General features: G+C 36.5%; 1 protein-coding gene across 1 annotated transcript; it reads left to right on the forward strand.

Annotated features, from left to right (window-relative positions):
- Positions 1 to 2,417: 2,417 nt before the first annotated feature.
- Positions 2,418 to 103,701, forward strand: LOC142350476 (uncharacterized). The gene is made up of 20 exons (XM_075402327.1): positions 2,418 to 2,544; positions 2,631 to 2,819; positions 25,586 to 25,760; positions 53,570 to 53,777; positions 54,227 to 54,407; positions 55,254 to 55,414; positions 57,166 to 57,289; positions 63,474 to 63,669; positions 64,855 to 64,958; positions 65,292 to 65,478; positions 66,109 to 66,258; positions 70,299 to 70,381; positions 73,029 to 73,179; positions 76,498 to 76,726; positions 79,620 to 80,036; positions 80,670 to 80,815; positions 96,652 to 96,857; positions 98,502 to 98,725; positions 102,827 to 102,948; positions 103,344 to 103,701. The coding sequence occupies exons 1-20, from the start codon at positions 2,418 to 2,420 to the stop codon at positions 103,633 to 103,635; spliced, it is 3,672 nt and encodes a 1,223-aa protein (XP_075258442.1). The 3' UTR covers positions 103,636 to 103,701.
- The last annotated feature ends 31,250 nt before the right edge of the window (positions 103,702 to 134,951 follow it).

The following is a 134,951-nucleotide window of genomic DNA, read 5'->3' on the forward strand; positions in this document are numbered from 1 at the left end:
ATTAGGGGCAGCATTAGAACAACGTTCGCCTACGGGCTGGCATACAGTTGCATTCGCGTCTCGTTTCCTCAACTCTAATGAGGAACGCTATAGCATTAATGAACTAGAATTGTTAGGCGTAGTGTGGTCTGTAGAATATTTTAAATATTATTTATTTGGCAAATCATTCACAATTATCACTGATCATCGAGCATTACTTTCAATTATGAAAGAACATAGGTCTAAAAAATCTTATAATAGTAGATTAACACGCTGGATCGACCGTCTTTTACCTTTTGATTTTAATATCGAACATATAACTGGTGCAAAAATGGGGCTGGTAGATTATATTTCTCGCCAACCAAATCAAGAAGCAAAAGTTACAAACAAATATGACGAGGAATTTGCGGTAGCAACAATTATCCGCATTCACGACGCTATTGCTGCAATTTATGTAAATATCACACCACAAACCTGTCAATCACAGCACTTTAACAGCGTCACTCACACACATTCCACACGTGCCTTGCATCCTCGCACAACAAACTATTCCAAATTGCTTTCTGCAATTAATCGTAATACCACTCAGTTGCTTCTTGAAAACTTGGCAAACGCAGCACAAATCCAATCTAATTCTACTATTAGTACAACGCCAATTCAAATCCAAACACATCTCAATTTTATTTCAAATACATCTCATATCCATTCAATCCACAATCACACGATGAGCAGCTCAGCATCTAACCCGCAAACTCCCCCTACACACAGTCGGGTCACATTTCAGTCTACCCCTAATTCCGCAGTGAATACTACCAGATCGTCCAATGAAGGCCCAACTTCCCCAAACTTGGACCTGTCAAAAGAAGAGGTCTTCGAGAACAACCTCACGCAACTCTTCACGAAGGGCTTCTTGGAGGTTCTCACCAGTAAGGTTGCAGCCCTGAAGGAAGTACGTGGCCGCATTCTTCAAAACGATCCTCAAAGGTGTAAGGAAGTGAATCCTTACATGTTCTCCTACTGGAGAGACCTACATGTCCGCTCGGGCTGTGTTTGCGTGGACGAACGAGTAGCAATTTTGCACTCCATTCAGGACTCTGTCTTGGAAAGCCTCCACTTAACATATCTGGGAAGTTGGGGCGCGATAACGCTCGGGCAATACGCGTTCTGACCGTATATGCACCGAGAAATATTGAACAAAGCGGCTCAGTGCAAGCCTTGTACTGATATTGGTAAGAATCTTAAGCCCGTTGTTCCGGCGTCTAAATGCAAACCTTTACTACAATGTACAGAGCCTAATGAAGAAATATAAATTGATTTTGGAGGACCTATCACAAATGAAAAAGATCAAGATATTTATTTCCTTGCATGTTTCGATCGTTTTTCTAAATATCCCACTGTAGAAGTATTTGACAAAGCTAATGGACCAAATGTTCTCAAATTTTTAGACGACTACATTCAAATCCACGGTGTTCCCCGAAATATTAGATTAGATCAAGCACAATGTCTAATAGGTTATAAAGTTAAAAATTTTGTAAACAACATAATATTAACATACTCACTGCCCCTGCAAACGATCATAGAGCTATAGGATTAGTGGAGCGTTTGATACAAACTATTAAAAGACGCTTAAGCTGCATGAAATTAGACAATAGAAATAAAACATTCACAATTAAAGAAGCAATAAAGTCAATAATATATCAATTACGTATATTTAAACAAAAGACAACAAACGTAACACCATTCCAAGCACATTTTGGAAGAAAGCCAAACGCACCACTAACTAATATAAGTACAATACCCAAATCATCTAATCTATCATATGAAAACAATTTCTTCACCACTATTTAGATGCCGATACCGTCCCTGTGTAAGATTACTTGGACGAAAATGGATGGGTGACGGGGGATCGGAGCGATATATTGATCGAAGAGGCGATGCAGGAAGCACAGGTAGACGCGGGAAGCCGCTATAATGGGGATCACAATAAATCTGTCTCCCGTTTCATCATGCATCCCAAACAGAACAATCCTATTCCACGGACAGAGCAGTCACTGGATCTTAAACTGGCTCGAAAAGTCACAATGCGCTCCAAACGGGACCTTCGCGGATTATCGGAAACCCTGGCCCCGGGTAGTACAGTTGTCCGCACATCTGATACCACTACGGTTAATAAGGAACCAGGAGTACCCGAAGTCTGTGTCAGAAACAGTGATATTGCCGAATTCGGCACCCGCGCCGAACGAAATACAGATCTTTGGGAATACGCCAAACGGCGACCCCTTCCATATTCCATATGAGAAAAACACGGAGGAGAAGATTTCTCAACATACAAAAGAATTAAGAAGAAATTTCGCGGAGAGATTAAAATCCGCCATCGACCAACCCAATCCGATGAAGCATCGGGAGTCTCCTCAGCAAATAGCAACATCTCCAAGGCAATGGCGTCTCGAAAACCTAGAAAGCCCCAAGCTGGAGGAAAGCGTTCTCGAAATACGTCCGCAACTTTGAACACATCCAATGCCTCGTCTTTTGCTGCCTCTTCAGTGACATCATCTGTTGCTTCCCGTTCAACCTCTCGAATAAACCTACTCGCCGCGCTCCAGATTACTTCGGATTTGAGAGTTCGGTGTGCTCAATAAGTGACGATTCAGCCGCTCCTGTTTCTAAGAAACAAAAACCAACGAATCCAGTTATAGAGACCATCATTCAGGAAGAAGCAGCACAGCCCCCTGTTCCTGATACATATTACGAGCTGCGAGTAGTGAGCCCTCCTGCACCTCCTCCAGTGGGAACATGGTCTCCTGAGAGCTACGAATATGAGGACTATGCAAGAGAAATCAGTATGAGCGTCTTTGACGCAGAAAACCAAATTTGAGTTAAAACTTTTAGACTAAATTTGTTAAATTGTTCAAATTTCAATTCTGTAATTGTTCATTTAAATATGGATTCGTATAACTTTTCCATTCATTTCGTGCTTATGTTCGCTAACTAACCGTGTTCGTGTTAAATATACTTTAGTTAAAATTGATGTTGCTCATGTAACCATATCCTCTACGTTATTAATTTTGCGGGATTTGCATCGCGATTGTGTCTTAATTTATATTGCATGCATATATTTTACCGTAAATGTTGAAAGTTTGCATTGATTTAGTTTTCTCCTGCATTTGAACCTCCTTTCCACTGTTCCTTCGTCACTTATCTGTTGTTGCTCACATTTCTTATTATTTATAATAACCAGTACATATGTTAATATTATCATAAATTTTACACTGTTACAGTTTAAAATTTTGCTCGAGCCAAGGATATGTGGTACGGTTGTACCATAATAAGTCCATGTTTATTAATTTTTACTAAATTATTTTATATTCGCCCTTGTCAGGCTATAAGTCTTAGTTCACCTACAAGTAATTTACCGCCGACTAAAAAGTCAATATTTCAGATTGTTCACATCCCCCACTTTTGACTATTTATTCATTCTCTTGAATCTTATTATCGAATTCAGTTGTTCTCAATCTTTTCTGTTTTCCTACCATAAAACAACCTGAGTGGATTCGACAAGGAATTCCGTACTCAAAAATTTCATGTGCAATCGCGCCACGATTGCTAAGTAAATCTAAAAGAGGTAATCACACGAATTAACCAAAGCTTGGATTCACACCTCGAATCCAGTATACAAACTTGAGGTGGAATTGCGGCGCGAGAGAGTGTCTCTACAGTTGGGGATATCACACCCCTAATAAAAAATGCAGAATTCCTAAAAAATGCACCCCTAATAAAAAAGCAAAGACCTAGTAAAGTACCTTTCCATTTAAGGGATAAACTCGAATTACTGATGGACGAGTTAATACAAGCAGGCATCATAAGAGAGCTAGATGAACATGACGATATGAATAGCTGGTTCGTTAACCCAATCATAATCCTCCCCAAGAAGGATTACGTCAAACTAGTAATAGATGCTCGCTATCTAAATTCTATTACTGACACTAGCAATTCAAGTTGGCCGTTAGAACCACTACAAGTTCTAATAACACGAGTAAATGATTCATATTTTACAAGCAGCGATCTTTCTTGTGCTTATCATCAAGTGCCGCTAACGCCCGAAACACAAAAATTAACAGGATTTATAATAGGAGGAAGACAGTATACTTATCAAGTCGGCTTCTACGGATTAAAGCCACTACCCAACTTCTTTAGTAAATTAATGCGCTATGCATTCGGACCTCTTATAAAAGAAAAGAAAGCTATCAAATATATTGACGATACACTACTACAATCTAATACTAAAGAGGAAATGTTCAATATAATAAAAGAATATCATACTCTATTAAGAAAGACTAACTTTAAAGCCGCACCGGATAAAACAATGTTCTTTTTACGAAAAGTAAAATTTCTCGGACACGTTATATCAGAGAATACACTTTCTCCAGTAATATCGCGTATTGACGACATTAGAAATTTAAAGACCCCAGAATCAAAAACTGACGTTCTTAGCGTATTAGGAGCAATGGGATTCTACTCAAATTATGTGACAAATTTTCATATACATGCTGAGCCTTTGTACGATTTAACAAGAGGCGATGTAAATTTTAAATGAGAAGAACACGAGAAAGCATTCAATATACTAAAAAAAAGTTCGCACATGATATATCCCTAGCCATTCCAAATGCGAACTACCTCTTTCATATACATGCTGACTCGTCTAACTTAGGCACTTGTTGTATACTTATACAACAATTCCCTGAAAGAGAATTGTATCAGCGAACTCTAAAGTATTCAACAAAGCTGAACAGAAAATGTCCCCACAGCATAGAGAACTATGCGGAATAATATCCGCACTACAAACGTACGAACTCTATTTAATAGGATCCCCATTTCCTATATATTTCTTTTGCGATCACAGGCCAATACTGTTTTTATGGTCTAGGCGCAGACAACTTTCGCATAGCTTTTTCAAATATCAAGTCGTCCCAACTAAATTTCAGAACTTAAAAATTATATACACCGAAGACAAGAATTTAGCCTTTCCTGATTTACTGAGTAGACAAGTCCCCATAGAGGAAGCAAAGAAATTTCAGATTGAACATAAAACATTACCTAAAAATATAAATTTCTACACTTCGGATTTAAAGCCAGTCTCTACTCTGTGTTACACAAAGAGGATAAAACAAACTCGTCTAACGATTCTTATCCTATACTAGCACTAGCACAAGGTGGAACAAGAAAAGTAATGAATATATCAGATAATGATCTTAGTATTTCTGATGCACCCGAAGGATTTACAGACTCTTGTAATGCTATACATAATGTAGCCGACTATTTTAAATTTGGCAAAAATATAAATCAAATAGTTAAGCTCACAGATAGTAAACAATTGGATAATACATATAGTGAAATACTAGAAGAAGTAAAATATGTAGAATTGGACGACTCAAGATATAATGACGCCGATTTTAGTGACGTCATAGATAATCTAGTTGATTCAACATTAATACATGCATTAGAGAAGGCAAAAGAAATCTACAAAGAGCGTACAAAGATTTATAATATCATAGAATCAACAGCAGTACATAATGAGAATGTCAAATCAGATTGCTCTGATTTGCTAACGAAGTTAACTGAGTTTGCTAAAAAGGCACAACTAGATATTGACACTATACTACAAGAACAAAATAAAGACCCTGTATTACACATAGTACGGAAATGGATAGAATCAGGCAACGAACCTGAACACTATTATATGACTCGACAATGTAAAGCATTAAAAGCTTACAAGAGTATATATAAGTTACTACTACTAGATGAGAGTTTTAAACTACTATGTTACAATAAACCTAATGAGAATGGTTCGTTCGAACTAAAGATATGTATTCCTATCTCACTTTTTCTAAAGTGCTTCGAGCTAGCACATAGTAACCCTATGAGTAGCCACCGTGGCGATGCTAGTACACTAAACAATATATCCAGATTGTTTTACTGGCCTGAAATGTATAAATGGGTTACGATGTTAATCCACGATTGTTCAGATTGTCAAAAACACAAAAGTAAAAGACACGATTTAAACGAAGCACCCTTACAGCAATGGGGCAAATTGGAGACAACTCCCTTCCATACTATACATATCGGCCATAAAGGACCTTTTCGGCCTTCTAGTAATGGCAAGCACTACTGCCTTGTAGTTGTAGATTCATTCTCTAGATATGCACAAGTATATGCTGTTAATTTCGCTAATTCTGACGAGACTATAAAACAAATGGAGAAATTTATAACTAGCTTCGGAATACCTCAGCACATGGTACATGATAACGGTACTGCTTTTCTGAGTAGTGATTATGTAAACTGGACCTTTGAGCTTGGAATTTCACTGAGGCCACGAACGGCATATTCCCCTTGGACTAATGGGAAAATTGGAATCCAAAATAAGCACCTTATAAACTACCTTAGGCGCTTTCTAAATACTACTGGAAATAATTGGGCAAAACTCGTTGACAAATTTGCATTTGCGCATAATACAGCAGTGAATTATAGTACTGGCTACACGCCGTACGAGATTATATTCGGAATAAAGCCACAAATACCTATTTCACTTAAACTAGGATTGCTGCGGGATAATAAGAAGAATTGTATATCTCAATATTGTCAGGACTTAGCGTCACATACACATTGTAAAAATTCGTGTAAAAACGAAAAGGTAGATAATCTACTACAAAATAGATTATCCAATACTGTTCTACAACGTGAAACAGACTTTAAGAACATATATTGTAATACTTATACTCGTTGTCGTCAAGTTACAAATAAAGCCCATGAATATAGGAATAGATTTAAGCTCGGACGACCAATCAGCATTGGAAGCAAAGTCCTACTAGAGAATCATTCTAAAAGCTTATTTATATCTAAGAAGCTACAATCACTTCGGTGCGGTCCATATACTGTTACAAAACATATAACTAATACAACATATGAAATACAAGGAGACGAGACACAACAAAAAAAGAGTAGTGCATAGAAATCACATAGTAGAATATTTTCCGAAGGAAAGAGAAATACAACCCTTCTTTGCCGATTATACTACTGTATATGCTGAACCCGAACAATTTTATGATAACTATAACAGGCATTACATAGACAAATTTAACACTACTCAACCTGGTAATAATATGCACTATATGCCATGGCCAGTATTCAACAATGTTGAAACGCGGCCGCAACCCCCAAATAGTAGACCCACTACTACTACTACTTCTACTAGTACTACTACTGGATGTAGTAGCAATAACCCTCCGATTGATTCCGGCATTGACACATTAGGACTCCGAACATTATTTAATACACAACAGCAATTTACTTCGCGTAGTAAGTCATTTAGGCCACAGCATATATCTACCCCATATCCAAGAGGACCTCTTAGCTATCCACAAACACCTCATTCTCCCCAACCATTAGCACATGATATAAGTCCTTTTAACTTTCAGAGTAGTTCACAAATCATTACTACACAGCCTACAACCCCACTTGCTAATAAATCAGTAAATGAAAAATTATATCCTACTGAACCCAGAAGGTCAGGCAGACAAGCAGTTGCTACAAAGTTAATTAATGATCCTATTCCATGGGACGCTTTAAAGGATAAAAAGAAATAAAAATTTTGGTACACGCAAAAAACACTACCGAACAAAATGATTTTATTATTAGCCAATCAAATTCTAGCATTTATAAATAAAAGGAGAATAAAAATTCCAATTCTAAAAACCAATAAAAAAGAAAACTTGAATAGAAAAATGGGATAAATATTCCCAAACTATGAAAACCAATGAAATTGCACAAACTGGTTTAAAAAATGGGAATATCTTCCCAGCCAATAAAAAAAGAAACCGTCACTAAAAATGGGAATATTCGAGACATATTTCTAAAATTGAGATGAAACAGCCCGTTTTCTACACTATAAATAGGGAAGTAAAAACACCAAAAATCATTCTTCTTTCTTCATTTCTCTATCAACGACTAAATGCTTATTGGAATCAACGGCAAACTAGCCAAATTGAAATGCACTTTCTTTCCTGCTACCGATTTAAGCGTTATTCACGCTACTTTCCTCTTTTCCGATTTAACCACAGAAACTTTTCTAGTGAAAGACACATCAAGTCTATTCGCTGTTTTAAAATTCAACTTTGAATATAAAATCCCTTCAAGCATTCATACCTTCACTAACATAATTGAATATTAGGATGAATTCAGAGCAAGAAACAGTTGAGCTAACCAGCTTTCAGTTCCCCGAGCCCGATCCAGAAGTGTTGGACGAAATAATTGAAGTAAGTAAATTTATAATTCTTCTCTGTTCACTGTTAGCAAATTTCTATCCTTTCAATATGAGAGTACTTGTAATTGTACCTCTAATAATTTCCGCACTACTCTCAATTAATGGAGCGAACGCAGACTCCGAATTTAAAAACACTCTAATGAAAGTAAAAGTAGGACACTTCGATTGCTCTAAGATGGATTCTAATAAAATGTATTCGTTAAACAAAATAGCTCCGTGTGATATCGAGACCGAGAAAATTGAAGTAAGTGAGGCAACCGCTACTATTATGCAGCGCAATTATAAGACTAAATTAGAAGCCACTATGTGTAAAGCTACGTATCAACGCCTAAAGTGGTATTGTGATACTTTTGACGATAATGGATTATCCGCTACACAAGCAACTATTAGCTCCGATATTAAATTAACTGCCGAGCAATGTCTCGAAGCTAAGAAAACAGGCTCTGCAACTATTAACACTCACAAAGTTCTATTTACTAAAAATGTAAGGAAACAAACAGTAATAAATAAAGGCGACATTAGTGATAAATACAGTAATGAATGCACAGAAACAGGATGGATCTATCACGATACTTACGAGTCATATATGCAAGATATTAAATTACTAGTAAATTTAGAAGATGGAACGGTGAAGAATCACTATAATATTCCCCTGCCTTGTAGCCTAAACAAAAATCGCTGTGATAGTGGATCAATTGATCCATATGCATATACATGGGAAAATAGAGAAAATTGTATAATAGAAGAATTACACACAGCTCCAGTAAAAATGATAAACATGGACAGAAAATATTATATAGTAAGAGAATATGAAACTGAGCCTGAAACAACAGAAGCTGTTTTTAGACGTGCGCAACAATTTAAAGGGCCACGAAATACTTTCATTTTTCAGATTTATAATAATCCACAGTCAATTTGTGACTCAAACAAAATAGTCTATCCTACTCCTTATAGCTCTTTATACTTATATTACGAAGGAGGATTCGATATGGATACAGGAAAAGCAAAGAAAACAATTTCAAATGTTGTAAAAAATACTATTATAAATGGCACAAAACGCAATTTTCTCTTAAAACGGACTTCATACAGAGATGGAGAACCAAGTGTTGATTTGGAATCAGGAATAATTTATGAAGCCCATATGGGAACGAAATTTGATTATTATGAATACACTAATATAAGAAGACTACAACTTTTAGATTTACAAATAATAAAAACTGATTGTGAATTAGAACGTGCTATCAAAAGAACAAATCTAGTCTATTCACATAGTAATCCACGAACGGCTGGATTCTTACTAACAAATAATCGCTCAATGTTCTTAGAGACAAACGATAATGTTGCATGGCTATATCATTGCCCACAATATTTTTCACCATTACAAATAATGGACAAATGTTATAATAGAATTCCAATAATGTATCTAAATAAAATACATTTCTTTGATCCTATTACTAGGAAGACATACACTAGCGCTGAAGAACGATCGTGTGTAGATAAACACGATAATTTATTTCAATTAGATATTGAAGATGATAACTCCTGGGTTGAATTAACACCAGGTATAACTAGAGTCAAAGGACCCTCTTTTTTTGAGCCTAATACTGCTCCACAAAGATTAACCAAATACAAATTCCAGGACAGCGATGAAATATATTTATTTACTGATGAAGAATTAAAGAAATTTTGGCGCGGAATTAAATTCATCAACGAAATGAAAAATGCTACACAAACTTTCTCTAAAGAACTTGTTGTTTCACAAGATAATTTTAAAAGTGAGGATAGACCTTATCTTAACTATTCTTTGAGAACAGTCTACTTAGACTCTTTTATTTCTCCTAACTTCTTTGATAACCGCTATATAGAAAAGTTCGGTTATACACAGTTTATATTGGAGCAATGCGGAATTTATTTTGCCGCTTTTCTTTTCTTGAAGTTTATTATCCAAATTGTTGTAACAATTATAAAAGCCCTACAGATACATAAAATAACTGGAGCTTCTGTTAATTTTGGCAAAATCATCTTATTTGCCACTTACAATATTCTGTTCACTTCTGTTATGACTTCTATCATTAAAAAGGAGACAACCAATGAGAAACAGCCAGATGATGCTGAGCATTTAGTAACTGAAATGAAAGAAACTCACTTTAATCTATATCCACATTTTCCGCACCCATTATATAGTGCAATTAGAAATGAGAGAAATGAAAATAATAGTGCAATAGAAGAAAATGGAGATTCTCCCAGATACCTTCGAGGAACTAATGGGCCAGCAACAAGAACCACCAGAGCAACAACCAGTACAAAATACACCAGGAAAAAGTATGCAAAACATCAATACCGGGAGAGGAGGAAAAAAATCGATATGACAGAAGTAACGATTGCTCCGATGGCTACACATTTGAAGCCCACAGCTACAATTTGCCTTATCCAACCACGAATCCTCAGCATGAGTCAAAGACTAGAGGGGCAGAAATTCAATGAAGAAAGAACAAGAAATAGGCAATTCAGAGGACACCCAAACTTCAACTGGGGCCTACAATACAGAGCATTACCTGAGGGAAACATTTATAAGATTCAGTCTTATAACTCGAAATTAAAGACATATCGCCTAAAGAATATAGCACTCGACAGACAGAATTTAACAGTCCCTTACCAGTTTATAACAGCGGACCTCAACAATGAAAGAAATACATACACACTGGGAACTCGAGCAAATTTTTTTGCGAGAGAAGAAGAAGAACGCAAACCTGATGAATCGAATTAAGTTTCTGCAAAACAAAATAAATGAACTCGAAGGAAACCAAAACTAATAACTCTTACTCTTTATTTTATTTATAAACACGGTTGTAAATTTTTATATATAAATTTCTATCTAACCTTGTATATCCGTCGCCGGTTGGATGTACTGAAAATGGGAACTTTTGTCCCAAAACGAAAAAGGGATGTTTTATCCCACTTTTTAAATGGGAAATTAATTCCCACATTACTGACTATATATAGGAAGCACATTTTTATATCAATCAGTTCAGTTAGTAGTTGATATTCCGTTCTTCAATCGCTCAGTTTTATAGTTGTCACCAAGCAGTTGCTAAACAGTTGTTAACCAGTTGTTCTCGTTGAAGTTACCAACAGTTGTTGTTGGTTGTTAAATAGTTCTAACATACGATATCAATTTTGCCTAAATCCTTATTTATATTGTACCACCCCAACTGTTTTTATAATAAAATTTTAAATTCCTTTCCTCTTATCTTTAGAACATCAAAGCTAAACTCTCTTTGTATACTCCCCTTTAAGCGGCGAGTATACAGCTAATCATGATCTCAAGATTTATTATGATTTCTCTAGAACATTAAATTTTGTCAGACAGAGCGTACTGTAGACAATGTTGCTTCTTTTTTCTGTACCAATTTATGTGGTCCATGCTTACTGATGCCCCCCCCCCGTTAACAACCTTTTAGTTCTCATTGTTGAAGTGCGGGTTTTCTTAATCTGATTACCGATTACCAATTTTTGTTTGTATAATCTACTGAGAGATTGGACTGGCGAGTACAGTACAGTTTTTCTGTACAATATGTACAATATAAAGTCGGATAGATGAAGTTACAGATGTAAAAACCTTTTTTCACTTTTTTAGGAAATATTTCTTTCAGAACTCTCCAAATTACTGGCAATAGATTTTTCTAAAGTTTACAATTTTTGCTGTTTTAATCTTGTTCCGTTTACCTTGGCGTTTTTTTGTTGTAACTACATAATGATCATACTAGAGCAATACAATTTATTATACAATAAAAATTATCATAATACAATTTTACTATTAAAGTTATATACATTCATACTATATTTATTATACTGCAATTTAGTATTCATCAGTACAATTTATTATAATTTTTTCCAAATATACCGACAGACAAATTGCGAGCCGAACACTGATTCTTTAAATTTAAATGTATTTTCCCCTTTTTTTCTAAATTAACCAAAGTCGAATTGAACAAAAGTTTCAAAGTCTACTGCATTGCATGCTTATCATAGGCACTAAAGTCTTGCTTTTATATCGTTCCACCCATGGTAACAGTATTTACGACTGTACAAAATTTGATTTGCGCACACATTTTTTCTTTTTGCAGCTGATCAAATTGAAAACTATAAAAAATAGGATAAACAAAGTTAGCCCATGGGGAGTAATTTTAAGTCACGCCCAATTAGATTAGTGGATTCGAGTTTACGGAGGTCATTTATTAATGTATTATTTCACTGCAAAATTTTTATTGCTTTTTCTGCAAAATTCAATCAGTAACTTCACGATCAATAACTTTACGAGGTTTATTGCAATTTTTGAACAAAACATAAACGTGAGTGAAACCTTTGTAATGCCTACTATCACGCACGAACTGCGAAAAATTATTGAAAAAATATTGTCCAAATCGAGAGGTCCTCTCACTAATTTTCAGATTAAAGTTTTTTATGCAGTTGTAATGAAAAGGGTCTACCCCATCTTTACTTGTTTTCGTTCCTATGTTTTGGTTCATCGGAATAATTGCGGAAAACTTTTGTTACAGAGTTTATTTAAAATCTCATGAAAATTCTCAGATCCGAATTCGTAGAAGAATTCGGCGAATGAAATAAATTCGTAGAAAAAAAATTCAGCATGCTAAAAATTATGGAATGAGCTTAACAAGTTGAACGCTAAGAAAATCAAATGAACAAAATTACTGTTCAGAACAAACCTGAGTTCTTTACCGAGTTATTTTAGGCTCAGGTGAACTTCAGTTCTGGATACTTGAAATGAATCTGAAATTAACTTAAACTCAAATTTTTTTTACCTAATTTGCTACAAGTGAAGTCACTTGAAAAAGTAGCCCTCACCAATTTGAGCATCCCGCAAGTCTATTCTGATTCTGATTTCTAGGCTGCCAGTCTATTCTGCGGGTCTATTCTTATTTTTCAGGCTGGGCAAGTCTAAATGCAAATTTTATAAGTTTTGGCCAAGAGTTGGATAACACTTGCAAGTTGATTCCCAGGTCGAAACCAGAAATTTTAAGTACAACTGAGAGAAATAGCGGAAAATTCTAGAGGCAGAAGGAACTCCGCTCATGTAACTTTACGGGTTAAGATCAGAACAACAATGCTAATTGGGTGGATCATTATCGTTTTCAAACGCGTTTTCAAATCGTACTATATCGAGGTAAGTCATATGTGGCTAAGTTATTTCCACAAAACGGAAATGTTTGGGGAAAGAATGCTTACAAACCACTCTGATTTTTTATCAGGGTTTTTCTAAATAAATAGCTCGTTGAACTCAAACAGTAGAATTGCATCTATTCGTTTTTTTTAAACAAAGTGTTCAGTAGCAAGCCTGGAGTCAAATACGTTCAAACTTCGCCGGAGATTTTTAAAAATTAAACGAGCTGTTAAAACTTCAAAATATTTTGCTGTCCGAGAGGTCGGCGAGAACTTATGCTTCCCATAAATTTTGGTGAAACCTACGAAGCAGACGTCTTGTTTCACTTGAGAACCCTACTCTTACTGGGGTTTGAATGGAAACTTAGTTTCACCTCAGACTCATCCGTGAAATTCAGGATCTCATCCTAACACAATCATATCTTGAATACAGGGGGGGGGGGGTTCCTGGTATATTTTTCAAGTCTTTGAGGTACATTTTCAGTATCTTACCATGGAAAAATAGGAATATTTGGTAAATTTTCCCAGAATCAAAGCCAAGTCCTAATGGAGTTGACAAAACTTAAAATGAATTCGAGCTGCAACATTCCTAACTTTTGCGGATAATTTTCTGCTTTTTTATCAATGCCGAATTGAAGTCTCATTATTAAAAAGCTTAATAATAGCCTGACAAATTGATTGCCTTTTCCCCATGAATATTTTTGCACCATTTTGTCTGTTTTATTTCCTTTATTAAAATCTTGCTTTGCAATGATTTTAACCCAGGTTGAGCATCCGGAAGTGACCTCATATCAGACCATGCTAGACAAAAGTAACCTCTGATCAGACCATCCCAGACCAAAGTATGATCAGACTAAAGTACGCTCGAAACACCGTGTGCGTTCGAAGTGCGCTCGAAACTGTCTCTGATCAGACCTTTCCAGGCGGAAAAAACCTCTGATCAGATGAAAATCAGACCATTGTCCAGACGATTGTGCGACCATGGCACAGACCAAACCCAGACCATCGTCCATACGATTGTGCGCTCAAAATCACTCCTGATTAGACTATTGTGGGCTCGAAATCACCTCTGATCAGACTCAATTTTGCTCGAAATAGTCTGATCAGTGAATGGATTTCACTATTAACGAATTCTGTTATAATATATTCATTTCATAAAAATTGATTTTTGCATATTAAATTCATCTAAAGAAAAGACCATTCTAAAAGTATTAATGCTAAAGAAAAAACCCAACTGCTGAAAAAAAATTTATTTAGTTTAACATTATTAAGGCATATTTCAAACTATGGATGAATTTAGACAGCTTTCCATATAAATCGTCGTGTTCTACAGTTTATCATTTTTTTCCTTTAAGAGGACTGGCAATTTCTATCAGCTGGAAACCTTTGGTTCTGATTGAAGCCATCAGACTCTAGATGTGTCTGTGATAAGAATGCTGCTTTTTTGGCCCCTTGGCAGAGACAACATCTCCCGGTAAAAAAAATAAAAAAAAACCAAAAATGAAAAAAGTTGCGCTCGCAATGGTCTCTGATCATACCATCCCCAGACCAAAGGGACCTCTGATCATACCATCCCCAGGCCGAAGCGACCTCTGATCATGCCATCCCCAGACCAAAGTAACCTCTGATCATACCATTCCCAGACCGAAGTGACCTCTGATCATACCATCCCCACACCGAAGTGACCTCTGATCATACCATCCCCAGGCCAAAGTGACCTCTGATCAAACCATCCCCAGACCGAAGTGACCTCTGATCATACCATCCCCAGACCGAAGTGACCTCTGATCATACTGTACGCTCGAACCAAATCCCAGACCCTGTAATTTTGGTCTGCGAACACACCGTGTGCCTTGGACTTGGTCTGATCAGAGGTCACTTCCGGATGCCACCTCAACCTGGGAATATATCTATTTAGTTTTCATTTGCACGTTTTGTATATTTTTCACAAAAAGTTGTTTTTCTTAATGCAAACATGTTACTATTTTTTCAGCAAACCATTACGTGTCAGAATGTCAAGATCAAATCAAAAACAATATTCGTTGAAATTCTGCTGTCACTAATGTCTTCAGTTTCTTTTCCTCCGAAATTTGTACCACCTGTTGATAATGAAACAAAAATATTTGCTCAATTCAGTCGTTTTCAAAAATGTCAGCAGACGTCATTGATGAATGGAATTTGTTTTTGTTTCGAGAAGATTCCTAAATTAAAAGTGCAGCGACTAAAATGCTGACGCTTAAGAAAGACAAATTGTAGTTTGAGTGCATTTCAACGAACGTTAGCAAAAGTTGTTGACAAAACAAAACCAAAAAGCTGTGGGTCATTATTAGACTTAAAAACAAAGGTACGCATTGGTTTGCAAATTAATTGTTGAAAAGTTACAGTGTTCGCGCTGCTGCTGTACGCTTTAAATGCAGCAAGAGAAATGGTGTTTCAAAGAAAAATGCACCTAATAAATTTGAAAAGGCATTTTTTTCAGATGATATAATCAGAGAATGTTCACGGATGGGAGTTGAACTGAAATTTTTGACTGAAATTTTTCGAGAGTTGGGCTGAAAACTGCAAAAAGTTTTACAATGACCTGTATCTTGTGCGAAATTGATTAGTGAGTGTCAGACATTGATGAAGATTCAACATTGTCGTTACTAGTTAATAAGGATCCGACTAAAATGAAAATATCTTGAAAGAGAGACAAAATAACTAACTAAGCAAATTGTTGTTTGATATACAAATCAACGGATCTTTTCCAACCCAAAACCTGCAACAATAAACTTTAATCAAACTTCAAAATGTGCGGGTTAAAAAAAAATTCTCCGGCTGCGAAAACAGGTGCGGTTACTTCCTAGCCGTGTAGTTTCGAAAACTAATGAGAAAGTAATACCTAAAAATACTAGAGGAAAAAAAACTTGTTTGAAAGAATTGAACTAATTTGTTGTGATTGGAACAAAAATTTTGAGGCTTCGCTGAAAGTATGTGCAGTTAATAATAGGTGTCCGCAGTTGACAAAAGTAATTCCAAAATAAAGGTGGAAATCATTTCGAGATTTTCAACATCACGTATGAAAAAAAGTTTTTTTGGCGCAAAAAAGAACTCCAGAAAACGAAATGGCAGTTACGGTTACAACTTTGGCGGAAACAAGTTGAAGTCAATTAGAAAAAAATGATGACTAATGCTTAAGCAAGTTTTGTTAATCACGATTTACTTTCATAAATTGTAGAATTAGGTTACGAAGCTAGTTCTTTTACACTGATCTCGATTTAGTAATTCTGATCTTGACTCTATTGACTAAACTGGTTAATTTTTTGGACCCTATTCGGTAAAAATACTCAGTGAATCTATGTTAACTAATAAAAGAGCATAGCAGAGCAGCTCGTAAAATTGAATCGATTCAATTTGAAAGGTTGCCAACGGAAAAAATTTTTTCGAAGCGGACGCGAATACACAAGATTGAAATTCAGAATGTGAATACCCAAATTCTTGAACAAGTAAATTTCACGATAAAGCTAATATCTCCTCTACTTGTATTAATAAAGAGTGGCACCAAAATTGAGAATATTGAAAACATCAATCCAACCTTTTTAGTTTTAAGATCAATGACTTTAAAATCAAAGTTTTTAAATCGAGTAAAAAACTCGTATTCAGGAAGGTACCGGAATTTTGAAGGAAAACAAGAAACCGAGATAACTAATGATTTTTAACTGCTTGTTAAATTGCCAAAAAATTTTAACAAGACTGATCTACGGAGAAAAATGTCTTGTGAGGAAACTAATTTTGCTTTTGTTAAAAATTTTTGTTCTTAATTCAATAGGAGCAACAATCTGAAACCAAAAATAGCAAACGGATCGAATAATAAGCTAATAAAAGCATATTTTACTGACTTTTCGCGACTAAACGAAAAAATTTGGCATCATAGTCCTTGGAAATTGCTGAATATGTTACTGTTTTGTTTAGTTTAAGTGTTATTGCTTTTAAAATTTAAAATATAAGGCTAAACAGGGAAACTAAATGCCTATTAAATTACTTTTAGAACCCCTTGCAATAGGTGCGGTTACTTCCTAGCCGTGTAGTTTCGAAAACTAATGAGAAAGTAATACCTAAAAATACTAGAGGAAAAAAAACTTGTTTGAAAGAATTGAACTAATTTGTTGTGATTGGAACAAAAATTTTGAGGCTTCGCTGAAAGTATGTGCAGTTAATAATAGGTGTCCGCAGTTGACAAAAGTAATTCCAAAATAAAGGTGGAAATCATTTCGAGATTTTCAACATCACGTATGAAAAAAAGTTTTTTTGGCGCAAAAAAGAACTCCAGAAAACGAAATGGCAGTTACGTCGGTGTGTTCATCGTTCGTTTTTCACTGTTTATTGACAAAATTCGAAAGAAATTGTTACCATATCATTAAAAATGAGCACATCGAAATTTCAAATTCTTTGAATTGTTGGAAACCAAGCGAAGTCTAATTACTGATGCAGTGAATATAGTCCTTTTAGTGAATTTAACTAATTTCCGCAATTTTGTTTATGAGATCATATCTCTCTGTCGTTCTGATAGCAACGCACAAAGGCAAGCTGACGCTAAAACGCAAACACGCACATGTACATACACATACACTAATGGGCGAATGAAAAGGGAGCCAAAGTAAACGTAAGCCGACAGAAAAGCAAGCCGAAAGTTATGTAATAGTTTTGTAATCTATCAGAAATAATACATGGTGAGCCCTTATAGACAATTCTGGGCATAGTATTATAGTGCATAATGTATTCCAATGCACCAAAGAAACAAAAATACGTCAATTTTTAGAAATTTAGTGGTTACGGGCCTCAGCGGACCGCTGTCCATGGACATGCCTCTCATCCGCTGTGGGATGTAATCCAGAAATCGCGGGCCGTTTATAGCGGCTAACCGGCCCGCCAGGGACAACTTAAAATACGGATATCCCAAAAATTTTCGGCCTACTTGACCTCATTTTCAAAATTCTGCTTGCTTGCATATCGGCTTGCTTGACCGCAACTAATGAAATCTTGTGAAATGAGTTTTAATCTGAATGAAAGTTTAAAAAATATTTAAAAGATCAAACATTTTTTTGTTAAAAAGTAAGAAAAATTTTATACCTGTATTTTAACAGATCGATTCAGTTTTGAGCGACACCATTTTAATTTCCTTGCACAAAAAAGTCGGCCAAAGGCGTCTTATCAAGTTCCCAAAATTGGAATTGAAACAATAAAGGGTAGCATTTTAAGTCTAAACTCGCGAAAACTGAAAAATAATAAAGTAGCATCTAGTTTTTGAAAAATATGCTTGCCAATAGCTTTTACAATTACTTTGGTTTGAAATCCCGCAATTTACCAAAAAACGCTTATTTGTAATTCCAAGCTACCAGAAATCACAAAAAAATTGGGCCAAAGTTTTGCAAAAAAGGTGAACCACGATAAATCTGTAGTTCAGCTAAAAGTCGGAAAACTTAAAAAAAACAAAGCATTATGAGCTTTCTAATGATACGATTCTTATCTTTCGTCGCGAAAAATATTGATCGGTCAGAATTATGTCATCAAGAAATATATCAGTTGGGCAAATCAAATCCCTCCACCCCCCCCCCCCCCCCCAAAAAAAACAAAAACAAAATCGAGTTCATCGTTAAGAAGTTGGTGACATAAAAATTTCACAATGCGGTGCGGCGACGATAACCCTGATAGCTAAAATTAAAGTTCTCTTTTAGGATTCTAAATCATTTTTTTAAAAAAAAATAATAAATCTTTTCCAAAAGTCCGTTTTAAAATGAGTGATCTTAGATAATCGTAACTATAATTGCTCCCACTAGTTCCTCTAGTGGAAAGGGGGGTGGAGTTGTTAAATTTTAATATGTACAAGAAATGATGGTTATTCTTTGTCTGTCGGTATAGAGCGACTATTTGCAATTCGTTCATGTAATTGTTGAACGACTGCGTAAATGTTTCAAGCCTTAAATTATGGATGCTCATATAACATGGACAATGTAAAACAGCTCCTAATAAGCCTCCATTAGCTGCAGATTAAATTGCATTGTGACTATCCATGGAAAAGTAGGAATGATTGATGAACTTAAAATCCTTTTCAATTCTTTTAACGGGATAGACAAATCCTTGTTTAATGAAAACATGAACTCTTAAAATCATTGCAGTGCAAATACGATATTCCATACAGCACTTTAGCGATTTGGAAGAAACATGACAATATTGATATAAGAACATATTTCAAACTCTTGTAAATTAATGAGTTGCCAAAAACAGCACAAAATAATGGGAAATTTGCAAAGTTTATAAAGTTTTGAAGATATTTTGCACAATTTTCCACAATAAGTTGCCAAAAACAACAACTGTGAAATATAAAATTTTTGAGAACTTTGCAAAAATTTATAAACTGATGCATTATTTACCGCAAATTTGCAAACAGGTTTGTAATTCTACCTTAATTTTGGACATGGTCGCAGTACTTAATTATAGGGCAATATTTTTCAAGCAGCAAAAAGTAAACGCTTTCTCTGAAATCGAATTTCGATGCTTTTTTGTCATAGAGTATTTAATTTTACTTCGCACATGTTTGTAGCTACTTTAAATTTACTTTTAATTAAAATCACTAATGTTTTGTTTTTCGTTTCGTTTGAATGCTGTCTTTCATTTTTATTATGTTCTGCCTCTTTGTTATTTGCAGTCAAATTGTTTTTCCATAAATTCCAGTCTGACCGTTTTTATTTATTAAACCAGACATGCTTCTTGTGAACTGTTGTAAAATATTTATTATCTTTCATTTCTTTTCCTTTCCAACTTATTATGGTTGAGCGACCTCAGTACTGTTTTTGAAACATTTCTGAGTGAAAATATTTCACCCTAAAGTTTGTTAAAATTTCCACTTTGGGGCAAGATTTGCCCAATATTGGTGAGAAGGGTGCCTTATTTTAAACCACACCCTTCCTAAGGGGGTTAATTTTATTAGCACTAATGAGATATTGTGCCGGCTACCGCTGGAAATTTCAAAAAGGGGGCTTTCATTCAAATTGAAATTAGATTCAGTGGAGGCTTGGTAAACTCAGGTGTGAACAAAAATTACTGCTTATCATTAACTGCTGCCAATAAACCGACTCCAAATTAGCCTCAAAAGTTTATCCCACAGTTTCATTTCACCAGATCATGGGTTAATTCTGAAGTGGATGCAACTTTACTGCTAACGAGCTGGGGTGATTTGGAGTGAAAATCAGAAATATCTACTTAATACTATTATTCGGATAATTATTCGGATAGTTTTGGTTTCGATTTAATGAACCTTTCACTTATGATTAGCATCACTTTCAGCACTCTGTTTGGTTCTCTCTCACCGCCCGCAGTTAAATTTGCTCAATTATACGAATTTTTGGTGATTCTTAACTTAGCCGAAAATATGGCAACGTTTATTCGATGCTTAACTCAATTTAATTGTCAGCTTTTATTTAGGTTCAGCTCAACTCACAGTATAAATAAAACAGAAGATTTGGGGTGAGTTGTGTGGTCGTGGGCAATTCCGCTACAATGCAAAACCAAGTTATCATAATATGGAGTTAGGTTTAGTGAGCAATGATTTATTTTCGGTTATCTTTACTGTTTGGTTCACTTGTGCGTCATGGCTGGAGGCGTTTCGAAGATTAAACAAAATTCTTAGATTTTCCTTCGATCGAATCCCCACTTTAATCTAAAATTTCGAATACTTATTCGACCTTTTTTGTCTGGAAAACCCAAAAATTAAAAAAAACCCAAAAATTATTTTAACATTTGAACAATATTATGGTACATCGCAAACGAAAAAAATTGAGCCGATTAACTGAAGATGTTATGGTGTCCTGTTATATCGCGATGTTGTTTAACCTATTATAACCAAAAGTTATAACTTATTCTAACTCATTATTACCACACGTTATGGACTATTGTTTCGGAACCAGCTTGCTATTTTTTCCGCTCAATAACTATTCAGTAATTGTACGTATGTTACTTTTGTCTTCATAAAGAATTGATAGAAATATAGATATTATTTCTAGCTTTTGTGTAATTATATTTCCTGCACTATCTTTGAGATGATGAATATTGTCTCTTGTTTCTTTAGATAGAAACAAAAATCAACCTTATAATCATTTTTAATTAAAGGGGTAGAAACCCGTAACTTATCGATGATCTAATTTGGTTGACATTTCTCACTTATCTAATTCATGAGAAAAAAATTGAGAAAAAAAACCTGTTCATTTACAGCCAGCTTGGCTTAAAAATAATCCCTTTTTATTTTTCCCATTTTCTCCTTTATTATTCATTACTAATTAGTTTCACATTGAAAGAAATTGAATAGTAAACAGATTTGTTTAACAAGAAATTTGATTTCTGAAAAATTTCGACTTTACCTTTTCGGTCAAAAATTTTATTATCCCACCGCTAACAGAAAAAAAAAATCAGTAACGCGTTTTGAATTGATTTATTGTTGCAGAATAAAATCAATCGTCACAATTATAAATGAGATTATCGACCTTTACTTACCTGTGTCAATATTCAGTTTTCACCCCCCTAGTTATTACTGTTTTTGTCTTATCTGTTGATTATTGCAAGTGTCAGGATTATTATCAAGATTATGAACATTTTCTGCCCAGAAATGGCTCAAATGAAACGCTTCATATATTGGGGAAGTGTTCCGATAAAAGATGTTTGCTACAACCTTGCGATTTTTTTCATGGTCAGATTTTATTTTGAATTGCTTGATTGATCATAAAAACAATCTAAGGTGCTCTAAAATCTTACTAGTAAAGTTTTTCCAGCAAAGCCAAAGAACCTACTGAATGTACCAATTTCTAACGTACCAATCAAACGTAAAGATCGCCTAAGCACTTTTCCAGAAAATTTTTTTGGGTAAATTGGAGGTGAGCTTTAATAACTTGCTGATGTAAAATTTAAAAGTATAAAATTGCCAATAAAACATGCAAATATTCGTTAGTACGTTTCGCAATTTTCGATTTCGAAGATGATCGCGGAAAAACTTGCAATTATCCGCACTAAACTCTTGCTTACTATTTGACAGAGTTTTTAAAATAAATTTGCTGGGTTAAAGTTTGTTGCTCATTGAAAACTTGTCAAAACACTTTCTAAACGTAAAAACGCTTTTTCCTCCTGCTTGGGATCTTTAAGGCCGTTTTCGACTGTTATATAATGACAAATTACCCAAAAGCATAGGTGAGTTGTTCGTAGAGCAACGTCGGGTAGACAAACGGAAGAGAAACCAAAAAGTTTTAAAAGTTTTTTCAAAGTTTTTTTGTTCTTTTGTATTGTTTGGGTTAAATGGCGAAACGTGTTAGAAACCATATAAAACTTATATTTTGCGTTTTGCCTGCTGTTTTGCAAAACGGGAACAGTCAGAGGTACCCATAAACATAAAGCACAAAACAAGAAGGCTCGGTAATATGCGTTCGCACATAATGTTCTGACCCCGCTCAACCAAGTTTTTGACTTATTGTCCACAAAATGAGGAAGGGATAAAAACTCAAAAAAAATATATTGCTCAAAAGTAATTGGTGTATCCATTTAAAAATTCGCTTTAAGATCTAACCACTATACAGATGAAACAATAACTCTTTTGATGGCCAATGATACCTGCCAATAGGGAGAGTAAGAGACAAGAAAAACAATAAAATCAAATAAAACAACGAGCATTACTTACGACCAAAAGTCAATGTCTATCTATTTTGTCTTAACAAAAACATAATGAAAAGGTCAAAATAGCATCAGATAAAATTGCAACGAAATGATATGGGACCTTTCTTTATTCGTAATAATTAACGAGTAGACAGAAAACAAAACGGGCAAAATAAGAAAATATCTTTAAACTTTTTGAAAGCACTTAAATTCAAAGTCATGAAAGCAAAAGTTGTCAACTGAAATCTTTCATTGGCTTCGATTATACCTTCGAACAAAACATTTTAGAGCTGTCAATATTCTGAATATCATAATGCTACAAAAGAAGAAAATATGGCCAAATTCAATTTTACGAGGAAACGGTGTCGAAGCATTTAACATCACAATGCTTTGTGCTGAATATTGCATTTAATCAATCAATTGCGCTTTTTGTCTTTTCCCTTGACGTGGTATTTTTCATTAATGTGCCATTAAGCTGATGATCTATCAAGACAGCAGAATTGAACCTCAAAAACCGGAAAATGTTTTGAAAATTATGAAAACTCGTATCAGCGATAATACACCATTATTTAAATAAAAAAACAGCACTGAAGACTACATTATGGTTCACTTGAAAAGAATGCAATTTCTCTTGTTGATGAGACTACGCTGAAAAGTCAAATATATAAAATTGAAATTCGGAAATCTCAATTTACCGTTATTTTCGTTTAAAAGAAATTTTATTAAAACCATAAGGCATAACAGCCTAAAATGGCATGCTTTCAACTTAAAAATGGTAAATAATTTAAATTGCTACTGCTCAGTTATTTTTACACAAACAATTGTGCACTTCATACTGAAACTCAATTAAACGACTGCACATTATCACTGAATACAAGCAGAACTCAAAATTTTACGATCAAATTTTTTAAATAGTGTTGAAGCCAAAAAATAATATGATGTGCGCTGAAAATTTTATTTATGTTCTTTGGCCTCCTTTGGCTAGTAAATTTGAATTTTCTATAATTGAGATTTGACGAAATCATTCAGGTCAGTAACTAACATTAAAAAAGGCAAAAATAATTCAAAAATTTTGTACAGGTCCCCATTACTATTCGATTAATTTCTGAACTATAAAGTTCCCCAACTAGACCAAAACTGTTCCTGCTCTTGCTGCTTCTCCATAACAAGGATGTCAAAAATTTTACTGATATAGCTTATTTGACCAAAAAGTCATTATATCAAAAACAAAAAATGAATTTTGGATACTTATTGAGTTATATTAGCAAAAAACCATGTGTCAGCTAAAATTATTAGATAGTTTTTTAAATAGCTGCTTCGATTTTTACTGAGTCAATTAATTAATTAGACTCTGTCATAAGAAAACAAAAAGAGCATAAAGTGCTCGCTAAACTCAAGAATTAAGTAAAAGTTTATGAAAACAATTCGTCGGAGCCATAAAACATTGAACTTTACTCATGAGACACGATATTGTTTCACTGAGCCTTATTGAAACATAAAGGGACCTTTTATTAATTGAACTTTTGAATGGAAAAGACTTATTTTTAACTGGTATGAAAAAAATGCAAAGAATATTTCAATACCGACAGACTCAAAATACAATCAGAATCTTTTTTTATTTCAAAAATCAATGATGAGACCAAAACTGGACTTGCTATCGCTGCGCAGCTGCGTAAAACCTCAATTAATCTAAAAATTGCTTGAAAGCTGTTTTGGCAAACGAAAATATTATACCAGAAATAAACTACATAATGTTAATAAATATCGGTTTGACTTAGCGAAAGATTGCAAAAATTTTGTTTCCGGGGAACTTTCTTCGGCACCGGAGTTAGAAGCAGCCCATTTCTGAATTAAGGAAAATTGTGTGAGCAGTTTTGAGTTCTGTAACTACTGCTACAAAGTGGAACAAATTGGCCTCTTTGATGCCATTTTTTAATTAAAAAATAGAAAAAATGCTGAGTTTAATTGAAAATTTTGCCAAAACATTTGATTCAATCTATTCATCCAAAAATGATCAAAATTTAAGCAAAAATTCAGAAAAGTGTGAACAGAACAACGGAAGTTTGTATCACGTTCACATTACTTTAAACCTCAGTAACTCCTAGGAAAAAGTGAAGATCAAAAAAATCTTTTTAATTTGAAAATCTACGCTTCTAATTCGATTTTATTTTTTTGTTGCCCAGTCATAGATTCAGTTTTTGCTAACACTTAGAGAATGCAAGGAAAGCAACCGTAGTAGAAAATCGCGAATTTGTAAATCGGCATTCGTTTTATAAGTTAATTTTTTTTGTTCTACAACATTGGCTGTTTTATAATATTTTCTGATCAAACAATTTTTTTGGGAAAAAATGATTTTATTCTAGAGGATCTTATTTGGGAAAAAATGATTTTATTCATCCCTAAAATTGAATTCGAAACACTTCCCCCTTTCGCTAGTTGTTCATGACTGGGTTGATGACGTATCACTTCGAACTCTGATTCGAGTCCTCGAAGAGAAGTTGAACGCGATGCCAAGTGATGACCCTAGCAGTTTGACTAGATCTGGAAAACGGAGATGTCAGTTGTCATTCAGAAACGGAAATGGCTACTGTTACGAGGAACTAATGCCCAGGTATGCTACAAAGATCTTCTGTTTGCTGATCCAGGGAATTCAATATTGTAAGCTAGTCGGTGAAAAAATGATTATTTTTTATTAAAAACCTGTCACCTGAAGTTTTTATTAGGACCGTTCTGATGAAAATATTGTCACCTGTAACCATTGAATACATCTTCTTCTGATTAACTATACACTTAAAAAAGGTTCTGCTGGATTTTAAGAAAACTACACTGGAGCATAACATGCAAATATTTGTTTAATAGATTGTTTGGAATATTTTCTTTCTTTTTTTACAAAATGCAGTTCTATTGCTGTTGATGAGAGCATCAACTGCAATGGAATTGCATTTTGTAAAAAAGAGAGGTTACGTAGGAGGTTACATGACTACTGAAAGTATTGTGTATATGGCAATAATGGCACACAAGAGGAGAGAATTTTAAAAATGTGTATTGTTATTGCAGATTTTGGAATTTCAAAAATTTCAATTTATTTTTTATTAGTTCTCTCGTTTTGTGTGCCTGTAGTTCCATACACAACTGCAGAATAACGTAACCGTGCTTGAAACTAGAACTTGCGGGTTTCAAAAGCTAGTGTTGTATATACGAAAAAAAAAGAATTTATTTCTTGGACATGACGAAAATGTGACACTGCAGTAATCTGGCACTTTTAAACTTGTACGTGAGTGTTTTACAGTAAATCAAGTGTTTATCCATTTAGAGAAACAAAGGCTAAAATGCCAACAAGAAGAAAACGAAAAGGCAAAGATTGTTGCTCACTCGAATACATTGTAAATAGATTTTTGTTTTTTACTTTCATGTGTGTAAAGGTTAGCAAAGTATCATCTCCTAGCGACTACGTTCTTTGGGCAGCTTGTTGTTACGATTATAACTAAAGGTTAAACGCTTACATTCATTCGTGTAAAAACCGTATCATTCAAATCTATATCAATCAAATCACTCATTTAAAAAATATAAGGAAAATTCATGATGGTTTTAATTTAAGTGATTTGTTGCCATGTTATGTTTGTTTTGTTTCTGCTGATTAAGGACTTTTGTTCTTCTGTTTCACTCAATGTACCACTTTATGTGAAGGATACTAACGTTCCCCAGTGCATCGAGTCTGTATACAGACTTCGTTTTTTGTCTGAATTATCATAGACTTTTCATAGTAAAAAGTGACATGATCATAATATGTTCATAGTAAAAATACAGACTGAGAAATACTATGATTCAGCGCTGATTTACTATGTTACTATGAGTAGTAGATAATAGTGACTAGGGGAACATACAGGGGGGGGGGGTCACTTGCAAAAGGATTTTCGCCCCAGTGGGATTCGAACCCGGATCTAGTGCGTGGGAAGCGGATCTTGTACCATTGGACCAAAGGTGTATAAAATCTATGAGGTTATATTTGTATATATTCTGGACCCGTTATGTACGCTTACTTTACATATTAAATTGGTTGTAGGTACATATATAGTAAATTTGCGAGAGAGATGGGTACATATGCAGTAAATATGTACTTTCCCGTAAACATGTATATATTCTGTCTTCGAACTACAGATGGAGGCATTTTGGAATTTCAAACTATGAAAAATGTCCCCTAATATTTTATTAGCTTCAAAGTGCTTTGCGCGCGATGATTACATGTAAAGTATTCTAAAGCAACCAATCACATTCGAGCTACAATAGGAAGCCAATTCAGAAAATTTAGTTATTTTACCGTTTTACACGTTTCAAAACACTAGCCTAGTATTGATTTGAAAAATGACAAACCGAGTTGTAAGAGATGAAATTGATGGGGGTATTACAAACTTGGTTTTCGATGATGGAAACCGAGAGAGACCACCATGGCGGTGCTGTTCCAACACCATAGTCCCTCGATCAGAGATCATATTCTTTGTTCAAGTGAGTATTATAGTGCTCATGATCAGTCTTTGTTTCGCCATGCTATTCTTGATATCAGAAAGTTGTGAGGAGAAGTCAATTTGGATTGCACTGCTTTTGAGTCTAGTTGGTTATATTTTGCCAAATCCCAAACTATGAATAAAGTTATTCTTACAAACGATAGAATCTTCATGGCAGTTGTAGGCCCGAGTGGTTCAGGGAAAACCGACCTAATTTTCAACATGCTGCAAAGTTCATCGTTTTACCCAAGATTTCCTAAAATTTATTACTTCTACAAAGAGTTCCAGGACATTTTTACAGCTATGCAATGTCAAATACCACAAATCGAGTTCATCAAATATTATGGATTGGATATAGCAAAGAAACTTTCGAATTGTCTTTCGTTTATGATGACTCATGCGAGGAAATATTTAACGACAAAGAGTTCGTAAAAATTGCTACATCGGGAAGACACAGAACACTCCACGTGATTTATGTCAAACATAACTTATTCCAACAGAGCAAGTGGTCACGAACGATTGATCTCCACACCGCTCATACCATTCTGTTTAAATCATTGCGTGACATTCAACAAATAGAATATCTCGGAAAACAGTTGAACTGCCTCCAATTACTCAAGGATGCATACAAATTAGCGACAGCTCAGCCATATGGACATTTAATTGTTGACCTTGATCCGAAAACAAGTCAAGGCTTACGATTTTTTTCTCAACATTTTGGTCCCGAACCGTCAGTCTTCTATATTCCTTCGGAGGAAGCCATTATTACACCAATTACGAATGAAAAAGAGACACTTGCTTATGCTGAAGCGCTGGTGCGTCAGCAGTAACCCGAAATCGAGTGGCAAGCGAATTTTCATAGCCCAAGATATTGATTTCATTCGGTTTCCAAGCGATTGTGTTATGAACGTCCTCTCTGGTGTTGTCTCAATCAACAAAAAAGAACTGCAAAAATTCGAATCCCAAATGCGACAACTTTCAGAAAAACATTTAACGCACTACAAAGAAGTAAGCTTTTCCAAACAACGAGAGGGCATTCTCTCATTCGACTAATTGCCAGACCTTGTCTAGAGTATCTGAAGAAAAATGCCAACTGAAGAATTTGTGCTTATACCCCGCAACATGTTTACAACTGAACAACCTCAGGTTTCGCAAATATTGAAGGACCCAGTTGCACGAAACAAATCAAAACAACTATCGCTTCTGCAGAGAACATTGAAACACGAGCAGCCAGAAGCAGTTATTCATCAGAACACAGAGCAACAGACTGATGACGTCATGGTTTCCGATGAGGAAGAAAAACGGCAAAATATACAGATAGGTTTAAACAGAAAGAGTTTGATGAAATCAGTCAGAATGTGATTAATGACATAAATTTTCTTGAAAAGGACAAACTTGAAAAATCAAAAACAATTTTGAAGATAAACCAATCGCGTAACATTTCTCTGGACGATGAAGGCGAAATTCTCATCGATGAGAGGAGCGCTAAATTGCAGCTTCAACTTTCCTCTACGCATTACAACAAACATCATCGAAACTTTAGCATAACCATTATAAAGTGCTGAATTATTTGAACCTTGCACCACACCCCACTTGTAATACTTATGCAAGAAATTCCATAAAAGTTCAGAAAGAGCAAAAATTACGTCAGTTTCCAGGTGGAGGAGCCAGTGAACAGAAACCTTCTGTCGAGAGAGCAGAAAAAACAGAGACTGCTAGCTTTGATGAGGAAGGCTTCGCAGACGCAGAGGAAGAAATCAAAACGCCAACAAGCTGGAAAACTCCATTCAGTGGAAATCAAAAGACTAAATAACGTCTACATAAAAGGAAAAGCAGCCTTTGGAAGTGTTACCAACATCAAAAAGGAAAGCGGTCTATCACAGAAAAAAAATGAGAAATTCGTTCAATCGAAAAACTCGTACACCAAATATCGTCAATTCCGGAAAAATTTTCCACGATTGAAGGTAGTTGCTTACAGAATAAACGAGATCTGGTCCATGGATGTTGCCTATATGGACAAAATAGCAAAGCACAATAATGGGGTTAAATATCCATTGGTTGCAGTTGACGTTTTATCACGTTATTTACGTGTTCAACCTCTGAAAACGATGTATGTAAAAGACTGCGTTGAAGCCTTCAAAAAAAATGATCAAGACGAAACAACCAGAGAAAGTGTGGACGGACAAAGGCACTGAATTCAAAGGCGAGTTCAAAACTTTCTGTGAAAACAAAAAGATTCATTTGTATACAACCGAAAACGAAACCAAATCGGCGTTTGCGGAAAGAAATATTCGATCTTTTAAAAACATTATATACAGATACTTCGAAGAAAAATGGACTTGGAACTATATAAAGGAGCTTCCCAATTTCGTAAATATCATTAACAGTCGTGTTAACCGCGTCACAAAGTTAGCCCCAAATAAAGTTTTCAAAAAACATGAACCATTTTTAATTTCGATTGCTTTGGACGACAATAAATATAAACCACGATTCGAAGAGGGGGACCTGGTACGAATAGCGAAACCAGACATTACCTTCAGAAAAGGTTATACTCAGAATTATACAGACGAAGTTTTCACAGTACTACGATTGGCTACAACAAGTCCACCTACCTACAATCTGATTGACGCGAACAACGTTAAAATCCTGGGGAAGTTTTACGAACCGGAATTAGTACAAGTTAATGTGTTAAACACTGAAGACGAGCAATGATTTCTAACAGCAATGACTTGTTTACAATTGACTTGTTATCAAATGCACCAATGGACGTTTTCAATGAAAATACTATGGCAGCATTTCGGAACCAATTATCACAACCAATACACTTACAGGGAGAATGGCAAGTAGCATTGACTTCTCTATCTTTTCCATCAAACATCAATAACGTCAACTCTGGAGAACTAGTTGTTTACAAGAATTCAATGACCGATCCAAATGAGTCGAGTAATCGATCAGGACAACTCAGAAAAATTCGGACTGGTATTTACAACAGCTGGGAAGATCTAGTCTCGGAGATTGTTCGCATTGCAAGACTAAAACAGTTCGATCGTAAGTTCGACAAGATAACGCAAAAGCTTGTGTTAACATTTGGGGAAAATGAAGGATTGTCATTTCAAGACAATGAAATTCCCAGCATTCTTGGTTTCAAGGGGACCCCGGACCCTGCACAAAATGGTTTTGTTCACATTGGTTACAAGACAAACTTGGAAAATGGGGCTCCGAACTCTCCTAACAGACATTTTGGTATTTTCCCCGTTGATATAACATGTGGCTCACAGCTTATTTTTGTCTACATCGACATTATTGAATATCAACATGTGGGTGACTCGCGGGCACCCATTCTCAAAATCATTGAGTCGGAAAGACGTCTAAGAAACGGCAGCCTCAACACAGTAGCACCTGTTCACCATAAAACCTTCACAAACTTGGATTACAAGCGTTTACTTTCAAACAATATCCAGAACATCAAAGTCGAGCTGAGAAACGAGACCGGGAAACTCCTACCTTTCACCGGAATCGGTAAAGTTGTTGTCGGTCTTAAATTTCAGAGAATAAGCTAACTGATGGAAGCCTACTATAGTAATCAAGCATCCAATTCAATGCCCCATTTCTCAGGACATTACAGACAAAGAGGAAGTGGATTCGGCGCATTAGCTGCTGGTATTGGACGTGTGGCATTACCCTTAGCTAGGCGAGTTATTTAGCCAGCAGCGAAAAAAATCGGAAGAAAATTGCTAGTGCAAGGTGCACCAGAGTTTTTAGAATTTGCAACAAAGAAGAAATCAGCGAAGCAAGCTCTGAAAAGTACAGTTAAAAAAACAGCAAAAAAAACAAATTGGAGGGTCACTTCAACGTGGTCAGAAAGCAGTCTATCGCAAAAGGTCAACCTCGAAGGAAACATATAAAAAGTCTCTACCAAAGAAAAGGATCATTTCGCAAAAAGCAAACCCACAAAGGAGTCGATCGGCTTTCTTCTCTAAAGTGAAAAATGCGTACTAACTTTGTTATTCCCACAGAGGCTACACACAGCTTACTCGACTTGTTCGAAAAACCTCCTCTGCTGGTTACATTTGATCAATCGTTCGAGCAAAAAACTGGACCACTTTACTCACCCACTGGATCTTCGTTAGAGTTTGAAATAGTCGGCGACAGAAATAATTTCATCGACCTGCAGAAAATTTATCTGGAATTCAAATTTCGCGTTGTTCAAAGTAATGGAAACGATTTACGCTTCACCACGGGAGATGCCAACAATAGTGACACACCACATTTGGTCAACAACACCTTACATTCGCTTTTTACTGATTGCTCAGTGTCAGCAAACGGCATTAAAATTTCTTCCGCCAATGGTCACTACGCACACAAGAGTTTCATTGAAACAGAATTTTCTCATGGATCGGATGCGAAAAAAAACCTGGCTGAAATGTCAGGGATACGAATATGAAGCAGACCCAACAGATGTCCCAGCCGCTACGGTCACAGCTCGACAAATAACTGTGAGAAGATCAGCCCAAATCACAATGTATGGAAAAATTGCTACCGATTTATTTTCATGCGAGAAGCATCTAGCGAGCGGAGTAACTTTGCGAATTTCTTTCCGACGATCACAGGATGATTTTACGATTGTAAGTGAAGACGGGGCTAAACACTATAAAATCAAAATTGATGAAGCAAATTTGTTCGTGCGAAAAATGACGGTCTCGGATAATGTGGTGGGCGCAATCGAGAAAACACTTCTCAAGACGCCTGTAATGTATCGCTATAATGAAGTTATTTCAAAAGCTTTTCTAGCAACAGCTGGGCAGCAGAGCTGGAAGCAAGAGGACATTTTCACTAAAGAACCCATTCGGAGATTGATAGTTGCCATGTGCCGCAGTGATGCGTTCATCGGTACCAATACGCTAAACCCATTTTCATATAGGAAGTTTGACTTGAATGAGATAATAATTTACCGTAATGGGTTCGCCACCGCTCAACAACTGATAATAAACGACATACTACAACTCAATGGCTGCACTAGCTTATGTAGAAAATGGTCACGGAATATCGCTCACTGACTTTCCCGAACACTATTTAATGGTATTTGACCTTACCAGCACACAAGAGGCTACACATGATTTCATCCATCCTGAGTTAACAAACTCATCATTATCAGTGGAACTTAAATTCGGAGCAGCTTTACCAAACAACATTGAAATATTATTCTTGGGAGAAAAATGTTCAACAGTATACATCGATTCTGCGAGAAACGTTTCCAAAAACGCACTTCCTATGAGCTAATGGATGAAGATCAGATATTCAAGTTGATTCTACAATGCAAGCACCTAATGTTTAAATTTAACGGTGTTTATGCAGCTGACAATTTCCCCTTGAACATGCCAACCAATTCATTTACCATCGTTAATGCATCGCCAGCATCTTCACCTGGATCTCATTGGGTTGTGCTTGCAAAGAGATATGAGTACCCAAACATTTACTTCGCCGACCCGCTAGCATTACCCATTTATTCATATAAACACATAACAGACCGATTTTGACAAAGCACTACTGATAGCATAATAGTGGACCTTATGAAAGACCGACGTGACTCAAACAAACCCCTGCAAAGTGCAAACTCTCAAATGTGTGGACTTTACTGTATTTATATTGCTCATTATGTTCTCAATGATAACTTTCCATTCATTCCCGATATGAATGACGTTCAGCTTTTGTCATTTGTTAAAAATGTGAAGTGAATATTCTAGAAGTTTCTTTATTTTGTCTAATGACTCATCAGATCAAGCAATACATTTGAGAACTTTTGAACTAAATTCAGGCCCTGGATTAATAGACGGAAAGCTGGGTAAACATTTTACAGCTTGTAAACAAATTCAAATTTTGTCTAGACAATGGAATGTTAGGTATGTAAATAACTAAGATTACAACATCATGACGTTAACTCGGCTAGACATGAACAAACAAACAGATTTTTTGCATCTGATTGGTTGATTAAATCTGTGAGAACTTGGTCCCGGGGACTTGAAAACTAATCATTGCTTTCTGCCTTACATCTTGAAATCAGTTCACAAAATATTCAGTTTTTGTTTACAGAATTCGGATTTTCTCAAAATTGACGTAATCGGAGCAACATTCCCGTGTTTTCGGAATGCCACAAGTCAAGTGTAATATTTGCTAGCAACTGCTTGCTGATAAAAGGGGCCTCAGGCGTCACCGAAAAAGCATCCACAAGATCTATCCGCAGGCCAATTCATTCGAATTTAATGAGTGTGGTTTCTCGACGAAAAGTCTCTACGAACTAACAGGACATATGACAGTACAACACGATGCGCCCAATCCCCGCTACTGTCTATATTGCAACAAATGCTTCCCTCGCGATGTTGATTATTTAGAGCACATGAACGGTGTTCATAGTCTGCCAGCATGGAATATTGACTCGGAAAACCTTCAACAATCGGGTATTTTGCCAACAGAACGAGCTTTTGGGGGCGCTCTAAAAACGTACGAAATTGCAGTCGGGGCGAGTGATCTAAATCTACTTCATGTCATGCATATAAAACGACAAGAAATCGAAAACATTGTTCGATTGAGCTTTCAACAGCATTCGCAAAAGGTTCGGTTTAGCTCAAAAATAGAGTTAAAAAAGCCTCCAAAACATGACAATGAATTTTCATCAAGTCAGCCAGATCGCATCTCTTTGTACGTAAATTCAAAAATGGAACGCGTTGATTTTGGAGGTCTCCCAGACAAAAGCTTCCATGCCATGGTTGAACAGATGCTTCTGGCGTTGAACAACTTCGCCTCACACGGTAGCGGTTGGACCCTCGATCAGATTGACAACATAGAAGTACGATTGGTAAAAAACAAACCAATAAGCGCATCTTCATATCTAGCGCTTCCCGAAAAACTCTCTCATACGTCAGCTTTGCTCAATATACGAAACAGAGAGGATGAAAATTGTTTCCTGTACTGCTATACCGCAGCATATCATTTGAAATTTGGGCCACGACTGGTTCCTGTTGGCGCTTCATCACGCAGGATAACCAGCCCCGCTACATACGGAACCGGGAATCCATTTGCGAAACAATCAAATGATGAATTCAATATGCCAATGGGTTTTCATCAAATGGCAAGATTCGAGGAACTCAATGATGTCTGTGTCAACGTTTTTCGGTGAGAAAAATTCTAACTTTCAGACCTTAAGCCCCCCCCCGCAAAATTTAAAAGAATCCAAAACAAAGAATCTTCAAAAATATGATAACACAAAAACCTAATTTTTAGGTGCGCTGAGAGCGGTTTAACGCCATTAACGAGTATCGAAAAAGACAAACTGCGACTTTAATTTGGATCTATTGCTGCTAAGTGATGGTCAAACGCATCACTACGTTTTGATTCGAAATTTGTACAGTCTTATACATAGGGTCCGCGAGCGAGTACCAAGGAGTGAAAACTATCTTTGTAGAAACTGCTTCTACCTCAAAACTACGTTACAATAAACATATTGGCTTCTGTCAACAAAACAAGCCAGCAGTTGTTAGAATGCCACAGAAAACTTCATTCGTTTACAAAAAAATCCAGTCTCGATGGTTTGCTCCAATAGTTGGGTTTTTCGACCTGGAATCAATCATTGAATCAGTCTCTGGCTGTAGAAACAATCCGCAAAAAGCAGAAACAAGAATTATAGAGCTTCACAAGCCATGCAGCTACGCAATGCTTTTTGTTGGGCAGGATGAGGTCGAGCCCTTTCATTTTGAATGTGAGAGCGGTGCTGGCATTATGTCCAAGTTTGTGGAGTCTCTCGAGCGAATTGCAAAGAAAGAACATAATGCCAAACAACGAAACCTATATTTTAACGGTGAGCCGCCATATTCAAAAGAAGATGCAGAAGAATGTTGGATATGTGAAGAAGCGCTGGAAAACACAACAGAAAATCGAACTGTTTTAGATCACTGTCACTTTACGGGTCAATTTCTAGGATGGGCACACAACAGTTGTAATATCAATCGAAAGTTCTTAAACTACACCCCGCTATTTGCTCACAACCTTTCGAATTACGATCTACATCACGTTATTCTTGCCCTACAAGGAAGCAACATGAGCAATACAATCTCAATCATACCCAGTACAGACGAAAAATTCATAGCCATTGAAATTGGTGTTCTGGTCAAAATGCGCCCGGACAAAAATGGAGTTGAAAAACCAGTGTATGAGCATATACGACTATTGGACTCGTTTCGATTCATGTCGTCATCACTAGATACCTTAGCCAACAATTTACCAGCAGATGAGTTCTCCCTGCTCGAAAACTACTTCAAAGACTGGCCAGAATCATCTGTTCAAATGCTAAAACAAAAGGGTTTCTTCCCTTACAACTATATTGACAGCTTTCCAAAACTCAGAGAAACTGAACTACCATCGAGAGAAAAGTGGACTAACAGCCTTCAACAGTATCAAGTTAGTGTAACTGAGGATGAGTACGAGCACGCTCTTAGAGTTTTCCAGGCGTTCAAGTGCAAAACAATTGGGGAGTATTACAACCTCTATTTGAAAACTGATGTTTTCCTTCTTGCTGCTATCGTACTTTGCTTCCGCAAGGTATGCTACCAAACTTATGGACTTGACTGCTGTCAATACTACACAGCTTCAAATCTTTCGGGGGACGCTATGCTAAAAATTTGTAAAGCACCCCTTGAACTTCTCACAGACAGGGAACAGTTAGATATGGTCGAGGGGTTGATCCGGGGTGGAGTGAGTTCTATCTACAACAAGAGAATCTCGGTTGCCAACAACAAATATCTCCCGAATTTCAATCCGAAAGAGCCTTCAACGTTCATAATTATGATAGACGCCAACAACCTCTATTGTGGCTTAATGGAAAAATTCTCATTACCTCTCAACGATTTTGAGTTCACGGACAAACAATGGGACTCTGATCTTGACCCACAATTCATTCAGAAAGTATTGGAGACTCCTGACGACAGTGATGTTGGATACATTTTGGAAGTGGACTTGTCATACCCAGACGCACATCATGACCTTCATTCTGATTTCCCCCTAGCTCCAGTGAAGCAGCAGGTTGAACCGTGCTGGTTAGGCGATTATCAAGAAGAACTCTTAACTAATATGCAGAGGAATGCCCACCCTCGAGTAATAAGCTCATTCAAACTCTATTCCCCAAGAAGAACTATATTCTACATTACCAGACACTAAAACTATATGTTCAGTTAGGTATGAAAGTTGAAAGACTGCAACGTGCTATAGCGTTTAACCAATCAAAGTGGTTGGCACCATATGTTCAACTCAACACGCAAAAACGAAAGGAGGCAAAAAACAAATTTGAGGAAAATTTTTATAAACTGATGGTCAACAGCGCCTTCGGAAAAACATGTGAGGGGAAGAGGAATCGAATCAAGGTGAAATTAGCCCGCAGTGAAGATGAGGCTCTCAAGTGGACTTGCACTCCACAGCTGAAATCTTTCAAAATAATTGGTGAAGATCTGGCAACAATTAGCCTTAACCAAACTGAAATTCTGTGGGATGAACCAACAATCGTTGGTGCATGTATTCTGGACCTCTCCAGGAAGTTCATGTTTGACTTTCACTACAATACTTTGAAAAAACATTTCAACTGTAAACTGTTATACTCAGACACAGACTCATTCGTTTACGAGATCAGATCTAATGACTTTTACGCCGAAATGAGACGAAAAACTGCTCTTAAAGATCTCTTCGACTTCTCCAACTTCCCCAGCGACCATGAGCTGCATGACCGTACTAATGCCCGGGTTACACTAAAGTTCAAGGATGAGATGGGTGGTAAACTGATCTCGGAGTTTGTGGGCCTCAAACTAAAGCTATATTCAATCAAACTTGCGGATGGTGAGTATATCTTTAAATTTTTCTTTGGGAACAGGAAAACATTAATTCCTATAACGTGTAAAAGACAGAGCAAGACTGGTGAAAGCGTAAAAGTTTTAGAAAGGTGTAAGAGGCTCAAAAACGAAAGTAGAATTTTTAGGATCTGCTAAGCAGTCAGCCAAAGGTGTCACGAAGGATCCTCGCAGTAAAAATGACTCATGAAATGTACAAGCAAGTGCTCAACGGTGGAGAGACAGTGAGACTAGTCAACACAAGAATTGCTTCTAGCAAACATCAGTTGATGACAGTTGTTTGTAACAAAAAATCGCTCTCTGGATATGACGATGAACGCTATATTTTGGACGATATGATCACTACACTACCGTACGGCCATCACGCTCTGCGAGAGGAAATGTTCATGCGGAAAATTCTTCGTGATCCTGACTGGAGTTCAAGCGATGATGAGGAGACTAACGTTCACTTTGCCGAATCAACTATGGAGCAGAGTCCACCGATTACTCAACACACACAGCTTCCAGAAACTTGGTCACCACCTGATCCAGGTTTTAACCAGCGTGAGTACAGTGAGCATGAGGATAATATTGTCAATTTTGCAAACCTTACTCGACAAGAGAGTGAAGGATAGCTTGAAAGATGTTCTTTCATAGAAGACCAAGCCATTGAATCAGGTTCGTCGCCTAGTCTTCTCGACCTAAGACCAACATCTCCAATTCGTCTTTCTACTAACACTTCAACACAAAAGCAATCCATCCACCGAACCGGACCATCAACAAGTATGGATAGTTTAAAACGAACGCTAGAGCTGATATCAGACGATGAATCTATCAATGTAGAAAGAATAAAGAAAAGAAGAGTACTGACAATAGACTCAGATAGTGAAGAAAACTAAATTTGTAAAACTTACAGCTTACGTTTTGTGATTTTTTTCGTCTCTGCTTTAATTCTATAAAGTATTTACTGTTTGGTGGAATGAAAAAAGCTTTTCAACTAGTCATAAAACAGTTCATATTATATGTCCTTAAAGCTCCCACATAAGCAGTTGATCAATTTATATCTAAGTCATTTTTGTCCTCAGTACCTTCAATCCATAGTATAAGTCTTTTAAAGCCCCCCATATAAGCAGTTGATCAATTAATATCTAAGTCATATTTGTCCTCACTACCTTCAATCCATAGTATAAGTCTTTTAAAGCCTCCCATATAAGCAGTTGATCAATTTATATCTAAGTCATTTTTGTCCTCAGTACCTTCAATCCATAGTATAAGTCTTTTAGAAGCTCCCATACTAGTAGCTGATCAATTAATAACTAAGTCATTTTTATCCTCAGTACCTTCAATCCGTAGTATAGGTCATTTAAAAGCTCCCTTATAAGCATTTGATCAATTGATATCTAAGTCATTTTCATCCTAAGTACCTTCAATCCATAGTATATGTCTTTTTTAAAAGCTCCCATACTAGTAGCTGATCAATTTATATCTAAGTCATTTTCATCCTCAGTACCTTCAATCCATAGTATAAGTCTTTTAAAAGCTCCCATATAAGCAGTTGATAAATTTATATCTAAGTCATTTTTATCCTCAGTACCCTCAATCCATAGTATAAGTCTTTTAAAAGCTCCCATATTAGTAGCTGATCAATTAAAAACTAAGTCTTTTTTAACCTCAGTACCTTCAATCCATAGTATAAGTCTTTTAAAAGCTCCCCCATAAGCAGTTGATCAACTAATAACTAAGTCATTTTTGTCCTCAGTGCCTTCAATCCATAGTATAAGTCTTTTAAAAGCTCCCATATAAGCAGTTGATCAATTTATATCTATGTCATTTTTGTCCTCAGTACCTTCAATCCATAGTATAAGTCTTTTAAAAGCTCCCCCATAAGCAGTTGATCAATTAATATCTAAGTCATTTTTGTCCTCAGTACCTTCAATCCATAGTATAAGTCTTTTAAAGCCCCTCAAATAGGCAGTTGATCAATTTATATCTAAGTCATTTTTATCCTCAGTACCTTCAATCCATAGTATAAGTCTTTTAAAAGCTCCCCCATAAGCAGTTGATCAATATATATCTAAGTCATTTTTGTCCTCAGTACCTTCAATCCATAGTATAAGTCTTTTAGAAGCTCCCATACTAGTAGCTGATCAATTAATAACTAAGTCATTTTTATCCTCAGTACCTTCAATCCGTAGTATAAGTCATTTAAAAGCTCCCTTATAAGCATTTGATCAATTGATATCTAAGTCATTTTTATCCTCAGTACCTTCAATCCATAGTATATGTCTTTTTTAAAAGCTCCCATACTAGTAGCTGATGAATTTATATCTAAGTCATTTTCATCCTCAGTACCTTCAATCCATAGTATAAGTCTTTTAAAGCCTCCCATATAAGCAGTTGATCAATTTATATCTAAGTCATTTTTGTCCTCAGTACCTTCAATCCATAGTATAAGTCTTTTAGAAGCTCCCATACTAGTAGCTGATCAATTAATAACTAAGTCATTTTTATCCTCAGTACCTTCAATCCGTAGTATAAGTCATTTAAAAGCTCCCTTATAAGCATTTGATCAATTGATATCTAAGTCGTTTTCATCCTAAGAACCTTCATTCCATAGTATATGTCTTTTTTAAAAGCTCCCGTACTAGTAGCTGATCAATTTATATCTAAGTCATTTTCATCCTCAGTACCTTCAATTCATAGTATTAGTCTTTTAAAAGCTCCCATATAAGCAGTTGATCAATTTATATCTAAGTCATTTTTATCCTCAGTACCTTCAATCCATAGTATAAGTCTTTTAAAAGCTCCCATACTAATAGCTGATCAATTAATAACTAAGTCTTTTTTAACCTCAGTACCTTCAATCCATAGTATAAGTCTTTTAAAAGCTCCCCCATAAGCAGTTGATCAATTAATAACTAAGTCATTTTTGTCCTCAGTGCCTTCAATCCATAGTATAAGTCTTTTAAAAGCTCCCATATAAGCAGTTGATCAATTTATATCTAAGTCATTTTTATCCTCAGTACCTTCAATCCATAGTATAAGTCTTTTAAAAGCTCCCATACTAGTAGCTGATCAATTAATAACTAAGTCTTTTTTAACCTCAGTACCTTCAATCCATAGTATAAGTCTTTTAAAAGCTCCCCCATAAGCAGTTGATCAATTAATAACTAAGTCATTTTTGTCCTCAGTACCTTCAATCCATTGTATAAGTCTTTTAGAAGCTCCCATACTAGTAGCTGATCAATTAATAACTAAGTCATTTTTATCCTCAGTACCTTCAATCCGTAGTATAAGTCATTTAAAAGCTCCCTTATAAGCATTTGATCAATTGATATCTAAGTCATTTTTATCCTCAGTACCTTTAATCCATAGTATATGTCTTTTTTAAAAGCTCCCATACTAGTAGCTGATCAATTTATATCTAAGTCATTTTCATCCTCAGTACCTTCAATCCATAGTATAAGTCTTTTAAAGCCTCCCATATAAGCAGTTGATCAATTTATATCTAAGTCATTTTTGTCCTCAGTACCTTCAATCCATAGTATAAGTCTTTTAGAAGCTCCCATACTAGTAGCTGATCAATTAATAACTAAGTCATTTTTATCCTCAGTACCTTCAATCCGTAGTATAAGTCATTTAAAAGCTCCCTTATAAGCATTTGATCAATTGATATCTAAGTCGTTTTCATCCTAAGAACCTTCAATCCATAGTATATGTCTTTTTTAAAAGCTCCCGTACTAGTAGCTGATCAATTTATATCTAAGTCATTTTCATCCTCAGTACCTTCAATCCATAGTATAAGTCTTTTAAAAGCTCCCATATAAGCAGTTGATCAATTTATATCTAAGTCATTTTTATCCTCAGTACCTTCAATCCATAGTATAAGTCTTTTAAAAGCTCCCATACTAGTAGCTGATCAATTAATAACTAAGTCTTTTTTAACCTCAGTACCTTCAATCCATAGTATAAGTCTTTTAAAAGCTCCCCCATAAGCAGTTGATCAATTAATAACTAAGTCATTTTTGTCCTCAGTGCCTTCAATCCATAGTATAAGTCTTTTAAAAGCTCCCATATAAGCAGTTGATCAATTTATATCTATGTCATTTTTGTCCTCAGTACCTTCAATCCATAGTATAAGTTTTTTAAAAGCTCCCATACTAGTAGCTGATCAATTAATAACTAAGTCATTTTTATCATCAGTACCTTCAATCCGTAGTATAAGTCATTTAAAAGCTCCCTTATAAGCATTTGATCAATTGATATCTAAGTCATTTTTATCCTCAGTACCTTCAATCCATAGTATATGTCTTTTTTAAAAGCTCCCATACTAGTAGCTGATCAATTTATATCTAAGTCATTTTCATCCTCAGTACCTTCAATCCATAGTATATGTCTTTTTTAAAAGCTCCCATATAAGCAGTTGATCAATTTATATCTAAGTCATTTTCATCCTCAGTACCTTCAATCCATAGTATAAGTCTTTTAAAAGCTCCCACATAAGCAGTTGATCAATTTATATCTAAGTCATTTTTATCCTCAGTACCTTCAATCCATAGTATAAATCTTTTAAAAGCTCCCCTACTAGTAGCTGATCAATTAATAACTAAGTCTTTTTTAACCTCAGTACCTTCAATCCATAGTATAAGTCTTTTAAAAGCTCCCCCATAAGCAGTTGATCAATTAATAACTAAGTCATTTTTGTCCTCAGTGCCTTCAATCCATAGTATAAGTCTTTTAAAACTCCCATATAAGCAGTTGATCAATTTATATCTAAGTCATTTTTAACCTCAGTACCTTCAATCCATAGTATAAGTCTTTTAAAAGCTCCCCCATAAGCAGTTGATCAATTAATAACTAAGTCATTTTTGTCCTCAGGGCCTTCAATCCATAGTATAAGTCTTTTACAAGCTCCCATATAAGCAGTTGATCAATTTATATCTAAGTCATTTTTATCCTCAGTACCTTCAATCCATAGTATAAGTCTTTTAAAAGCTCCCCCATAAGCAGTTGATCAATATATATCTAAGTCATTTTTGTCCTCAGTACCTTCAATCCATAGTATAAGTCTTTTAGAAGCTCCCATACTAGTAGCTGATCAATTTATATCTAAGTCATTTTCATCCTCAGTACCTTCAATCCATAGTATAAGTCTTTTAAAAGCTCCCATATAAGCAGTTGATCAATTTATATCTAAGTCATTTTTATCCTCAGTACCTTCAATCCATAGTATAAGTCTTTTAAAAGCTCCCATACTAGTAGCTGATCAATTAATAACTAAGTCTTTTTTAACCTCAGTACCTTCAATCCATAGTATAAGTCTTTTAAAAGCTCCCCCATAAGCAGTTGATCAATTAATAACTAAGTCATTTTTGTCCTCAGTGCCTTCAATCCATAGTATAAGTCTTTTAAAAGCTCCCATATAAGCAGTTGATCAATTTATATCTAAGTCATTTTTATCCTCAGTACCTTCAATCCGTAGTATAAGTCATTTAAAAGCTCCCTTATAAGCATTTGATCAATTGATATCTAAGTCATTTTCATCCTAAGTACCTTCAATCCATATTATATGTCTTTTTTAAATGCTCCCATACTAGTAGCTGATCAATTTATATCTAAGTCATTTTCATCCTCAGTACCTTCAATCCATAGTATAAGTCTTTTAAAAGCTCCCATATAAGCAGTTGATCAATTTATATCTAAGTCATTTTGTCCTCAGTACCTTCAATCCATAGTATAAGTGTTTAAAAATTTTCCGCGCTATCAGATGGAATTGAAAAAGTAGCCAGTGTTTATTGGCAAACAAAAACTCCTCTTTGTCTCAAAATTAGGAACATGTTCATAGTTACCTCTGTAGATCATCTGTGTCGATTGTAGCAATCTGTCATAATCTACCCTACAACTGATCTAAGTGTCTAAGTGAACTCAGTGAGTGTTTGTGAATTGTGGTGCGTGTTAAAAGTTTGTGAACTGGTGCCGTCTAATTTTCGCAATAGGGTTTCTCTAAACCAGCAAGGTCCGCTTCTCAATCATTGGGGTTGCCAAAGTTAAGAAGGCCAGGAGTTTACTGGCGTCAAGCGAGTACAGTTCCTGCTACTCTTCAGACTGTTTATCTCAAGACTTGGTACTCCAGACAAGACATGAAAATTAATTCCCAATATATATAGAATTTATCAACAAACAAAATATAAATGTGAGCAACATCTGAAGCTGTTGATGAAATGTCACGAGACTAAGAGGAGAGTTTTGAAATAAAAAAACCCAAAAACTGGTCAACGAGATGTAAAACTTAAAAGGACTAACTGAACTATTCCTTTTCCGCGGTCGGCTTCCAACCCGCTCTCCTCGTTGCTCTCCACCTTGCTCACGGCTTTGCACTCCCTTTTGCTCTCCACATCACTTTGTTCGGCCATAAAAATGTCACCAATACCCTTGATATGTACAAGTTAAAATTCGCTTAGGTAACCAGCAGGTAGCTTAGGATCCAATACACAAATTATTGTTCACCAATACTCTAGATATGTACAAGTTAAAACTCGCTTAGGTAAACAGCAGGTAGCTTAGGATCCAATACACAAGTTATTTTTCACCAATACTCTTGATATGTAAAAGTTAAAACTCGCTTAGGTAACCAGCAGATAGCTTAGGATCCAATACACAAGTTATTTTTCACCAATACTCTTAATATGTACAAGTTAAAACTCGCTTAGGTAACCCGGAGGTAGCTTAGGATCCAATACACAAGTTATTTTTCACCAAAACCCTTGATATGTACAAGTTAAAACTCGCTTAGGTAACCAGCAGGTAGCTTAGGATCCAATACACAAGTTATTTTTCACCAATACTCTTGATATGTACAAATTAAAACTCGCTTAGGTAACCAGCAGATAGCTTAGGATCCAATACACAAGTTATATTTCACCAATACTCTCGATATGTACAAGTTAAAACTCGCTTAGGTAACCCGGAGGTGGATTAGGATCCAATACACAAGTTATTTTTCACCAACACTCTTGATATGTACAAGTTAAAACTCGCTTAGGTAACCAGCAGGTAGCTTAGGATCCAATACACAAGTTATTTTTCACCAATACTCTTGATATGTACAAGTTAAAACTCGCTTAGGTAACCAGCAGATAGCTTAGGATCCAATACACAAGTTATTTTTCACCAATACTCTTTGATATGTACAAGTTAAAACTCGCTTAGGAAATTAGATTCCTATGAAATTATCGACAATAGCCTAGAAGCCTATAATTTTTGAGAACTCATCGCATCAAAATTGGTTTATGAAGTATCCTATGAATCTTGACGAAAAATTTATTCAGAATAAGAAACACAGTTCGGAAAAGTATGCAGTCTGTAACAAGACAGGAGAGATGTTATTGTTAAACTAGTTTTCGTTTCTTCAACAATGAGTTTTTCTCAAGCGCAATTTTTGCTGCTTTCCGGAAGCGAGAGTGGAACATGTTGAATGAGGTCGAGTTGTGCCTTCAGTCGAGTCGCTGCGTTCCACCCTCTATTACGGTCATGTTTGAGCTCGTCTATAATTTTGAGATATTTCTCTCTTTCTGACATGGTTTTTCGGCGAAGGTCAACCGCCCATTGGTAATCACACATTATTTGTTGTGGCCGCTGCTCTGCGCCTCTTTGATGGTATATTGCGCAGTCTCTTTCACCAACATACCTGTCTCGCGCTTTACCAATTTCAGTTAATTGTTTTCGTAAAGTCTGAACCAAAGACATCGACTTTTCAAATTGTCGCATGGCCTCGTCACGGTGTTTTCTTGCGACATCGCGTTCGTTCTCAGCCTGTCTCACTTGACCAAGCAGCGACTGAATCATTTTCCTAAACAAAGTAATTTAACGAAAAAGACCCAGAGCAACCTAACTCAAACTATTCGATAGACATTTAAGTTAACCCTGATCAACATAGTGAATGAATGATTAGATGAGCTTAAACTAATGGACTCAAACCCGGTAATACTCAAACAACCTGTAAAAGTAAGGTTTTTGTTTACTGACCGTATATGTTGTGATATACTCCGCAATAAAGTTAAACAGATGAAGTAATAACCTAGTGGTCTGAAAGCTGGAATATCATGAGGTGAAAGCTAACAAGTGATTTCAACGGATCAGAAAAGAGAAGCGGCCAATAAGTACAAAACAAACCAAAATTTTGTCTAGACTGGATGAATAATCAGAAACCTGACAACTTCCTCCAAACAGTTTGTCTGATTTACCCGAAGGTTTAAAGGTAGCTACTCAGTCCTAGTTTGTCTAAATTGCACGTCTGGAAATTGCGAACGCCTAAGATACACATTTTATGTAGTTTTCTTTACATCACTCAAACTTTAATTAACCCTGGTCGCAATAGCACTGTAAGAACAACAAAAGGTACTGTCGTAAACTTAGACTGAACAATACAAAAGAAGGAAATTTGGGGTTAAATAGAGACGCTTCTTAAAGTGTAAACAAGAGAGGCATTTCTAAAGAATTTGAACTAGCTAATTAAAACACTAAATTCAAAGACCTATTACACCCTAGATTGAAGCTGTACCGCAGGATCTACACAGCGAGCATGTTTTTTTGTGTAAATATGTAATCTCGCCCAGGAACAATAATATAAACACGTATTTTCTCTTACTCGGCAAACAAACAAAAGCTGGTTACAATACATAGTTGAATTAATTACATGTATCTGTCTATTGTATGGACGCAAAAACAACTTTAACGATGAACTTATTTTCTCAGTAAGGCGATGACCGATGACTAATTAAAGTGACCCCCCCCCCCCCGTAGTTGCAAAGCCAGAATACATATTTACTGTAAAGTACATATGTATTTGCTGCATACCGAACACGTGGGTGATAGTCTTCTAGGAAAGGCGCAATACTGGGCACAGTGCGGGGCAACAGTGCCTCCATTTGAGAATGGCAGCCCTCTCCTATCACAGAGATGGCCATGAGGGCAGCGTGTCTGGACTTCCAATCTTGGGAAGCAAGAAGCTCAGAGAGCATGGGAGTAGTACCAAAGGTGTATATAATCTATGAGGTTATATTTGCAAAGCCAGAATACATATTTACTGTAAAGTACATATTTACTACATATGTACTTACAACCAATTTAATATGTAAAGTAAGCGTACATAACGGGTCCAGAATATATACAAATATAACCTCATAGATTTTATACACCTTTGGTCCAATGGTACAAGATCCGCTTCCCACGCACTAGATCCGGGTTCGAATCCCACTGGGGCGAAAATCCTTTTGCAAGTGCCCCCCCCCCCCCCTGTATGTTCCCCTAGTCACTATTATCTACTACTACTATGATCCGGGTATGTAGTTTAAATAAACTGAACGTAGTGTCAATTCTTTCAGCTGCCCAAAATATCAACTATCAGCCTAAAACAAAAATAAGGTAAGTGATAAAACGTTCGGTGCATATAACAAACTTTTACGCCCCAATAAATTCGTCAATTTATACTCTACGAATGTTTAGTTGACAATTTTAAAGAAATTCCTTTAAACCAAATATGTGAAAGGACGGTTGATTTTGTAAAGTTTATCAATCCAAGCAAATTGTTCAGACCAAAACTTGATTACATGAAGTGAGAGATGTTTCTCTAATTAATTTGGAACGGTATCTCCATCAACGGTAAACCCAACAACTGATCAAACCATACAACAAAAATATGTTTAGTGGTGCAGGTTTTTTGAAATATTTCCAGTGTTTTACCAAAAAGGTGCACAAGTTGACTGTACGGGGGAAATCAGGTTGCCTTTTTAAATTAAAATAATCTGTGCTTTTTCTTTGATCATAGGAAAATCGATAGCCAGCAAATAAGTGAAACTATTTACCCCTATATTTTAACAAACATTGAAATTAATGGTTTTGCTGACATAGATTTGAGAGCTCCTGTAGCAGTACGCAAATCTGAAATTCAGAACATTAATAGAACTTATAACAGAATTTGAATTGATATAAATTAAAAAATTGAATTAAGCAAATTAAAATAAATAAACAGCATAATTAGAGCTTAGGAATGGATCCCGCTCTTATGATTAAGGAAATTAGGAAAAATTTGTTTACAAATAGCCTTACATTTATTCATAGCTCTGTTTATCAAGGGATTCAACTAACATTAATTCAAGTAACATTAATATATAATTACTTTCAAAGAGCTGCAATAGCAGTTGGAGTCTCTTACCTATATCTCTAACCAAAATAGTTTCATATTTTTAGGCTTTAGAAAAAACGCCGCTCTTGTGAGATACTTGTTACAAAACAGGGCAAAAATGTAATGTCAGAATCCACCGTTGATGCAACCGAATAATAGAGCGTTGTTTAATCGTTTGCGTTGGATGTTTTAACTCCAAAAATATACTTTGTTATTCAATCAATGTTCTCAGGAGACTGAGAAACTGACGTAAACTCTTCAATATTGGTCCAGTGCAGTGCATTATTGTAGCTCTTGCTTGTACGTTTTGGTTGTTATAAAAATTTTTTTTCGTTCTGTTCATTTTTTCTTTCTTTCGTTTTTCGTTTTTCTTTCTTTCTTTTTTTCTTTCCTTCTTTTGTTTTGCCAGTGGTGAGCTAATGATTGTTGCTGCCAGTGTAATGCAATTAGGGTTCTTTTTTTGAGCAACATCCCTTTAAAATTGTCTGCATAGTTTGTGTTGTATTTTATAGTTTTGAAAAGCCAATTCATTCCGAATTTTGATAATCTAAATTAAATTCAAGAATTTTTTCGAATCTGTTAGCAATATTAATTGAAACTAGCTGCTCGTTGTTGGATGTTCAAAAATCTGAATCGGCCAAAGTTCCAACAAATTAGAGGTCAAAATCCCGGATTTCTTATTTTTCTAATATTACAAATCGCAATTATTGTCTACTGCCTTGAGTGTAAAGGATTTAAAAAAATCCTTAGCAACTTCGATACTTTTGCATTGTCTTTAGCTCCTTTTGACTCTGGCAGAATTTTCGTGACCCTGGCTGCTTCTCATGAATCAAAGTATTTTCGAAAAAAACTGAACACTGAGGAGTTTATGAGCTGTAACAGATTTTATCTATGTGTTCGCTCAATTTTTGGGCTTACCTTCCAGGTTTTTAAGATTTCGTACAGCGTTATGATTAAGTTTAATTCACTTTTATTACTTTTTTTAACTTACGATGTAGAATGAACTGGAAAACCGGTAAGCACAAAATATTTGATCCTTTCAGTCACGAAAATTACACGTAACTATTCCTCAATTTGACTCTGTTGCTAAAATAAGAATGATCTTCGGAACTGAACTCTCCAAGCTTGCTGTGAACAATTTTGTTTTTGTAAGCTTGCGTCAACAAGTTGCTGCTTTTTTTGCATTTTTTATATATATATATATATATATATATTTATATATAAATATATATATATATATATATATATATATATATATATATATATATATAATATATTATTATTAGACGAAAAGGAAGTAGTTGCTGTTTTCTTGAGCTCCATTGTGTTAAGAGGTAAAGACCATTTATTTTTCATTTATAAGCTGCAGGGTTTCGTTAATGTAGAGAGAGAGAGAGATAGAGAGAGAGAGAGAGAGAGAGAGAGAGAGAGAGAGAGAGAGAGTTAATTCCTCTAGGTATAAATAAACATCAAAATATAACACATGACAAAATTTCCTACTTTTAGAGTTCAAGATCAGAAAGCGTCAAGTTATCATTGCATTATACATAAAACCATTGTACACTCAGAGAGGACAGTTTACGGATCCGACTGGATCACTGAGCACTGCCCTTAATTCTTTTTTTTTACAATTGGATATGACTATTCAAAAAGATAAAAAATAATTTCGCTATTGAAAGATAATAGATGAAATTCTCAATTTTTTTGATGGAATTTTCAATTGTTGACAATATTTTTTACCCCTTTAGGGAACCCCGGCGACAGCAAATTGAATCATTTTGTTTTGTCTTTTTAATAACTTTAAAAAAAAAACTCCGCGAAAGGTGTAAACAAAGTCGCAATTAGGAGACGATTGTTTTTGTTAATTCATAAATCGATGTAATTGTCTCTAATCTTGTGCACCAGACTGACAAACGAAAACCAGAGAGCTCATTATAGTTTGATGGTAGCACATTGTTTCCAATAAAAATTAAGTAATTTGGCGCCTCTGTATCTCAATGAATTCCTTTCGAACTTTCGTTTACACTTTGGTACTTTCAAAAACCATTTCAATGATATTCTTGTGGAATTGTTTGATCGGGATTCGAAAGAAAATAACTCATTAAGATATGTATCTGTGAGCTTTTTATTTACTGATTTTATTACAAATTTAAGAAGTTCGTAAATATGCAATTCGTGAGCAGTTAAGACCTTGTATTTCTCAAGAAACTGTGTTACATTTTCTGTGTTTTTCTGGAACAAAATGAGTCTGAAAATGTTTTTGCAATAGAACTAAAGGTTGAAGGGAAGTAAAGCTCACACATCCATAAATCAGCACACCATATTGAGTGATTGGTTTGATATTTGATGAATAAAACTGGAGTAAAACACCTTTTGGTACATAATGCCTTAATTTTGACACTATTCCGCACTGCATTGCTAACTTTTTCTTCACATCCTCAATGTGCTCTGTGAATTTCATTTTTTTATCCAAACGCACTCCAAGATACTTGCAGCTTTCTGACTCATGTATATTAACAGAATTTAATTTAAATACGGAAAACCTATTGACATTAGAGTCACTGTTTCCTATTTTAATATTCATTTGACAACTTTTTTTCAGGATTAAGAGACAGCTTGTTGGCATTCAGCTATTTCCCTACATTGACCAAATCCTTTTGCATTGATTCAAAATCACTATTGACTGCTGTTAAGTTGGTATCATCTGCGAAGAGAAAAGTTCGGAAGACTTGTCACACGTCTGGAATGTCATTTATGTATATTAAAAAAGTAGCGGGCCTAGTATCGAGCCTTGTGGAACACCACAGTTTAACTTCAGCCAGCTGGAGTTGCAAGTTTTGACTGAAGCACATTGCTGTCTTTCCGATAAATAATCACTAATCCATCTTAGGCAAACTCCTCTTATACCATTTAGTTCAAGCTTTTGTAATAGGATTTGGTGGTCTATCATGTCAAAAGCCTTTCTTAAGTCCATAAAAAATGCGGCGACCTGACAATTGCGACTCTCACGAACTTTTTCTGTTAATTTTACAATGGCATCAATAGTGCTATGTTTATTTTCGAAAACCAAATTAATTAGGATGGAACAAACCGAAAGTTTCAAAGTAAGTATAAATTCGATTATACATAACGCGTTCAAAAATTTTACTCCACACAATGAGAAGCGAAATTGGTCGGTAGTTATCTCCTCTTTCGCCCCTGCCTTGTGCAGAGGTACAATTTTAGTTTGTTTTAGAATACTTGGAAATTTACCGTCTTTAAAATATTTATTTACGAGATGAACAAAATGCTTGCAAATTAAAAAACCTGTTTTCCTAATCAAAATTGTACTAATATCATCAACTCCCGAAGATAATTTTTCTTTGAGATCCTCAATTATTTGCAAGATTTCGTTGCAATTTGTTTCATAAAGCCACATACTCTGCAAAATATTAACCTCAGGATTAACAAAAATCTCATTTGGGATGTCTGCTTTTAGTTTTTGTCCTATACCTACAAAAAAAGTGTTGAGCTCGTTTGCAACATCTAGATTATCATCAAATCCTCTACCATCTTTTATTAGGTAAGGAACTTTAGAAATTTTAATAGTAACTCCCTTAAGCTGATTTAAAAATTTATAAACTTGTTTTGAGTCTCCGATGCATTTTGAGAACTTTTGCTAATAGTAAGAATTTTTTTTGGCTTTGATTGTTTTCTCCACTTTTTTCGTAGTGCTTTAAATTTCTCTAATTTTGGTTGTTCTGACGGTCCATTTTCCATGACTTGTGTAATTGATTTCTTTTGCAAATCAAATTTTTCATATTTTTATCAAACCCATAAGGATTTTCTAATTGTGTTACTGCTTGACCTCCGATAAGGTGCAAACATTGCTCATACTTCTTTAAAAGTAATTTTAAATCTGTCAAAAGCACAGTTTATAGTTTCCGTTTCCTGGTATCTTATTGTAGCTAGTGATTTAGAAAGGTTATCAAGAAAAAAATACATTCTACTCAACGAATTTAAAAAACTGGTGTCACGAAAACCAATTTCTGATGAACAACTTCTGCTAATCTTCTCAATTTCCAACACAATAGGAAAGTGCTCGCAATAATTGTGATCCTCCATCACAAAAGTTTTCTGAATCCTTAAATTTTTTACGAAAAAGTGATCCAAACAAGTCGAGGTATTTCGGCTGATGTGAGTTGGCTCACGACAACATAGTTGAAAACCATTTGATTGGATAGTCGATAGATATGATGACGTCATCAGATTTTTATCTAGCACGTTGTTGCTGAAGTCCCCACAGACAATTATTCTGTCATAACTTTCATTGATGTGTTCCAATGTTTTATCGAGCTCAAAAATGAAATTCTGCTTGTTATTTCTGGGGGGATTATATACCACTAACTGAGCAATCCTTAACTCTCCGAATTTCAAGTGAACCAAACGAGTTTCATTCAATTTGCAATTCAGCTCTTCAATCAAAGTCACCTCATCATTTATTTGGATCATAATACCTCCACCCCTACCACTTCTTGATTTTGACAAGCAATTATTGTAATTTGTTACTTTGAATAAATTCGGATCATCATTAACTGTTAGCCAAGATTCTGTTAAACATATGACGGAAGGCGGAGACTCAAAAAAAGATATCAGTGCCTGTAATTCTTCATGATGTTTTTTAATGGATCTAGTATTTAAGTGTAAAATTTTGAAATGATTTGATGCAGATCTAATTTTGGTCGCTTTATTTAATCTAAGGGGTGAACTCTTATGTTCCAGACTCTTCTCAGCACTCTTCGCTCCGAAACGGCTGTTCCTCGATATCAGCAAGAATGGTCTCTTTGGCATTCGGCGAACCACTTATGAGACCCATAACAAAATCAAGCAATTCGTCTTTATCAGCTCTCCTGCTTTTTAGTTCCTCCATTAGATTGGTATAGTCGCTGTTCTCAAAATTGTCACGCATAGGCTTTAGGGAAGGCATTTTTGTCGATAGAGGCGTACCAGGCTCAAAAAATGGCTGTTTTGTTAGCTTTGGAACAGGCGTGTTATAAATAATTTTATTGACTTCCATCGAACCCGCTGTTGTCGTTTATACTTGGCTTTGCTTTTGTGGTAGATTCTTTGGATAATTGAACATCTGGTCATTTTTACTAGCGATTGGTTGCAATTCAATAAAATCTTGAATAGAATTCAGTTCAAGATATCGCTTCATCCCATCCGACTCGATCTGAACAAGTGGTGCCGATTTCTTCGTAGTAACCTTTAGCTGTTTTGCTTGAGCCTCCTCTTTCAATGACATGTCGTACTTGCTCAATCGCTCAAGAATAAAAACCGGTTTTCCATTATTTGGATTTCTCTAATTCCGTAGCAAACCCTTCCTAGTCCAGATTCTTTCCTTTTGGTCAAAATAGACGAACTTCGAGATAACTGGTGGCGGATTGAATGGCGATCCTCTGCCCAACGGATGGCACGCTTTTAAATCGCGCGGTTCAATGTTGACATTCAACACATTTTGAATAAGATCAATAACATCTGAGAGGTAGGTTCCATTTGAACTAAACGGTAGATTTCGAAAAATTAGACAATCTTTTGATTGATATTTTTCGAGTTGATTAACTTTGATCTTCATCGGTGCCACCTCAGATTCCAATTCGGCAATTCGTATATTTTTTGCAATATTTTCTTCAAATAGGGTTTTCAAAATTTCCTTAGATGGTTCATCAAGACTTTCACTCTCGTGCAATTTTCTCATCAGATCTCCCATGCCTCGCTGGCTCATCTCTAGAACTATTTAATAAGTTTATCACAACAATTAGGCTAAGTAGAGGTATATTTACTTTAATTTCTGTGATACGAAATAATCCGGACATTGGTATTTTTCCAGGATCAAAGTTCAGGATCTCAAAGTGTCCAAATCGATTCCAACTACTCTTCTGGATGTCGATCGGATCCTGCATGAGGTGCCTCTCTTCGCCATAATCTCTGCATCCACCCACACTGAGACGTATTTAGCTCTGGCTACTGTTGGTGGACAATATGCTGTTCCAGTGATTGACGCCGGAGTGGATAATCGCAAGGGATACTTTGCCTTGGTACGGGTAAATTCCAGGTTGAGGTCCCAGACGGATTAGCTGTTCAAAATTCTGACCAAAGGCAACCTAAAAAAATTGTCAAAAGCAAAGGCCACTCTGTTCAAAACCTGGGCAAAGGTCAATTTAGTCGGGGTCCTCAAATTTGGCCAATCTTGCCGTGTTGTGTCTTGTTAATGTTGTCTTAGTTAAACCGATAACTCAAAAAATTGTAATTTTATTTTTTTCTTAATTGTTGACTAGTTAAAACAAAGAATATTTTTAATAGGATCACGAAAACATTTTTTCTTAAAAAATGCCATTTTTCTACATTGTGACGTGCTATGTAACTTAATTTGTAAGTGGGGTTCATAGAAAACATTTGGAGAGGTGGGGAGGGGGGCAAAATATGTCCCAAATTTGGTTTGGGAAATCAATAACCTGTTGTTCCGTTCCCACTTGGTTCGTTATAGGAGAACATCCAACTCTACTTCCACGTGGAAGAAGAGATCACGAGGAGCAAAGAGATCGAGGGTCTTGTGAGGGTGTTGAATGCACTTTCGCTGCGGACCATGGGTGTCATTTATGAGGAGAAAGATCCCTATGACGTCTTTTATGAAGAGTTTGCTGAGAGTATCATCATGAATACGCAAGGTTGGTCCGGAGTCCAAGGTTTAGGGGAGGGGGTGGTAATTAATCACAAAATCTCGGACTAATGCATCTAAATTTTTATTTATGACTAATCTGTAATCATTAATGATCTCTGTTCAACCAATTTAATTGGTTTCGCGTCAGTCATAAGTCATGGTCAATCATTGTAGTAAAGCTTAAGCTGAATGCATATAAAACAGAATTATTGTTTTTGGCAAGAAATGATCAATAACAATTTCTATAAATCCGTCAGTAAACAATTGACGAAAAGACTGAAGCGAGATTTCTGGGAGTAACATGTGCTCTCTAAAGTGGCCCAAGGTATTAATTGTTTATCCAACTTGAAAGACTGCGTACCAACGCACTACTTCCTGTTATGATTAATTCTCTGGTAGTTGGCCATTTGCAAAATTCAGCCCTATTATTGAGGATTATTGATAACAGCCTAATCGATATCTTTAGAAAAACAACTAAGCTTAACCTCCAAAATCGTGCTATAATTGTTCAAAATTCGAATTATCTATATAAATTAAGCTGCAATAAAAATTACTACCTGTTTGTTTCGGGCTCGACTGTAGATTGGCTTGCTATGTATACACTCTTCTTCCAACAACTAATCAAAGACGAGCCGTCAAAATGAATATCTCAACCTACTTTTGAAATTTAAGAGCTGGAAAATTTAGTCATCAAATATTAAGTAGGAGCAAAACTTTTATCCCGGAGAGCAATCTTGGAATTATATACAAATAACCCAAAAACAATTATACTATCTATCCAATTACTATAGCATATGAGATGCGAAAACATGGCATGCTCATGAAAGATCCAGTTTTTTTGTTGCAATTTTAGAGTCGGCAAGACGTGGTGAGCTGGAGAACATCTTCACAGTGACGAATCAGTACAACTTGACAATCCCTAACAACGAGGGATTCAGAGCTGCATGCAAAAGCCTCCTTCTGAATGATCAGACCACTTTGATCATCATTGGCAGCGCCAGGTTCCATAGAAAGGTAATTAATGTTTCACAGAAAGATTACGGTTCCATAGAAAAGTTACTGTTCCACAGAAAGGTAACTACTGTTTCATAGAAAGATATCTGTTCCATAGAAAAGGACTGTTCCACAGAAAGGTAACTACTGTTTCATAGAAAGATTACTCTATGCCATAGAAAGGTGACCGCTGCTTCTTAGAAAGTATACTTTTCCATATAAAGGTAACAGTTGTTTCATAGAAAGGTTGCTGTTTCACGGAAAGGTTACTGTTCTATAGAAAGGTAACTTCTGTTTCGTAGAAAGATTACTGTTCCATAGAATGGTAACACTGTTCATAGAAAGATTAATGTTTCATAGAAACGTTAATGTTCATAGAAATGTAACAACCACTTCGTAGAGAGATTACTGTACCATAGGAAAATTACTGTTCTAGAGTAAAAGTAACTACAGTTTCATGGAAGATTACTATTTCGTGGAATATTTACTGATCCATAGAAAGGTAACAACTGTTTCATAGAAAGATTACTCGGATCTTTTCTGCTAGCGCCCCCCCCCCCCGCTTAGTTAGGCACACCCCATTTATAAATGTGTAAACATATTGTTAAAGCTACGTAATCTTATACGTAACTTCTTAAGGAAACTATTCTAAAAGTGCCTTCAATCTACCTAGACAATCTTGTTTCAATGAAATGCAAATATCGCTCTCACAATTCGCGAAAACTTAGATTTTGGGGGGTGCAAATTAAACGGCTATATAATGCTGGGGGGGGGGGCGCTAGCAGAAAAGATCCGATTACTCTTCCATAGCAAATTTACTGATCGATAGAAATGAAACTACAAGTTTCATAGAAAGATTACAGTTCCTTTGAAGATTTTCTGATCCATGAAAGGCAACAACGGTTTCATAGACAAAAAAATGTTTCATGGAAAGATCACTGTTCCATAAAAAGGTAGCTACTGTAAGAAGAATATTAAAAGTTGCCCCTTTTTATGCAGAGTTTGTATCGTTTTTTTACTTCATATTACGCTGTAAAACGTACAATTTGGGGGCTTTTAGCAGTGACAACAGCTTCAATTAGCCCTAAATTGGTTTCTAGTTTGTTCAATAATTAATTAATATGTAATTTAGAATTCAAATTTTTCTCATGAGATTTTTTATTGATCATCTTAAATTATCCTACTCTTTAAAAAAGATAGTAATTCTACTTTTGATGAAACTGAGTTTTGTAATCAAAACCCAAAAAGATGGAAAGCTGGAAAAAAAGTTTGAGATGCTTAACAAAATTTCTTTTCTGACTCTTTTGCCGGTAACCAGAACCTGGGATATTGGGGGTTGTCCTCCAGAACAATTCCTGCGTAAAAAAGTAGAAAACATATTTGTGGCAACCTGAGGGCACGCTAAAACATCTGGTCAGTCCTCCTCTGAGTACCTAGAACTATGGCCTGATGCAATTTAGTTTATACTAAGTGGTGCTCTGTCGCAATGATTTAAGCCCTTAACGAGAGCTTGCAGGGCAAAGACCTGACTTTCCGTAAGGGGGAAAGATCTTTTCGTAACTATAAAATTGCAATTCTACCAATTTTGTAGAAGCTTTTTCATCTAATACATTGAGGATACATAAGAGGAAAGTTCTAGGATGAAAACTTTTAGTCGACAGGGTATCCTGCACCCAGGTTTTCTGCGAGATATTTCAAAATATTGTTTCCTGAATATTGCATCCAACTCATTTATTCTTCAGTATAATTATTGTGTGAGGTTTGTTTCTCAGGTTTACAAGGAGTGCCAGGAATACATTGACAAGCACAGACCTGCCCTCATCAGCTCCAGTGACATCATGGCAGCTTCTCAGAAAGTCGTATCTCTCTTGCCCAACGGAATTCTCACATTAAAAGGCTCTTTTCTAGCAACGCCTTCTAAAAATTATTCGTAAACTTAAAAAATTAAACGTTGGACTCCATTGTGAGATTTTCGCAGAACACATCATGTTAGAATATCGATCAAACTATAGTCTTAAACTTAGTGAGAATTAGAAAGAAAGTTTGACTTACCAGATTAGAAAGACAAGCAATATGACTTTGATCAAAGAAATTATATAAATGAGTCGTCAAGAAATGGTGCTGAGAATCAAAATTCGGTTCAAATTGGTGAATCTAGATAACTATTATTAGAGTTAGATTAAGTGATGTAAAATCTTCCCAGCATGTATTAAATGATGATGATATCTCCGGAAGTGTGAATGAATTCTTAGAAAAGTGCAAATGCATTCCATTTATGGTTCCCTTTGCGACTGATTTGCAGAAGCAAACCATATTGGGTAACCTTTGCGACCCCCACTATAAATCACGGTGCTAAGATTAGTTTTGTATCTTGACTTTTTCACACTGATAATGGGTATATATATACAGCTGATTTTTGAGTCCTTTTTCATCCCCAAATTCAAATCACCATCTTGATCTAATAATCAGATCTCTCCTGTAAATCTCTGAATTCTAATGTAAAAAATCATTCTTGTTATTCTCTCATTTTGAGAAACTATTTTTTTACTTAGTTAAAAACTCTTTTTATTCCGCTTGCGAAAACCCATAATCCAACAGGTTATGGGCCCAGCAATTTTCTAAGTCATAAAATTGATTTCCAAAACAAAACCAATTTGTTGTTGACAGTCATAATCCTTTTCTGCTTAGTACCTTTTCTTTTCACAATTGTTTTGCCTGCTCAAACTTCAATGGATCAACAGACAGTGAAGCTGCTGACCTACACAGGAAAGGCACAGGACTTTCCAATCTGGAGCACAAGATTTGTGGCGATGATGCAGACGAAGGGACTCTACAAATCACTACTGGGGACAGAGGAGCAACCCAATGAGCCTGCGCCACTGGCCAATGGGGCAACCAATGATGAGAAGAACCACAAGGTGCTGAAGGATGCATATGAGAAGGAATTTGCAGACATCAAGGAGAACAATGTGTGGTGCCATCTGGCACTGACTCTAGATGCAACAACCCTCATGCTGATGAGACATGACTGTGTAGGAGATGATGGCATTGGAGATGGAGCAAAGGCTTGGAAGCTTTTGCAAGAGAGATTTCAGAGTGTGGAGACGCCGCCAGTGGTGACTTTAGTGGCACAGCTTGCTCGACTGCAGCTCGAGGATTCTGAGGATTTGGACAGCTTCTTCATCAGAGGACAGGAGTTGCTCACAAGGCTACAAGAAGCAGGGGAAGCAGTCTCAGAGACCCTCTTCAACGCCTTGGTCCTCAATAGTTTGCCAATGAGGTATGAAAGTTTTGTTATACAGGAAAGTTTCAACCCGGCAACGAACTTCATAGAGTTGAGGAAAAGGCTGCAGAACTTTCATGAGAGCACGGTGCAGAGACACAAGGGACAAAGTGGTTCAGTGGCACTGGCAGTGAAGCGTGACTTCAAGAAGGGACCCAAGAAAGGAAACTGCTTTGTGTGTGGGATCCCTGGACACTTTGCCAAGGACTACAGGAAGAAGGAGACAGCACAATGCAGCAAGTGTGGTGAGAAGGGTCACCTAGACAGGGCATGCAAGAGACAAAGAGATGGAGGCAAATATGAGTCAGTGGCAATGGGTCCAACATTGGCTACACCAGACGAGGAGTGCTGGGCAGCTCTTACCCAGTGGAAGACAGCAGGCATGCTAGTGGACAGTAGTTGTACAGATCACATAGTGACGAACATCGATGCGTTTCTGGACTTTGTGCCCATTCAATCAGTGGTCAGAAATCCCAACGGAGAGGCTTCCAGAGTGGTGGGCAGAGGCTGTGTGAGGATCAGCATACCCTCAAACAAAGGGGAATTCCAATGCGAACTCAAAAATGTTCTGTGTGTGCCGGACTGTTCTTCAAACCTCCTATCAGTCTCAAGATGCACGGAGTGGGGACATAGCTTCACTTTCGAGAGAGGAAACAGCTGCATGAAACTCCAGAAGGGAACTCGGGTAAAACTAACACAAAAAAATAATTTGTTTTACTTACCCTGCAGCGTTCTAGAATTCATGATGAGTTCCAACAGCGTGAAACTTGACAGTGCAAGGAAGTGGCACAGACGATTGTGTCATTTGAATCAAGCGGATGTGGTCAGGAATGCACCAGAGACAGTGGGGGAACTCGATGATGTATGCAATGTGTGTGCACTGGCCAAGATCACAAAGACTCCAGTACCAAGAGTGGCAGAGACCCAAGCAGAAGAGAAGCTGGAGAGGGTGTTTACAGACGTGATGGGACCTTTCAGAGTAGAGTAACTGTCAGGGTTCCGGTTCTGCATTGTGTTTGCAGACCAGTACACGAAGTTTGTGTTTGTGGACTTGCTTAATGCAAAGAGTGAAGCACTGGCCAGCCTGAAGAAATTTGTTTTCAGTGTGGTGACGCCCAAGAAGATGAGGCAAGACAATGCGAAGGAGTTTCTCTCAGAGCAGTTCAAGACGTACTGCTTAGATGCAGGCATTCTACAGGAAAAGACCATATCAGAGACGCCACAACAGAATGGGTTAGCTGAGAGGTGCAACAGGACACTGCTAGAGATGGCAAGATGTTTGCTCATTGACTCAGGACTTCCCAAGATGATGTGGGGAGCAGCAATTCTTCACGCAGCAAGGATCAGAAACTTGGTTGTGAGACGAGAAGAAAAATGCCCAGCAGAGCTGATGAGAGGTATAAAACCTAAGCTTCCAATTAGTAAATTATCTATTTTTGGTTGCACAGTCTTCATGAGGAAGAGGGACAGAGAAGTCAGCAAACTTGAACCCAAGGCACTGGAAGGAAAGTTTGTGGGTTACACTGAAGGAGAAAACGGATACCTGGTGTACATACCCAACACACGCAAGGTGATGGCAGTTCGAGATGTGATCATCAAGGAGTCTGAAGTGGGCTCAATCCCTGACAACAAAGAAACGGCTGACCTACTAGATGATGGGTCGGAACTGGGAATCTGGCACCCAGATGATGGTCATCAAGACGATGACAACAGAGAGCGACAGGACACATCTACTGCAATAAAGGAGGAGTGGCATGACGCAGGGAGCGTGAATACTCAAGAAACAACACTGAGACAAGAGGCCTCGGATGTTGGAGAAACAGCACTAGATGAAGGATCTACTGCAACAAGAGGGAGTCACAGAGACTCAGAGTCACTGGAAGACAGTGACAGAGAAGACTTCTCACAGTTAGAGACAGTTGGCTTCAATGAAGATGCACTGGAACACGCGGACAGAGCAGAGCCCAGACGAGGGACACGAGCAAGGAATGTTCCGCAATTTTTTGGAGAAGTCAGGATCCATCTTGCTGTGACTGAGGGCGACTATGTGGAACCCAAAACAGTCTACGAAGCCAAGCAAGGTGACGATTGGGACCAGTGGCACCGGGCAATGAAGGACGAGGTCAAGGCACTCCAAGACAACGAGACTTGGAACCTAGTGAGACCACCCACAGACAGGGACGTCATACCGGGCAAATGGGTCTACAAAATGAAATTGGGACCCAGTGGTCAAGTGGACAAATACAAAGCGCGCTATGTGGCGAAAGGCTTCAAACAAGTGGAAGGACTGGACTACTTTGAGACTTTTGCGCCTACCTGTAAGCCGGAGACTTTCAGGATTCCACTTCAGCTATCAGCAAAGCAGGGCCATGTGATGCACCAATTTGATGTCAAGACTGCTTTCCTGCACTCACCAATCGAGGAAGAAGTGTATCTGGAACAGCCACAGGAGTTTGTAAAACGCGGATCAGATGGGGAGAAGTTAGTATGTCGACAAAATAAATCAATTTATGGTTTGAAACAGGCTGCTAACAACTGGTACAGAGAGCTGGCAAACTTCCTACTGAGACAGGGGTTCACCAGAAGCAGGAACGATCACTGCTCGTTTGCAAGATCAGAGGCAGAGGATCACACCTTCATCTTGGTCTGGGTTGACGACATCATAGTAGCATCAGGAAGTATGACAGTGGTCTCTGATGTCAAGAAGGCACTAGAAGCGACCTTTCACATGGAAGACAGAGGGAGACTACACTGGTTTCTGGGTCTAAGAATCAGACGAGAAGAGGGCAAAGTCACAGTCGACCAAGAACGCTACATAGAAACAATACTTGAGCGGTTTCAAATGGATCAAGGCAAACCCTCAAGAACTGCAGCTGATTTGAATTTGAAACTTCAGACAGCACAGAACGGAGACGAAGAAGTGGACCAGAGGATCTACAGAAGCTTGGTTGGATCACTTCTGTATCTGGCCAAACAGACGAGGCCAGACATCATGTTCACCGTCAACATTCTGTCCAGACACATGAATGCACCTACCAATCAACACTGGATGTGCGGAAAACGACTTCTGCGATATCTTCAAGGTTCAAAAGGTTTAAAACTTACTTACACAAAAGAGGCTAGTTATGATTGAGTGGGGGAAAGTGATGCAGACTGGTCTGGAGACGTGAACGACCGAAAATCAACAACGGGCTATTACTTCAAGCTCAACGGACGTGGCGCAGCACTCAGCTGGGGTGTCAAGAAGCAGGCCACAGTTGCTCTTTCTTCATCAGAAGCAGAATATCATGGCATGGCAGCAGCAGTTTAGGAAGCACTCTACCTGAAACAACTTCTAGAGGATTTTGGCATCCAACAGAAACGTCCAATAGCAATTGGAGAGGACAACCAAAGTTGTATCAGACTTTGCCAAAACCCAGTCATGCACAAGAGGAGCAAGCACATCGAGACAAAGTTCCACTTCATTCGTGACATGACGGAGGATGGGACTATTTCAATTCATTACGTTCCTACCCACAAAATGGCAGCGGACATCTTCACAAAGTCCTTACCCGTTTCGAAAGTGGAAACCTTCATAGCAGTTTTGATGGGAACAGACTCTACGCAATCAGCTCAAGTCTGAGCGGGGGTGTTAGAATATCGATCAAACTATAGTCTTAAACTTAGTGAGAATTAGAAAGAAAGTTTGACTTACCAGATTAGAAAGACCAGCAATATGACTTCGATCAAAGAAATTATATAAATGAATCGTCAAGAAATGGTGCTGAGAATCAAAATTCGGTTCAAATTGGTGAATCTAGATAATTATTATTAGAGTTAGATTAAGTGATGTAAAATCTTCCCAGCATGTATTAAATGATGATGATATCTCCGGAAGTGTGAATGAATTCTTAGAAAAGTGCAAATGCATTCCATTTATGGTTCCCTTTGCGACTGATTTGCAGAAGCAAACCATATTGGGTAACCTTTGCGACCCCCACTATATATCACGGTGCTAAGATTAGTTTTGTATCTTGACTTTTTCACACTGATAATGGGTATATATACAGCTGATTTTTGAGTCCTTTTTCATCCCCAAATTCAAATCACCATCTTGATCTAATAATCAGATCTCTCCTGTAAATCTGTAAATTCTACTGTAAAAAATCATTTTGTTATTCTCTCATTTTTGAGAAATTAATTCTTTTACTTAGTTAAAAACGCTTTTTATTCCGCTTGCGAAAGTCCATAACCCAACACATCAGTTTTTTACATTTGCTGGATCTCATAAAATATGTAGAAGTTGAACGATTTGAACAATTACTTGAACAATACCCAGGTAAATTGTAGAACTGTAGACTGTTAACATGGATAACATTTATAGTATGAAAGAATGGCTATAATGTAAAAAATCTTTCTTTATTGCAGCTTTATATAACCATTAATTAACATTCGTTGCAACAAAACTCACGGAGCTGGTATGGTTCTACTTTTGAAAACCATAATTGAACCATAGTTGGGATCTTTTCCGTTTGTGCCCCGCCAGCGTAGAGGGTGGATATTATTTGCACCCCCAGACGCACGTCCCATATTTTTACAATGGTTATTTATGTACTTGCACGTGCTCAGTAACTGGGGGGGAGGGTCGCATAACGCACTGGGGGGGGGGGGGGGGGGGAGGGGGAGGGGGGCACAGACGGAAGAGATCAGATCCCGAAGTTGATTAAATAAAGTTTCACAAGAACCACACTTTTACTGCTTTTTCTGAATTTCCCTCCGATAAGTTAGAAAAGAGTCAACGTGATGTTAAACTTGTAGCCACAAATCAAACTCTCAACAAGAAACTTCTAGATGCGGTTAGGGTTGCACAGCTTAGTGTGTACTATGTGTACGAGTACATTTCAACACAGCCAGAAGAGTACTCGGAACTGTTCCGATCCATCGAGGAGATCTTTGCCATTGAGGGGAACCAACCTAAAGCACTCAAAGTTGCGTTACTACGAGAGGTGAAAAAGTTAGTGCTGATGATTACAATCATTTTTTTCGGTTCCCTTTTTCGAATTGCTCGTGATTTACTTCAATCAACTAGAAAAAATTGAATATAATCTCCCTCCCCTCCCCCTCCCCCAGCTTACTGGGCAGATATACATTTTACGCTTTTACGCCAACCAGGCGCACGTGGGCTATTTTTTTACATTGTAACGTGCTGAATCACAAAAACAAATAATTTTTAATTGTGGCATGAAACTCTGAGCGAGGGGGGCAGAATAGAGCCAGAAATTTACTTAATAAAATAATCGCTGAGATGGGTTGCACTTGTGAATTTAATAATTTGATATGTTTCAACCGGTTATTAGGACTTTTTAACGTCATTACACGAAATAAAAAAGTGCCATTTGTACCTTAGCGTAATTTTAAAACGGGCACATGCAAGTTTTAACATTCCGAAATTCTGCAGTGCCAGAAGATAGAATGTCAGCAGTTCCTATGTACACACAAGAGTTGCATTCCATATCATTTCAAACACTCATTTGCACATTTTAAAATGCCGATAGTCTGCAGTGCCAGAAGTTAAAATGCCAGAACTTGCTACTTAGCCAGAAGTTGACTTTTGTCATTTTAAAACGTGCGCGTTTCGTGTTTTAAGCATGGTTACGTGCCTCTGCAGATGTCACGTAACCAATACTTTGGCATTTACAAGTTGCCTGTTTCAAGCAAGCTAACATGGCTCTGCAGAAGTCACTTCAAAATTCTGGCTTAGCATCTCGAACTGTTGCGCGATTCTGGGCGAACGCCAGATTTTCTCGGTGACCACTTCAGAGTAACATATCCTAGGAGAAAAACTCATGGAAACTCCCCTCCCCCTTGATTTTTAACGAGCTGCGCGTTTGGCCTTGCCTCACGGACCATGGCCATACCTTAGCGGGCCGTGGGAGTTGATATGAAACTATCACAACCGAATAAAGTATCACAACCAAAATTCAATTTTAAATGGGGGTTTATTTCCTTGACCCAGCCATGCTTATCATAGAGTTGTTTTCTTTGATCACAACAACTTTGCTTCCCTTAAGTTTGCAAAATCACTCCAAATATATTATGCAAAAAGCTTCTACATGGTACGTTTGTGAAGCGAATTATGTATACAGATATAGTTCCACTTGTCAAAGCAGAAATTAATTGTAACTTTTATCTTGCGCAGGTGTTTCAAGAAACAGAACTACAACCCAATTTGCAATGAGAACATCCCGCAGACATTTCAGGTCCAGAATCTCTATACCTCGGAGACAGAGACAACCGAATCAGGTTTGTATTGCACTGCGTTTGTTCAAAAATATAAATTGTAAAACAACTAGAGTGCATTTTTAAAATTAAAAAAAACATTTGTTAAAATTTGTATATTTTTTTTTGTAATTTTCACGGTCGATTTTTAACCAAGATATAATAAATTGAAATGCAGGAGAAAAAGCATTCTTTCCCAAAAATCTCAAATCTTTCATTCGTTTATTTAATTGAGGTGAATTTTTGAAGGGCAATCCACGTCAATTGCTATAAGAGTACACTCTACTTGTTAGACGTTGTAACTCATTGTAAAGGTCTTCTTCAGGAGTGTGGAATCAAGTCTGTTTTCCCCTTTAGGCGAAGCCTTGAAGACTTGGCACGACAAGGGGAAAGTGACGGATCGCTATGTCCAGATCAACTCTATCAAATGGACTGGAAACCAGTACTTCAACCTCAAGAGCAACCAGAACAAACCGGAACTCAAAATCACAATCGCCACCATCGAACCATTCCTCATATGGCGAGAACCTAACAGCGATAAAAGGCAAGCGAAATTGTATCTGTCCTGCCCCCCCCCCCAAACCCGAACTTATAATTTTTACCCCCCCCCCAGGCACATGCGCTATTTTTTACATAGTAATACGATATGTAACAACACATAGTTTGTAAGTGGGGCATAAAAAACACTGTGGGCCGAAACAGAATAGATTTGCATATTTTTAATGAATATAATTACTAAACGGCACCTTAATTATTAAAGGGCCACTTAAGGGCTCAATGGTTTAGCGTATTAGCCCCGTGTTACCTAAGATGCTGATAAAGCCAAACTAGAGTATGACAGAATAGCAAATAATGATAAATGATGCCTAATCTTGAAATGGAAATTTAGACTTTTATAAAGAAAAAAGTAACTTTTGAAATTACACTCATCTTTGGTCGGATATTCTCCCCCTCCGTCGCCCTGATTTGGCTCCAATTCCTTGCACCTCTAAATATTACGTAATTTCAAATAGAAACAATGTCAGTTTTTCATAGTTTTGCCACCAAAGTTATTCACAACTACACTTAGCCTTGTCTCGGCAGCTCAAATTTCAAAATAGAGAATTCAGAGAAAAATTCATGCTTTCTTGAAAAGAAAACAAAATTTTTATTATTATCTAACATGTTTCTTTAGCTGTGATTTTGGCCACGTGTGCTATCCCTACTTAAGAGGGGCAGACGTGAAGGACATTGACAAGCGCGTGGATGACATCATTCTCAACTTCACTGTGACTGAAGAAGACGTGAAATGTTGCGATGGGCTGGAGGTTGAACTCATTGACAGGTTGCGTACTGAGATCGACTGAGGAAAAAAATCAATCCCAGTTCTTTAAGAATACATATGCCTAGGAATTTCAGCATACTCCCGGGACATCACGTGATTTTACGTTGTGTCCTGAAGTTCCTGATAATTTTCATATACTTTCCCCATTATTCCATTAATTTTCGTAAATCTCGAGATAGCTTCTCGTAAATCCTGTCGAGAAATTCCCAACAATTATCCAGAGTTTTAATCCACGAAACGATGGAAATCTAACCAACGAACATGCCATGAAAATGCTATCTATAATCTAAATGCCATCTATGTTTCTCTGTCATTTTTATCGAAGATTTAATGCGGAAACATTTTTGAGGTATTTGTGACATTCGAATGCTGTATGTTGCCGTCTCCAAAGCTAATTTTGCTTTTGTTTTGTTGCAGTTTTCAAAACTCGCATCTTTGGGTTCAATTTTTTTTACCTAGCGTCAGTCAAGATTCACTCAACTAAAGCTATAACTTGTGATCTTCTTGAGGCAGATGACATTTCAAGCTTGTCAGATTTTGAGTAGCATTCTATCAACATATACAAGCGTCTCTATTGCAGCAATGCGTGGATCAGCCACCTGTCAGTTGACCTTGATTAGTTCACCCATCCTCCGTTTTAACCCAACTTCAGTTCGTTATGTAAATGGTGTAACGTAAATATCTTAAAATGAGGAATATGTAGGGTTTGGGCAAAAAGTCTAGAGATAAATCCTCAAAAATAGATTTGCTTGCTCTCCAAAACTGTTGCCTTAAACATTATGTATACGTAAGGATACAGGAAAGCTTTTGGGGTGAAAATTTTGAGAGGTGAAATGATAGAGAAATGTTGAAATGAGAGAGAAATGTTGATAGGTGAGATGATGTTGAAATACGGCGGTTAAAAGTTAAATGAATGGTGGTTGAAAAGAAGTATTACCAAGCCATTGACTGCCTGTTATTTATAAGGAAAATGTAAAAATTAATAACCAATTTTTTAATAAGGAGTTGAATGTACCGGCTCTTTTTTATTTAATCAACGGACTATTCCACAATCATTTTTGCCATGTTTGAGTAATTAGACATGAGATTTTTTGTTTCTCGTCACAATGATTCCACCCCAATCAAAATTCCCATTTGTTGCAATACAAATGTCTTTCTACGATTCGACGAGGAGTATTGGTATTCTACCGGTTTTTTTAAGCTGAACCATGTTTGCTAATGACTTGAACTTGGACTTTGATCCCACTACAGTCATAACAATCCCTCGTTTTAGCAAAGTACCGAAGCCCCGCCCCCGCACCTACCTACCTAACTCCGGCCCCCAGTTACTTACACTTCCCTCACTCCCACCTACTTAACGCCCTTCCTGAGACTCTCTACGCAGCCCTCTACCTAGTCCCCAACTAGCAAAGCTCCCCAACAGCCCCCGCCCCCACGTACCCACACCCACCTCACAACTGAAATTTGTGTCTTAAGTTTTTTCTAAATTAATATATTTTTTGTCGTTTTATTAGACAATTGACTCTTGATTGTGTTATTTTTATTTGTTCTTTGAAATTCTGATTTAGGTGAAGTTAGTTAAGAGCTTTTTGCACGACTCTTTGAGTCGTTTCCGGTTTATTCTGTTCCCACTTTTCTTTTTACAATATTGATGCAAGTGAGAATTCAACTTGGAGTGGTGGTTTCAGTCATGCAAGAACAGTCAGGGGAGCGTCAAAGCGAGTGCACGTGTTTTTCTTCTTGTTGTCCTGTCACCTGCCGTCATCGCCATTCTTGAAGGAAACCATTGCCTTTTTGTTCAAAACGAAGCAAGTCTAATTTTTGTTTTTTTACTAGGTTTCAGTTTTTATGATTTAAAGACTTAGTTTTATAAAAAATGTCGTGGAGTTTTTTATCCCACATATTGTTCTTGTTGTGTTATCATTTAGTGTCAATATCTCCAGGTCTCATTAGTTTTTTAATGAAGGATATTAAGTAACCTATATACCGTTTTCAGATGGTTTTCTCTGTATTTTCTTCAAAATTTGGTGAATTTATGAGTTAATTTTGCCCTTATTGTTGAACTCTTTGCTGTCTTAAGACTTATCTCATTACTGAAAGTTTTCATTGCTTTTCTAATTAGGCATAATTGAAGATAATTTATGGTTTTGGTTGATTGTTTTGGGTTTTCAAATCACTATATGGTATGAGTTTTACCCACTCTTGTTGTTTTATGACTAACTCTCATTAAAGAAAATTTGCATCGGCTTTCAATTAAAACATAACTGTATTTTGGTTCTGATTTTGGCTTTTCGTTGATACTTTTCCGCTTTCACTGCTTGGAAAATTATCATTGGGTACTTTAAATCTGTCCGTTCTCGTTTATTGTTTTTGGTGTCTCATGATCTCAATAATAACAGGTCTCATCGGCCATCTAATCAGGAAAACTTTATTTTTTTGATTATTCTAGCACTTTAGCTAATTGACCAAGTCCAGCTATCTGTCTAAATCGTTTGCCTTTATCTAGTTCAACCTAATTGCCTTGCAAGATAATTTTTTAGTTCGTCATTTATTAATGGATAGCTTAGTGGAGCTTTTATTGGCCTCCTCTTCTTTTTTGCTTCGTTTAGTTTTCTTATAACTACAATATGACATCACGCTCACTTCAAATCAGCTTTTGTTTATTCGTTCATGCAGTTAGAATAACTTTTTCAAAATGAATTTTCATCACTCTCATAATTGACTTGCTTTTTGAATTGGAGGTGTTAAGGTCATCTTGCTATCATAAGTTATTTGAGGGCAACTTAGCGTTACATAATTTTAATAAGTTGAAGTCACAAAAATTCATAGAAAATCTTTTTTTCATTTTTATGTCACATTTCCAAGCTATTGCAGCTATTTTCTAGCAATCTGCCAGCTCTGCCCTTTAAATTATTCAGTGTCCAGATTGCAATTTCTAATAATGCAGGGGCACATTTACTGAGTGACCTCTGCTATTTGACTCTGCAGAGTTTTTATTTGGAATGGTTGAAATTGTGTGTTGACTGATAACAGAAGCCATCAATCGAGAACCGCGTAGCCGCTCAAGATGTAAACCAGGATTTGGAATGGTTTTTAGCAGAGTCACGTAAGCTTGCTTAAAAGACGCGCTCTGCAAATTTTAAACTACCAGCTGTTTTGAAATCTTGCACTGTGTTTAGAACAAGCTGGCATTCTATGCTCTAGCACTTCAAATACGTCACATTTAAAAATTTGCACGTTGTTGTTTCAAGTGTGATAAGTGTTTCTGAAAGGGGGTCTTTCCCGTTACAGCCCCCCCCCCCCCCAGCTTAGTGGTCAGATACCCTATAGCCCCCCTCCCCAATCTTGGAAATTATACCATAATGGGGGGCTATAATTTCATGGGGGGGGGGGGGCTATAATGGGAAAGACCCTCTGAAAGTATGAATTTTTTTGGACGCTGACTTCGTTGTGGCTAATATGGTTAAACTCTTGGGCATAAGATGTAAGGAGTCCAATGAGTCATTCATTATCATTTCTATTGACTTGTATTGTGCAATGAATTTTAGTTCACTTGACTGCTGATTTTTTGTTTAACCTAAAGTCTGTCAAATAATTTGGGATCGTTTTTATCTTATGAAAATTCTGACTGCTGGGGATTTTGATAGCTAAAATTAAGGAAGAATGCCAAAAAAAAGTCGAGCGAAAATCCATTGAGAGCCATAGAGACCAAAAATGTTCTGTTTGTCGTTTACCCTGTCTACTTTGTACGTGTATATCCACCCCTCCATGGAATCGCTGAAACGCGAAAAAAATTGTATAGAAAACTTGGCAACCATGGTAAGATCATGCAACGAAAATTTTGTATGGTGTGTATGGAACCATATAAGGCTCTTGGATATGGTTGCCAAGAAAGGTCAACACGGGCAACTAGTTTGTCCAAAAAATTGCGCAAAAACAAACGGGATACATAATTTATAAACTTGATTCTTATTTTCAGTTTATGCCGCTCTGTTGATAGTTGAAAGTATTATTTTGCAGACTTTGATGTTGTGTTTCAGGCTGAGCAAAGATCTGCAGTTCGAGTACATTCTCTACTTCGGAAACTTCCCTGCTGGTCTCGTAAAAAAGGGTACTGATACAGGTAATTTTTCACAAACAAAGATTTAATTAAATTTTTAACAGTTGCTAGGAGTTTGGGTGAAACTTGCCCTGTACTGAATTCGAACGAACATCCTCTTACTTGCTTAATGTGCTACTCTTGTTCCCTGTTCACACAGCTAAATTAAATTACGAATTATCTTGTTGCTCCAACAATTTTTCAAAATCGGGGAATATTTACGCGAGGCCAGCTTTCTGTTTACGCACCGTGGCGAAAATGAGAAATATTTTGTAGACCTTAGAAGTTAGTTTTGACTTTAAAAAATTATAAATTAAAAATTTGATCGCAGTGTGAAAAAAGGGCGTTGTTTGAATAAGTGGACGGAAAGCAAGAGAAGGATGACCTTGAGGAGTAGGTGGGTGGTTGGGAGGGGTTGGGGGGTGTTGGTCAAATTTTTAAAATAATATAATTGTTCAGAAACTGTTTTTAAGAAATTGTTGTTCGAAAGACATAAAAAAACAGAAAAAAAAACATTTGTATTTACTTTTCACGGCTTCTGTCTCTTCCTCTAAGTTACTTTTCTACATCGCTAATGTTTTGTAGTTCGATGGGTTTTAGATGTAAACCAAACTGAAAAATTTTATAAAACGTGGAAACTGAAAAAGTTTAAACAGAAGACGCTAAAATTTTATCAAAGGAAAAAGGAAACAAAAATAATTAATCTCCTTTTTTCTGTGAACTTTTAGACTGTTTTTTTTTCTAAATTTCAATTCTGTGATTTAACATCCCGAAAACAAATCCGAATGAAAACTGTGACATTTCTGATTACAATGAAAATAGAGAAAACAATTATTCTGTAGAACGAAGAAAAGACAAAACAAAAGTGAAATACATCGTTCATCTTTTTTTGCTGGCTTCTCTGGTTTCTGATAAATTTTATTTATGTGCAAAATATAACGTCTATTTCGTAGACTAATTGATTCAACGGAGTAAGTACAAGGATATCATTAGCATTACTATTTTCTTTAAGAAAGGTAGATAAGAAAAAAATTTTAAAGTATTTTTGCCAATTTCTGTGGCACATAAGCCAAAACTGAAAAGCTCATCCCATGGTTCACTTGAAGAATTATTTAGTTGAAGGTTCACAGAGCTTACCAAATACGGGATTATTGAGCGCAGAATAACAAAAATTAGTTTTTAATTGCTCTTGAGAAGCAATTATTGTTAACGTGTGTGTCTTTTTTATGCAAAATTTTCGCTTAACCGTTTTTTGACTTTTCGAGTAACCTTTATGCCCTTGACTTTTTGCGTTTTACGTGATCTAAAATTCTCTCTCAATCGCAATTTTAAGCACCTGAACCCAATTGGCGAAAACTTAATACTAAAAGTCAAATGATTATTGCGCCAAAATTGGTGTCATTTTTCTCACTTTAAATCTTGATAATGGTATAAATTAACCTATTATGAGGTTATTTGAGGCCCCCTTCTGAATTTCTTAGTCCCATTCAGAAGGGGGCCTCAAATAACCTCATAATAGATTAAGCATACTCGGAGAACAGGAAAGCATACTTTACTAAATATCTGCGCCAGTTCACAAAATACATTGTACCCTACCTGAAATTAATACAAAGCAAGACAAAGCGCAACATTTAACCCTAATTCTTTATTGTTTTTGTTAGCGTTTTTCAAGAAGAATTGTCAGCTGAATCTTGAATCAATATGATAGCAAAACACTTCATCTGTAGTTTAAACGGGGAAGAAAATTAGAAACGTGCAGAATCTATTTATAAAGGTGATCTCATTTTTTGATTTTTTTTCTGTTTTGAGTTCTTTAGTTAATCATTGTGACCGTTTCCCAGTCGCTTATTTATTAGCTATGTTAAACTTGTAAATTGATCGCTGCATTTTCTTGTTCAAATGACTGTGGATCTCCGAGTTGCGCCTTATCGTCTTGTTTAACTTTAAATTTCTGTGAAAAGCTATTTTATATTGCAAAATAATTGATATGTGTTCCCAATTTTGCTACTGAAAACAAAGGTGGAAACTTTTGAAAAATTTTAGACGTGTTTTGGAACATTTTGTGTTGAGCACAATCTCACACGAACCTTCTTGTTTTACATATTCTTGGTCTGTGTGAAGAGTTCGGGCTAATTTTTAATCTCTTGGTTGTGAGAACATTGTTCCCAAAATGTGCACAATATTCCCGCAATAACATTGGACAAGGCAACTGGTATCCGCGTATCAGTTGCAATGGGTTTATTGAACATTGAGCTCGATCTTGAAAATCTTCTAGTATTGAAATTTTCTGAACAAAAGCAAACCTTTTGAATTAAAATCATTCATGCACTGCAAATCGCAACCAATGAGATTCTTGAACTTTTCAGCTGCCTCCGCAAGGATTGTACAAGTTTTAATTAATCCTGACATTCGTTCGTTCAAGATAATTTGGAAATGTACCCTTTCAGAAAACAGTTTTTCAGAATCAATTTTACAGTGTCTTCATGTAGTTGGTCTTTCTTTGTTTTTACTAATGATCGCAATATTCATTCCTGATTCTGAACTCCTATACAAGTCACCTTCTGAGTTCTTGCAAACATTTAGTAATCCGTTGCTTGCTATTAAGAATATTGATCTGTAAATTTATTTCCGACAATCTGTAACCTGATAAATGAGCACATAATACTTTCAGCTCCTCAAAACACGACAACACCAGTGACAGCTTCACTGACGTCATCAGGGCTGCCTACGTCATCAGGGAGACAACAAGACCCAATACAGTGGCAGGGGATGGTAGGGTCTGTCTATCACGGCCAGGCTGACTTGTCAATCGGATCCATTAGGTTAGGAAACTCGCCATGTTTCAAAAACCTAGATATGTCTTTCAGTATTAAGTAAATATAAGTGATCATTGGATTATGAGCCTCCAAATTTTTGGGCTGATCAAGTTATTGTATTAGCTCTTACTGCTGCTTGAAACCATAGCATTGTTGTTGACCTTAAAAGTGGGACTATGGGGCTAAGGATTCGTGGAAGTTCTGTAATTGGGAAGAACCCTTTTTTTTAAATTAAAATTCTATCCGCCTCGACTCCCCCCTTCCCCCCCGATGAGCGTTGTTCTTTTTGACATCTTCGTTCAGTAAAATTGAACCCCCTTTTCCCGTTTAGTGTCCACGGAAATATTGCTCCTCCACACGAACATAACTACATAATAATTTGCTGTATAATGATATATTAACTCATATAGTTTGCATTAGGGTATACGAATAGGATTGGTGGGTTGGAGGTCATTTTATCATTCAGTTTCAAAATGCCATATAATGCTTACCGTGTAACTATGCAATTTCTTCAAACATTTCTCGGTGAAGTACGGGGCTGAAACAAAAAGGCATATTAAAATTCGAATTTTATTAAGCTACCAAATTATGCTACTTATTTCTATCATATTTGGAAAAGCACATATCTACCCCCGAAATCTTGATCCGTGAACTTTGATTTTCAAATGTTGTGGATTCTTTACATTATGTTTGATTGGTTGATTGAAGGGTATACTGCGAAGCAGGGTTGTGTTAATCTCATACCTATTCTGTTCGCTTAATTAGATGCAGTATTGTAAACTGGTTAATTTTTTGTTAATTGCTCTCAAACGAAGTTTGTAGCAATTATATTAGTCCTGTCGGTCTTTTTTTAATGCAATTTTTCGCTTGACCAATTTTTCGTCTGACGCTTTTGACTTTTCGTCCTCAAAAACGGGATAAACAGGTAGCGCCCAGAGGGCATTAAGTGCTCTTAGAGCCTTTCAGCTCTCTTTCAGCTCAAACTGTTTTGGAGACATACTTATGGTGTGAAGAGCGTTTCTTAGAGGTTGAAGACCCCCCACTATTGCCCCCACCCCCACCGCGCTGTTGTCTCCCACCCGAGTGCCGAGGGTTGCCACCCCCATCAGCACCCCGGTGCAACTTTGCATTTTTTGGAACTTTGCATTTTTGCATTTTTTGGAAGAACTGGCAAATTTTTTCAAGGTTTTGAAAAATTTTGTCGTTTTTTTTAGGTTTTTCCAGCCTCAAGAGCCAATGAGCCTCCTCTAGGGTTTCATAATAGGTTGCTGTAAAGTTTCTAGACGTAATGGATTTTTTTTTCAAGATTTTAACTTCACGAATTTTAGCATTTTCTGAAAAAAATAGCATTTTTTAAATTTCTTTTACATTTATTGTAATTATTCAAGGTATTTCAGCCTCAGGGTTTAGAAAATGGTTTGATAATAGGTGGCTGCATTGTTTATAGTTGTATTGGAATGGTTTGTAACTTTTTAATATCACAAATTTTATCGATTTGTTTTATAAAACTTGCAATTTTTTCAAGTTTTTTGACAATTTTTGTTATTTTATAGGTTTATCTAGCCTCAAGAGCCAAGAAACCTCCTCTAAAGTTTGATAACAATTTATTGTATATTTTCTAGATGCAATGGAGTGTTTTTAAAGATTTTAACACTTAACGAGTTTTAGCATTCTTTTGAAAAATTTTTGGCAATCTTCATGTTTTTTGAAATTGTTTGTCATTTTTTTAAGGTTTTTCTAGCCTCAAGAGCCAAGAAACCTCTTTCGAGGTTTAATACTAAGCTGTTGCTTAGTTTCTAGAGTTAATGGAATGGTTATCATTATTTTAATGACTCGCGTTTCAGCAATTTTTTGATAAATTTTAATTTGAAAATTTTTTGAAAATTTTTTATCATGTTCCAAGTGTACGGATCTTTATGAGCCAATGAAACTGCTTAAGGCTTGAAATAGGCATACTGGATAGTCTATTGAGACAATAAAATGGCTTTGAAGATTTTTATATCTTGAATTTTAGCAAGATTGAGTTTAACGATCATTAGTGGTCAACGAAGCTTTTCAAGTCTTGCAGATGGATTACTTGACATAACTCCAGAGACAAAAAAAGTTTTTATCTTTGTTTTGCTTGTCTCTGAGTGCCTCCTCTGTCAACCAAGTTTCCTTTTTTCTAAGTTTTTGCTCTTTCTAAAGTTGTAAACCTTACATCTTTTAAAACCTTTTAAATCTATCTGAAGATATTAATATTACGAATTTTAGCAAGACTTTAAAATTGCTATTGTTTTTAAAATTTTTGATTATTTTGTCATTTTCTGAGTTTAGCAATCCTTATTGCCCAACGAAGCTTTTTTAAGTTTTGGGTTACATGACAAATATCCAGAGACAAAAAATGTTTCGAATCTCATCATGGAAAAAATTCCTATCTCTCTCTCAATCTCTCTCTCTGTTGGCTGGCGTTTCCTTCCTTCTCTCTCTCGCTCACGTTTAATTTCGCACTCTCTCTCTCTCTCTCTCTCTCTCCTGAACTCTTTTGTTGATGCCGAACTTCAGTGGCTGTTATGTGGCATGATGTCATTGTCTATTACCCTAATATCAGGCCCCCAATCAAGCTAAAATTAACCCCACTAAACAGTGGCTAGGTACTGACGAAGCCAACCCCTCGTCGGTCGTTTGAGAGCAATTCGCCCGACATTAGTCGGTTATGATTATTTTTGTTTAACTCTGGTTAATTTTTTATTGGATTATTTAAAAAAAAACGTCATCATTGAAAAAAAAACGTTATCAATAAAATTTTTTATTGGATTATTTTTAAAAAAACGTCATTTTTTATTGTATTATTTTAAAAAACTGAAACTTAAGTTGTTCTATTTCAAGAAAATAGAATTGTTGATTAATAAATTCTAACATAATTTACTAACATGTAGCATTAACCAAGCGGCTTCTTTATTTACATATTTCAGATTTTTAAAAATGTTCAAAATTTTTTTTCGATTTTAGCGGAAAATTGATCCGTGGAAAAAAAATGTTTCACCTACTCAATAATTCCATTAGTGATGCTTCTATAGTACAGCATTTGTCCGATCAGAGGTTAAAAGAAAAAGAAAATTGAAAAAAAAAACATTTAAAAAACCATATATTTAAGGAAACTTTGTTTTTTTTCTTTGTATTAGTTGATGGTTGGGAGTAAGGTGTTAAAGACCTCAGACCTCAGGCCCCGTTGCCAATCCTTTCCGGGTCTGTTAACCCTTTACGATGCTGTGCATATGGTAACAGAACTTATTTAGTATACCCGAGATATAAATTTCTGTATTTCTTTTCTTAATATTTTAGCATCACGAATGAGAGATCTCAATTTGTCCGTTTCTCCTCTCCTTATTTCTACTCTGGCTTTGCAATTATGGTCGCCAAAAAACCCCCAGAACCTGAGAAGTTTGCGTTCCTCAAACCCATGTCCTGGCGTGTCTGGTTGCTCATTCTTCTTTGTTGCAAAGGCGTGGCCGTGACCTTGACTTATGTGGAGATGTTGAGCCGGAAGGTTATAGCGCGCGCTATATTGAAGGTCTGTAAACATTATGATAACTCTGTTTTGCGGTTCTTGAATCTGTCCAACTCCTTATAATATTGGTAGTTAGAGCATAAGCAATAAGAACATCCCGGCAGCTGACTGACATTTGTGAGATACGTTGATAGTGATCAAAAGCCATTCACTGGAACAAAATTATTTGGAACAACTTTTAAAAAAATCGGAATTCTGTTCTTGCTTGTTATTTTACGCGTTTTAAGCTTGTAATCTTTTAAGAGAATATAAACATTTTTGAATGTAAGAGCTGTCTAAATTAAAATAGTTGATAGATGGCGTAATCCTCGTGTTTTTTTTCGGATTTCATACTGCTATGTATATGTTTTAGTTTGTTTCGTTAGGCACCAATAAGATTCAATTGTTGTTTTATGTCACGATTTTTCTGGTCGGAATCAAGAAGGACTTCCTTTGTTTCATTCAAGGAGCATATATATATATATATATATATATATATATATATATATATATATATATATATATACATATATATATATATTATATATATATATATATATCATATATATATATATATATATATATATATATATATGATTTCAATGGTTCTATGCAAGTATCGTACTAGGAAATACTTTACGATTTTTTGACATCATATAATGATCCTTGTATGAATAATCGATGCAAAAAAACCTGGTAAGCGGCAACCATGGGTACCAGAAAGTGAGAGTAAAGAATTTGGATTTTTTCTCAACACCTTAGCTTTTATTGGATTGTCACTTTTTTGCTCGTTCTCTCTCAACAGTGTAACAAAAAAATGTTAACCATTGAAAAAATGTAATTCTGCGACGCTGTGAAATAAAATCTGGTAGTGTTAGATGATCAAGAGCGTGGAATTGTTTCCTTAACGCCTATATTACACCAAAGGATACAATTGCGGTTATTTGCTTTTTTCATATTTTTGAAACTAATTTCTGCGAATATCGAGAAATAAAAATGATCATGGAAAAATGACTAGAGCGTAGAATACTATTCAATACTATCAATGATGCCCTTCCGTATTTCTCTTGTAACGCCTCTTCTCCCACTTATAACAAAGAATTTTGTTACATCGCCCAATTTATTTTAGTGGTTCCAAATCTGTCCGGATACTGTATTTTTGCAATTCGTTGTTGTAACTATACATCCCTTATGTTCTTACCGTTGTATTTCAACTTCAGTTTAAAATTATTTCCCTAAGCTTCTATTTTTGAAATCAAAATGGACTGATTTGCTGCACATGACACCATAGAGGATCACTTTATTTATACGAGTTCAATGGGATAGGGAAAAAATTGAAGACAAAGATATATGCTTAAAACCTTGAAAAATATTTAAACTTAGACCTATGTTGTTTTTTGATTTTTTTCTTGCCAATGAAAAATCGAGGAGCTGGGGATAGTAATATATGAATCGCAGCACAAGTAATTTTTAAATAGAACACAGTAACAGATAATGGTACTGCTCAAGAAAAATTTTCAATACAAGACACAGTAACAATTTACTGCTCAAGAAAATTTAAATTATGAGACACAGTGACATATTATCTACTGCTGACGTCAGTTTGGCATCAGTTTTGCTGAATTAAAGGGAAAAAGTTGTTCCTCCGGCAGCTGTTGTTGTTGATTGCTTTTTGTGTTGCTGTTTTAGTCGCCTTTTTATGCCTTTTTCCACGTGACTATCCATGACTATAATTGTAACTAGAACTGGCTATATTTCTATTACTATGACTAAATGGTTGCTATGACAACAGAAAGCAGATTAAAATGAACAATGAGTACAGTTGAGTTTTCTCCCCTAGAATTCTTTTTTATCCTCCGTAAGCTCAACTCTAACTGTCGTGTTCTCCCATTTCTGCTAGATACAGTTTTGATCCAAAAATTTGATTCAAAAATTTTATTTAAACTTTGCAAGATGATGGGAATTTTTTCTAGATTTGAATTTTTAAGAAAAATAACAAATATATATTAGTTTGCTCATATTTAAGAACACTTTTCATTTTTTAGAAAAGATGAAATAATTGTTGAGGTGAAAACAACTGTCAGCAGGATGGAAATAAAACGGATCCTCCACTATGCCCTCTCAGTTTCTATAATTACCACGCAATTGCAAATTGTTTGTTGTTATGTAACACTTTGCTATATAAAATAATAGCACAAATGCTTGATGGTTGTAAAAGTTGCATTGCCACTAAAGCGGGCATTTAAAATAAATTAAATGAAACCTATGACGCTAAAAGGAGAGTTTTTTCTATTTTACAGTTTTTGAATTCTTGAACATTTATTCGTTGAATCTTATGAAAGCTCTGATTTGGAGTTACATCAAAATTGGGATCTTTTCCGTTTGTGCCCCCTCAAGTATGTTATGCTCCCCCCAATTACAGAGCACGTGTCATTACATGGTAAATCATTATGTAAAATTATTGCACGTGCTTCTGGTGCAAATAATATGCACCCACTAATCTGGGGGGGGGGGGCAAACAGAAAAGATCCCAAAATTGAATTGATTCAGCAGATTTGTGAAAATGCGCATTCTTGACTTCTTTCACGTGAAATTGTTTTCATGATATAACAAACAAAGTCGTTGATTTTTGGTCTTATTTCATTTCATTTCAGTAGGTGTATTCAATATATTTAAATCACGGCAGCAATTAAAAAAAACTGAAAACGAAAAAACTGAAAATTCTGTAAAATTGTGTAACATTTTTTGACTTCTTCAATGCAAAGGAATTAATCGGCGGCTGTTTCTTTTAAATGATTTTAAGAGCGGATGTTTTTTGGCGAAGGATTCGTTGAACTGTCGAAACTCAGTTTTTGACAGAGAAATGTTTTGCTATAATTTCTGATTCATTTAAAAAGAATTATCATTTTTATTTCAGAGGCAGCAGCAGCAACAACAAAAACAATCAGAACAATCATCACCTTGGTCGTTTGCAATTAAAGCACTCAAAAACAATCAAAGCTTGCCAGCCAATCAGATTCCACCTCTAGCGTCCGCTAAACTAACTCAAACCATCGAAGAATCCGAAAAAGAAATGCCCAAAAAACCAGCCAAAATCAGCCGGCCTACCGCTTCGGGCGGAGAATACTGGTATGGGATGTCATCATCTTTGAACTCCGTCTTCGGAATTCTTTTCCTTCACACCTTGCCGACTAAAATGCCGAGAGGCACTGCCACGAAGTGTATCACCCATATATGGGCGGGGATTTCGGTGCTCGTTGTGTCGTGTTACACGGCTAATTTGGCCTCTTTCATGACGGGGAGACTAACGTATCTGGATTTGGATATATCTGTTGTAAGTTGTGTTATCGTGTATATTTTTTACGATCTTTTCCGTCCCCCCCCCCCCCCCCCCCCGTACGTTATGCACCCCCCAGTTATAGAGCATTACATAGTAAATCATTATGAAAAAATTTTGCACGTGCGTCGGGGGGTTGCAAATAATATCCACCCACAAAGCTGGGGGGAGGGGGACAAACGGAAAAGATTCCTTTTTCTTTAAAAATCTTTTTGGCTTTGTTCTGGCACAAAACTTTGCCTCTTATACAAAACTTTGCCTTTTAAAGTTTTTGAAAAAAAAAGTTGGTGACACATTGAACATTTTTTCCTTCACAGAACTGTTGGATGATCGATTGAGTTGTAATGACTGCAAAATTAATGCAAATTCTGTAAGTCATTTATTCATACTCTGAATTTTGCCTGATCATTGACTGAATAGTGCTGATCATTGACTGAAACAGTGCTATCTTTGAATGAATAGTGGCTGATCATTGACTGAACAGGGATAATCATTGCAAGAATAGTAGTGCTGATCTTGACTGAATTGTTCTGATCATTGACTAGATGGTGCTGATCATTGAATGAACATTTTGATCATTGACTGAACAGTGCTGATCAGTGATAACATATGTTTAATTGTTTGTTTTAGATGATAAATAGTCAGAAAGAGTACAGCTATGGGGCTGTTAAGGGCAGTAGTGTTCAGAAGTATATTGGAGAACAGTGGGCTCACATGCAACCTATTCTAGCCAAACATCTTGTCAACTCAGCCTCTGACGCATTCCAACAACTCAAGTTAGTGTTGCCAAAAAGAATAGAAATCGAGCAAAAATTGATTTTTGTCTTCTCAACGTGATAACACTTTCAGAATCAAAGTTGAGTTTGAAATTCAGTGTCATTCGTAAAAGCAATTAGTTTATCTCCCTTCCCTTCTAAGTTTAACTTCTTCACATTGATATAGTTCAATCTCACGGCTCATTGAGTTAAAAGGCAAGTCTCTTAGATTTTATCCGCTCTGATTGTGCGACATGGTGTAGCAGTGGAAATACTGAATTTGCACCTTCAACCAATCAGAGACTGAGAAGACTTTTATATACCCCAGTCGAGACCAGATGGTTATCTTGCAAGATTCTGCCAGAAAAATGGTTATCTTGCAAGATCTGCCAGAAAAATGGTTATTTTCCAAGATCTGCCAGAAAAATGGTTATCTTGCAAGATTCTGGCAGAAAAATGGTTATCTTGCAAGTTTCTGGCAGAAAAATGGTTATCTTGCAAGTTTCTGGCAGAAAAATGGTTATCTTGCAAGTTTCTGCCAGAAAAATGGTTATCTTGCAAGATCTGCCAGAAAAATGGTTATCCTGCAAGATCTGCCAGAAAAATGGTTATCTTGCAAGATTCTGGCAGAAAAATGGTTATCTTGCAAGTTTCTGGCAGAAAAATGGTTATCTTGCAAGTTTCTGGCAGAAAAATGGTTATCTTGCAAGTTTCTGCCAGAAAAATGGTTATCTTGCAAGATCTGCCAGAAAAATGGTTATCCTGCAAGATCTGCCAGAAAAATGGTTATCTTGCAAGATTCTGGCAGAAAAATGGTTATCTTGCAAGTTTCTGGCAGAAAAATGGTTATCTTGCAAGTTTCTGGCAGAATGAATGGTTATCTTGCAAGTTTCTGGCAGAAAAATGGTTATCTTGCAAGTTTCTGGCAGAATGAATGGTTATCTTGCAAGTTTCTGGCAGAATGAATGGTTATCTTGCAAGTTTCTGGCAGAATGAATGGTTATCTTGCAAGTTTCTGGCAGAAAAATGGTTATCTTGCAAGTTTCTGGCAGAATGAATGGTTATCTTGCAAGTTTCTGGCAGAATGAATGGTTATCTTGCAAGTTTCTGGCAGAAAAATGGTTATCTTGCAAGTTTCTGGCAGAATGAATGGTTATCTTGCAAGTTTCTGGTAGAATGAATGGTTATCTTGCAAGTTTCTGGCAGAATGAATGGTTATCTTGCAAGTTTCTGGCAGAAAAATGGTTATCTTGCAAGTTTCTGGCAGAATGAATGGTTATCTTGCAAGTTTCTGGCAGAATGAATGATTATCTTGCAAGTTTCTGGCAGAAAAATGGTTATCTTGCAAGTTTCTGGCAGAATGAATGGTTATCTTGCAAGTTTCTGGCAGAATGAATGGTTATCTTGCAAGTTTCTGGCAGAAAAATGGTTATCTTGCAAGTTTCTGGCAGAATGAATGGTTATCTTGCAAGTTTCTGGCAGAATGAATGGTTATCTTGCAAGTTTCTGGCAGAAAAATGGTTATCTTGCAAGTTTCTGGCAGAATGAATGGTTATCTTGCAAGTTTCTGGCAGAATGAATGGTTATCTTGCAAGTTTCTGGCAGAAAAATGGTTATCTTGCAACTTTCTGGCAGAATGAATGGTTATCTTGCAAGTTTCTGGCAGAATGAATGGTTATCTTGCAAGTTTCTGGCAGAATGAATGGTTATCTTGCAAGTTTCTGGCAGAAAAATGGTTATCTTGCAAGTTTCTGGCAGAATGAATGGTTATCTTGCAAGTTTCTGGCAGAAAAATGGTTATCTTGCAAGTTTCTGGCAGAATGAATGGTTATCTTGCAAGTTTCTGGCAGAATGAATGGTTATCTTGCAAGTTTCTGGCAGAATGAATGGTTATCTTGCAAGTTTCTGGCAGAATGAATGGTTATCTTGCAAGTTTCTGGCAGAATGAATGGTTATCTTGCAAGTTTCTGGCAGAATGAATGGTTATCTTGCAAGTTTCTGGCAGAAAAATGGTTATCTTGCAAGTTTCTGGCAGAATGAATGGTTATCTTGCAAGTTTCTGGCAGAAAAATGGTTATCTTGCAAGTTTCTGGCAGAATGAATGGTTATCTTGCAAGATTCTGGCAGAAATCTTGCAAGATAACCATTCGAAATCGACTGGGGTAGAGAGAACTAAACTAACTATAGTCAGTCTTTTAGATAGATACGCCATGTGTATACCATTGACTTCGGTGCTATACTTCTTAACCACCGTAATAATAGAAGTTTACTCTCAGTGTTTTACACAGTCGGTTAGTCTTAGAGAGATAGGTAAGTCTACTTCGCGCGCAGAATTAAGTAGCCCTAGCTCTTTATACTTTAAGGCTGTAAAAGGAGCCCACATTGGGTCTGCCTTAATGGTTTCGCCAGTTTTTTTTTCAATTTGTTATTATTTATTATAGTTTCACGTCACTTTTTGAGTCCTCTTATGCTATTATAGAAAGACTAGACAGCCGGCGGCTGTCTGGTCTTGTATACAATGTATACGTTTTCATTGCTTTGCTTCCTATTATACTGTCATCCGAAATATACCATCAATCTTAAAAGGTCCAGAAATTGTCATATATAAAACTCACTTATTTTTTATGACATGAATTATAGCATTTTTTGCTCGTCAAATTTGAGAGAAACGCATGATAACTTACGGACATCTAAACTGAATATAAGAGGAGTTATTTGATCGTAAGCTGGAGCTGCCACACTTCAGAGTAGTCGCTCTGAAGCACTGGTAATTGACTAGGCTCTAATAGCCTTTTTAACTATTAAGGAGTATTGATTTTCACAGACTTAGCAGCAATAGAATATCAGCACTGAATCATCATTTTCCATTCCTTCAAATTGGCCGGACCAAGTGACTAATTATGTCACTTTTGAGCATGATCGGCACAATTTTTCGGAATGAAATTTGTGCCTCACGTAACAGTAGTCTTTTTATTGCTTTGGTAATACTTGACAGTGCATGATTGGAGCTGGTCAAAGGATGTCGGCGCCATTAGCAGTTTTAATGCCAGCCTGAGAATCTAGGCGGTTCGGTAATTACAGCTATTTTTTACCCGCATGATCGAACCAACCACTTGAGCGCTTTATTCTTTTTATTTGTCTATAAACATTTTCAACTCATTTCCTTCATTTTCTGATTCATCGCGTGTAATTTCGCTTTTAGCAACTTCGCCTGTTTTTTAAACGGATACATGCCCGGGTTGCTCATCATACAAATTTCTTAGATGTCATACTAGGTCATATATGATTCCTAGTAATCATACTAGGTCATATATGATTTGTATGAACTCTTGGTAGTCATACAAGGGTAATATATGATTTCCTAGAAATCAAGTAAGGATCATACAAAAAACTTTTACGCCTAAAAACTGTTCAAATTTCATTCTCTATCGACTTTGAAAATATTTCTTGGAAATCATACAAGGTCATATATGACACATAAAACATTGACTGCTGCCACAAATTCCCGTATACAGTCAGAGGACATTTTAAGTTATTGTATTGCATTTGCGCTCCGCATTTGATTCATTGTGTGCGCTATAAAGAGTTAACTCTGTAATTTGAACATATTTACAAAACGAACTTGAGGTTATAAGCAAATTTCTGTTTATGCTTCTTATAAATGAGCTTTTATAGGTATTAGCTGACTTCAGAGATTATCAAAGTTTTAGGTATCTATTCGGACTTAGTCTTTTATTTAGTGCCCCACTCTGCTGTCCTCTTCTGAATTTCTGCTAGGCTCAACAGTGAGGGGACGCGGTCGCCCAGAATATCGATCAAATAAAATAAACCAAAGGTTTTGAATTGGTGAAGCAAGCGTTACTTTACTTTGTTACTCTGCGATTTCCCCTCCTCCACTTTTGTATGCTGTTGCAAATTAGATTGCCTTGAAATAAGTTAATTCACAATGGGGCTTGTAAAATCAATTCTAGTTATATGGATAACGAATGTAAAAAAATTACTTGCACATCAATAGAAAGGACAAACCAAAAGACAATTTATAAGAGTAATTAAAATAGTAATAACAATATCCGCGGATCACTTCCCAAATGAACAAAATCAAAAACGCTCACAGTATCCCAACTGGTCTTGCACTTACAAACTTCCAGATTTCACTCTCAATCTCTTTTAAAGTTTAGTCCCACTAAATCAACTACTTTCTGTCGCTCGTGCAAAAATCTCTCCTGTGTTCAAACTTCTGAACTTTCCCAGAATTCTCCAACATCTCTAAATTTCTCTGTGTTACTTCAGTTTATACTCGACCAATACGCTGTTATCTTAGGCAAACAAACCTTAATCTCTTAAGTAAACATTGCAACTTACACTTGAAATTGTCACATTCTGTAGGAGGGTTTTGTTTGCTATGCAAACAAACCCATATCAAATTATGTTCTTTCATTCAACTGCTACTAACCATTGTTCAACATTCTCCTTATCTTAAGTACACAACCTTTGGACTCTTATGTAAACAAACCCACTCCACTTTATCTCATATTTGTGCTTGACATGTCAATCAGTGTTTGCTTAGTAATCATTGAAAGTGGCCCTGAAAAGTTCTTATTCTTCTATTTCCGCTGTCAAATTAACTAGCTGCAATCAATCCCTGTGAAACATCATGTGTTGAATAAAAAACTAAACTCAACCCCAAACCTAAGAGCAATTGTTATTCTGAGTTTTCTCAACATTTCATGCAATTACCCATTTAAAAATGCCAGAGAGTCTAACATTGCTAAAATCCCACAATTTGTGCCCTAGTGGTCATCCAAAGGTCAGCACTCAAACATGAGGGGTCAAGTTGATAAAACTAACTTTTGTCACGGAAACTAACTATTGTCACCCGACGTGTTCGGGTAAAAATTCTTGGTAAATATAGGGTGCCACCAACCTGCCTGCCAGTTTTCTTGACCAACGGATTAGCCGAGTTCGTCAAATCCGAGTTCATCAAAATCAACCAGGGTGGGTATTTTTTGTCACTAACTGCCTCAGGTTATCATATTATTACCATTTCAAAGTCATTCGGCCGTTCAAAAAGGCCAATTTCTGGTTTTCGCCACTCGGGTTGCCCCGAAGCACTGACTTCCGGTCTCACCCGGAATTTAAAAATATCACCAATAAAAAGCCTTTGAAAAGCTACACTAACCCTCCAAAAATCATATGGCTGCTACCAATACTCCACGAGCAATTCAAATTTTACGTCCCGCAGCACCGGCGTGCGCTAGTCCCGTGCAAGTTGGTGGGGGTCTAATCTGACTTCAAAATTGGATTCCCCGTACCCAAATTAGTCTATCCCCCAATTTTCAGGTCAATCCGACCTTAGCACATTGAGAAATGGCTATTTCCGTTTCAATGTTAACTATTTTTTAATGAAAACTGCCTATTCTTATTTCAAAACGCTAATTAATTTCTCTCACAACTTCCTAAACCCTTCCCATGATCATCTGATACGTTACTCTAGACTTTATACCCATTGCAACCCTTGAGGGGTGCGGTTTAAATCTGCTAGGTGGTATTTTCAAAAACTGATAAATTGCCTTTTTATTTACTCTAAGTCATCAAAACTTTACTTAACTAACTCAGATCGAAAAGTTGCAACCGGCCGCGTATCCCTATAATATATGGAGAATCATCATGGGAACATCTCCTCAAATTTGCAGAGTCCAATGATTAATATAACTTAAGGAGTTGAGGTGTACCAGGTTCGCGGGTGCCAATAATTTTGCAGTTTCGAAATCGCACTTTTATTTACTTCAAATTGAAATTCCAATTTTGATCAAAGTATCTAGTTCACTTCAATTGTTTGCTGTCCAGTTTAGTTCTAAATTTAAATCACTGATTTCGACTTTGGCCTGATGCACAAATACAACTTTGTTTATTAAACCAAATATATCGACAGCTAAATATCATTTTGTTCATCAATTTGTTTGTTTAAGATATATCACTCAACTCCCCTCCCTGGGGCCTTCGAAACAATGACACTTTAAGAGAGAACGCTTGTTTCATACATCTAATTAACTTGTCTAAGTTGACCTAAATTATCTAATTTACTCGCTGTTTCTACATATGAAAATTTCTTAAATTTCTTAAAAGTCCTACACTCCTCCCTCCTAGATTATTTTTCTCCCGAATAATTGCAAGACGTTATGCTGTGACCCGATTAACTTACTCCTACGCACTTTAATAAATGTTGACCTACGGAAGTGAACCATTTATGTTTAGCTCCGGGTTAATATGAACTGACTGCACCAAAATTTCAATAGCGGTTGATTAAATCAGATTCGAAAACACTTTCGCATTTTCAAATTTTAACATTTTCTACCTAACTCATCAACATTGATTTTTGATCAAACACTGTTGCCTCTGACAAACATTGTCCCCGGGAACCCCAAAATCACTAAAGTAAAAAAAATGCTAAAAATAGATTTACTAAATTTACACATTTCCCTATATCAACATTTTTGAAAAAAAAAATTCCTAAGGCTATAGTGCTTGATCAAATTGTCTCGATAAAATAGATTAATACAATGTTGGCAAAAACTGGGTAAAAAAGGCTTGAATAATTTAGCTGTCAACGTCCCTCTCATCATACACCCGTGCACCTGTACACGAAGACCTTCTTCCTCTGATGCTTGAATGGATGTCCACCTCTTCTTCCACTGTACCTGCCATTTCTCCTGTAATCCTGCCATGACTACTGTCTTGATGCTTCCAAACGGCTCCACCTCTCTTTCCGGCTCAATGCTCGGTTTTCCAGCAACAGCTTTGCAATCTCTGGAAATCGTGATGCGAACCGTCTCTCCACTTTCTGCTCAACTTCCATCGAAAACCCGCTGGAGTCCTCCCTCCTAGGCTTTTGATAGCATGAACCCAACTGTGCAACACTGTAGCCATTGGCTTCTGATCGGATTTCCCTGTTCTGTAAATTCCAGCACTTTCCACTTGATGCTCGTCCGTTGGTTCGACGGAAACACTGTCATTAAGCTCACTTTCATTCTATTGCGATTGCACCCATTCCTCCAGCTCTTTTCCCAAATGTGCAAAATTACTTCGATCACCTGCTGCCTGCTGCCTTATCGTTTTGACCCTTCTGTGTTTCAGATACCAACTGCCAATCAATTCCTCCTGAACTTGTCCAATTCTCCAAAGTGTCCGCAGTGCACTCAGTTGTACACATCTGTGTCTCATCAGCCACGTGTGTTGCATTGCTGAACTTCTGATCCAAACCTCCTGTCTTCAACTCCATCAAGGCCCAGGCTCCCAACATATCGTTTCTGCTAGTTTTGGCACCACCGTCAAAGTTGCTTGCAATTGTAGTTACATTGTTGCATGCTATTGAGTTCAAACTCGCACCAAAACTTTTCCGAAATATCTTCAAACAAATAGTCACCATCCGACTGTTCGTCGCTTAGCTGAGACTCTAGTGACTGTACATAATCCTTTTCCATAGCATGATGCTCATCTGGTCCACAAGACTCAACACTCCGCTCAATGATTTCTTCCTCTGTCGGAAACTTTCCGAAGCCACTGTTTTCATATTTGCTTAACGCTGCACTATAAATTTTCTGGTTTATTTCACCACAAATTTACTCCGTAAACTCGACCTCAGTTCCAGTTTGCACTTCATCGCCGTAACCTGGAATTCTTATTCTACTACCGCTCTCAACAATTCTCCCGTATCTTCCAGTTCTCCAAACAGATCTTTACTGAAAGCTCCTTTTCTTGACACACCACAGCGGGACTCAATGCCAAACTTTTCAGAATTTTTACCGGGTTGCCGAAATTTATCCGTTAAAGAAGTGTCAACGCTTCTGTTTGTACCAATCACCTGCCTCTGAGAACACTGCTGTCGGGTTCTCTGATCCACAGTATCACTCGTTTCAATGAACGCCGCCCTACTTCTCGCTTTCATTCCAACAAACAAATTGTAGTTTCGCTCATAAAAAGTGGGTTGTCAGACAATCGTATGTCAAACTGATACAGCGTCTCTGTCAGTGTCCATGCTTGTTTCCCTGGAGTCGACCGCCAATAACATCTTGGTAAATCACTTACTGCATTCAACGCCCACCCACACAATTTTTGTAAGGTAACCACTTCATCATCTCTTCTTCCGTCCATCCCAGCTTCATGCCAGTGCTCAAATAATGTTCACGCCAAACTTCCCAAACTTCGTAGCCTAGTGAAGGAAAACGCTTCATCAATTGATAACCAAACATAATCAAACTGTTGGTAACCCAAATATAAGTAAACTTTCGGTGTGCTCTCGGCAATTGTCTCCGACAGAAAAAATTGCACGCTCTCAAAATAATCAGGAAATTATCCACAGCAAAAAGTAACAAAGAAATGATGCCCATCCAGGAGCGCCACAGTTGGGGGACTCTGTCGCCCAGAAGATCGATCAAATAAAATAAACCAAAGCTTTTGAATGGGCGAAGCAAGTGTTACTTTGTTACTCTGCGAGTTCGCCTCTTCCACTCTAGTATGCTGTCGCAAATTAGATTGCCTTGAAATAAGTTAATTCACAATGGGGCTCGTAATATTAATTCTAGTTATATGGATAACGAATGTAAAAAAATTACTTAAACATCAATGGAAAGGACAAACTCAAAGACAATTTATAATAGTAATTAAAATAGTAATAACAATATCCGCGGATCACTTCCCAAATGAACTAAATCAAAAACACTCACAGTATCCCAACTGGTCTTGCAATTACAACTGGTCTTGCAAATTCCAGAGTTCACTCAATCTCTTTTAAAGTTTAGTCTCACTAAATCAACTACTTTCTGTCGCTTGTGCAAAATTCTCTCCTGTGTTGACACTTCTGAATTCTCCCAGAGTTCTCTTACGTCTCTCTGAATTTCTCTGTGTTACTTCAATTTACACTCGACCAATACGCTCTTATCTTAAGCAAACAAACCTTAATCTCTTAAGTAAACATTGCAACTTACACTTGAAATTGTCTTATTCTGTAGGAGGGCTTTGTTTGATATGCAAACAAACCGATATAAATTTATGCTCTGTCATTCAGCTGCTACTAACCATTGTTCAGCATTCTCCTTATCTTAAGTACACAACCTCTGGACACTTATGTAAACAAACCCACTCCACTTTATCTCATAATTGTGCTTGACATGTCAATCAGTGTTTGCTTAGTAATCAAGGAACGTGGCCCTGAAAAGTTTTTAATCTTGTATTTCCGCTATCAAATTAACTAGCTGCAATCAATCCCTGTGAAACATCATGTGTTGAATAAATAACTAAACTCAACCTCAAAATTAAGAGCAATTTATATTCTGAGTTGTATCAACACTTCATGCAATTCCCCAGTTAAAAACTGCCAAAAAGTCTAACATTGCTAAAAGCCCACAATTTGAGCCCTAGCGGTCATCCAAATGTCACCCCTCAAAAATGAGGGGTCAAGTTCATAAAACTAACTATTGTCACGGAAACTTCTCAAATTCCAGCACTTTCCACTTGATGCTCATCCGTTGGTTCGACGGATACACTGTCATTAAGCTCACTTTCATTCAATTGCGATTGCACCCATTCCTCCAGCTCTTTTCCCAAATGTGCAAAATTACTTCGATCACCTGCTGCCTTATCGTTTTGACCCTTCTGTGTTTCAGATACCAACTGCCAATCAATTCCTCCTGAAATTGTCCAATTCTCCAAAGTGTCCGCAGTGCACTCAGTTGTACACATCTGTGTCTCATCAGCCACGTGTGTTGCATTGCAGAACTTCTGATCCATACCTCCTGTCTTCAACTCCATCAAGGCCCAGGCTCCCAACATATCGTTTCTGCTAGTTTTGGCACCACCGTCAAAGTTGCTTGCTATTGTAGTTACATTGTTGCATGCTATTGAGTTCAAACTCGCACCAAAACTTTTCTCGCTTCTCGCATCGTTGAAATCAAGTTCCTCTATATCCGAAAAACCTTTATCCGAAATATCTTCAAACAAATAGTAACCATCCGACTGTTCGTCGCTTAGCTGAGACTCTGGTGACTGTACATAATCCTTTTCCATAGCATGATGCTCATCTGGTCCACAAGACTCAACACTCCGCTCAATGATTTCTTCCTCTGTCGGAAACTTTCCGAAGCCACTGTTTTCATATTTGCTTAACGCTGCACTATAAATTTTCTGGTTTATTTGACCACAAATTTCCTCCGTAAACTCGACCTCAGTTCCAGTTTGCACTTCATCGCCCTAACCTGGAATTCTTATTCTACTACCGCTCTCAACAATTCTCCCGTATCTTCCAGTTCTCCAAACAGATCTTTACTGAAAGCTCCTTTTCTTGACACACCACAGCGGGACCCAATGCCAAACTTTTCAGAATTTTTGCCGGGTTGCCGAAATTTATACGTTAAAGAAGTGTCAACGCTTCTGTTTGTACCAATCACCTGCCTCTGAGAACACTGCTGTCGGGTTCTCTGATCCACAGTATCACTCGTTTCAATGAACTCCGCCCTACTTCTCGCTTTCATTCCAACAAACAAATTGTAGCTTCGCTCATAAAAAGTGGGTTGTCAGACAATCGTATATCAAACTGATACAGCGTCTCTGTCAGTGTCCATGCTTGTTTCCCTGGAGTCGACCGCCAATAACATCTTGGTAAATCACTTACTGCATTCAACGCCCATCCACACAATTTTTGTATGGTAACCACTTCATCATCTCTTCTTCCGTCCTTCCCAGCTTCATGCCAGTGCTCAAATAATGTTCACGCCAAACTTCGTTGCCTAGTGAAGGAAAACCCTTCACCAATTGATAACCAAACATAATCAAACTGTTGGTTACCCAAATATAAGTAAACTTTCGGTGTGCTCTCGGCAATTGTCTCCGACAGAAAAAATCGCACGCTCTCAAAATAATCAGGAAATTATCCACAGCACAAAGTAACAAAGAAGTGATGCCCATCCAGGAGCGCCACAGTGAGGGGACTCTGTCGCCCAGAAGATCGATCAAATAAAATAAACCAAAGCTTTTGAATGGGCGGAGCAAGCGTTACTTTGTTACTCTGCGAGTTCGCCTCTTCCACTCTAGTAAGCTGTCGCACATTAGATTGCCTTGAAATAAGTTAATTCACAATGGGGCTCGTAATATTAATTCTAGTTATATGGATAACGAATGTAAAAAAATTACTTAAACATCAATGGAAAGGACAAACTCAAAGACAATTTTTAATAGTAATTAAAATAGTAATAACAGTATCCGCGGATCACTTCCCAAATGAACTAAATCAAAAACACTCACAGTATCCCAACTGGTCTTGCAATAACAACTGGTCTTGCAAATTCCAGAGTTCACTCTCAATCTCTTTTAAAGTTTAGTCCCACTAAATCAACTACTTTCTGTCGCTTGTGCAAAATTCTCTCCTGTGTTGACACTTCTGAATTCTCCCAGAGTTCTCTTACGTCTCTCTGAATTTCTCTGTGTTACTTCAATTTACACTCGACCAATACGCTCTTATCTTAAGCAAACAAACCTTAATCTCTTAAGTAAAGATTGCAACTTACACTTGAAATTGTCTTATTCTGTAGGAGGGCTTTGTTTGATATGCAAACAAACCGATATCAATTTATGCTCTGTCATTCAGCTGCTACTAACCATTGTTCAGCATTCTCCTTATCTTAAGTACACAACCTTTGGACACTTATGTAAACAAACCCACTCCACTTTATCTCATATTTGTGCTTGACCTGTCAATCAGTGTTTGCTTAGTAATCAAGGAACGTGGCCCTGAAAAGTTTTTAATCTTGTATTTCCGCTATCAAATTAACTAGCTGCAATCAATCCCTGTGAAACATCATGTGTTGAATAAATAACTAAACTCAACCTCAAAATTAAGAGCAATTTATATTCTCAGTTGTATCAACACTTCATGCAATTCCCCAGTTAAAAACTGCCAAAAAGGCTAACATTGCTAAAAGCCCACAATTTGAGCCCTAGCGGTCATCCAAATGTCACCCCTCAAAAATGAGGGGTCAAGTTCATAAAACTAACTATTGTCACGGAAACTTCTCTCATGAATGCAACTACCTACAAAATTTTATGACCTAACTCCCCCTAGAAAACGAGCAATGAACGCGCACACTTTTCAATGACCTCCTGGATGACTCCAAAGTTCCTAACCTAATAGCTCGCAAAGTAGTGGTAAAGACGTGTTCGGGTAAAAGTTCTTAGTAAATATAGGGTGCCACCAACCTGCCTGCCAATCTTCTTGACCAACGGATTAGCCGTTGCGAGTCGTTTGTAATTTGAATATTTTTAATGAGTCGTGTCGACAAAAACCCGAAAAATCCGAGTTCGTTAAAATTGACCGGGGTGGGTATTTTTGGTCGCTAACTGCCTCAGGTTATTATATTTTTACAATTTCAAAGTCATTAGGCCGTTCAAAAAAGCCAATTTCCGGTGTTCGCCACTCGGTTTATCCCGAAGCACTGATTTCCCGTCGCACCCGGAATTTAAAAATAGCACCAATAAAAAGCCTTTGAAAAGCTACACTAACCCTCAAAAAATCATAAGGCTGCTACCAATACTCAACGAGCAATTCAAAATTTACTTCTCGCAGCACCGGCGTGCACTAGTCCCGTGCAAGTTAGTGGGGGTCTAATCTGACCTCAAAATCGAATTCCTTGTACCCAAATTAGTCTATCCCCCAATTTTCAGGTCAATCTGACTTCAACTTTTTGAGAAATGGCTATTTCCGTTTCAATGTTAACTATTTTTAGTGAAAACCGCTTAGTCTTATTTCAAAACGCTAATTAATTTCTCTCACAACTTCCTAAGCCCTTCCCATGATCATCTGATACTTTACTCTAGACTTAATACCCATTGCAACCCTTAACTAGCCTTATATCATACTCAAACACTCATTTTTCCGTTGAAAATATCGAAAACCTTCAAATCACACCACTTCCGGTGTTAATAGCTCGGGGTTGGATGGTCGGATTGGCCCAAAAAGTATACCAGCTTGAAAGGACCATTGGTTGTACCTGAGATTAAGTTTTAGCCCTCCATTGGGGGTGCGGTTTAACTCTGCTAGGTGGTATTTTCAAAAACTGATAAACTGCATTTTTATTTACTCTAATTCATCAAAATTTTACTTAACTAACTCAGATCGAAAAGTTGCAACCGGCCGCGTATCCCTATAATATATGGAGAATCTTCATGGGAACATCTCCACAAATTTCCAGAGTCCAATGATGAAAATAACTTAAAGAGTTGAGGTGTACCAGGTTCGCGGGTGCCAATAATTTTGCAGTTTCGAAATCGCACTTTTATCTACTTCAAATTGAAATTTCAATTTTGATCAAAGTATCTAGTTCACTTCAAATGTTTGCTCTCCAGTTTAGTTCTAAATTTAAATCACTGATTTCGACTTTGGCCTGATGCACAAATACAACTTTGTTTATTAAACCAAATATATCGACAGCTCAATATCATTTTGTTCATCAATTTGTTTGTTTAAGATATATCACTCAACTCCCCTCCCTGGCGCCTTCGAAACAATAACCTTTTAAGAGAGAACGCTTATTTCATACACCTAATTAACTTGTCTAAGTTGACCTAAATTATCTAATTTACTCGCAGTTTCTACATATGAAGATTTCTTAAGTTCTACATCTGCAAATTATGTTGTACATTAGGTTTGTTTGGTGGATCACAAAGTGATGCCGGGAAATCACATAGTTGATGCCTTATCGAATAAAATGTGATAAAAAGCATGAAATGAAAAAGATTTATGAAAAATATATGTATGATTCTTGGTAATCATATATGATTTCCTAGTAGTCATACAAGGATCGTACTAGGAAATACGTTATGATTTGTATGACATCATGTATGATCCTTGTATGACTACTAGGAAGCGGCGACCCGGGTGCTCATGTCTGTCTTAACTTGCTCTTGCTTAATCTGTATTATGTGCCTAACTGCAGGGTGACAAATGTATTCTATGCTAACTTGCGGAGTGTTCAAATGTATTCGGTGCTTACTTGCAGGGCGTCAAAGTTATTCTATACTTACCTTTCGGGTGCCAAAGTATATTCTATGCTTACATGCAAAGTGTCAAAAGTATTCAACGCGTACTTTCCGGGTGCCAAAGTGTATTCTATGCATACCTTCCGGATGCCAAAATGTCTTATATGCTTGAATGGGTAGATTTCTTTCCAATACCTGATTGTTAGCAATTTTTAATTTGAAGAATTTAATTGATGGTGTTTTACAATTCAATGACGTAATTCTGTAAAACCTATTTTGCACAGCGTATTTAGTGATGGATTTCTACTGAAATGGAAAAGAGAACATTGGAAAAAGGACTGAACCAACTAGTGTCTAAAGTTGTTCTTGTGTTTCCAAGATTCCGTAATAAAAAGGAGGGTTACGATGGAAAGTTTCTCTTTCAGTTAATACGTTTCATGACACCGGGTTTATACCCTTCCATTAGCAAGAGCATATTTGTCCACAACTTCACTGTATGCTGGAGCGTTGTCTGTCGATAATCATTAGTTAGATGTTTTTAAATTAAAATTGTTGGATATTAGCATTGGCATTAATAATTCGCTTCTAGAGCCAAATTAAAAATAATGAGTTGTAGCTAAGAAAGCTTGAAAAGATTGAGCAGTATTGGGCTTTTTTTTACGGAATTTTAATAGCTCTCAAGCAAAATTTAATTGTTTGATAGAAGTTATTTTAGTCATTTTAGTCGGTTTTATGCAGTTTTCTGTACTACCAATCTTCCATCTGATACTTTTTATCTTGAGAAGCAGAACAAACTGATGAAGCACTAGGGTGTTAAGCTACTAACCCGTTCTTTAAGAGCCTTAATAGTATTTAAGTATGCGACATCTCACATTCTTGTTTAATCTCATTCAGTTAATATAGGCTCTTCAAATATAAGCTGTAAACTACCAAAGCCTACCCATCGCCAGTCGTTTGAGAGAAATTTGACCGACGTTTATATAGTTTGCTTTTCGTTGTTGCCCAGACGCCTCAATTTTTTTTGACAGAATTTTCATTTTCTTTATACATTTATTTCTTTCGAAAACGATTGGTCGGGCTGTGCTATGCAACCAATCACATGACGTAAATAAAGATTTCGGCGCGGTTGCTTTTGGTTCAAATATAATACACTTTTTTGAAGAAAAGAGAAAGCGAGGCCCCTTAAAATAATTTTAAGGCAAAAGATTTGTGTAAAGGTTTGAAACTTTTTCTTGATTAATACATTGTGAACAGCTACAATTAATGCTGTGTATAATAATTGCAATTTACATTATGTTACAACGCATCAGATAAAAAGTGTGCCGTTTTTCTGGACATTGAGTGAGTGAGGTTGACCGGGCCTTTTATGCACTGTGGGAATCAAACAGGAAATTGTGGCCGGTTATCATGGCGACGAGTATTAATATTCCGCCATGGACTATTCACAAAAACTTTTATTTGGATTTTTCGGCTTATTTGAGCTCCTTTGGTCTGTTTTGTTTTCAGTGGTCAAAGAACAACATTAGTACCTTCCCTTTAAGCTTTGCGTAAGCCTTCCATGCGTAGCTGATATATAATGCTCGTCATTAAAGCGATTGTATTCAAAAGATGCGCACTCGTTGTTCGAGAGGAATTCGTCTGATATCTTTTTCAACAAATTGTTCATTACGTCGAATATGCTTAAGTTTATACTAATGAAGCACTTCAATCCTGAAATACTTGCGTACAAATCTCAGGTCTGTCCAGTGGAAACAAATTCTTTAGTTTATTGTCCTAAAACGATCTTTAATTCTTAGAATATTCTGGATCCTAAAACGCTCTATAATTCTTAGAAACGGAACCCTGGATGCATACTTTGACGATGCTCCAATAGTTTACTGGGAAGTGGCCACAGATCCAGACTGTAAGCTGGTGGCTGTTGGGAATACTTTTGGAGATGACTACTATGGCATTGTGGTGTCCAATGACATCAGCTGGGATCCATTCTACATGACTCTGAACGAATACATCAACCGATACAGGGACAACTTATACCTCGGTTTGTTCCCTTTTAAAAAAGATTTAAAAAGCGTTGTTAATTTCCTGTAATATACATAAGCATGAAATTCAAATGGTTAAGAGGTAGTGAACAGCTAAGTACATCGATATGTAATTTTTTTATAATGAAAAAACATAAAGAACATTAAATTGATTATTTAAAGAACGTAACCTTACATTAGTAAAAGCGAGTTTAAAATTTGGTGCTCAATTTTCTATGTACAGCGTCAAGATTTACAATTTAATGAAAATTTAAAATCCAACGCTTTCATTGACATCTTGTGCCTATCATTTTTTTAGTCCTTCAGAAAATCTTTCCAAAAATGTTCTTTCAACTCTTTTTCAAGGAAGCTCTCGATGTTGTTTAAAGTCTGAGATTATAAGGCAGACTATTATCTGGTAGCCAAACTGCCTTTTCAATTGTTCCTTCCTTGTGACTCCCCCCCCCCCTCCCCTCCCCGCGCCAAAACCTTCCTAGAACTGCTACTGATCGTCTCTTGACTAGGACCTCTGGGACCTAATAATGACATGTCAAGTTGGTTGTTTTTTCCTGAGTGGCATAGTTTGTTAAAAATACGAATAACCAACTTGCTAACAATTCATTATTACCCCTATCTTGCACAATGCCCATAACCGGTGCTTAACTAACCATAATGGTAAACATTGTGTTAGAGTTCAGGAAGTCCAATTTATCCCCTATCATCTTATATGGCAAACTTAGTAGTATACTTTAATGGTACGTAGTTTTTTATGTCCCTGTTATTTCAATTAATTCAACGTTTCAAAAAACACTCGGTCTAGTTCAAAGGTCCGAGTTGAAATCTAAAACCAGGTCGATGAATACGTACAAAACGAAATGGACTTCAAAAGGAAAAGGCGTTAGCATTCAATTGAACACATTGATGCCCAGTTGCATGTTCTGGCGCGTTTATTGAACGCTCGCCGATTTCAACTTTATGAGACAGACTATATAGTTAGCCCCATAAAGTTGCAACACAAGCGGACGTTCGAAAAACTCCCACCATACAAATGAAAAACGAAATGCTGATTTCTGCATGTTTTAAAAACGGTATTTGACCTTAGAAACGTTCAATAGCGTTGTAATTTTATGCGACTAACTATAGTCTGTCCCATAAGGTTGAAATTATCGAACGTTCGATTTGAGCATGCAAATGAGCAATGTGGATAATGTTTTTTTGATAAGTTCGATCATTTCAACTTTTTGTAACACGCAGACTACATAAGTGTTGAATTAACAAATGCACAGACAAATTATACCTCTAATATTTCTAAGTTTTGCAGCTACAAAAAACAAAAAGTACGAAAAAATATTTTTGGAATTTTAAGGTTGAATTACTGAAATTCAAGTCTTAAAATACCGGATCTTCACAATGCTGAATTCTAGAGTGCGAGCTTTTCCCATATATGGTGCCAGATCATAATAAATGCAACTGCAATGGTTATATTTTCCAAGCAAGTTTCGTGATTCTGTAAAACTCTCTTCGGAGTCGAACCACTGCACGGTTCTCGATGAATGACAAATGCCAGATTTTCAGTGATTTCATCAAACTTGTTGTATGATGAAATGACACATTGACACATGCCTCCGGATGTGTCAATGTAAATAGAAATTTGCGTATTTTAGACAAACTGCGCGAGAAATGGCTTGAGGACTATCGATCTTGCCCTTCGAGAGATGAAATTCAAAACTCTCTCGGTCTCTCACACATTGGAGGACTTTTCTACGCCTTAATTGCCGCTTGTGTGGTTTCTTTCGTCATCCTAATTGTGGAAATATTGGTCGAAAAGGGTTTGGACAAGTTTGCAGTGCAGCATCAACCGCCCAAGTTTTTGAAACATCATAGTTTGGTAAGTTCGTTTTCAAAATTTTTGCCGATGGGTTTTTGATCTCATTTTTGTACCCATAGGATGTCTGTCTTTTGTCAATTAGATAGAATAGGGACATTTATAATCGGTATTGTTAGTGGGAACGCAGGCTGAGGTCATCATTAAAAAACTCATTCAAAGAATCAAAACAAAAGTCAGGCTTGGTTAAACAATCCGGACGTTATTCAGCCATGAGCAGACGCTACCTCGTTCATGATAAGCCAATACGTAGATTCTGACCATACTGATCGAGCGAGTCATAAGAGCGCACCATATTACCTTGTCTGATTATAGGCTATGAAGTAACCCACTTTATAATGCTACAAATGCTTTTCTATTAGATTTTTAAAGCAGCGGCAGAACGAATAGGAGCAATTATACTGAATCAATGCCGTTTTTCTGTCGTCAATTTTTTTTTAGGAATTTTAATTATTTTCAACGTTACGAGGATCAGATTTTGGTTACCTTTTCATAGCATTTTGTAATACATTATAAACGAAATAATTGTTGAGAAGGTCGGCAATTATCATAAAATTTATTTTTAAAAATCATTTAAAACAAAAATTGATTAAAAAATACGTTTCAACGATTTTTGTAATAATCATTAACTACAAAAGCAAATTTTAAAAAAATACGTTCCTATATCATTAATTTCTTTCTCGAAAATTATCCACATGGACGTCTTTTAGCTGAGACATTCTACAAAAACATCTTGAAATGAAAGTTAGCTTAAGTCGAGATTACATTACACGCATACATTTCGTCTGCCCGCCGTGAATCCATACCGCTATGTTTAAAACCTTTGTCGGATGAGACATGCACCTCTCATATGCACACATTTCTTTGAGCTTAAGATTCTTAAATCCCTTATTAATAGCCCCGATGCAATAGCTGAGGCTATTTTTGGTCTTCATTTGGTTTTTTTACGACTTGAAGAGGAGTATTGGTTTTCTATTGGTATTTTTGTTTTTTACAGCAAGTGGTTTTGTTCATGCGTAATTTTAACCTAAAAGCAAAAGTGAGAAAAGCTGTTATGGTGAACAGATTTTTTCTAAGCGAGAGAATTTTTTTGATCATACACTGCGTTAGATGAATGGCTTTTTAAAATGTCTTTGAAAAACGTTTTTGAGAGACCGCTGCATAGAGATAATCGTTTTTAGCCGTTTTTTCGGCCATTTGGCTCATTTTCTTTTTAAATCTGTAATATGGTTTTTTGTAGAAATAGTTTTTGATTGACGCTGCAATAATTTGTAGCTTTCTGAAATTGATACCAAAAGTTTTGCAGTGTGTAATATTTTTTTTTCAAGTGTATAATGGGCTTATATTTCTCAATTTTATAGTGTTTTTTTTTTTGAATTTTTCCCCTTAATATCTTCATTTTGATCTGCGAGAGAACTTTTTTCTTAAAAATCAGTGAATATGGCAACGTTATTTTGGCAATTTTTGCATTGATCAAAGCTAGCTTTTTTGTTTTATGATATTGTACACATACTAGTCCGTTTTTTTTTGCAATTTTTTGTTCAACTTTTTGTTTTTCGTTTGTTTTTGTTTTTAATTCAAATATTCGTTCTGTGCACAGCCAGTGGTTTAATTTCGTGTTATGAGAAATTGATTTATTTCTTTACGATTATTTTTTGAATTTCAATGAGATATTGTTTTTTTTTAAATTACAATTTTAATATTTTTATATATAATTTTCATATTTTAACAATTTTCATAAAGTTCTTTAATTTTTCGAATCTCTTGAAATCTTTTTTCATTTTTCTTATGTAGATAGACCGCTGACTGTGTATTGTTTTTGAACCATGATTGCTAAATAAATATAGGTACTTATGTTTTGGTCGATAATTTTGTGGAGTGTGTTTAAAAGAGAATGTAAAAAATAATGCCGCATGTGAAAACTACTTGTTTAGGTCAGCCGGCGGATCGAATCGAAGAGCACAGCAAAGAAAGTGGTTCTCTGTTCGTATCGTTTTTTGAGAGAGACAAAGAATGTGTGAAAAAGTTTTCGCTAGGCGAGCAATTTTTAACTAGTTCGGCTTTTTTATTGCTGTTTTTTTTTTAGTTTGAATTTCAATCTTTCGATGCGAAGTGTTTCTCACAATTATCTAATCTAGTTATTGTGTTTTTGGAAGCGGTTTGACCATCTTATGCAATTTTAATACTTTTAGACTCAATTTCCAGCTATTTTTAACTTCTATTTTAAGCTCTTCTAAAAGTTTAAGCCTGTTTTAAGCTCTTTTAAAGATTTATATCTTCAATTGTTATAACAATTCCGGAATTGTCTGACTGAAATTAGTTGAACTAGCAGTTTGTCTGGTTTTTCATTTGGATTGATATCTATTCAAATGTTTTTGAGGGGAATTGGCTAATTTCGAACAAATATTTGCCGATTTTTTTGAGTTTTTGTGTTTATCTACTTCTGCTGATCTTAGGTCTCTCCCTGTAATTTTTTTCTGATTGTTTTTTAGTTCAGAACTATTCTTGGGGTGTTGCTACCATGTGGTTAAATTTCAAGGATGAACATGATGCTTTTCACTGAAATAAATTACACAATTTTGTTCACGTTTTTTGTTCTCGGCAGTTTCCAATAGCTGTTTGGTGTTTTTCTCCTACCTTTTGGATCAGTGACTCATCTAGAAGAAGAAGTTATAAACGGTTATAAACTGTAAACTGAATAATGCTAGGAAATAATTTTGAAAGCTAAACAGGGATTTTGTCACTTAAACAAATTGAACAATTTTCTTATTTTTTATGGTTTTTTTGCTATTTTATTATTCTAATTGTTGGTTGTTACTTCTCCGTCAAATATTGGGTGGGCGACTGATGTACAGGAGATTTTATGTATTATTTGTGCTCATTAATGGTTCGGAACGTGCATTTAACCTTTTCATAGATTATTAGTGAATGTTTCTTTTTGGTTTTGTCAGTCATCGTGTTTCCCTTTCCTGGAGTTTCTCTTTATGAACCCCATTCCATACGATTGGCTTTATTTTGTGCTTGTTGTGATTATTTTGTTGTAATCGAACTGTACTACAGGGTTTTTTGCTGATAGTTTTTTTGGAGTTGCAATTAAAGATAAGTTTTATCAGATGGTGTATCAGTTGTTGTCAGAAAGGCTTCTCATGATATTTATCCTGTTGTTGTTTCGAAACGCCCAGTAAAATCATTCAGAAAGGCCATTAGATCAGGAAGGATGGTCACTTCTCTTCTTCGAGTCGGTTCCGGATTTCTTCCGGCTATGTTTTTTATTGCGTCGTCAAGATGTTTGTTACGACCATATGACGTCAAAATCATTTTTTGTTCATTCGTTCATGCAATTTCGACTGCAATGCGTGCGTGACGTCATTTTTCACTCTTAGTGATGCGAGTTTTTTGTCGATTCGCGTGATTGAGTTTTTTGTCAAACGTGACTTACCTCACTCTCAAAAATAACTTCCTCACTCTGAAATTGACTTTTCGGTACTTTAATTCAAAGAAATAAGTTCAAGTGAGTGTATGTCACTTTAATTGAAGGTTATTTAAGAGCAGCCAATAGAAGCAGCAATTAGTTATACAGATTCCTAATCAAAATTTAACATCGCAGCGCCTAATGAAAAGAATATTTTATTTTGGTCTGTCTTTTTGAGACTGCAGATCTATGAAGCTATTGAGGCTATTTTCTGGCATTTTGCCAGCTATGTTTTTATACTTCATTTAATGGGCAATGTTTATTGATCATTATTAAAATCATTTTTTGCTTCATGGTATTACCCAAAACATCAAAAAATAGCCAAGACAAATGTTTTTAATAATGAAAGTTGAGTCAAAATGCCGGATCTCTGTCGTACAGTATTCTAGAATGTCAGATTTTGACATTATTGATAACTGAGCTTGTGTTTAAAGCAAGGCTGTTGTCGCTTTGGAATTCTGGCTTACCCGTGTAGCCGCTCTACAGATCTCAATCAATGCGAGATTTTCTCCGTTACTTTATCTTAGTCATGTAGCATATACTTCAGCATCGTTTGCAGAAACAAAAAAGATCCTTTAAGTGTTAGTTTTTAAGTTTTTATTTGTTATTTTTGGAAATAAGTTTTTTTTCAGCAACTGTATGAAATGTGGAAGCACAAAGAGAATAGGCAGCAGCAACACCAGTCATCTGACTCTCAATCTCAGGAGCTGCATCAACATCAGAATGGAAGCGTCATCTCAAACTTCACTCTCAGGTTTCAAGTATCACTCATGTAATATCCCGGGTCACTTCATACAACTTTCCTTGATTTCATACAATGTTATATATTGTTTCTATATTGTTCATACAAAGATCATATATGATTCTTGGTAACCATACAAGGCCATGCAAGGTTCTTGGTAACCATACAAGGCCATGCAAGGTTCTTGGTAAACATACAAGGTCATATATGATTTGTATGATTTCCTGTTTATCAGACTAAGATCATATATGGTTTGCTGGAAACCATACAGGTGTCATGCAAAAAATTCTCCTTAAAGGAGAACCTGCAAAATATTGGAAACCGTCTCCTCCGCCTCATAATGAAACTGAGTGGCACAAACGGAAGAGATCAGATTTTACTGTCTGAAACTTCTGCTGCGTTTTCAGAGTACCAACCATCAAAACTGAGGACCCTTCCTTCAAGCCAGGTGTGAAAACAACAATCGTCTCTCACCCTGATACTGAGAACCCATACATTCACACCAATCAAATACCAACCAATCAGCGCCTGACTAAACGTTCAACCAATCAGCAACCAGCATCCAAATCGAAGAACAAATTAGCCGAAAATGGTGCTCTGGGCGCTAAGACAAAAACACGGGAAAAAGAAATCCTTGATCTGTACAAAGAAGTTTACAGTTACGAGGATGAAGATGTTCAGTACGAAATACACGTATAATTTCACAAAACTTAATAAAAAACGGGTCTTTCCAACTAAGCCCCCCCCCACGAAATTTTGGCGCCCCTCCCCTTATTATGGCGTATTCAGGTTTTTTTTTTTTGGGGGGGGGGGGGTTCGAGATCTATGATCCGAAAGACCCCAAAAATGTTTCCGATTGTTTGAATCTATTTAAATAGTTAGCCTAAATTATTATGATAATTCCCTTCTATAAAGCTTTTGAACACGGAGAGAAGGTGTCTTTAGGTCAAATTGAGCTGAAGTGTAAATAGCAGAACAAGTCATTCGGAGCTTTGTTGATTTTTTTGGAATAAGTGGACACAAACTATTGTGGTTTTATCAGCACATATTAAGTTCACATCAAAGGATACTCATTCCACAGAACAATCAATCTATGCAACAAATGATCAAACTTTTTTTTCTAGAAAATTCAACCGCTAAATAGTAGAAATCGGAAAAAGTTGCACGTCTAAAGCAGTTTCCAACCAAATTAATCCGTACTTAAGATCTATACTGTTATAAATACTTCGAAGAGTAAGAACAAACGATGTACTCGGTTATAATCAGACGCACACGCACAGGCTTTCATGGCGCCAGCCATTAAAATTGAACGGGTAAATAACCGAAGGAGGATAAAATTTGAGAATCAGGCCCGAATACTTTAAGCTGAGTAGAAAGAGGGCGTTTTGAGAAAGGAAACAGTATATTTTGTGCTGTTGAAGACATCTTTAAATCACTTTGGGCGTATAGACGGCATTTTTTTTGTTTTCGGTTACTGAAACTACTTGTCAATCTCAGCTTTTCATTTCACATTTTAAATCCAACTCAAAACCAATTTAATCAACTCTCCTCGCAATTTCATAATAGCAACTTCATAAAATTTTTTGGTGAAATAAATCTTCAACGCCCAATTAACACCCCGGGTTCCTCATCATACAAAATTAATAGTAATCATATTACGTCATATGTAATTTGTATGAACTCTTGGTAGTCATACAAGGAGCATATGAATTTCTAGAAATCATACAGAGATGAAACAATAAATTTCAAAGCCTGAAAATTGTATAACTTTCATTTTCTATTGAAGTTAAGTTAAATTTGGGATTCATACAAGGTCAAATATGACACATAAAAAATTGAGTGGTGCCACAAATTCCTGTATAATGTAGTTAGAGGACATTAAATTATTATATCGCATTTGCAATCCACATTTGATTCCTTGTTTGCTGAAGGAAAAACTTTGCAATTCATACATTTGCTGAAAGAATTCGAGGATACATTCAAAACTTTTAAATATTTCTTATAAATGAGCATATATAGGAATTAACTCGCCTCAGAGAATATCAAAACTCTAGTTATCTATTTGGACTTACTTTTTTTATTTAGTGCCCACCATTGAAAATGATATTGGACGCTGGCTCTTTAGGCGGATCACCAAATGATGCCTGGGAATCATATATGTGATGCCCTACCGAAAAAATTAAACAAACATAAATGGTAAAAACTTCGTGAAAAATAGATGTATGATTCCTGGTTATCACTAGGTTCATATTGATTCCTTGGTAATCATACAAAGATCATATATGATTTTTTAGTAGTCATACAAGGATCGTACTAAGAAATACGGGATCTTTTCTGCTAGCGCCCCCCCCCACGCTTAGTGAGGTACCCCCCATTTATAAATGCGTAAACATATTGTTAAAGCTAAGTAATCTTATACGTGAATATATATGAGCAACATGCCTTTACTAAAAGCTAGCACAGCTATGGTTTGACAGTATTACGTATTCAACCAAAATTTGTTGCATATAACGTAAGCATCAACCAAATTTCTGCATTAGATCTTTTTTGGTGTTATCAGGTACAATAAGGGCTTGTATAAAACTTTTCAAAGATTTTTTAAAACTTCTTAAGGAAACTATTCTAAAAGTGCCTTCATTTTACTCTTTTTCAATGAAATGCAGATATCGCTCTTGTGATTCGCGAAAACTTAGATTTTGGCGGGTTCAAATTTAACGGCTATATAAGGCTGGGGGGTGCTAGCAGAAAGGATCCGAAATACGTTATGATTTGTGTGACATCATATATGATCCTTGTAAGACTACTAAGAAGCGGCGACCAGGGACCAGGAAAACTGCGTGGTCAGTGGAATGTGAGCTTATCACATACGTTTATCATCACCAGTGTTACCATACAAACGGTGGCGATAAAAGAGTGGAACTTACAACTAGTGATAAAGTTATCTATTCACAGTTACAGTGATAAAGTTATGCAACTATTGTAATTGCAACTACACTTGATTCAAAACATGGTTGGTATCGCCCTCTCGTAGTTATTCAACTATTAATCGATGGTGTTCACTTCTCGATGGTGTTAATAAAAGAGGACGCCGGTAGAGCCAAACCGACGCAGAGCAGGATGCAATAAAATGAGATAAAAATACAAATTTTCCCAAGCTCTTGTTTAATGATCTTAGGTTCATTACTTCAAAGACTTCAAATTTGTGACAAATACTATCAAAATAGCGCAAAAAATCTATCCGTTGTGGCAACCTGTAACTTTTATACCGCCAGCGCGACGGTGCCGAGCTGAGCGCAACTCGACTGCACACCATAGATAATCAAGCGGCGACAACTGATTAATTCGCCATTTCTCACATTTGTTTAACTTCCATTCAAACGAACTAGATTATTTGGCCAATCAAATTCAATCATTTGGCTCCGATGCTAATTATCTGTTATTCGACTCTGCGCACGTTTGGCTCTTTTTCCTAGCTTCGTCATAACCGTATGGAAAACAAAATTAATTGACAATTAACTTGGTTAACATAAGGGTGGTTATCAATACAACAGATGGATAAACCATCTCCCCTACGATCGGTCGAGCACGCAAAAAGCAAAATAGCCAACTAGGGAGCCCGTGCCAACAATATTGCCGCTGATCCCCGAATAGCAGTGATTGACAAAGATTGCATCAGTTTACAAAAAGCTACAGACAACCCTGCGCTCGGAAAGAATAGTTGTCACTTAACACAGCCAACCGCTTGAGTGTTTTCTTGCAGGTTGCCGATATTCCGCCAAGGACTTCAATTGCAAGCGGAACAATTGTTATTCCCATTTTTGCGCAGTTATCGTCGTGGAGGCAAAATTTTCTTTCATCTGCCATATGGAGCGCGTATCCTGCCTTTGTAGCCGAATTAGTGAGAGAGTTGGATTGCAGCGACGAAGTAACAGTTACATCAAATGCAGCAGGTTTTCCCCGCTTTCCAAGTCGGGACAAAGATGTCTCCGGGGCGCGATTGGCGTTCCGGAATGAGGTTCTTTTTTTCCACTACTGTTGAGAGATTTGCAGATTAGCAACTGGACACTATTTAATCTCGAACCCGGTCATGTCTCGAAATTGCGTCTCATTGACCGTGACACGCAATGGCATAATCCCCATAGATGTCAAGAACTCCTGCTTTACAAAACGGGCCTTTTCTTTCGGCGTCGTAGACAGGGACACCCAACCTGTACTTTGCACTAATTCTAAACTCATTTGGTGCCATGTGAAGCCCAAAAGCTGGAATGGGGGGAGCAGACAACCAAGCTCCAGCATGTCGAACAGACAATGAAAGAAGTCGGGCGTATTCTCGCTCACACGCTAGATTCTCTTTGAGACCATGAAATTTTTCATTATCAAGAGCATGTTGAATCGTCTTTTGCGAAAGGTTTGAAATGTCCAGTTGTGCTATACTGGAATAAAGATCTTAAGAAACTTGGCAGTTTTTTGGGCTTTCACCGGTTACCTTTGAAACAAGATCTTCAGAGCAGTGAACAGAACCAATGTATGATGCTTTATACTGGTCTTGGCATTGGCGAATACCCAACCCTCAAAGGATTATGGGCAGGGTTGCTTGAGTCCAGGATTGTTCTGGAAGAACAGTTCCAAGAATAACTGGACTTGTGGGCGTTTGAAGAATACACCATCTTGAGGGCCCAATGCAGTGGCGTAGTATACATAGGGCGAACTGAGGTTCGTCAAGGTAGACCAACTTGTCAAAAAGTACCCTTGTTTTCCCTATCTTTTTGTTAAGTTTCATGCATACAAACTCTGGGTTTCCTAACGCAGCTCCAAGAACCTCAAGGCCCGAAATATCATTTCGTTTTATTCTTATATCAAGTCTGTCTAATTCTACCGTGGACCACAATTCACACTTATTGAACCTGACGTGGAGGCCGCGATCAGATCCGAGCTGTCATTACCTGGCAATGATTTTCCATTATCTGCGCCTGATCATTGTTCGGATATCAACTCAGACATGGCCATTACTTAAATATCCCCAGCTTCAGGTCAGACTGCATATAATTTTGTGTACTGGTGTTCTCTTTATTTGATGTTACTTTTTGCCATTCGGTCTTCATATCTGGACGTCTTAAATTAAATTTGAATAAGAGCGCAATTAAAATGAAAAGCCTAAATTGACAACAAATTGATTTCAAATATGAATAAAACTCTCAACCGTTTTCATTTCATAGGTACAAATAGAGGTATGTAAAGGAACCAATTTCCTTAGAACTGTTTCTCCCCCATGCGCACTTTCCTTCCTCCACATACCTTACCGTCCTCCAAAACTTTTTCATTTCTTGATCTCCATTCCCCCGACTTATTTCTTTTGATGCACTTTATATTTGTTGGCATTCAAGTCAGAAGTGGTTGGCATTCACTTCCAATATTATTTATAGTAAGGGATTTCCTGTTCTGACCATAACTTGTGTGACAAAGGCCCGAAATGTAATCTATATATGGTACTTAATTTGCTACCATGAGTGTGACTCTCAGAAATAAAAATATTGTTGAACAGTTGTCTTGGTATGCAAGACTTAGTCTGAAGAGCTTCAAAAATTATAGCGTAGAGAATCAAAAACAGACCTGGAAACTTGCTTGACTCACACTGGGGAATTTTGTTTTTATAAAGGGGAAACCTAGATATTTGTCACTTTAGCACTTTTTATGCTCTGGTTTTAGTAACTTCAAAAATTTATAATAAATACATTTCACTCACAAAAAGTCCTGCTGACTTTTAAGCTGTTCCTAGAGGTGAAACTGAGATGAGAGTTCCCATGAGAAGAATGCTTGCGTGTTGTATGCCTGGTCACGAAAGATGGTCTAGCCTTACTTGCAGATTTGAATGTCTCATTTCGAGGGCCAGATTTTAATAGGCGTCTAGGCATCATTGGATCAATATAGTTCTCTCTAAATCCACCTTATTTTTGAAAGAAAGGAGTAGATCCTCATCTAATTTCAAATTAAATCCACCACTAACACACACATTGACTTATTATTATTATTAGTTGCAGGGCCTGATATGCCCTTGCTACAGTACGGATTAGAGGAACGTGAAGCTATCAACCCTCTGGTGTCAATAGACACACACACACACATTAACCGCAATAGTTAGCAAACACAAATTAGGGTGCTTTCAGTTGTGCTCTAAAAACAAATAGGCAACCGGACAAACGCCTCTTACTTATCTCTAATTGTACGAATCTCACTGATAGGTTAAAAACTTAATTCTATAGAACATCTGATTTGTCAAGCATCACATCTGTTTGAAACATCACTGATTAGTGATAGCGACAAGCACAAACATAGCAGAATGACAAGCACTGACATAACTCAATGAAAAGCGTTAGGTAAGAACAAAAGGCAACAGCTTTTTAATAATTTAATTAACATGACAAAATTAAGAATAGGGCTGTTACAAGGAAACATGCCCAGTTAACACAGTTAACAAGCCAAACAAGTCCAAAGCTCTATCAACAGCAAACAACAGCCTCAAGGAACAATTTCAGCTAAAGGCGATAGAGTGGAACGCAGGAATAGACCTCTTCGAACAACAAAGCAATAGTAACTGAGGTCTAACCATACTACACGAAACTTTGGTACCCTTTAGGTCACAGAAAGAGCGCTTAGCAGAAGTTGCTGTAAAGTAATGAAGCTACACTTTATAGTGATGAGTTGTCAAAACTTGCTAATCAATTATTGCCGAATGAAAGAAAACCATGCTGAAATGTAAACAGAGAGCTAAAGCACATAGAACGGACGCATGTGACACTGAATCTGCTCTACGCGCATCAAAAGCGCCTGGCCTAATCTACAGAGAAAACAGGTGACATTTGCGCAATAGGGCAAGGAAACAACAGTTTGCAAGCCGCAACAATCAGGAGACTAACACAGCTTTCTCGTCCGACTCAGAGGACCCTGATAATTCTAGCCCATTCTGATCATTGAAGAGAGAGAACGGAACAGTGTCTCTCAGGGGTAATGAAAATAGATAAAGTTGACAAAAATCATGTTGATTGAGAGCAGAGAACCATATTCGAGAACGAGAAGAGCCGACATGAAAGTGAGGACAGCAGAGCAAGGCAATCTCAACAACCAGATTCCTTTCACAATAATAGACAAACTGGTCCGAACATGAGCCATAGGTACAGACCCCAAAACAATCAACAACCACCGGGCAATTTTTCCGGATCTGATGGAAACTAAAACAACGGCTAGAACAACAATCCACACAATTGCTTCCGGAGTTTGCCTAAGATATCAATTGACATTTTCCCAGGTGATGATGTGAAAATACATCAGTGTTCTAGCATCTTCGAAGCAACTCTTCACAACAACAACAATGACATACCTTCGAAACTTTGTAGCACATTAAGCAAGAGAATTCATAAATGGAAACTCCTACAATGGGGACTACTACCATGGAGCCATTGCTGAATTGACCAGGAAATTTGGCAAACCACAGCTATTTTCGTTGCATATCTGGTTAAATTGGAAAAGTGGTCTGAACCCAAATTGGACTAGCCAAACACTTTGGTGAGCTTTTCTTCTTTCTTGGTGAGACGTTCTTGGGGAGACAAAGCTGATCTCAAATCTTCAGAAGTCTTGAGAAGAGACAAACTGAACGCTACCATGATAATCAGATGGAATCATCACACAAGAAGCCCAGCTTTGTTACAACCTAACTTAACACACTTTCTTGATTGGATTGACTCATACGCAGAGGCATGCTGGGACATCTCCCCAAAACAAAATCAGATAACCAGAGTAAACAATTCTTCCAGAAGGGGGCCAACGGTTGCGTCACACCAACTCCGTGCACAAAACTACAACCTTGGTTGATGTCCCGGATGCTTAGAAACGTCAGTGTATGACCAACAGTTTTGTTTAGGGAAGTTCAATTCCTGCCCTACCTGCCTGAGAGCTCAGGAACAAGCCTAAGCCAATCGAAAAAAAGGTGCCTTGTAGACAGATGGAGTGGCTTCCATCATTCTACACTCTATCGGACAGATGAAGGATGCAAGGCAGCAAAAACACAAAGAAACCAAGTGGGAACTGGTATCAAATCTCACGGAGCAATATTTTCAGAAACCACACGAAACACCAGTCAAATTATGGACGTAACTATAATCATTAAAACCAAAAGAAGCAGACTAGTTTAAACTTCCAACAACCGAATGGAAGCCAGAACAGACAAGGTAGATTCAAGAGCAGCACTTCATCAAGGGCCAATGGAATAAAAATTGGTTTTCAGCCAATTAAGAAGTAAAACAAAAGCAACAATAGGCATTAGAATTACATTCAACGGACTAGCCCAACAGCAGGCAATTACTACACAACAAAACTAAATTTGCAGCATCCAAAAGGAAACTTCTTGGATCAGACTTTTGATTAAAATTCAAGGAACACCAGGAACACTTTTCGACAGATATTCCTAAATTGAAACCTACGTGCTGCTGGACTGCGGCTGTGACAAGCCACATTTAACACAGAAGTTTGGCGATGCACTTCAAGTTCAACACCCCAAAGACATAATTCTACCAATAGCGTCATTTGATAGAAAACACTCAGTTAAAACAGCAGATGTCATGATTGTCACAGAGATTTTGTACAGCAGTTGTCCGTTGATCCGAATCCCTGTGTACGCAACAGGAATGGAAGAGTTTTCGATGCCAGGAGTTCAAATTGAAATGTTGAGTGAGATCTGCAGGGACCAATTTCACATCAAGAACAAATGTGTCCCAATAATCAGGGACAAAGGGAAAGGAATACCGATCGGAGATGATGCAATCATGGAAACCGTTCTAAGACAGTTCACCTCTGGACATATTGGCAGCCCATACGGAGTCATTACTCTGCTTGTTTTGACACTGACAGGGCCCATTCCTCACAAGTAACCACAGAAGAGGGTGTGGCAATCAAGCACACAAGCTGAGCACTTTCCAATCATATCAAAAGACGACAGGACGATCCAGTTTGAGATTGCTTTCAGTTTTTCTGGAGAATCGAGAGGGAGTGAACTTCAATCAGTGTTCTTCCAAGGGACAGTCCACAGATGATAAATAAGCTGTGTCCAATCTCAATGATACCATAAAACTCATTGGTGACTGATACCAGATTGGAGTTCCCTGGAAGAAAGACATCACACTATTTAACAACTAATTCATGGCTAAATTTCAGTGCCAGGCTCTGCTACAGAGCTTGGAAGGGCTCAAAATTTGAGAGAGAGACGAAGAAACAATCAAAAAAGGTTTGAATTAAAACTAAACCACAACTGCGTACCCCAGTTGCAGACACTCTGTTTGATACTTTCCTCATCATCCAGTGATCAACAATTAAAAGAAGGACAAAATCTGTAGAGTCACAAACAATGGTTCAAAATACAATGAAATTTTACTCAGTGATGCATTGCTGACAGGGTCGGATCTACTTTGCAGCATGCATGGCCCTCTTCTTCGTTTCAGACAGTACTCAGTAGTAGTCACAGTGAATATCGAGTCAATGGCTATATAGATTGGCGTCCACCTACAAGGCCAGGACAATCTACGATTTTGTGGACAGAGGATGGCTGTGAAAAAAATCTTCAAATAAATCTTCAAAGTCTTATTGTCTCATATTTGAAGTGCAGAGGAGATCAAAACTGTTCTACATACAGGAGGATTCATTTTGACAAAGTTCTTAAGCAACAAAACAACCGCGTTAGAAAACCTACTGGAAGAAGTCATGGCAGAAGTGAAGTATCAAAGGGTACTTGGCCAGACGTGGGACCCTTAGACTAACAGACTGATTTTCGCAAAACCAAAGCTTCTCTACATAGGACAAAAACTGACTGGTATAATGGTGCTATCAATGGCAGCTTCTCTGTTTGATCAAGTTGGACTGATTTCACCGTTTGCCATCAAAATTAGATGAATTCTCCAGAAAAACAATAAGAGGGAAGAAGTTGGGATCAACCAGTGCCAGAGTGCTTTCAACAGAAACTACAAGAGTGGACGGAGGATTTCGACAGCATTGGTTAAATCCAAATTCCTAGACGCCTGATTCCTAATATCAACGGAACTCATCAACTTCATGCGTTCACTGATGCTTGATTGAGGGCAGTTGCTAACATATTGTATGCGGGGATAACTAACATCACGATAAGTAATCAGAAAAAAAGTGGAACTCATCAAGCTGCTAAGCAATCCAAAACTGGAATTGGAAGCGGCAGGTTTTGGATCAGACCTGGCTGGATTTTGTGAGAGCGAGATGACAACGACCACAAGTTGAAAACGCTTTTGGACAGACAGCACTGATACACTTGGATAGATGCAATCCAAGCAGAGATAGAAGATCTTCATTGCCAATAGTTCGGCCAAAGTTCCCAACAATTCCAACCCAGACAAGTGGAGATACATACCTGGAAAGATTAATCCCGCTGACTACGGCACATGAGACCTCAACCCATCAACCCATCTTACATTCCAAAATTATAGCTTGTACCACGGGAATTTATGAGCATACCTCAAGATTCCTAGAATTTCTCAGAGGACAGTGATGTCTACCTATGCACTACTCAAGCGACTGAACTTCAGACGCCTGTTATTGAGGTTGAAAATTTTTTAACGTGTAGTGTAGTGGACTACTCAACTCTGCTGGAACGGTGTTCCAGGACAAAAAGACGATTTAAAGCAAAACTACGGAAGATAAAACGAAATACTGAGACCTCCAACACTGATGATTGTGTACCAGATGAGACCAGGGTGAGGAAATATCTCATCAAGATGTTCCAAAATAAGTTTTTCTCAGGAACAATTTCCTCACTGTTGAAAGGAAGCACTCATGAGAATGGAGACAAACTAATGCCTTTCACGCCCAATATAGACAACGACGGACTTCTGAGGGTAGGAGGAGGCCTGAACAAGGCACCATTAACCTACATTACAAATTTTACCCTCAATCTTCATAGCAGAAGCAGATTTAGAAAACTGTTGATTTAAAAAGCACAGCATGACTGTGGCCATCAGGGCGTGGAACATGTGATGGCTCACCTGCAACGACTCCCGGTGATTGGATTGCAAAAGGTTCTTAGAAGTCTACAGAAGTAATGCTTCATTTTCACACGATAGAGAGCAAAGTTAGACCAAACATGGCTGATCTGCCTGAGTTTAACGATCCAGATACTAACAAGCAATATCCGTTTGTTAATACTGGAATGGACATGTACGAACCTTTATAACTTGATTAAAAGAGAGCAGGCAGTCATATGCCTTATATCTGCTTGTTCACATGCCTGGTCACCAGAGCTGTCCACCTAGAAATATGCCATGATCTTTCAACCAATTGTCTCTTCAAGCCCATCCAAGGAATTGTATCAACTCCATTGAAAAACTTGATTGAAAAAAATTCATTGGAGCCAACCATGCAAGGAACTTGAAATTCCACAGAAACTACCAGTCAGACAGCGGGTACATCAAACGGGAATGGCTCAACAGAAAACTCAGTGGACTTTCAACCCATCATTAGAACAGCACTTCGAATGAGTATGAGCAAGAGGTTTATACATACTGCAAAGAGGACTTTACTAATAGTGCTGGGAAGTCTGAAAGTAGCGCTCTCCATTTTCCAGTAGGTTGTGGCAGAGGCCGAGTTAATTTCGAACTCAAGGCCTCAACACATGTTAGCTGCAGCATCTCATACGAGAGACAGCTTACTCGTAATCGTTTCCTCCTTTGCAGACCTCACATTTGTTTGAAACCTTGAACAACAACCAGTGGTTCTCCACTGATGACATTAAATTACTTGACGACAACTTGATCACTACTGGAGCAGGCTGCTGAAGGACTATTTTCCTGAGCTCAACAAGAGAACGGCAGAATTAAAATAATGAACTGGATGAAGTTGACATTGTGCGGGTACTCAATGACTTCACGCCCAGAGGCATCTGTCTTCTTGGAAAGATTGTGAAAACACACAGAGGCTCAGGCAGAATAGCAGGGAGCTTCTACATCCAGACGGCTACATGAATAGTCCAAAGACCAGCAGTAACCCTAAGCAGTGTATTCCCACAATTTTCAAGGGCTCCGGAGGGTCACTGAAACAAGTTCTTTGAACCACAAAAATACTCAAAATCAGAATGAAAACTTTTGTGCTTTAATTTATTATGTTTACTTTTTCATCCCGATTGTTGACTTTTTAATGCCGGGAGTGTGAAGGAACCGAGTTCCGATGTACTTTCGCTCCTCAACACACATTTTCCTTCCCTCACGTACATTTTGGCCCTTTCAAACCCTTTCATTCCCTGATTTGCATTCCCCCAAACTTTTTCCATTGAGGAGCTATATATTAGTTGATTTTATTGAAGAATTCAGAAGTGGTTGACACTCACTTCCAATTTTATTTATAGAAAGGGATTTCCCAGTTTTAACAAAAGATTGTGTGCTATTGGCGCGAATGGTAATGTATTTATAGAGCTTGATTTGCTGCAATGAGCGCGACTCTCAGAAAAATAAATATTGTTCAAAAGTTTTCTTGGTATGCAAGACTTAGGCTGAAGAGCATAAACATGGTGTTTTTGTGTAATTGTTGATAATTAATTTCCGTGAAAGTACACCCCAATATGTATTTGGAACAATAACAAACAAGATAAATTCTATTATCAAACAAGATAAATTCTCTTTTTTTTGGAAAACAATTTTATCGACAATTGATTGGGTATTCTACTTATTGTATTTCGTCAGCCGGTGAGATCAAACCAGTTTCTTTTTCTTTCTTTTCAGGTCAACATATTTTTTTGCTATGTTTAACTAAGACTTTGTCATAAAAACCCAAAGTATCCGACATCAAAATGGAGACAACTGCACTAGCAAAATGGAATAAAGACAAGTTGATACAAGAAATTTTGAAACTAAGAGAAAGCAAAAGAACATCACTTAATAGTAGTTTGCAACAATGTGAAATTGATGAGCTCAGGAAAGATGTAGAATTATTTAAAGAAAAAGCTGCAATAATTGAACAAGAAAACAAAGAACTTCGAGCAGCTTTAGACAACGAAAAAAGATTATACGATCAGTCAACGTCGGAAATCATTTACTTGAGAGCTCAAAATGACAAAATGCTGACAAAAATTATTGATGGTATCGTTGATAACGAACGTAAAGCGTCTGAGAGTGCTAGCAAAAAGTCTTTCCCCAAATTTACCTAGGTTTGCCAAAAATTTAGTTATTTCGGACAGCACGTTCAAATTTGTAAAACAAAGCGATATCAGTAACGAAACAGCTATACACTCCTACCCATCTGCAACCATTAATGACGTCAACAGTACCATTGATTCGTATTCAACAGGAACAAAGTCGGAAAGCCTTATATTTCACCTTGGGCATAACACTATTGATCAGGGTACTGACGGAAAAAAAGCAGCAGAGCAAATTGGTGACCTGGTTGGCAAATGTATAACAAAGTTCAAACCACACAAAGTTGCAATTTGCAAAATACCGAATGTAAAGAATGGTCTGTATGGAAGAGATGTAAATAACAAAGAAATTAATGAATACAACAAGGAAGTCGATAGTATAGCCGATCAACTTAATGGTGAATTTCAGTCGTGTAAAGTAAATGTCCTGAATTACGACTTGGAAAACACAGATATAAGGCATGATGGTGTTCACCCTAATTTACATGGAATCAATAAAATAGTAGCGACTCTGAGAAACCACTTGAAAAGGATTGGTTACAATTGTTCGACAAACGATGTCTCTTTGAGACATATTCCACCAAAGCGCAAAGATCTTTTTGTACCCATGAGGGATGGGTGGAATAATTTCAACAATCGTATTGAATTCTGATACATTTGGGTGACTTTTTAGAAATCATTAAAAATGTTTTATTTGAAGTGTAGGTGGATTTTTATCTTGGTTTTAATTTTGATTAAGTTTGCTTTTTTTCTAGAAACGATTGAGTTTCTCAAAAATCACTCAAATTTATGTAAACATAAAAAACCTAACTACCGTCATATCGATCAGATTAGAAAATTTTTACTATGGTTCGGAATATTTAACATAAAATATCTACTTATAGTCATCGTAGTTATTCTACAAAAATGTGGTGACATTGAAAGAAACCCAGGTCCAACAAATTTGGATAGGATAACAACAATTAAAAAATACAATGGTGAGTGTGCGAGAAAATCGGAGTTCCCCAAATTTTGGTATATGAATTGTAGAAGCCTCAATAATAAACATGAGCAATTGTCTCGTTTTTTGAAAAATCTTAATGAAACCTCATTCCTAGTTGTTACCGAAACATGGATAAACGAAAAAACTGACATTCCGGAGTTTTATCTGTGCAATAGTCATCACTTCATTCACCAACCAAGATCATCATTAACTAATGTACAGAGAGGTGGAGGGGTAGGTATTTGGGTTCCCAAACAGTTTGAAGTAAAAATGAGAAATGATTTGAACACAATCAATAGAAGTTTTTTTGAGTCAATGTGGATTGAAATTGGTAAGCCTTTAACACAAAAACTACTCATTAATGTAGCATACTGCCCCAATGTAAATCTTTCTAACTTTTTTCTGGATGAAATGACTGTAGTGTCTCAAATGTGTATCTCAAATGTGTATTCGTATACAGATAATCTAATTTTATTAGGAGATTACAATATAAACTTGTTAGGCAGAAAAGGTAGACAATCACGTGATATTTTCACAGCAAACAATGGGCTATGTTAGGTTAATGAAACGGAGGCAACATGGACAAATGGTGAAAAATTTTCGTTAATTGATCACTGCTTTACCTCGAAGAACCAAATTTTTGAAGTCAGTGTTCTAGAGTCGACTCTTGGAGTTGATCACTTCACAATAGTATATCAGTCATCATTAAAAATAGATCACAGTGATAAGAAAAGGCAGTTTTTGATACGTAATACCAAGAAATATTCAAGATCAAATTTCAATCGTGACATTGCGCTGCAAGATTGGTCGCCTATGTACCAGATAAATGAGCCGAACGAAATGTTTTTAAAATTTATCGAAGTTTTTGAAAATATACTGAGTTGTCATGCACCCTTGAAGTTGGTAGAAAGTAGTACCAAAAAACAACAAAAGCAATGGTTGACAAAAGAATTACGTGGTCTCATAAATGAAAAACACCGTGTCTTTAATGCGTGGAAGAAAAACCCAAAATCAGAGATTTATAACATTTACAAATCTTTACGCAATTCAGTGAATAGAAAACTGAAAAAAGCTGCAGATGATTACACAAAGAATTTTTTCTAGCAGCTACCAACTTCAAGAGAACAATGGAAATTCATCAAAAACAGGATCAATTCCAACAGCCAAATAGAAAAAATTGACAAATTAAGGGAAGATAGTCATTTTGTTGAGGATGACAGAGAGATTGCCAATGTTCTTAATAATTGTTTTGCGAGACTAGGATTATACAAAGGCAAAGACGTTGCTCCAAATTGTTCTTCCCTAACATTTGATGGACCGGAATTTAGCTTCCGACCAGTCACCAGAAAAGAATTGTATAATGTTAATGATAATCTACCTAAGCATAAATCTCCCGGACCGGGCTATATACCAGCATGGACGCTAAAAGATAGTAAACTGTCTATTGGAACTCATTTACAATTTGTCGTCAATGAATGTATAAATATAAACACGTTTCCTAATATTTTGAAAACAGCGCATGTTACACCTGTCTATAAGAAGGGAGACCGACTAGAACCAGAAAACTATCGACCCATATCAGTCACACCAACTCTAGCAACAATTTTTGAGCGATTACTACTTGAACAACTAACTCACCACCTAACTCTTAATGGTCTGATTAACAAGAATCAATTCGGCTTTCAAAAGCAAAAGTCCTGTCTCGATACTATCATTTCATTAACTGAAAAGATAAACCAATGCGTTGACGAAAACGAAATTGTTGTCACACTCTTTTTAGACTTAGCAAAGGCTTTCAACTCAATATCTATAGATGTTTTTATGAACAAAATAAAAAGGTATGGAATTGGAGAAAATGCAAGAATCTTATTAAACTCTTTCCTTTGTGATAGAAAACAGTGTGTAAAAAATGGGATAGCAAAATCAGATTGGGTTGTCATAAATGACGGTGTTCCTCAGGGAACTGTCTTAGGGCCTCTAATTTTTATACTTTATGTCAACGATTTCAGTGTAGCTGTATCAACGAATTGTGATGTATTACAGTTTGCCGATGATACAGCAATTCTATGTCATGCAAAGAATGAAGCAAATTTGCAGCTAATAGCTGAAGATACATTAAACAAGACAGATCAATATATGAAACAAAACAGGTTAACTTTGAATGAGAAAAAAACGGAGTTAATGGTGTTCAGGAATGAAAAATTGCCGATCATTGAAACTGTCGATTTCAAGGGACACCGATTGGAAGCATCTGAAAAATGTAGATATTTAGGTGTAATAATTGATAGGGAACTGACATACCAAAATCAACTAAATAAGGTTATCAGTAAAATGGCTTCAGCAATCAGATCATTATATTTGGTTCGTTATCAGGTACCGCTAAAAACAAGAATAAATCTTTTCAAATCACTAGTTTTGTCTCATTTAGATTTTAGCGCAATTTTTTTTCAAAATTTACCATCTTACTCTATTGACAGAATTAACAAACAGATAAACTGGGGAATAAAAGTTTGCTTTATGAAAACCAAATACGATACTGCCAGAGATCTACTTCTGGAGACTAAAATTCTTCAAGCAGAGCTCCAAATAACACGGGTGTCTTTAAATAGGTTTTTCAATATTCTCCAACAAACAAAAAATCGCTGTAATAAACATTTCAGATTTTTAGAAAACGTGCCTATTATTGTAAACAAACGAACCCATAACCTTTTCTTAGAACAAAAATGTATGTCAAAATGGAATAATGGTTCAATTGTTCGTAACTTTATTCGAAAATGGAACACACTTCCAATTACAATTAGAAAAGAAACGTCGAAGTCCAAATTTAAACAAAAAGTTACAGCGGAAATGCTTAAACGACACGAAAGAGTTCCAATAGACAGAAGGGTTGCAGGATTTAAACATATTTTTTATTAAATTATTTTACGAAAACCGAACCTTAGTTTGTTATAAATTAGAACAAAATAATGTTTGATTATTAAATTCCTAACATGTAACATTAACCAAGTGGTTAGTTTAATTTACATGTTTGCAGATTAAAAAAAACAATCACTTTTAAAAAAATAAAAAAAAATTGTTGAAGTTTGCCATCGACAACGCTTCCGCAAGATCTGAGTATTCTTGTAATGCCTAGACTTTTATAATTAGAATTTATTTTGTTAGGATAGAGGAGGACTGTTTAGCCTATTCGTTAAGAATACAAAGCCAATTGAGCGAATGACATCTCAGATCTAATGACAACGAAAAGACAAACTCAGCCACTTTTGCCATTCAGAAGCCCCTGTAACATTCTTTCAGAATTTCTTTTTTTCAGATATTGCAACAACTCAGTCTAAACGGATCTGTCAAATGAGAGGAAATCAAATAGCAAGACCAGACCACATACAAGCTGATTCATTATAAGAAAAAGTTGTAAGAAAAAGTTGATGTAATGCAATCAAGGTCTGCCCAAAAATAAGGTTCTTCAAATTTAAATTGGTTTGCGCTTTTGTTTGTGATCACTGGCCATTTAGACATGCGGTTCATTTCTTCATTTTATGCTGCTACACGCCAAAAATGCTAAACAATGGACAAACTTCGATTTTTTTGCGCATCATGGATAAGCATGCTCAATAGTTTACTTCAAAATTTTCGTGATTTTGGTACCAAAGAACAAACTTTACCAACTGATTCATAGTTTAGAGACTCTCCTGCTTCTGGAATAGATTATTTATGTCGTTTTTGAAAAAAAAGCACTGAGGATGAAACAAAAAGCACTGTCAATTTTCCCCTTCAGTTATTAATTTAGTCTGCCGTTTTGGGGCCCTCAAATTTGACAATAAAGATATCGCCTGTACACAATGAGGATAGAAAGTGAGGCAAACGATGATAAACACCGTTTTCATTTTTTTGAGAAGATTTATCGACGAATCCCAAATTCGGAGCATGCAATTCTAGTGCGATTAGCCATAGACGATGGTTATAAAGACTGAAGCGTAAACGTCGACCACTAATGAGAACAAGGAGTCGTGGTCCGCAATAGTGATATTTCAAAGTTGGGGATTAGGGAGGAAAAACAGATCGCAAATACTATATAGACAGAAGGGGTCCACAAACAACAGTTAAAACTGTGTAACTGAAAATAGAACATCGATTCAAAGATTTTTATTTAAAAAACGTCACAGAGGTAATAAGAGAGTTAGGTATGAAAAGCATGACACGTCGGCCACAATATATCATTATCAACACATTCAAATGGAGCACGCGAAATGCGCGATCGCTTAGGTTACCCGAGAAATATGTCAAGCCCGCAGCGTAAAGATTCAATCTAAAATTCCCCCACCGCCTGTCGCATCAGGCAACAGAGACTCAAAAATTAGCTCCAAAATGTAAAATTATTCAAGAAGCGTCTCTTAGATATATCCACCAACTTCCGTAAAATCTTATTTGTTTTCCATGTATTCCGGCTTCCAAATTTTGCAAAGTTTAAGAACCACGGTAACAACGAAACACGGACAATTATAGATACCGCAGAGAAGATGCCGTCGGATAATAAAACAAGTAAATTACCTATCATTAGACGTGTATCTCCTATGGATCCCCGCAGCAGGCATGTGATGAAAACCATGTCCGAAATGTTGATGAAGGAGTCAAAAGCAAAATTGATATCGAAAACTTGAAATTCTTCGCTCTAGTAAAAATTGTTTTGTGTAGCTAGAGTAATTTTTTATTACTAGCTATTAAATACAAAAAGATATATGTCATTAGTATTATAAACTGAAATTTTTGGTACATTTCTAAACTTATTTTACGACAAGATTTTATCAATGTGTGCATGGTTCTAAACCTTGTCAACATATGGAAAAATGTGATACCTGTGCAAAGTCGCAAAGTTGTTATGTCCATTTGAGGCAGTAAGATTATTATTTGCGATTATTTTGTACAACTCATTTTTAGGATCAATTTTATTTCCTTTTATTTCAAACTTTTGATCTACTCATTCAACAATTTGATTTCCTCTGATTCTCGCCTTGCGGAATAGTTTGTTGTTTATACTCATTCTGTAGAAGTATTGTTTCTCTTTGTTTTGCACCTCGTGTTTTCTTATGTTTTGGCTGGCATCCAAAGGCTCCTTAGTGTTTGGAATAGATATTACAAATCATTTTTGATTTGTAATATTTTGATTTTTGATTTGAAAAAGCTTTAAACGCAATGATATATAAAAATTTTTCCTTTTATTACTGCTTCATTTTGTGCATTTACTGCTCAAAAATGAGAATTAAAACAATGTCTGTAGGTTTGAAGAAGATTGGTAAGACCTGTCATTTATGAGATTAAGTTACAGGTTCACAAAGACGAGAACAAAAAAGGCAGAGTAGAAAATTACCCTGATGTTTTTGAAATAAATTCTGTGTCAAGAAAATGTTAGCTATAAACTGAAATTGTTCATTAGGATTGTTCAAGTCTTCAAAGGAAGTCTTTGAGACCGCAAAATATCCCTAATGTATCTTAAAAGTTCAAAAGAACATCAAAAGAAAACTGAAATAAAAAAATTGGATCTATTCTGTTTTGGCCACCAAGTGGTTAGAGAAACGAAAGAAAAAAGAACACAAAATTTGAGTGTTAATCCAAAAATTACAAATTAGTTTTGAATACTTGTAGCATCAATGTCATAAAAGCATTCATTTGCTACCGAAAACCCTTGCGCAGATTAATTTTTTCCAAATTTAACAGAATTTGTCATTAAAAAAATAAGCTACAATTTGACATACAAAACTTGAGGGTTAGTAACGTTCAAAAAATACTATTTCTCTGAGAAGTAAGTATTCAAAGTTATAAGAGCCATTAGTTGTCAACCAATTGCATCAGACTACTTCAGTAAACCTCAGTAGATAGCTAATATGATACTTTTTTAAATTCGACTTTGTAATAGCACTACAAAAGGCACAACAAAAGCCGGCAAAAATATACAAAGAGAAAAACTTTCTCGACCACGAGTTTTTTCTGAAAAAAATAATGTGTCCAATGGGCCTCGTTTAGATGTAAATGAATTCCCTCTTTAATTTAACCTGTTTAAGAAAACTTGCTCGTTTGTAATTAGAGCGAAAAATTTTTTGAAATACTTCAAAGAGGCGCAGAAAGAATCATAAAAAGACAGCGTCCCAATACTGTTCGAGTCATATTCTATTCTAAAAGCCACGATGAGATCTGAACTGGTCCGGCTATTGATGCTCATTTTTTATAAACAAGATAATCCAAGTTTTAGCCAAAACCTGGCTGAAATGAACTCTTAATATGCTGAATATGAAAGAAGCATTTTGGACATAAATTCAAATGTGTGAAATTTCCAATAGATGTTAATTTCAGAAAACTTTATTGAGAAGCGGAGTTATAAAGGGACGTCATCTGTGCAGCAGTTTGTGTCAACTGCTTTTAAGAAGGGGCTGCTTTTTATTGAGCTAAAAAAGCTTAGATGTTGCCTTCTTATTAAAAAAAGAATTGTTAAAAATTTGCCAATTTTCAGCCAAAAAATTTGAAGCAAACAATTCAAGAGCCCTCCATTTTCATGAAACATGAATTATTTTTTTCAAAAATTTTCAATTTGTTGCATCAACATTGACGAAAAGTTGGACAAAAATTACGGAAAATGTGAACAAAAATCACAGATATGGGCCGAATTCTCAGAAAAGTTTAGACCCAATAAGTTCTCGGAAAGAGGGAATTTTAAAAAAATATATATTTTGAATTAGATTTTCTATGCCTGGCGTAATTTCTAAGTTACCACTCAAATCTCTCTGCGATGAATAACTATACCGATCACCCCAAATTGACTGACTAATAAAAGCCCATTTGAGCTTATAATTCCCCCTTCACTATGGTTGGGCCAGAAAAAAAAGTATTGGAAAATGTCTTGTAGGGATTATGGTGACTGTTTAGCTATGAAAAAAAGAATGAACAGAAAATTCAGATTGTCAGGTTTTCTTCTAAAACTGAAACTATGTGATTCTTCGAATGTTCAAATAGCTATACAAAAATTTTCAGCTTAAACTCTGCAAAAATTCGGTAGAATTCGGTAGAATTTGCTCCAGTATCAAAAACGTTAGTTTCTGTTTTTTTTGCAATGTTGAGAAGAGCGTCGTTCTGTATTCATTTAGTTTTCATGATATTGGTTTTCCGATAAACATTTTCAAAAAGAGCAATTAGAGTTTGATCGTTTGATCTGTTTGGGCTGGTGAAAACAGTTTTTATCGGAAAAAATGACAATTTCTCAGTGCATGCGAATTTACATTTTAATTAGCTACTTAGAATTACCCCCCCTTCCCCCCATCCTTTCCATATTACCCTCAGTCAATTTTTGATTATAAGGTTGATTAGAAGGCATTCACAACTATACTCCGTCAACTTAATTGTGACTAAATTTTTGCGTTTCGTGTTTCATTACCGCAATAAATAGCATTTGCTTAAAGACCTCAAAAACTTTGAGGCTTTGGCAATGAAATAAGCTAAAAAAGACTATCAATTAAAAATCCAGGAGTGTAAACGCTTTCCATAAGAAATAAATAAGCATTGGAAAAATTTGTTGTTTCACTGCTCCTAACTTCGAGTAATTCGGCATTTCTCCCAATTTTTCATATTCTTAATTCGGAGCTAATCAGGTGGGTTCAAATTTAGTTAACGTTTGCAGTAATTATTTCAGGAAACCGCGCCCATATTCTTCGCCCTCCACGGCAGAAAAGAGATTTAATAGTTTAGTTGTCTTTTCCGTTATTATCGAGAAGTGAATAAAGATGGGCTAGGGGTGTTAGTCGAAAAAAAACTAGAGGCCACTCAAATTAGCCCACCAGTTTCAACAAGAAGAGATTTTTTAGCAATTTCAAAAGGTCAGAACTTAAAAATAAAAACACGTTTCTTTGTCCGGTTGTGACAATCAATACGAAATACAATTATAAAAGTAACACGACATGTTACCGGTTCTATATCGTTTCAACCGGACTCATTCAACGTGTTAACTGAAAATCGAACACTGCTGTACAGCAGTGTTCGGTTTTAATAGTTTCCTATCGAATCCCACGAGGCCGCGAGGAACAATCCAAAATTTATACCCATCCTAATAGTAATAATTATACAAGGGATTAAAAATTGTTTAATATGATAGACGGGTTAAGCAAATAGGGGTTGAAAAAGCTGTTTAACCATTTTAACCAGCACCAAAACAATCATTGTCCTGAAAGAAAACAGTCACAGACACAAATGAAAAATATCCTTATTTGCGAAACAGTCCTAGACAAAATGGTCTAAACCTGATTGAGATACACAAAAGAGAACAAAAAAACTCAGAAACAATGGTGGAGAAGATAACAGCAGGACAGCAAATTAAGAGGCCAAGAAGACAAATTACGCAAAACATAAAGCAAATATACAAAACTTGGTGGTCGCGTTCAAATAATTAAATAACAAGTTTTACCCAGATTGGCGGGGTAGGGGCCCTGCCAGATAGTATTCCTTTAACTAAGGATCGAGGGTGCAAAAACTTTTACGATCTTCGAACTTTTGAAACCCTTCGGTAACTTTTGATGAGACTTTGCATGCGGTCCCGAAATGGCGAGAAAATGATAAGTCCTAAGGTCATCTCTCCCAAATATGCTTGTGAGAAGAGATATTGCCGGATGGAGGGGGTCAAAAACCGACTTTTTGAGAAAAGTCATCCCCGCTCACAATTTTTTGAATTTTTTCAACTTTTTTGTTGTGCAGTTCGATCAAGCACAGGTAGGAGTGTTATACCGCGCAGAGAAGTCGGAAGTGACAGCAATCAAAATTTTTCAAAAAATCGTGATTTTTGAACGTTTTTCTTGATTTTTGATTTTTCTCGGAACTCATTGACTTTTGACCCTTGACTTCCATGTTAAAAGTTGTCTGCCGTCGAAAATTAATGGCGGTCACAGGAGTGAAGTTTTGGCGTAGGGGCACTTTAAACCTCATTTTTGATCAACGTTTTTTTGCCGGTTGGGGGGCACAAGGGCCCCTTTCTAAAAGAGTTTACTGCTAACCTAATTGAGCTATTGATGTTCTGTAGAGCCCAGTTGGTCGTACAGTAGCTAGTAATTCACGCCAGTGTTAAAAAATGCGAAAAAATTAAAAAATTGTGAAAAAATCGATTTTGAAATTATGAATAATTGACCGAAAAAGTCCGAAAAAAAATCAAACTTTCGAAAAGTGATTTTTGATGACAAAAACGTGTTTCCCGTGCAAAATTCACTACTGGCTGATATTTTTTTTGCTAAAAATCAAGAAAAAAAATCGCTTTTTTTGAAAATTTGAAAAATTTGTGAACTCATGATTTTTTGAGCATAAGGCTAAATCGGGACTGGCTGAGGGGCTTGCCCCTGAAGACGGTCCCCACATTGAACAAAAGGACATAATAGTGCAGCCCTTTCAAAACTCATTCCGAGCCGGAACGGCTCGGCCAGGTAAGCCTTTATGATCTTGCAAAAAACAGATAGTTTTTGCGTTTTTATCATAACATTTTGAGTGAAAATCATATCAGCCTTTTCTATTTTTGACTGGACAACAGCCCCAAGTTGGCATACGCGAACTACTGTGCGCGGCAAGCACTTGATAAAGTTTGACCGCTTGCCGAGAGGCAAAACTCCTGACAGCCCTAGTTCACAAGTACCAGCATCAGAATTTGATTGATTTCCTGAGAGGCTGAAGTTATGAGATTAAACTTCAACAGGCGTTGATTTTGTTATTGTGATTCATCATTTCCTGAAACTCATTTCTTTCATTTTTATCAAAAATTTTAAAGTTTTAAAATAACGTAAGAAGCTTTCTTGTTTTTGCAAAATGTCGATCATGACTTCGGTTTTTCATTTTCCTTTCAGAAAGGACAACTCGCCGTTGGGTTTTCCGTATTGCAACTATTTTCCCACTTTCCCTAAACTTTGCAAAATCTTTTCTGCCTGATAGTGAGCAAATTTCAAAGAAAATCTCAAGCTTCAGCGCTTTTCTGACAAACTTACAGCTCGAAAGAAAGCAATTTGACGCTTTAGGAAAAATCAATTATTTCTTTTTGCGATTTTCGCTCAACTCTAGTATTGAAAATCTATAATACAAATTAAATTTATAAATAAAATAGGGGCTGCATTTCCTTCATGTTGCCTAATTCGAATTATGAAAAAATTGTGAGGTAAGTGCTGACAAATGCTGCTGTGATTGCTGATCTTCAAAATTAGGCAAACCATTTCCAGGTCAAATCAAGCAGTGGAATTAGAAGAGCATGACAAACTAATTTTAACGACAAATTCAATCCAATCCAATTTGCTTTGTTCACTGTTGTCATCATACACATTTAGTAATTAATATTGGAACGTGATTATAATACATGACGCGAAATTGAAACTCGAACTCAAAAAACCTGTGCCAGGAATACTGAAATTATGAGATCAAATCTATTTTTACAACGAATTGAGCTCATGTCTTACGAGGTGTGCCAGGCTAAGTGAACTGTGAAATAATTTTACCAATTCAGAGAATGCCGGAAACTTGTGATGGATTCCCGAACAGCAAACTTAGTCATTTCAGGAGAAATTGTTTTCTCTATCAAATCAACAGTTCAGAATTGAAAGACTATGCAGTATTATTAGATATTGACAGGCTAACAAATATCAAAAAAACCTGGCTATTTTTGCATTATTAAACTCATATACAGATTGATACAATGTCATTGAGCAGTAAATTCTTGTTACTGTGCCTTGTTACTAAAAACTATCTTTTTGACCGTAAAGTTTAACTTAACTTTGATGTTTTGAACAGGGAATTAACTTTGATAATCTCTATTGTTCTTTCTTCGGAAAAAAATTGTACACAAAAACTTTGTGCAATGTGTAGAGTTAGTTTTTTCGGCTGGTTTTAACGAAGGCTACCCTAAATTGCCATTGTTTTTTTTTCAAGTAATAGAAAGACTTGCTTACATTAAAATAAAAACATTTTCATTGTTGTGCAGTTATAGTTACAATCAAGGTGACTTGTTTTACAGAAAATGTAATAGGAAACTGAATCTTTCCAGAAGCATAGCCGAATTATTGAACTACTTTTTAATAAAATATTAGATTTTCCGATTTTGAGCTTTGACTTTTTAACGAAAACTGAACAAATATTTGATTGTTTTAACTTTGATTTTTTTCCCATTCCGACTAAAAACAGTTTGTTGAACAGCAAATTTGAGAAATTAGTTAATAGGACTGAATTAGTTGCAATTACTGTAACCGTAATCTACAGTATAGCGGATAATACTTTTCACATAATTTAATTGCAAAATATCGGGACAGATTTGGAATCTCCGAATGGAATCGGGTGGATTAAAGTTAGGATTTAAATTCATGTCAGCACTAGGAGCGCAGCCTTTCAATTTTGATTATCAACCCAGACAACGAAAAGTGAACTTATGCCTAATCTGATGAAGAGAGTGCCAAAGGAATTAACCGGAAATGAACGAATCAAAAGCAATGCACCATTGAGGCGAATCAAAAAGTGCAAATAATTAAGAAAATCTGAAAAGTGAATCCTATTGAATTTAATTTAATCAAAGCACAACTGATTAGTAACCAAGCAACTCAAATTTTATTAGCAGATTTTATGCAATACCGGCACTCTATAAGCCAGAACAAATCCATTTTGACAAGAAATATCAAGATTTAGCACAAAAAGTTATCAGTAAACAAAAACGTGGCAACAAAGTTATCAACAACTAAAATCGACCCAAAGCAGCAACAAGCACTAAGAATACGAAAATTGATTTGGACACATATTCAGCAAAACAAAGACATTAAGAATGGATGGCGAAAATTGTTATCCAATCGCAAAACAATTACCATAAGAGCATTCACGGATCATTTGAAGAAAGTTAAAGCTAAAAATGCAAATGTCAGAAGCTCAAAAAAACACCAAGTACTTGAAGAAGAGCGGGAGCTAGAGCGCAAAGAGAAGAAAACAGCACTAGAAAACGATAACGCTCTCTCATTCAACCAGTGACTGAGACAAACGAACATTCAACTGGTTCCCAGAGAAAAAGGACTTGGCCGGCAGCTTCTAAAGCCATATCAGTCAATAGCTCTCTTCGAAGCATCACAGGATCTGATTAGGCATAGCCAATTCTCACGGTATTAGAGTTTACGATACCATTCATCAAGAATTGAAGACTGTACGTTTCACTCATAGCTTGTTAACGAAACAACACTGTTTTTTCTTGTAGCAGTAATCTACCGAAGCTGAACGTGAACAAGTTTTATGATTTAAACTTTTTTGAATAGCCGCAGTTGTCTAATATGTTCATTGCTACAGGAGTTTAACAACCAGTACCAGAGTCAGAGAAAGTGAGCTATCTGAGGACTATATTGACTGACAACGCAAGGTCAGCAATCTCTAAAATTGGCTATTTTAATTCTATTATACAGCTTGTTGCATTCTGGTGAGAAAGATTGGAAGGCCCCAAGTGATAATCGTTGCACCTCTGCAGGGCCGCAAATCAAGTTAAGTAAAGCCGTACAAAACATCAGTTTTGATCATTTTTTTGTCATTGTTTCGAACTTTGTGAAATTTCTCAAAGAGTACAGACAATTTGGCGATCTGCAATCAAGCTCGGCACATTGTACGACCGCAGGTGAGCTACCTCAAAATCTCAAAAAAGAATTAGTTTTTTATGTTAATAACTAGTATGACGTCTTGCCTTATCTGGTTAAATTTAAAGAAACGGTTTTTCCCTTGAAAATTTTTATACATGAAGGATTTTCTGTTGTCAATAGCAAAGCAAATAGGTCAAAGACATACAATTAGAGACAAATGGTTCTCAAAGACGTCAAAGCGAGTTCGAAGATGAAAGAATCGAAGCGAGAAAAAAACGATCTTTGCATACATGGTAGCTGACGGTACTCAAAGCATTGGAACTGTCCATTTCTAATGAACATAAGTGTTAATGATGAGTAAGCAGCAGCAAGAAATCCGCCATTATATTACAGATGTCCGTAAAAAAATTGTGAAAAAATGACTTCTGTATAAATTGGTGCATCAAGAAGCAGAACTGGTTCCTACAGTCAGAAAACCAAGCGAAAGAGGGCAATCATGTGGTCAACGTGAATGCATTCATAATCAAACATAAAAATGAATTTACCAGATTCCTTCAAACAGCTCCTGTCTCATTGCAGAGCAGTTCAATCATGCTGAACACAGTTGCTTCCCTCAATAGTGGATCAACTGTTTCATCTATAGTGTGCAAGAGATGTTACGAGCCCAAGGTAGCGGTGGTAGGCTCGAATTAGCTGGCATCCATGGAACGAAGCATCAGATGACAGAAGCAACTTCCTCTGGAAGTATTGGGTTTAGTTTTCAAGGTGGATTTTGTCGAAGCGTTTGCATACCCGTCAATCTCATTGGCAAGCACAAAAAACAACTACAACAAGCTGATGCAAAACTTCAATCAATTGAGCGTTTTAAGGAATAAAAGCTTTAATGTAGTAGAAGTTCATATCATCAATGGTCAAGAACGCCCATTGGACTACAAGATAGGAATACGGAGTGGACCTATTGCTGTTCTAACAGAGCTTAGATGGGTACTCACTAGACCTGTGAGGCAAAAGATGACGTGATGCATTTGACTCGTGGGGCAAAAAATGACAAAATGGTTGCCATTGAGACTCCGCAGAACATGTGAAAGTGGCAGAAAACATACAAACCTTGTGGGAAATAAAAATTTCAATCCAAAATCAACATTGTCAATCACTCAGAGGGAACTGGAACTGCAGGCAAGAAAGACGCTAAAATCCTGGACAAAATTTACAGGCGAGTAGTAAAAAGTGAGATTGCTGTGAATTAATCAGAGCCAAACCTAACAAACAACTGCAGATCTGCAGTGGATCACATTTGCTCTGTGGAGCGAGGACTCCAAAAAGAACCTAATCCCAAAAAGATTTTATCAATACTCACCTTAAACAGTTGTTGAAAAAAGATCATTTAATATCTTGGCCGAGTCCAAAGTGAACGGCAAAGTCAGGAAAAATGCTATTTGACCCACCATCCAGCGCTTAATCCAAAAAAATGAGAGATGTTTTCTTGATAAAGTGAGATCTGGTTTCAATGCAGCATCAAATTACAATGTTGTAAGCCTGAACGACAAACTACTACCAGAAATTGGTCTGCAAAATGGTTGCCTTGTAATGTTAATCAGGTTTTGTTGACGACTAATAGTCCTGGAATCAGGTATGGAATTAACGTTTCTACAAATGCTTGTCCCCAAGAAGGAAAGAAGTGGCTTGAGTTTTCTATGGCGCCCAAAAACTAACGAATTTGATGAAAAAACCGAATGCCAATGTCATGTGTTTAGTGGTAAAAGGTTCCAACTTGTGCAATTGCTGCTTTTGAGCGAGTGGAGCTCGATAAAGAGGTGCCATACAAAACAACTTGTTCATGTACAATTTCATCGAATCGTTGGAAACCCCCGAATAAGCAATTGAAGTCTTCAATCAGATACAACCTGTTCTATTGTAACAGAGACTTGAACTGAAGAAGTGGATAAGCCAGATCGATTAATTTACCGCAGCAACATCATATGACTTGAAGTCGATCAGTAACACAAAACATGTCAAAGTAGAAACCCATAGAGAAGAATTGTAAGTGCTTCGTCTCCAATGGACTGTTACAGTTGAAAGTCTTCAATTGTGCAGAGGTAGCAATAAAGAAGCTGAAACTTTTACAACTCAGAGTCAAAGGAAGACTCTGTCAAAGATATCTTTGTGATTTGGCAAAATAGGGCTTTTGCACCATTCTGTGGTCTTACGAGACAAACTCTAAAGGCATTTGGACTGAAATTTGACAACATTGGGACAACGAGACGAAGCCTATATGAAAAAAAGCAGAATTGCTGAAACGGATGAAACAACTTGCACTGACACAAGTATCGATAGAAATACATTAACATAGAGAGAATACTGAAACTCAGGTGTCTGCAGATGCATCTGAAGACATGATGCGTGCTGTAGTCTATCTACTTTTACAACGGAAACAATATTTAGACAACCGAGCAATTTTTTATTTATAAATGTAGACTGTCAACAATGAGGCTTCTTTCAAAATTGCAATTACAACTGCAGGCGGCATGGATGGCAGCGAGGTTGAAAAAACAGATAGTCAAGGAACACGCATTGAACAACGATAGTAGCAGTTTTTGTTAAGACTCAACTACAGTATTGCAGTGAATAAACATATCGCTAGGTAAACAACAATTGTTTCGTGCCAATTGAGTACACGATATCCTAAATAAAATTGATGTTTTATAGTGGAAACGTGTGATAGGCATCAACAATCTAGCCGACATTGGCACGAGAGCAATTGAGGTTAGTGAACTTAGGAGATGTGACCAACCCACTTGGCGGGCTTGGTTGATCCGAAAAGAAATTGAATGACCGCATCAAGTAAAATAAAACTTCGCCTCAGATGAAGAGAACAAATCCTCATCACTCTTCATGATTCAAATTGAAAAAAAAAAGAAATCTATTTTTCAGTGAGAGCTGCTAAAGCTTTAGCAAGCTAGCTACATTGTCATTTGTATAGCGAGTTATTATAGTGAGTAATTATAAGCTAGACAAACTTGTGGTAAATTTGAGAGAGAAAAAAACCAAGGCAGTTGTCTTAATTTACCAGAACGAGAACAAATTGTTGAAGATGTCAGGTCTCTAAAATCTGAAAAAGACCAAAAGGCAGAAAAACCCTTCAGTTTCCATTCTTCTTTGATAAAGATGGACTTATTGGCGCAAAGGCGGAATATGCAAAAGTCTTTTGGACGTCAATTCAAAAAATTTAATACCGTTATAATAGAAAGTACACGCCTTTGAATTTTTCCTGCAAAAGGAGCCCGAGAACAATCGGAACCAAAGCACTCATCATGTAAGAAACATTGTTCAGCGAAAGATGTGGATCTCAATTATATCAAAAGCCTTTCGATCAACCAAAAATCATGGTGTAGCTTGAAAAAAGTGAAGGTGTCATACTCTGTGTCAAGTCATGAAGTCCATCGATGGGGTCCGAAGATGTGATTTGATGAACGAAAGTTCGAACGAATGACGGAGTCTCAAGGAGACCATTGATGAAGTTCACGACTGTACTGCTCACGGAATGATGTCTTTCCAATGGAACACAGCGCCACCGATGTGAAGGCTGGGCTTCATAAATATTCCTTACGAAACAAATCATCTCTAGGCCATTTCAATCACTGACGTTACCTTGCATGAGAAGCAAAATTCAATGCTGCATTCTGTCGAAACAAAATCGACTTGTTCACTTTTGTCAGCATACATATTCAGTAACTGTTATTGGAACTCGATTATAATGCACGTAAGGAAACCGAAACTCAAACTCAAATCACCCTTGCCACGTGTTATCGAATTAGGAAACGCAATTTTTTTATTACAAATTGAGCTCAAGTTGAGTTCGAGATACCGCAATTGTCGTGCTAGATTCAGTTAAATTTGCAATAACTATACCAATTCATAGCTCGGGCACTATATAAGGTATATCGAGTCCCGAATTCTGCGAATTTAGATAATTGACATGATAGTTATCTTATCTTTATCTAATCAGCAATTCAGAATTTAAGTTTAAAGCAGCAGAAACAGAGATCGAAAAATTACCAAAACTCAGTCGAAGCTCAATATGTTTGTCTTGATAATCTGAAATACAGGCATACAGGAAGCACAGTCCTCAATTGTTAAATACCTTTTACAATACTTTCTTACTGTTAATCGTTTTTTGTGATTGTAGAGTTTAAGTTTATTTTGACAATTTGAAAAAAGATTTAATTTTGACATTCTCAAACGTTCCTTGTGCGGAACAAAATTCTTAAGTAAGAGAAACATTTTGCAAAACATAGAGTTAGTAGGTTCCCTAACTGGATTTACTGAAGTCTACTCAAGCTATTTAAACCAATAGAAATACTTGCTAACATTAAAATTGAAAAAAAATTTTTGTTCAGTTATAGTAGCACTGAGATTGACTTCTTCATAATATTTGTAAGAAAAAAAACTGAAGCATTGCAGAAGCATAGCGGCGAGGTTATTCGTTTACCATTTTTTGCTATAAGAATTTCCGATTCGGTTTTGTGCTCTAAATTATTAACCAAACCTCAACAAAAATTTGATTGTTTTTTTTTTGAATTTTTTTTGTGTTCTGAGCGAAAACAGTTTGTTGATCAGCAAAGCGGAGCTCAATGAGTTTTGAGTAGTGCAATGGTAATCTAGAGTATACTGGATAATACATTTCGCAAAAGTCAACTCCAAAAAACGTAATATCGGGACAGACTTGAAACCGTTGAAACGAACTTGTTGTACTAATTTTTGCCTGGTCATTGTTAAGAGAGCAGCCACTGCATTTGGTCCACTAATGCATTTTGCGCTATTTGGCACCAACTAACGGAATTTGAACCAATCAACAGCAAAATGATGGTGAGAAGTGCGATTCAATAAAAAAGAAGAGCGAACCCTGCTTAAAAGTAATTAGCAAAGAAAAAGCATTTCATTGTGTTATTGATAGGAGATCAATCGTACAACTAATAAATAAAATAAGGAAAGCATTGGAAACATGTAGAGAAGTGCTGAAAGTTCAAAAGGAAAATGTGAAAAACGAAAGAAACGTAATCAAGTTGTAGAAATGATACAAGAGAAGTACCGATTGTATAGAAATTTTCACTGAAAAGGAGGGATTTGCAAGAAAAATGCTGAATACAATGAGAGAAATTAACAAGAACGCTTAAGTTTTTGAGAAAATTGTCCTGAAAGCTTCTTGCAAAAAGTCAAACATGCCTTTTAATTACAAGGC

The sequence above is a fragment of the Convolutriloba macropyga genome, chromosome 12 (assembly GCF_964194025.1).
Source record: "Convolutriloba macropyga chromosome 12, txConMacr16.3, whole genome shotgun sequence".
In the NCBI taxonomy this organism is placed as follows: domain Eukaryota; kingdom Metazoa; phylum Xenacoelomorpha; order Acoela; family Convolutidae; genus Convolutriloba; species Convolutriloba macropyga.

What these genes read in the sequence shown, in the direction of transcription:
- LOC142350476 (XM_075402327.1), top strand. Translation starts at nt 2,418, where the DNA reads ATGGCGTCTCGAAAACCTAGAAAGCCCCAAGCTGGAGGAAAGCGTTCT. An exon ending in TAGCGCGCGCTATATTGAAG is followed by an intron (nt 76,727 to 79,619) that starts GTCTGTAAACAT and finishes TTTTTATTTCAG; the next exon opens with AGGCAGCAGCAGCAACAACA. An exon ending in TTTTGAAACATCATAGTTTG is followed by an intron (nt 98,726 to 102,826) that starts GTAAGTTCGTTT and finishes GTTTTTTTTCAG; the next exon opens with CAACTGTATGAAATGTGGAA.